We start from the raw sequence: 144,179 nt of genomic DNA, 5'->3' as shown, positions 1-144,179 counted from the left end.
TCTCTCAGGACCCTGAGCAAAGACAGCTCCCCCACCTCCATCCCTGCTGGCTTGAAATGAGTGGCCTGTTTCATCAAAAAGGCACATTCCTCTGCCTGGTTGCTCCACACTTCCCTCTGACCAGGGCACTGTGCCCTCCCTTCCCTGAGCATAATCACGCTCAGTTCTTCCTGTCTTAGGACTACCATGGACACCCCTTACCCCTGTTATTCCAAGTCACTGCCACAGGCCCTAGAGTGATTCCTTCCAACTTCCCCTAGAATGTAAATATTGGAATCACCATTCCATAACAATGAAGGTAGCTCTTTGAAGAATGCTGTTGAAGGTCACTCTCTCCCCACTCAGATTAGATAGCTGTGTTGAAGTTATGGAAGCTATGGAAGCACAGTAGGAACAAAGTTAAGTGCACAAATTTAAGAAATCCTCAGTATTCAACTTAGTAATCAAGAGGCCATGGTATAGAGTCTGGTTCACAGTGGAATCCCAGAGCCCAAAGGGCCATGTTTGAATCTTGGTCTCTTCACTTCTGGTAATCATAATTGGAAACATCACTCAATTTCTTTACTCCAGTTTCTTCATCCACAAAGCAGGGACAGTACCAATATCACAGGCCTAAAGGTCACTCAAAAGTTAATAGTATGAAGTGTTTGTTGTTCTCATAGATTAGGGATAAGAAGTGGCAAATTGGAGTAGCATCTTCTAGACATTTGGCCCCAGGGAAGAGGGAATAGGGTAGGTCTTCCTGAAGCATAGGAGTGGCCAGAGGAGGTACAGTGCCCTGGAGAGAATTTGATGCAAATTACATTGACATAGATATATTTGATTATATAAGAAGGTGTGCCTTGTTGGTTGGACAGGATGAGGGTTAAGCAGGAAAGAATAATCAATATCATGGAAGATAGCAAGCAAAGGTAGATTTCACTTAATAAATTCAGATAGGAAGAATAAAAGAAAATATAGTTGGGTGGAGTTAATCCATGTGTTACTGACCAACAACAGCTTAATGTAGCATTCCTTTGTGAGATGTTAAGAATTTCCTTTCAAGGAAAAAGAACAATTTATACACACACACACACACACACACACACACACACACACACACATATATATGTATATATGTATATATATATGTTTAAGGAACTCCACCCCTTGGCTTTGGATTTGAATTGAGGCAGTTTGGGAGTAATCCTCATTTTCTTGAGTGATATTAGCAGATTGCCCAACAACTGAACCATACAGTAGCACTCTTGTTCTCCTTTGACTCATGGTTTGTTTAATCCTCACAATTACATAAAGTAGATAGAATTATTATTTCTCTTTTCCAGTGAAGGGAACTGCCACAGTCAGAATGTGAGGAACCTGCGGATTTCCTTAGGTCTCTGAAGGCATCCCTTGAAAAGTTAAGGATATTCTACTACATTCTGTGATCTCTTGCTTGTGGGTGAATAGGCACCTTGCACAGGAGTTTGCCCATCAGGTAAATCTTTAAAAAATCCATTCATCCATAAGAATGATGCATTATTTTGAAACTTTGGCAAGGCAAGGGAGTGTAAGTCTTTTCCTTTCTTCCACCCAACACAAGTAAAAAATAAACAAAGGATCATTTCTCAGTTTCTTTTGGCAAATTCTGCATCCAGGTCTGATATTCTAATGATTCAAGCAAAAGCTGGAAGACAAATTTTGCTTGAATTCGAATTCTTGCTGCGCCTCTAAAATGCTGGGTTACCTGAGTTTAGTTACTTAGCCTCTCTGAACTTCAGTCAATCAATGATAAAAGTGGACAATATATTGAACCTCAGTGGGAAAAAAAAAATCCAAGCCACATTATCTCTGTGTAAACAGAAAGGATGAAAACTATATGGAAGCAGAATATGTATTAGAAAAATTCAAATAAAAGTTACTAATGAATTGAAAGTGATTTATAGAGGAAAAATACACTCTCCTGCTGACAACAGATACTTGATTAAAAGAATCTTAAGCATTTGATTGAAATGGACTCATTTGCTCTCTAGTTTTCAGAGTTAACGACATTGGCTCTGCATTACATTTTTTTTGGTCCTGTTTAAATAATACTTTTAAAAATAAAAGAAATGAAAACACAGGACCATGTGCCCTTTTGTCTTGCTGGAGGGAAAGTACCATGCTAAATAGTCTCATTTTAAAAATATATTGTCACTTTTAAAATAGAGTTTTCTCTACATTAAATTAACCTCAAAATCTCAGTAGCTCAATGTATATTCTTATTAGACTTTGTGATTCCTTTCCCCAAACATTTTGTCTGATAGATGAATATACAAACAATGTCAAAAGCTTCAGGCTGTGGTATACAAATAAGAACAACAAATAAGAGATAATGCAAAATAGAATTGAATTCGGAAGCTACATTTGTTTTCTCTGCATACTTAATGTAGTGTCCCATTGCTGAAAACTGTAAATAATAATGGCTTTAAAAAAGAACATTTGTCCATCTATGAATCAAATACCAGATATTCTGTGGTTTCTAAAGGAATAACTTAAAAAAATAAAAACCTGAAACATCTTTTTTTTTTTTTTACCTAGTTCTGCACTATTCCTACCCACAGGAAAAACTAAGGTAGTTAGAGATCAAATCATATATGATGGAGATCTTTGTTGGGGTAAATAATTGGATGATTGGGAAGAGGAAGAATCTTTCACCACCAGCCATGTTTATTTGGTCTCACTCCCTTAATTTGACTACATGGGGATTCATACACCTAGCTAGGTGGTCTGCATCCCTATGGATTAATCAAGTCTAATAATAATGCAAAAACAACCTATCCTTTATGTCCTTGCCTTCTACTGCAGAAGATATAGCCAGTTCTTTTTATTTTTAAATCTTTTAAAAATTTTTTTACAGACTGCATTTTGATTCATTGTACACAAATGGGGTACATCATTTCATTTCTATGGTTGTGCACGATGTAGATTCATGCCATTCGTGTAATCATACATGTACACAGGGTAATGATGTCTGTCTCATTCCACCATTTTTCATACCCTCTCCCTCTCATTTCCCTCTACATAATCTAAAGTTCCTCCATTCTTCTCTTACCCCCCATCCCTCTACCCCCATTATATATCATCATCCACTTCTCAGGGAAAACATTCGGCCTTTGGTTTTTTGGGATTGGCTTATTTCACTTAGCATGATATTCTCCAATTCCATCCATTTATCTGCAAATGCCAGAATATTATTCAAAGGGAAAAACATGCATTAGGAGATATGTTTGTGCATATTGCTGTCATTGCTGATGAGAAAATGGGGCTTTATTATAATTCCAAAGAAGCTCTGAATTTTATTTTAAAATCTATAACACTAATTTTGTTTAAGGGAGAAAAATTTGGATGGAATTTTGAGTCCTGGAGCGGTACCCATCTGGATTTCTGTCTCTTAAGGTCAGGCAGGACTCTAATAGAAATATAAAGTTTTATGCATTAATTCAGAATATTTATTTAAGTAGTTGGCTATTTAAAAGGAGAGGAAAATTCTAACCAATGAGAGCATTTGGTTTCTGTTATTCCCTTTATTTAAATGGAATATAATTTATGCAGCTATTAAATAGCAATAATAATGCAACTTAAAAATAATAAGATTGGCATTAAAAAGGGTTAGCTGGGGGTGGGAGGCATTTAGTCACCCCATAATCATCTTAATCATTCCCACCCCTGTCCCACTATTCAATATGGATAATTGCTCTCCCAAAGAACCTTGGAGAATGTTTTCTTTAAGATTGCAATTCCTAAATCACACAGTGATGAAAATATCAAAATAATTGTGTCATGACAAAAGTGTTGCCATTAAGACTAAGCGTGGGTATTGGAACTACAAAATGGAAAGTGAGCTGAGTGGAGGCTGATCTTGACAGGAAAGTTGGAGGACTGAAACCAAATGATGTAGCAAAGGCTTCTCCAGGAGGTATACAAGACAGAACAGTTTACCCCTGCTTCACCAATGTGAGATTTTTTGACTGACTGTGCAGGATCTGAGCCTTGGAAAAAACAAAAATGGGTCACTCTTTTGTCTTCCTACGTTTTTAAATTGTAGGGTATATACGTGAGATTCTAGAAGCCCTCTGATGGCTTTTGGAGCAAGATATTGCCACCAGTTTGTGTCTAGCAATGTGTCAGTGATATTAATGTAATGTGCTTGGGACTGTGGAAATACGGAAAAGCAAACAGGCATGCTTTCTGGCTGAAAGGAGCTTAGGATATTGGAGATACAGATCTTAATCAAATAAATCTTTATAAACAGATAAATGCTTTGAAAGGGGCTATGAGAGTGTGTAACAAGGGAAATTGATTTAGGCTAAGGGGACAGGGAAAGCTTCCGGGAGAGAATGGATATTGAGTTGAGAATGAGAGCAATGTCTATTTCTGAAATCTGTATTAAATTTGGTAGAAGGATATTATTAGAGGAATTACATAGACATTTGGAGTTTATGTGTGTCGGAATGTTTTGAAAGGATGGACATAATCAATGACAAGTATGATTAAATTTCTGAAAAAGGTAAGATAGTCAAAATTTAAAGTAAAACCAACGGCAATTTACCAATCCTGTTTTTCATTTTGAGTATAATTTCACCTGCCTCAGAAGACCATTGTGTGACTGTATACATTAAATCAAATAATGTATATTTTCAAAGTACCTATTACAGTAACTAGTGGGTGCTCATTTTTTTTTTTTAACTCGAAGTATAATTTTCAAGGGTGGATTAAATATACAATGAACGTTCCACATAGCTACTCAGAAACAGGGTAACCAGAAAATGTGTTGTCTAGAACAAGTCATTTTTGAGCATTCTGGGACAAGGGTATAAACTGGAATGTGTACTATACTGCCCAGCTGAGATAATGTTGAAAAGCAATTAACAAAAATTCCGTGTTGTATACATAAAGTGTGACCAAATCCTTCAGACCCATGTTTCATAACATAGCTTGCTGGAACTTTTCCTAGGATACTCTGAAATAATATAACACCAATTACTTTAAAGTAGATGGATAGTTGGAGGGAAATCTCATGGCTATTACTACTTCCCTTTCATTATAAAAATCATACCTGTATGAAGTAAAAAATTAAAACACTACAAAAGGGTATAAAACAAAAGGTAAAATTATCTTACTTCTTCCCCTCTTCCCTCTGCACAGGAGGACTCTCTTGAATATCTGCCTGTGTGTGTGTGTGTGTGTGTGTGTGTGTGTGTGTGTGTGATTAATGCTACATGTCTAATAATGTAATTCATACCTCTTGAGGAATAAGCATATTTAGAGTGAATAGTATTTGTTCAGGACAAGTAACTTTCATCAAAGGTGAATTAACAAAATCTTTCCTATTTTAAGGCCAGTGACCTCACCAAAGGGATGGCTGCTTTCCTTTTCAGACTCTGAGGACCTTGGACACCAGTAGGGGGGAGTCCTTGTGTAGCCCGGTGCTGTGACCCTGGGCTGTTCCTCTTAGTTCCTTTCTCACTACTGACAGCAAAGGAGTTTTATTTCGCTATCCTGACGGTGGGATACTATTTTTGTAGATTAAAGTCACTGCAACTTTGTCTTGATTAACCTAGTGCACCTGTACCTGTGTGGACTCCAGTTCATTTCAGTCGAGTGCATCCATATTGGACAATTCAGGCTCATTCTGGAAAGAGAGAGTTAAACTAGCACTTGTACACACACCAGTCACAAATGATTATTTTTTTTTTCTCTCTCTCTCTACTCCCTCGTCTTTTTCTCAATGCAAAGCATGTACAACAGCTGTGAATGTGAGAGACAGGCCAGTGCCCTGTGCAAAGAAAACAGTCACCACTACTTGGAAACCATTATGGTGCCTGCCATCATGAGCTTGTGAAACCAGGAACAAGGAATACATTTAGCCATTAACAACTTTATTTCAAAAGCAAGCATATGTGCTTACAAGATGAGCCTGTGTGCACTGAGAATTAATTGCTTGACAGAAGTAAACTTCAGGCAGTGAATCGTTTGCAAGAGGGGAACGTGAGGAAGAATTTCACAGCAGAAAGTAGCAGGTCGAGCATTTTTCGACAGGCCCTACTAAGGAGCGAAGGATTTGTTCTGCTAAATTTTTAATAAATGCAGTGGTACTTTGAGAGTTTAAGGGGAAAAGTCTGGTCTTTTGTGCTGCTTCTTACAAAAGACTGCTAAATGCAAGAGAGTATGAAAAGTGGGGTCTTTGAAGAATCAACTGAGGCTTTCTTGCTCTAACTCCTCCTTCTTCCAATTAGTTTCCTGGGGCTACACTGGCCTTTCTTTGCTGCCTGTACCATAGCTCCTATTTGCCTGGAGCTGAGGAGCAGAGGCGGAAATGATATGTCCCTGGTTATGTTTCCTAGGTTTTCAAGAAAAAGAATAAGTCCAAGGTAACCTGGCCCCATGAAATATATTCAATTATAAAGTGTCAATGAAAGATAAAAGTGTTATTTAAAAATACAAATTGGTAACTTGGGTAGTTTTAGGCAACCAAACCCCCACCACACACACACACACACACACACACACACACACACACACATCATTTTGTCTCTTATTTGGCAAAACCTCCTCTTCTCATTCCTTGACTTTGAGCAATTGTAAAGCTATGTGGACCACCAGTTTCAGCAAGAATGTAAAGTTTACTAAGAGAGGGTACAAAGTCTGGGTCATGTCCTGCCTGGATGAATTCTGAGCCGGATTTATTTTGGCTCTGCATGCGGCCAGGTCCAGGCAAAATGAACACGAGGCATCTGTTTCTCTTCCTGCTCTTGTTTCTCTCTCCTCCCCTTTCCTCTGTCTTTGTGTCTCTTGTCACTGTAACATCGTTTCCCAATCAGGGGTGTCTGAGACTCTCAAGTCTCCCCTTTTTTTACTCCCTTAGAAAAAGCAATCTGATCATCTCAGGCATAGTCTAAAGCTAGGGGCCCTAAAAAACCTGAGTTGTTGACAGGGGTTTATCTCATTTCCAAAATATCACTTACTATTAGGAGACCCCTTCTGTGAGTGTTACTTTACACAGAGCCTCTCTGTTCTCTTCCGCCAGGTTGGTGTGGAAAGGAGCCATTCAGTCTCCATAGTCAGAGTCAAGGCAGTGGAGAGGACTTCGCTTGTGCTCAGGAACTTCTGAGGAGGAGAAGCCACTACCCTGTGTCCCTCTTCCCTTGGAGGTATTTCTAAGGGTCAACCAGGGTGGTGGCCTCCCAAACTTCCTCTCCACCCTGCCAGCTATGGGAATGTCCCCTTAACTTTACCTAAGTGATTAGGCTGAGAATTAAAGAAGAAAACACCTCCATTCTTGACAGACCTACTCTTTTCTTCCTGGGATGGTCTAAAGGAAAAAGCCACTCCAAAATTCTGGCTTAGGAATTTCCCTCATTCTCAAACATTTTTTAAATCTGAAGGCTACTATTATTCTGACCATCTGTGTGTGTCTCAGAAAAGATGCTGAGTTGAAAGTTACTATAAAGATTTGGGGATAATCTACATTTCAAAATTCCAAGTGACCAATTTGGTATAGTTATGAAGATTCACTGAGCAATCCACATCTTATCAGTTTTTCCTTGAAATTAAGATCAACTACATTCAACCTCCTCATCTGATTGTCTGCCTACCTAACTCACTATGGCTACTAGTGTTGAGAATTGGTTGTAAAGAAGAAGGAACAGATGTGGGGAGATATTTGGGAAGCTCCTCATATATGAGCCCGGTGTTCATGTGGTGGGGGGTTTCCTCTACCTGGGTTGTGGCAGGTTTTGCTGTTTACTGCTGATCCTCACTTCCTTCTCCCCAGTCAACAAGTGAGCAGGCACCCAACCTGGACTTGAGCAAAGCAATGAAGAATCATGGAGAGAGAATCAGATGAGCAGGAAATTCAACCAAAGCCAAGAGAGGGAAACTGCTTCTTTCTGTGAATAATAATATCCACACCTACAGGCAGCTTACTATGTGCAGAGACTTTTCCAGTAGTTTAGGGGCAGAACTGTGCCTCTACCCCAAATTTATGTCAACATTCTATACCTCTGTAGTTTAGAGGTGATTGGATTTGGAGCTACAACCTTTAAAGAGGTATTTAAGGCAAGAGGAGGTCTTATGGGACATCTCTAACCTGGTATAACTGGTGTCCAGTGAGAAGAGATTAGGACACAGGCAGATGCAGAGGCAATCCTGCAGGAACACAAAAACGAGATCTGCCAGACAAGGACCAAGTCCTTGGAAGAAATTAACTCTTGCCAGTGCCTTGACCTCAGATTCCTCACTTCCAGAACTGTGAGAAACTAGATTGTTATTGTAAGCTACAGTCCCGGCACACCTAAGACCTGTGTTCAGTAGTTGACTCCACATGGCAATTCCTTGATGTAGATGCTGAGATGATCTGCTTCAGAGATGCAAAAGGTGATGCACAGAGATGAGGAAAATGGGGAAAGTCACAGCCCTGGCAAGTGGCAAGTCCACTCTGGGTGCTGGCAGCCTGGTTTCTGAAAGCCAGTCTGCCCTGCTGCCAGGCAGGGCCTCCAGGCTGACTGAGAGAATCCTGGATGGAGCAGGCAGGAAGCTTCTGGATGAGCATTCAGTCATGTTGGAGGAGTTAGACTCTGACTCTTCTCTCCCAACTCTCTTATGGGGGCTAGAGGCTGCTGCTCTTGCTATCTTAAGTTTTAGACTGATCTCTCAGGGAGCTGGGTGGACTGCTTGGTAAGGAAGCCAACTCAGAGGGTTTGGGGCATTAAGAAGAATCAGGGCAGACTTCCAGGGAAAGGCAGACCTTCTACATTGGGTCCTGATAGAAGTAGACAATAGAAAAGGCATCTCTCCAAATAAAAAATGTCCCTAAGAGCATTATTCCCTAATAAAAGCTTTTCTTATTTGTTCTCTGTTGACAGAGTCCCTAGTCTCCTGCTTGCTCCCTGTCTACCTTCCCAACACAGAGGACTGGCTGGTTCACATGTCTCCTAACCCAGAACTGTGGGTGTCCCTCCCCACCTTTCAGAGTGTGAGCTTGTGGGGTGAAGACCCTGAAACTGTAGAAAGCTATGACAAAAATTTGTTGGACGTCTCAAAGGTAAAGTTGAGGCAGTCAGTACCAAAATCACAACAAAAAGACAAAGGGGTCTGTGTGCAGGGACGGAGACATATTCAAGTTCAACATTTATCTGGTAGGCATTCCAGAAAAGGTGAACAGAGATAATACTGGGAAAGAAAACAGAACAGTAGAAATGTTGCCTTCAATCATTTTAATTGAAAGAACCCATCAAGTTCTGATCAGGATGCATGAAAAAATTAAACTTAGATGTGTCAAAGCTTTGTCTTGAGACATCTCACAGTGCCAAGACAAAGTGGAAATTCTAAAATAAAACAAAATAAATTTTAAAAATCCAGAAAGCAAAAGAACGATAGCTTCTATAAGAAATATACTAAAACCTTTTATATCTTCTTGCTTTGCTAGCATTTAAAAACACTATTTGCATGAGTGGTCTCTTTCTTACATTTTTATTCTCAAATAGTAAAATGAAGATGACAACAATATGTAGGACATGAAAGTTGGAATTTTGGACTACATCCGTGATGTCATAAATGTACTGAAGATTCATATGACATAAAGGATGGAATACAATACTCTAAAAGGCATGCTTAATGAAAATAGAGATTGGTATCAGGAGGAAGAAATGATTTGCTTTGTTTTATAATTTTAATTACTATCCAAGAATATATTTATTGAGGATTAATAACACAAATAATTAAAATCTCTAGAATACAAATTACCCAAAAGCAAGTTACTCAATTTAATAGTAATAACAACATCTTAAATGTCTTAAAAATGAAATTTGATGTGAACCCCTTTGAAAACTGTAACAATATATTGGCATCTCTGTAGCTGTTTACCTAACTTCTTGATTCTGTTGCAACCAAACCTGAGTCTAGTAATTTGCCTTCTTCAAAACATTTTCAGTTTTATAGAATGAAGTTCTTGATCTAAATCATACTGAAGTTCTTCCACGCAGAGTTCTTTTGACTTCTATATAATGATGATAAGTTTAAGTTTACAAATAAAAGGATTTTCACCTTAATAAAGGAAAACAGCTTTATTTCTGTGGTGTCATAACACATCTTCATCTTTTCATAGGGAAATTGCCTATTGTGGCTTTTATTGAACTCTGAATTTACTTCTGAATCAATGATCATATCTTCATAAATGAGACAATATTTATATGAAGATTAAGAGATTTTTTATTTTCTTCAATTACCAAGACCCCAAAAAAAGTGACCAGAAGCCAGATGTGGTGGCTCATGCTTGTAATCCCAGTTGTGAGGAAGGCTGAAACAGGGAGATCACAAGTTCAAGGTCAACCTCAGTAAGTTAGGAAGACCTATCACAAAATAAAAAATAAAAGGGCTGTAGCCCAGTGGTAGAGGGTAGAGTGTCCCTGAGTTCAATTCCCATTAGCACAAAAACAAACAAAAAAGAAGAGTAATTGGGCAGAAAATTCTGTAAGAATTTTTCCTCAAATGAACAGAAGCATTAAAGCAGGTATTGGAGGTAGCTGCGGAATTGCTCACTGTGTGTTTCACAATATTAAATCTTTGAGGAGTTTCAATTTTATTAATGGCCTCTTTTCTGAGTCCTCAATTTCTGTAGGATTTATGAATACATCTCCAAGCTCCTCAGTGTGTAAACTATGCCCATATGCTATCTTGAAGGTTTGGGGTTTGTTTTCTTCCCCCTGCCTGTGAAAGCACATTTCTTCAAATTCCACCAATTTGTAATTTGAGATATTTGGGACAGGTTCATTCTGAAGAATATACTTATAGCAGCAAGGGGCTTGCTCAGCAAGGAGAAGGTGGGAATAAGAGTATAATTTCAATGCTTATCTACTTTCAAAGAACAAAATATTTTAAGCACTTAACAAGTATCTATTAAAAACTAAAGCATTCATTTTCTAACATAACCAAGTTTATTACTGGGTGGGTTCAAATTTTGACAGTAAATTCTTGTGCATTAAGGCAAAGTGAGGCTGGGGGAGAAGCAAGGTAGAGGGAGAAGGAATGGGGAGAGAGAGAGAGACAGAAGGAGGGAGGGGAGAACTTGGTCAGGTGGCACTTGAGTGTAGTTCCTTAAACATTCATTTTCTCTATTTTATGCTTCTACTAATTCATATCTTTTTAGCATGGATTCACAGTTTTATATGATTATTGCCATACAATTATTTTCTTTTGCTGGGGGGTGGGTTTTACCAGTGATTGAACTCAGGGCCATATCCCCAACCCTATTTTGTATTTTATTTAGAGATAGGGTCACACTGAGTTGCTTAGTGCTTCACTTTTGCTGAGCTATCTTTGAACATGAAATCCTCATGCCTCAGCTTCCCAAGCTGCTAGGATTATAGGCATGCACTATTGTGCGGGGCCATATAATTATTTTCTATGTGAATAAAATAGCAATGCTTATTCATGTGACCATATAAACTTATTTAAAAATTCACATTTCCTTGAGAGAAAATATTTTAAGAGCATATTGCTGTTTTTCACTGATGAGGCAGTCATAAAGAAACTGAAACCAAATTTTTTACTGTTTTTTCTTTACCTAACTGAACATAAACATACTGTTGCTTTGCAAACTTTAATATTTTATTGTATTTGTCTTCTTATATTTAATATGTTTCCCAAAAAGGAAAAAAAAGGTGATAATACATTAGAAATGAAAATCGTATCCTGTTGGGATTTTCTCTCTGAGACACTGTGGGAAGTCCTGAGAATCTTGACAGGTTACTTCTCATGAGACTCAGCCCATTTGTTCAGGACTGTTTTTAAGAAAGTTTTATTGAAGCATTCAAACTTGGGGAACTACTAAAGCAAATCTCCCAAACTGAAAGCAGTTTCTGAGTAGAAAATTGTTTACAAACTTGTTTAATTTCATATTTTACCCTAGTAATGTTTTCTTTATGATTTCCAAGATTTTGCTGCATCTCTATGAATAAAATATATGATAAACTTGTGCTATAGCCATTGAAGTACCCACTTCTTATTTTACCAACATTTAGAAAGAGACTGATAATCATAGTGACCAAACATACAGGTGTGTTCTCTTTCTTACCTTTTTATTCTCAAATAGTAAAAGGAAGATGGCAACAATATGTAGAACATGAAAGTGGAATTTCTGACTACATCTGTGATGTCATAAATGTACTGAAGTCTCATATGACATAAAGGATGGAACACAATACACTAAAAGGCATGCTTAATGAAAATAGCGATTGGTATCAGGAGGAAGACATGATTTGCTTTGTTTTATAATTTTAATTACTATCCAAGAATATATAGTTCTATTTATTGAGGATTAATAACATGAATAATTAAAAAAAAATCAACAGCATTTGACAAATGCCTACTGTGTACTGTTCACCTACTCTGAAATGCTTTATCTGGATAAATGGATGCAGTTCACTCCCAGTCCCTTACCTTCATACTTTCCCATCTCTAGCTTCCCACCAAAGAAATTGTACCTCTCAGATTCTTCTATGATGAACATATTTGAGGAACAGCATTACCCATGACCTCTCTCAATCTTCTTTCCCAGTGAGCCCATAAATCCCCAGCATACTCTCAGATAGCCCAGCAGGGTCCTAAAGGATGAAGACTGATCAATTGAGCAACTTGGGCTTGGGGTCTCCCATCAGTCTGGCAATCGAGGTACCCTATGAAGTAAGACATCCTTTCTCAGTGCCCAGCATTCCTACCTCCTCCCTCTGCTTTGCACAACTTCGTAGTGGCCTAAAGATTCTCCCCACCTTCTCTTGCTCCATCTCCTTTTCCCTTTAGAGGGAATGTTTCCCAGTCAATATCTTGCAGACCTCATTCTTTGTTGGACATCTGTTGGAAAGATTCCAACTAACACCAGTCTTTTGTGGCCTCTGCCTTAGGGAGCTTACTACCCCTGTCTGTCTAGCCTATCAGAAACTTCCTTTCTGATCATTACCATCCCTCTGTTTCCTAACCCCTTCTTATCTGTATGCACCACAAACTGTACTATTCTTTCCCTGTTTTAATTAGTTCTGTTGCTGTTAACAATTCTCTGAGGCATCCTAATGCCTAAAACTGTGGCTAACACATAGTAGGTGATCAATAAATTAGCTACCAAATAAATGAATGTCAGTCCCGAAAAAGAGTAAAAGAAATAGTTCAGGATATGGTTCTTTTCTGATAATGCAGATGCAAGCTGACTCTTATTGTTCCTGACATCTAGTGGCAGGATGAAAAACTATCCTGAGACCAAAAGTAATTTCATTGGCTGGCGGTGGTCCAAACAATAGAAAATATCAAAAGGTCGTCTCTTCAGGGCTTCAGAAAACCTTCTAAGGTTAGTACACCTTTTAGATACTTAATACATGATGTATTCATTGGTGAGAACTCAAGTAAATGCTACCATGCAGGGCAGAAATCCAATGAGAAGGGGAATCAGCCCAGGTGGACAAGCAGGTTAGAGACCAGGCTGACTCTGCACTACAAAGATTCTACAATCCTCACATACACTCATGGAAATATCTACTCATGGAAATAAATAGGTATACACTAAAAAACGCAAAACTTTCCAAAGTTACAGTATAGCAGCAACAGGATTTACAATATGAGTATCAGGTTTTAATTTCCAGATTAATAATGGCCCCGAAGTACACTTAATCTCAATGAGAAGCTTAAGCAAGAATTTAGTGAATGATACCCACACCATGTTTTTAATTTGGAGGGCCAGACAGCAAAATGAGAAAAAAAATGGGTGACAGGGAAAACTTGCTTTTATCCCTTTTCTGCCTTCTTGTTATCATGCATTTGAGAAATAGTTTTTTAAGTGCCAACTGTGTGCTGGGCACTGTTCTAGGCACGTGGGTCATACCAAAGAAAAGAAGAAACAAGAGTCCCTGCCCTTGAGGAGCTGAGGTCTCTCGTTCCTCTCATCCCACAAAGTGTTATGACATCACAGATGCCTGAGTGTGACCAGGACATACTGTTTGTGTAAGAGGAGACAAAACTGGCTCCTAGGAGAAACCTTGGTAGCTCAGAAGGGATTATGGGAGTGGGGTCTGTTTTACAATTGAATCAAGTATCAGATTTTTCTGTGAGGGTTCTGTTGCCTGAGGCAAACATATACAGCAAAAGATAATTCCAGAGGGCAGGAAAAGTTCCTAAGTTCCAGAATTTCCTGAGGAGTTTGGATGGGATAGGGAGGGTCACCCAGGACCTGAGATGACAAGGGACACAAGTGGACATGTGGACCTCTGAATGGCAATACGTAAAGGAGCACTAAACACAAATGGCTGTCTACAACCCCTCAAGTGGGAACACCATGCAACCAAATTTACCAGTTAATAAAGGGCTGAGGAAGAAGGCGTCCAGATACCTGATAATTCCTTACTTGAATTTGAAGAAACCCACTGAGTTTCCTAGCATGTGATTATTCACCCTTTTCTTCTTCTGGAGAACATGAGTCTCTGATAAGTAAGTTGGTGGGAAGAGCCCTGGGCTTTGTCAACAGCGGATGGAGATAACAGCCTCACCATCGTATTTCACTTTTCTACTCCTGATTCTCCTTACCTGTATAATACGGAATAACAGCACCCATCTAATTTCAATACTGTACATAGAAATATTCTGTACATAGCAGACACCCAAACCATGTTAGTCTACTTTTACTCTGTGGGTTACAATCAATTTCTAGTTCATGAAGATACTTGCTGGGTATGGTGGTGCACACCTGTAATCCCAGCTATTCAGGAAGCTGAGTCAGGAGGATCACAAGTTCAAGACCAGCCTCAGCAACTTACTGAGACCCTGTCTCAACATAAAAAATAAAAATAAAATAAAAAGTGATAATCCCCAGTAAACACACACACACACACACACACACACATACACACACACATGTACACAAAACACCCATGTACTGTGATATTTCTGTTTTCTTTTTAACCCTAGCTAAAAAGCTGTATTTAGAGAAATAAAGGATGTTTCATTGTCTTGTTTAGCACTCAGATCAGAACTGCATTCTTAAAAATCACTTTTGCTGCCTTGGAAAAGCTCTGTATGAGAGAAATTAGTATTGCTTATTACAAAGCTATCCATTCAAAGGCATCTGCTTAATGTGGTGATCAAATAATTTGTTAGTGTCCATTAGGCTTCACTCTTTTGCTAAATGTATGTAAGGCAAGATAAAGTTTCTTTGTTTGCAAAAGGCAAGCTCAGAATGCATGCAATGTATTTTTGTAAAGTCTCTTTATAAATTGTAAACTAAATCTTTAGAATTTATTAAGGGAATAGAACTAGAGGTATACTAATGAATTCTTAAAGGTGATTCTTCAGAGTGTTGAAGAAGTAGACCTTTTAGACATACTCCACCTGGCCTCAGGCTGTGATGGTTCCTCTATTGGAAAGCACCAGACACATAGCAGTTATACACAGTAATCCCTCATACCCCAACCCTCCTATCATCCAACTTTTCTTTTCGAGGTTGGATGAGTCGATCTCCCAATAAGTCTGGGGAGACCAGAATGGAGGCTTCCTATGTGGACTCTTCACAGGCAGCTACTTGTACAGGTTGCCATGGGAGCAGTCTGAGAGGCAGAGAGAGTCTTTAGGCAGCCTCAGCAAACATCCCACCGACCTAGAATGGTATGGTGGCACAGCCTCATTTTCCCACAAGTTTGAGAAACGCCCAGAAATGAGCTAAGAGTGAGCTGGCTGACCTGAAGGGGCCTTTGAGTCAAGAGGAGGTGCTGTTGCAGTGGATGTGGTGTGAACATGTGACAGGGCAGCCAGATATAAGGGCAGACATCTCGGAAAAGAATAACAACTGAAAGCCAGCTGGGTCTGTGTAAACCACAGCTGGCAGCTGTGTGGACAGTTACCAGATGAGAACCATATGTCCCCTCCCAGTGCTATGATCCCACGTAAGCTCCCCAGCACTTTGATGCCATTTGGAGGAGGATGGGGGAGAGGAATATCTCAAACTGATAGTATTATAACCTGAAGTTGAGCTTACCTGGAATTGACTAAATAAAGATCTCTTCAATCAAGTGGAATAGAAGCCTAGGATTGAGTTTCAATTTAGTAACACAGTAACAGAGAAAGGGTTTTCTTTTTTTTTTCTAAACATGTGTTCAGAGGACATTGAGTTCATTGGCAAATGTGTATGCAGTTCACTTTCCAGAAATTTCTCCTTCATTTATCATGTCAGTATTTCCCAAATAGTATTTCTGAAAATTAGTTGTGTTGCATATCAGTAGGTATTTTGGAGACACTCTCTTATCAATAATTGCAGGAAAATATGGCATAAGATATTAAAGTTCTAAGAAATCTTGCAAAAGAAAATCTTACTAATTTTATTTCACTTCATTATTTCCCTAAAACATATGAATATAAAACATATTTTTTTCTTGGCTAAACATCAATAAACATCTTTGGGGGAACTAGTGTCCTGTGGAAATAGCTTGACAATGTTATTCTGCATGGAGGAGTATGATTTCCATCACCCATTCTCCAATTTAAAAGGGTATGTTTGTGACAAATTTCTGCCTAATTTTATACAAACTAATTCATCAAGCATTTTTTGATCACCTACTATGTACCACACATTATTCCAACATTTAAAAACTTTTTTCAGTTTTATTAATGGATTGAATGATTGCTTCTTTCCTAAAAGAAATGTAATTTTCATTTTTAGGCATAAGTATCATGAATTTTTTTGTGTATAAGAACTGATTTAACTACAATACTTTTCTAGTATGAAACTGTTCTAGATAATATAGAAATAGAAAAATAAATATGAATATTTTAATAGATTGTTGAAGTATATACACACAGTACCCAAGTAGATAAATTCTTTAACATTTAGTTCAGCATTTCTTTTTATAGGAAACAACTGTATCAGAATGCTTATTAAGTTTATATTCCAGTTTGCTATGCTGTAAGATTTATTTTTTTTCTTGACCAGGATTGTCTTGATTGATGTGTCTTTAAGACTTAACGTACCATGTGGAATAGAGAAGTCATTTAGTAAAACTCATTATCTATACATGTTTCTTATACTGCCTGAATTTAAATACAAACCTGTGACTTTGATAAATAATGGAAAACTGAAGTTACGCCTGGTGTTTTAGTCTACTGATAACAAGGGTGTTAGTCCTGGTTACACACACTCTCCTATCCTGTAGTTTGCTCTCCAATGGAACATGAAACAATTTTAGGGAGAAAATGTAGCATGTAACTTAGGGAATCATTCGATTAATAACAAAAATTCCACTTTGGACAATGCCATGGTTGTAAACAGTATAAACAGGCTATACATTCTCTTGGTACAAAGTGACAGTCAAAAATAAATAAGCAAGCTGAACTATTCACTTGATATATATCTGAGGATTTGGAGGCCCTTGGATAAAAGGATATCAGACTGGACTAGACATATATCGATGAATTCCACTGATAACTCCCTTGATGAGAGAATAGTTTGATCAGAGAGCCTCAAAGCTGCCCACTGAGATATTACACAGAAAAAAAGCAGAGATTCATTAATACTTTAAAGGTGAACCTGCCTAATGCCAATGACTTGCACAGCAGGATACTGTGGCTTATGTAAATGGGTGCCTTCATTAAGGATACAAAAATATTTTGCAAATTATGGGAGGTCAAAGATAGTGATTGACTGAGTTTAACCGTGAACTCTTATTAACATGTTGTACTTTCAGACCAGAGAGTTGATCTGAACAGAGACGGACAGGGTAGGGAAAGATGTTTTTATTGAAAGTCCTATTCATGCAAGATAGAGTGATAAGTTATAGACATGTTGTTTAATGGCATATTTGTAAGTAGATATTGTTGGTGTCACTTTAGAACTGAGCATACTGGATATAAAATTTGTTGCACAGTGTTTAAGAGTTTAGTTCCTGAAATTGGCTTTCAATTTCAGTCCATGCTCTACTACTTATTTATTTAATAGCTCTGCATTTTTGAGCAAGTCATTCAACTCTGTGTGCCTCCTTATCATCATTTCTTAAAGAGTACAAAATAGTACCCACTTTATAAGTTTGATGTAAGTTTAGTAATTACTGAATGTATGTTATTAGTATCATAATGAATGACTCAGTTCCTTCTGAAATACTTACAATGTTTTTTCTCTATTGTAGAGTTTACAAGATACAAAAACTTTGCATTTCCACTGAATGGTAGACAAGGTCAACAGAATAGAGTTGAAAATGCAGGAAATGAAACAATATCCAAAGCTTTAACTGTGCTGTTCAAACTCTGAACCAGAAATTCTGCTTTTACTAAATAATAATAAGATATCTCTTGGAGAAATAGAAGAGGCCTGCTCACATCACTGTTATTAATGAAGATCTATCATAAGTTAGAAATAAATGTCTAACATTAGGTTTTCTAAATTGGTTAAGTTTAAAACATCTTAAGTGAATCACAGCACATTTCTAGGATATAAAATCATGTTTAAAAACTACCATTGTTTATGATACTCTATTAAGTGAAGCAGCAACTTACATGGTAACATACAGAAACTTATGAAAAGTTAATACTGGTTACCCTGATAGTAAAAATTGTTAATGATCTTTAACATTGTCTTTGTTTTTGATTTTCACATATCCAAATTTTCTACCATGAATTTTTTTCATTAGAAAAAAAAATCTAACTGCTCACCAAAAGGCTAGACTCAGCCCCAATTTCGCTTTGTGTTTGTTTCTGTGCTTTTTGGTGCTGGGGATTAAACCCAGGTCCTTGTGCATGCTAAGCACCAGCTCTACCACTGAGACCCCAATGACAATTTTAATATTACACTCAAAAAAGGTTTTGGTTCATTCACACAACATATAACTGAAACTTTCTTTATATTATACACTTCCAAATCATATAAACTACATACTATTTGAATTTTTTAACATTAAGGGCTAACCATTTTTCACTTGTGGAAAGTCACAGTCTTTAATCTTCCCTGCCACCCTTAGAATATTGCCCTCTTATATTCTATCCTTTGCCATCCACTACAAGTAGGAAAAAGATATAACATGACCACTACACAGATACTCCCGAGGAAAACATTCTGGGTGAAAATGCATTGTTTTCCTCAGAGGCTTCCTGTGCCTGGGGAACTTCACTCTGGTGCTGTGGCCTCTCACGCAATAGACTACCACACCGTTATTAATAAATGGGTGGATAAGCTGTGCTGCCAGTATGGAGAAAGACATCACAAAACATGAAAATAAGGTAAAACATGCCATTTCTGCTGAGCACCCACTTATATAAGAGTGTGTGTGTGTGTGTGTGTGTGTGTGTGTGTGGTAGATGCACACACAATCACGCTCAGCCTGGAAAGGGAGAGTTCATCCCTGAGATGTGACTGGGGGAGAGATTGACCTTCCCCACATGCCCTTATGTGGTGCTGGGATTTTTCTCTATGTGTATATATAACTTTAAAACTAGAAAAAGAATTAAAAAGGAACATGGGTGGGGGAGGAGGGTAGGAAAAGGGGAAGCACTAGGGATAGAATTAGAGCAAATTATAGTCCATGCTTAAATAATTAGGTCAAAATGAGCCCCGATATTATGTGTATCTATAATGAACTAATACAAATAAATTTTTAAAAAGCCAACAAGTCAATACCCATGCTATGCACTGAATGTTTTTGTCCTTGCAAAATTCATACACTGAGATCAGGGCTCCCAGTGGTATTACGAAGTGGGGCCTGTGTAGATGTTAGACCTTGAAGGTGAAGCTCTCGTGAAGGGAACGAGTAGCCTTCTTAAGGAGAACTCCCTTGCCCCCTGCCATGTGAGAACATCCTGAGAAGACTGTGTGTTATAGTTGGCAAGCCTCTGAGTCTATGGTATCTCATCATTGTAGCCCAACTAAACCATTAAATAAAAGACAGAATGTGTCACTGTTATCCTAGAACACAAGGACCACCCCATTTAATAATGCGATCCATAATTTAACATGAAAGTCTTTAAGCTCACTAAATTAGTGGGTACAACTTTTGTTCATGCCTTTTTTAGCAAGCAAGGAAGCCTGTGGTTATTATTAAGTAGCTCTATATGTGAAAGAGGTTCACCATCAGAGGAAGCCCAGAGTCTCATGAGAGGGACAAGGAAATAGACATTTCAAATCCAAAGTTACTTTAAATATAATAAAGGCTTATATGAGGTAGAGCAAGCATGAAGGAGGTAGTGACTAATCCTCTACAGTCAGGGAAGCTTAACTAAGAATGGTTAGAGTTACATCTTGAAGATCCAGCAGAAGCTTGGCTAGTAAACTGTTGCACACAGGTTCCCAGGAGGAGGAAAGAGCAGGTGTCAGTGCACAGAGATGGACAGAATGGCACAGGCATGAAGTTGCCTTTTCAGAACTGATACCATAAGAGCCTTAATAGCTAACATTAACTGATCACTTAACATATGCTAGGCCCTGTTCTAGTTGGTATAGATAGTATTAACTCATTTCATCTTTTCAATAATAAATTTTCATACAAGAAAATAGATACTGAAAGAACTTGAAAAGATTGCCCCCATCGCAGAAATAGTGATTGATAGAGCTGGGTGGGATTCAAATTTAGTTCTCTTGAGCTTAGAGACGCTTTTTAATCACTACTCTGTGCTGCCACTGTGCAAAAATCTCATAGCAAAAAAATACAAGAAAAATATAAGCCATAATATAAAATAGGCAAGCAGCAGATTAGGTATCTTTGCCATTATGGGTCAGTATGCCCATACTTTATTTAACTATAATTTTAAATTAACATTTATCCTAGTTACAGGATTAAATCATTGAATATTCAATAGATTATAAGAAAGAATCAGAAGAAACAGAATTTAAGTTCTTGTATTTTCCCCTTCATCATTAGTGGATAATTACTCCAATTACCCTTTAGGAAGCACTTTGCTTATCCACACTTACTGGAATTGTGGATCTTTTCTTTAATTTGAAAAGCAAATCAAATCCTTAAAGTAAGTCTTCACAGTCACCCTCTGAAATATCAACGATAAAAGGTAAACAAAGGTTGGATGGTTCCGTGTGCTAGCTGTCAGAAAGCTCAACTAACCAGCACTACAACATATTTACAGTAAAATAGTCTTCAGGATTCATAATCATATTCCTGAGGCTTTATAAGTTCCCTAAATGCTTTTGAAATTATCAAATATTAAGCCATGATTATAATATTTTTGCATAAATTAGATTTTATTGGATTTTAATTCCTTGAAAGTGGTCCATGTATGCAAGGTATCTATTAACCATAAAATTTGATTAACTCAAATGTCTTCTGCCTGGCCCATGTTACACTGCAGTCAGCCATATAGATCTGCTCTTTATGCGTTTGGAAAATTGCCAGGTAGGTCCATGTTCTTTGCAGAACACTGACTATTGATAAACATTCCATCCTCACAACAGAGGCCTTGCTGCCACCACTAATATACAGAGGGGTCCTCCCATTGTACCTCCATAAACACATCTATTTGAACTGACAGAAAACTGTCTGCTTGGATTATAGAAAGGTTTATGAAAGAGGGTTTTCATAAGTGCTTGGCTAATAGTTTATAATCCTGTATTGAATCGTTCATATACTAATTTATTACTCATGTCATGATCCAAATTCATCTCTTAGTGGAGCTGTGACTGAACTGTTTATTCGTGTCAGTAATCCCATCGGCAGTGGGTTTTACAAGCCTCTTGGAATTCATTGTTGAACTCAATTGTGGGGTGATCAGTGCTTTGACAGGACATCATACTCTGTAAGTTCAAATCTATATTTTTGTCCACAAGATCGAGTGTGTTGACAAATTTTTGGCATAGAACTTCTATATTCCATGTCAAGTGTGGCTCTTGTCTGATGCTTTTACAAAGTACTTGTGAAATTGATCTTCCATATAGATTTTCTCATACTCTCCTTCAATACCTGAACTTTCTCAATAGTACTCAGGCATCAAAAATCAAATCCTGTCAAAATCTCCAGAGGGTCACATCTCCCAACCACTTTGGAAACCATTAAACAGAACAGATTCACAGCCTCATTTGAAGAGAATACAGTTGGCTCAGTAATCATTAGAGGAATGCATGAACTACCATGTATAATTTTAAGCTTTAGCAGACCCTGGGAGTTCCATCACTCTCCCAAAATGGTTTTACTTCTGAAAATCTAGCAGGAAGCCTTGCTTTTTTCTAATTTTCAAAAATTCAGTTTACGTAGAAATATTTAGAGAGGTGTGCACTTTGCCACCATGTTCAATTTTCATGGAATAAATCCACACCTTAAATTGCTTAAAAATTATAGTTTTGATACATCATTTATTTTACTTTTAAGTATAGTCCCACACACTAAAATTGAAAGTCTATTCCTCTTTTTTTTTGTACTGGGGATTTAACCCAGGGGTGCTTTACTACTGATCTACATACCCCAACCCTTTTTTAAAACATTTTTTTAAATTTTGAGACAGGATCTCCCTAAGTCACTAAGTTGCTGAGGCTGACCTTGAACTTGTGATCCTCCTCTCCCGGGCTCTGAAGTTGATTACAGGCATATGCCCCACTCATACAGTCTACTACTTTTGAATCTGGTGGCTTATACAGTGCAGCTCAAAGTAAGAATGGGGATTTAGTGACAATGGACCATGGTCTTTTAAATCCTGACCTGTGGTTCATTGACCTTGTTTCCTGTACACACATGGAAACAAAAAATAAATAAATAAACAAATAAAGATTTATAGAATTGCCATTCTCCATTTTTATTTAATCATTAAGCAAATAATACTATGTGCCTATTATGTTCTGTGCAGCACATGATATCATTGTCCAATGATTTTCTTTTGATCATATGTATTTTATATTTTGACCAAGAGGGCTAGGGAAAGAGTCCAGAATGTGAAAATTTTAACACTAGACTCAAAATTTCAGATACATCTATGACTAACCCATCATTAACAATGAGGATTTTTACATTAAGTCTGTAGGGGGGCAGTATTATATGAAATCAAAAGAGTTTTCGAGAGCTTTCATAAGGTAAAAAAGGTTACATTTTCTCATTAAATTGAATTTGGTATACTATGCACTTGAGATGTTGCAAGTTATAAAGTCTCAACTTAAAAAATGAAGATAATGCACAATTTCAAAAAAGAATAAATGAAAAATGTTATGAAGTCTCATGGTAATGAACCACTGAGAAAAGAATAACAGATTAATTTTACCAAAAATACATCAACACTTCTGTATGAATAATCCATAATAATAAAAAACAGAATTGAGGTAGGGATAGTAAAATAAACAGTGAATGTGTTTATATTGGCTATCTTCATATACTAAAAAGTGGCTTTATACTATGAAGATACATTAAAAATCAGTTGTGATAGAAAAATAATTCAGAGTATACAACTTTTTAAATGATGTAAATCTTGAAACAGTTTTAAAAGCTTGAGTCTAGACATTGAGTTGCTTAATTCACTATTAGAATATCCATGTATATGTGTATATTAATGTGAATTAAAGTTTATAAATTATTCTCAAATATTCATAAGGTTATATTGTAAAATTTTTATTCTATACATTACTCAATTAAAAAAATAAATTAGGATATACTGAACACACAATTAGTAAGCCATTAGGCATAAAATTCAACTTCAATTCCATATGTTAGTCTTCTACAGTATACACACACATATATACATATATTTTAATCTGTAGATACTGAAGTTATATGTAAGTATAAAAGTCATGGGAAGTTCATCAAAGGAAGAAAACAAAAATAAATTTATAAATTTTTATCTGAATATTTTCAATTTATTGGCAATACAATTTATGCTGTCTGTAGACTCAGAGCAAAAAAATGTCAAAGACAAATATATTAAGAATAAAATATCTGTAAGGCAGTAGTCAACTCATGGTAACTGGAAGTTGTTTTTGGATCTCTGAATGCTTTTGAATGTTCTTGTCAATATAAAAGCATGGCAGAGACTGGCTACTTAGCTTTTCACTTATATCCATGTTCTCTCCTCTACGCTCACTGCCAGTATTAGTGTCCCTCACAGATAGATGGTCATGTAACTGAGTTTTGGTCTGTATGTGTGGGCAGAGCCATGGATATCAGTTCCAGGTCTCTTCTAACCTGATCTACATTCTTTCTTTTCCTACAATGGCTGATCAAATGACAAAATAGGAGGAAAACTCCAAAGCCCTAATAGCTGGTAGAATCACAGATGAAAGAAACATGTTGTTCTGAATACTTGGAACAGCAAATGCACTGATTTGTGCTGTACTACCACTTGAACTTGAACTAACCTTTGTTATATTTAGTCATTGAAATGATGGGGGTGTTTGTTACAAAGTTGATTTCACCTGATTAACACAGGAGAAAAAGTCCAAGTTGGGAGCAGAGATCATTTTCTATATAAAGCTATAAATGAACTAATTTGCTTAATTTTTAATTTAGTTTTTTTTAATTAAGACTGCCTATTGAATTATTGAAATTTGTTTTCAATTTTCTATGTACTGGTCTTACCTTAAATAAACCAATCACGTGAATTAAGACAATTAAAGAAAATATTTTAAATGGGGTACTTTTTTAATTCACTTACAATGAGAAGCAGTTAATTTTTAGTAGTTCAGGTAATATATCCTCGAATGAGACAGAACTCAATTAATATCCCAACTCAGGCAGTAACTAGCTATGTGACTTTATGAAGCTCTGAAATTCTTAGACTTTTTTCATCTGTAAAGTGAGAAAAATAATAGTCCCTACCCATGACTGTGAGGATGACATGTGGTGATATGTTAGAGCTCTTGGTCCACCTACCACTCAGGAATGGCTCAGTAAGTATCAGCACTTTTCACTGTTATAATTGATAAAAGCTAATAAGCTAGGAAAGTTTCGTATTTAAAAGAAAATACTGGAAAAGTGATAAAAATGTAAAATTATTACTAGTTAAATTCCACATCTTACTAATTTTAAGTGATGACATTTAATCTCAGCAAAGTACACAAAGTAAGCTGATTTTACAGTAGATTCCCACATAAAAATTAAACTGAAGATTCATATTGGAATAAAGCTCTGGGGGCCAGATTGGCCATTGAAGTCCTTTTCTTTAAAGACAACTTGTTTCACATAGGCTAATACTTCAAAGTGACTGTTTAACAGGTTGCTAACTTCAATAAGAAACATTTTCCTCTCTAAAAGTCTGAGATCCGTTATTGTGCATCAAGCATTTTCTTCTCATTGGCACACTTTTTCCCCTCCTGAGACAATTCAGAAGACTAATGACAAATAATTTAAAAATATCCACTGAGGGAAATGGGAAGTAGACATTAGAAATGAACAGAATCTCTAGGTCAGGGCAATAACCATGAATAAGATTTTTTTTGTAATTCGAGGGAGAATATTTCTTAGATTCAGAAATGTACTAGATTCTTCTGTATCTTTTCAATTTATGATTTCTTTGAAATAACAGTAAAATAATTATCCTGCATATCATCCAAATACTACTATACATGCAATTGTGCATGGTATATAACCTGTTTATTGATGAAACTTATTTTGAATAAGTTATAAACAGAAAGCAAGTTTACTCTTCCTCAGTCCTCCCCATTAAACTTGTTCTGTCAATTTTTATTTCACCTGTACACAACTGACAGAGCAGACAGGAGCCCACAACATTTCTGCAAGCCCTTAGATAATAAAAGTGCAGATTGGAGTGCCTTGGATTTCAATCTAAGGATTACATGAGTGCCAAATATTTATCCAGTTGAAAGTGTCTGTCTTTCCCCATCTTGGGCTGATTTCAGGTTCTGTTTTTCCTCTGAACTGTTCTAGTTATTTTCCTCCTCCTTGTTACTCAAATCCAGGATCACTAAGTGTTACGGTTTAGATATGAGGTGTCCTCCAAAAGTTCATATGTGGGACAATGCCAGAAAGTTCAAAAGTGAAATGATTGGGTTATGAAAGCTTTAACCTAATCAGTGCATCAGTCCACTTGGATGGGTTAACACTTGGATAGTGTTAGCAGTAGGCAGGTAGGTGTGGCTGGAGGAGGTGGGTCATTAGGAGTGTGCCTTTGGGGTATATATATTGTCCATGGTGAGGTGGACTTTCTTTCTGCTTCCTGATTGTCACATCCTGAGCTCTTTTCCTCTTTCCACCATGATGTTCTGCCTCACCTCAGGCATAGAGCAATGGAGTTGGACAATTGTCTACGGACTGGAACCTCTGGAACCAAATAAACTTCTTCTCTTCTAAAAGTGTTTTTGTCAGGTCTTTTGGTAACATCAGTGAAAAAGTTGACTAAAACACTGAGTTAAGTTTCTGCATAGTTAGAATAGCACTGGAGAAAAGAGGTGGAAAATGGAGGCAAAGTCTGTAGCAGAAGGTGAGATGTGGAGGAGCAGGAGAAGCTGGGAGTGAGGGAAAAGGGTACCTATGATCATCTAGGACAGTGGGCAGACATAGTAGGCTGGCTGCCCAGCATTAGGAGCCACTTGAAGACAAAAAGCATGTATTTCAGTTTAGTCATCAGGGTTATGAGTGTTTCTCCTGTTTCATTTATTCCCTTCACTAATTACTTGGTAGCATGATCTACTAAACTCTAAACTACACAAGGACAAGGACCATATCTATCTCATCCACCACCAAATTGCAAATGTAATGTAATGTAAATATACGCATGTGGAGGGAGGGAGGGAGAGAGGAGAGAGAGAGAGAGAGAACTAGCTAGCTAGCTATGAGTCTAAATGTGTTCTAATTCTCCAGATCTTCAGGATCTAGGACATAAGGACCAGCCTCATTGTCCCAAGGCCACTTATTAAATACATGTCTCTGTAAGGAACAATGCAACTCCAATCAAGCAAATCTCAGTCATGCAAAACTTCATCAAGATTTGTATGGGGTTATTTTTATTCACCAGGGAGATAGGAAAACCATCAACATACTTCAGCTCATACTTTGGCTCACCAGAGGAAGAGTGTGCCTGTGTGTGCATGAGTGGGCACATGTGTGTGTGTGTGTGTGTGTGCCCACTAGGGAGCTCTTTAAATTATGCAATCGAATGAATGACCACATTTGTTGGGATTGAGCCAGTGTGAGGAAGCCCAAATTTGACTATGGAAAAATTTCCAGTACATTTGAAGTTTTGTTCTGAGGAAGTGATTTTGTTGCCTTTTATTTCTCTCCTGCTCCATCAATTTCTCTCCCTAAATGTCTTACACAGTAAATCTTTCTCTTCTCAACTATCTATGAGAACATAATAATAAAATCTTGTTTTTTCCTCCAGTGATGAAAATGCAGAAAACACACAAAGCTAAAGTTTCTAGACATGATATGGCATGTCCTCAAAATAATAACTCATAGAAGCTTTTGGTTTATAGAAAATCATTACAAGCTGACAGGACTTTAGTAAGTGTTTTGAGGGAGCTCTGATGGAGAAACTAATGCTGACTCTGAGTCAGGGATTAAAACCTTTGCATTCGCAATCAAATCTGCTTTCTATTGTCCGATTATTTTCCAAACAATAAAGAGATATTGGAAAGATACTGCAAACAATAGCAACACAGGAAAGGCTTATATGATGATATGCAATGATATATTTTAATCTGTACTCAATACATATAATCATGCCTTTCTTAACTTGGGAAAAATTAAACATAGTTATCTGTTAAAGAATGAGGTATCACCCATTTGACTATTTCAGGTACCAAATATGTCATAAGCATTTTTTAATGAATTCATAAAATCTTGAAAATCTTTCCCTAATTTCTTTGGTATTTGCTAGAATAGATTTACTATTCTCTGGTATTCAAAATCAGGAATAAAATTACTTTTTTTTTTTTTTTACTTAGTGGTAAAAGTTAAAGTTTCTTTGCTTTCAAATGTATTAACCCGTATGTGCTCACTTACCACCCCCCCATTCATACACATACATAAATAATTTATGCTGTAAGTAATTGAACCAAGAATGATGAATCAAGAAAAGCATCTAGAATATTTTGAAAAACTTCTCTGTTACAACCTTTGCTGGAAATACTATGGACAAAAACATGTATTCACTGCTTTATTTGCAAACAAACAAATGACAAACAAAAAAACATGCCCCCTACCCTACCCACCAAACCCCCCACAAAAAAAAAACAAAAACAAACAAACAAAAAAACACCCAGCACAGTTCAAAGAAAGTTTCGATTTACCACCAAATCTTTTTATTCACCATTTCCCAACACAGTGTATTGACGATTTAGGCCATCTCTTTTCAAATACTATTTGGGACAATTGCCCTATATCACTGACAGAGACTATTCTCCATGAAGTTTTCTGGAGTGATTGAGATAAAAATAAAAATGTTCTGATATTTCCCCCAGGAAAGTGCCAGTGGTTTTCCGAAGCTCAAATAAGCTTTAACTACATCCCACAGAGCAATGCCTCATAGTGTATTATTAGTGTGATCAAAAAGGATCAAAACATATTTCCAGGAAGCCCTAAGTACCAGCCCACGTTAAACATTATCATGTGAAGCTGGCACACTGAGTTTTCAGCTTCTGAGTGTGTATCTACTGCAAATGGCACAACATTTACTTCAAGTAAGACCTTTATTAATTATAGCTACAAAAACACATTCTCATTTTCAAGATACATTTCTACCTCCTTGGGAGTTTGTATTAGGTTTCCAAGAAAGAGCAGAAACAAGATATAGACTTACTTAGTGCAGTGATAAGCGATTGGGATAACTCAATATCCACTTTTAAGAATTCATTTCTGCTTCTTTCATGAGAGAACAGGAATGTGTCACCATAACTTGTTTCCCAGGAGAAAATAAAAAGAAAAAATTCCTCATTTGTGTTTAAAAAATCTTATAAAATCTATTGAGATGTTCTGTATTATTGATACTTGCAGAGTTACTGTGCTTCTTACCTGGTGATTGAGCTACTTAATAGCATCAATCTTCTGAAAGGTAATCATGAATGAGCCCAAACACAAGAGAAGGAACATCATGAGAAAAATATTAATTATTAAATTATGGGTAGCTTGCGGTAGGACATGGTCCATATGTCATATGTAAACCATATGTAAACCTGAAATCACAACCTGACACAACATGTCACTACACCTTTGGGCACACTATGGAGCAATTTCTTAGTTTCTCCAAGACTTCCTTTATTTATCTGTGAAATTGGGAAAACAACTACTGCTTAGTGATATATGGAAGAATATAGTAATAGCATATAAAAGACTCAGACATATACTATGCTGTTCCTAAATATCCATTTTCTTTTTTCCAAAAACTTGTGCTCCCATTAACATTTGTTTTCTGCATTAGTCATTTCCTGTTCCCCTCCTGTAGGTATCCAATAGGTGTCAATGTATCAGTCTGAGCATGCACTGCATATCTGCAATACAGTTTCAGACTCTAAGAGTATTTCCACACCCTCAATTCACGGTATTAAATAACAAAAAGATAGCTATAGGGCACTTTCTCATTCAGTTCTTTTGGTATAAGACTTTCAATGATTCCCTTACAAAGGATTAGAATCCACATATGTCAGAAATGGATCTCCACTTCCTAACCTTGGTTGGGATCATTTAAGTTTTTGTTGTTAGTCATTTGTTTTTATCAAATTAGAAAATCTTTGTAAACTGTAATTTAGACACCATAAAATAATTCAGGATATTAGTGTAATTGTAACTTGAATCCCATGTTGGTTTTAAAAAAATCCACTTCTCAAGAACATTACTGTGTCCCTTCTATGGACTTTCTGATAAGACATTTTGTGATTTCAGTTAAAACATTCTGTCTCCCATACACTATAACTCCTTTGTTTAGGTTACCACATTTCTTAGTCAATTGAAAGTGTTACCTAACACTTTATTGGAAAACCAGAAGTGCAAAATGAACTTGGAGCACTCTTGTCACATGGGAAATGCTGACGAGACACATTATACGCATTATATCTTTAAGTTGTTAAAAGAAAAAAAAAAGTGTGTGGTTTCTTAAAATCACATTTGGGTATTAGGTGTACCAGAATCAGAGAAATTTAGTGCCGAAGAGATATTTATAGAGCATCTAATCCTGCTTCCTGATTTTGTAGGCTGAGAAAACCAGGACAAGATTATCTTGCTCGAAGTTTTACTAATAAGAGTGCAAGTCTGCCCACCAAGTTTAGGGAAATTTTGAACAGGAATAATCAAAGATTGGTTTGTAGAAACCAAAGAATGTTTTGACAGGAAATGGGATCACTTACAGCCTATGCTGTTTATCTGCAATAAGTTCGGTCATTATTTAAGAATTTGGGGTACAAGAAAAAGTGAAATGATTTAGAAGATGAGCATACTAAGTTATTCATATTTAGAAAAACAAACAAATGTATCTGTACACATCTGAAGGGCTGAGCATGGAGCCTGGCACATGGCAGACATGTGTAGAGAGAGGGACAGTAAACTGCAGGCAGTTCTGATGCCTGCTGTTTAGCCCCATAAGGCATGTTATTTAAAGAGCCACAGTGAGAGCAGGCAGTTATTAACAAGGATGATGGTGACGAAAACCAGCACCATTCCATATTCATATCATTAAGCTGAGAATAAAAGGATGCATGCCATTCCTCCCAGCAATAGTGCCAGCAGTTCTTTGTCTTATTTTCTTGCTCTTGGAGCTGATCCTCATTCTTGCAATCCAGAAGGGTTTTCTTTAACAGCATCCTTTCTCCCTGCTCAGGCCCATTAGGAATCTCTGGTACAGCAAGACCCCTCCTGGGGTCAGGGTATGAGGTAAGGGGATGAGGGAGGTGGTGGAGAAGTTATGTGGCCTTGAAGAAAAATCAGGTTGAAGGTCCAGGATTCTCTTGGTCACTCTTAAGAAGGACAGAGTTCCCAAAGAGGCCCATCATGTAGATGTCACTCTACCAAGAGGCTGACTCAAGTATCTATTCTCCTTGGGGATCCAGTTATTTTATTTTATTTTATTCTTTTGCTTTTGCCTTGATTTTAAGGTAAAGATGTTTAGAACAAACGTTATTATTAACTTGCCTATATGCCTCCTTTGTACCTTTTTCAATTACTCTTTCAGTATAAAAATGTCCTGAAGCAGAGCTCATCAATAAACATTAGCAATAGAATCATATTTATTCCAATAACATCTCTACTTTAAAATGTTTATATTCTAGGCCTATTTTAACATCATCAACTGTTGTGTCTATTAATATTGTGAGGATACATTTTCTTTCTCATGGAGTTGAGTCTCTAAATACCCGCTTTTTGTTCACACTCTTTCTTGGGAGATGCACATCCTCAAAAAACTTTCCAAGTAAGGCACATAGGAAATTCTTTTTCTGAGATCTCCTCTCAATTGATTTCAAATCAGGCATTCTTTAATAAGATCAAAATAAAATAATTAGAAGTGAAGATATATCCTTGTACAAATATCATCTTAAAGGTATTGAATAGTTAAGTTAAAATAATTCAGGTATTGTTCCATGTTTTCAGTATCTAGAAAAATTTGAAGTTTAATTGTCTTTAATATAAATAATCTTAACTCAGCAAGGATTTTTTTTGTTTATCTCAGAAATTCAACAACAGTTTTACTTGATATGAGACTGTTTCATTTCTTACATGTTTCACTATTTTTTAGTGCTTTTTGATTTTTTGGAATTTGTATTAGTTTGATATTATATATCTTGAACTGATCCTCTAAATAATTTATTCTATTATGGATTATTTTCTTTCCTTTTTTCTTTTTTTCTGGGAGATTTCTTCATTTTTTTCAAACTTTTATTTTTTAAAGTTTTGACATTTTTTCAGTCATTTCATTCTCTCTGTAAAATATCTTTTATGTTTCTGAAGATATTAATCACACTCTTTTTGAAGCAGTCTACTTCCTCTACTTTTCTCCTTTTTCAATTTTTATTTTCTAGTTTTGTTTACTGATTTGCCTTTTGAATTCAGAGGCTTAAATGTATTGGGATTCTTGACTATCTCATTATATTTAAGAATAAAGTTTTTAAAAAATGGGGATTGGCTACTTATATACATTGTTGGGGTTTACTGACAGATGATTAATCTAGATGGTTCAAAGAATATTGCTGCCACAAAGAAGATTTAGAAAAAAAAATGCAATGAAATATCGCAAGAACAATAGAAATAACTTTGTCCTCCAAAACCTAACCAAGCCAAACCAAACAGAAAGCCCTTTTACAAGGCAGGTTAGAGATTCTTGAGGAAAAAATGAAAGGAAAAGTGTATCATCTAATCTCTTTCTACAAAGATCTAAATACTACTACGGTGGTATTTCAGTAGAATAGTGTTGTACTAAAATACTCAACATAATGAATGAAATGTTTTTAACAGCAAATCAATCGCAAAGATGATAACTTTTAATAATGGTTCTGCATTTGTACTGTGAGCACAAGTTTCTTGGATATTGTAGAACATTTGAAAGTAATCAAAGGGTATGAGGAAGAAAAAGGAAGCAGTAACAGTTTTTTGGAGGAAGAAGATGAGCTGACCTGGAAGAGGCTATTTGATTTGACAAGTCATCTAGAGACCACTCTCATGCATGCCATACTGATTTGAAAATATAATGGTACTCAGTGCATAGGAACATGAGATCTTTGCAGTGTCCACAGGAGCAAAAATATCAGCTAGACAAAGCATGGCAATAATAGGCCATGTGTGAAAGTCTCCAATGTGCATTCTAAAGACAAAGCAAAGAGACGAGTCCCATCACCATTTATCCATTGTACATATGTGCACTTTTTCCAAAGAACAATTCTGCTTCCCAATGGGCCTTCTTTATGCAAAAAGACACATGCCTGCAGACACTTGAGGACACAAATTTATATTTCTTTCTTCAAATCAACACAATAAAAATATGTTATTAATATGTGGAAAGTGAGTTAATATTGCATAAAACATATTTATGCATGCCAAATTTCTTTTGTTATTCAGCTCTAACATAAAAATAATCAAAGATTTCTTTACTGTAAATAAAATTTTTGCATATGCAGCATGCAGCAGGTTCTGAAAATAAAACGTGGTCTAAAGACTCCTTCTGAAAAGTTGGATTTAGACCTCGCCTCAAAATGCATTTGCATTTCCTCTTGATTTGCAACTGTGTAAGCATTCAGCTGAATGAATGAACTGAGATACATTTGTGACATCCTGAACTTTAAAGTTCAGGAAGATAAGATCATATGTGTTCTTTACTACTTATGCAGGACACATAATTATAGTATTTTAAGCATTGAATTGCCATTTATTTGTTGATAGGACTTTAAACCTCGAAAACCCAAGAGCCCTATATTTTCTAAGATCTACTATTATCTTCAACTTAAATTATTATCTTCAACTTAGTGTCTAGAATTTCATGAATTCTGGGATAGATGATTTTTTAATCTCCTAATTAAGGACAAATAATTTAATTTTCCTTTCAGTTGCTCTTTGATGGAATTGCATGGTGAGATGACTCATTTAAAAGTCTACCATACCACCAACTAGTGAAAGTGTTTCAAATGGGAAACCATGTCAGGTAGATGAGGCACTGTTATAAAGGGGATACATCTACATTAAAGTTTTACATATTTGTTTACTAGGAAAATAAGAAGAGATAAACAGAACACACAGCCAGGAACCTAGGATTAAACAAAATAAATCTCTCCTGACTCAAACCTAATAACTTGCTCCAAAAGCACTCATAAATTATTAGCTTCAAAATCATTCAATGTGTCTGAAACGTAGTGTGTGTCACTGATGTACTTGAAGTTCACCTAAGAAACTGTATCATCAAAATGTGCCGACAAAAACTGCCAGCAGCGATGCCACCTTGCAATCAATCACATATCTGTTTCAGAATTATAAAGTGTCTGAGAGCTATAATTTCATCTGCTTCTGCCTGCATATCATTTAAAACTTCATAGTCTCGTGGAGAAAGAAAAAGTAAAAACATTTGTCAGCTCCAGTTCTCTCTTTATGAAGACCCACTGTTTTCACAGCACCTCCTGGATTCCTTATTTTAATTTGTGTTTCTGAACTCATCTATTTTTTCATGGACTACGTGTGGTCCATAGTTTATGAACACAGTAGTATAGTCAATTCTCAATTATCTGTCTGAATGGAAGCCTATGGTGGTACCGGTAATCCAAAATCATTTTCTATTTGATTTTAGAATACATTATGTGAATTTTCCCTGGGAGGTTTACCTTCCTGCTAATGCTTTGCTAGAACTAATATTAAAATATGTTTGCATTCCTTGAACTCATGCCAATTGACAGCAGTAGGGAGCAACCCAGAAGTGGGTGGCAGGGGTAAGCTAGACTGAAATTAAATGTTTCTATGAAGAATTGCCAATGTGAGTTTTCCAAATGTGGGTAATGGAGAGTTGGTTACATATTATTTTTTTTTTTCAGTTCCTGAAGGAAAAAAGAATCACTTTGAAGTATCTGAATGCAGAAAACATATTTTAAAGTATTAAAAGTCAGATTTTCATGTTAACTTAACTATTTAGGTATGAATCAGAATTTCATTTATTTTGCAAACCAGAAAATATAAAACATTCTTGTGAATGGCAATTTATAGTTCAAATTTATTTTTATAAAATAGATATATCTCTATATCATTTTTGCCTTGATATGACATTTTTGCCTTGACTGTGATTTAATTATGAACAGTCAATTTCTTAAGTGTTATTTGGTATCCAGGTGTATCAAATTAGAACTAAAAGCAATAATGAACTAATCCACTCAATGTATTTTTAAAAATTAAATCACCTCATTGACTATTCCCTTTCTTCATATCTGTTCTCACTGTGCTTTTAAAAACTGTGTAAATATTCAGCTGAATGAACCAACTGATTTTTTTTTTGATATCCTGAAATATCAGTATCAGGAAGATAGATCCTATTTGTTTTTTTGTTATTTAAACATAATATTAATTATATTAAGTGTTTTAAATTATTGCATTATGTATTTGTTGATATGATTTTAGTTACGAAAGAATGTACAAAATTATAGTCATCAAAATATGGTTAAGTTGGCGCTCGTCCTTTCTTAGTGAGTATTCAAACACTGAAAAAGAGCTTAAGAAATAATTCTCACGTTTCTCCTGTGAACTAGGTTGGAGAATTGGGGTGTGTGCCTGTTTTATAACTGATACTCAGCTATGTGTCAGATTTATAAGGCAGTGGACAAGTTCAGGTCAGGCATGACCTACAGCAGGTGTCTGGCAGCAGAGTTTAGTTGGAAAAAGGCAGGTGGTGGCTTAGCATTGTTCAAGTCAGAAAAGCACCGTTTAAGGCAAACTGAGAGAGCTTGGTCATTTCACAAAAGAAATCCTTCAGACATTAAGTCAGATAGAGCTTAGGCTAAGAAATCAACTGCTTTGATAGTACCTTGAACAAACAGCTGTTCGACAATTCCTAAATCTGTATCTTAAGGTGCTTTTCTTCTTTTGTCTCCTATTTTGTATCTGCTTGTCCTCCTTCATTCCCCTACTGGACACTCTCCTTATCCTCTGTGTTTTCTTGGAGCCCCAGACCTATCCAGAGAACTCAGTACCACTTCTGGTACTCAAGATGCCAATTTCGAGATGAAAGAAAGCCAGACTTTGCACACCAATGAAGGAATTTCTAGACAACATGTGAGGGAAGAGGAGAGACAGTGGGGCATGCATTTTCTGAGGCAGAATCTAGGAAAAATATTTGGTGTTCTAGTTCTTCACATCTATAAAATTTTGCAGTTACTTTGTTCAAATTTGATAATAGACCTTCTGAAGTCTGTATTCATAATTGATCAAATGGACTTGAGTATAGCCAGTGTTTCTGAGAGTTAGATGGGATGGAGAGGGGAGACTAGGTAGTATCTATATCCTGCTGTAGATCCACTTGGACAGGTAGGTGGTGCAGGGATGTTGCAACTTGATGTATTCCAACGTCTGGGAAGGACCTATGGTACTTTTGAAACTGGGACTATACGAAATAACACAGAGAGAGTCTCACTCCAACTGTAATGTGCAGAGATATTGAAATTTGTTGTAAAAAAGAGAATATACTTTAGTGGGAAATCAAAGACTGAAAACCTTAGATATGCTTTTAAATGAATCAATTCTCTGCTATAGTTGGATTAAGTTATCTAAATCTAGACAAAGCCAGTTAATCTAAATTTTTCCAAGTGAGATTAAAAGTAGTTGCTCTTTTGTTCCATCCTTTACCACATCCAATCTCTCTGCCATCGGGTTAGTTTTAAATATATCTATTTCTTTCCATTCCTACTTCTACTTTCCTAATCTGAGCTACTACTAGCTGTTTTTCCCCCAAAGCAATTACAATAGCTTTTTAGCAAGTATCCTTACTTTTCTTATAGCCCATTCTTCACAGAGTTGCAGAATTCCTTTATAGGTTATAAATTAGGTCCTCTTCTCAAATCCTTTCATGTTTCCACCATCTCTAGGATAAACCCCAAATGTTGTATCAGGGTCTAACAGGCCCTTGTTGCGGATTTAGCAACTAATTCTGCTTCAGACAATTGTCTGCCTGGGTAGCTGATCTCCAGATGAAGGTGGTTATGACTCTGGGTGTTGTTTCTTCCATATGCCTGCAATGTTCCTCACCTAATTCTTTGTTTTAATAATTCAGCTTATCTTCAATGCCTCCACCCCAAATTCTTTCTACTTTATTTGCTTCATAGCATCCACATACTATGAATACCTTGTAGTTTACATTACAATTACATGACTCTCCACACTTAAATATAAGCTCCCTGAACTACTGCACCAACACCTGCCATGTAGGTGATGGTCATTGCTGGATTGTTGAATGCATGGAAGATGGCATCTTTCCCTGAGGCCCCTCCTTTGACCCCAAGTAGCTAACTTACAATTTGCTTATCTGGCAAACAGTCAATCTTAAATTGAAGCAAATAGGGAATAATTAGCAGATCTAGGCTGTGATCCAGAGCTACAGATATAAATTCTCTCTTATGGAAAATTCCCTTAAATGAATGTTGCATGGTGGCAAAGACTGAGATACTGCATGTTTGGAGTAACTGTGTCCTGATGATACAAAACAGCAGGTATCAACCGCATCCTAGTGCTGCTGAAAGGTGGTAGCTAAGGAAAAGAGAAAAGGGTCACTTGTGGGAGGCTCAACTGTGACATCTGACTATTTGCTCTTCTTTCATGTACTGTAGGAATTTCTTTGCTGAGGATGTTGTGGGATTGATTGTTCTTGTTAAGAGATACATGTATATATAGTACCAGGGACTGAATTCAGGGGTACTTAACCACTGAGCCATATCTCCAGCTCTTTATATTTTATTTAGAGACAGAGTCTTGTTGAGTTGCTTTGTACCTCACTAAGGTGCTGAGGCTGGCTTTGAACTAGTGATCTCCTGCCTCAGCCTCCTGAGTTATTGGAATTACAGATTTGCACTATGGTGCCCAGCTCTCGTCAATATTCTTAAAAGAGGGATTGGAGCTGTCAAACCATACACAAAGTCAGAGTTCAGAGATTCACTATGATATAAATCAGTCAGTAGTTAATATAAACTTAGGAGTGGGTTTCTTTTCTATTGCCTGATAGTGAATCTTGAGTAACTGCTCACTTGTTCTAGATTTTGAACTGTAAGCACATATTTTAAATGGATTGCTGGTGTTCTACAGCATGGTAGTATCACTATGGTTGACAATAATTAATTGAATATTTCAAAATAGTGAGTGGAGAAAATTTTGTACATTCCCAACACAAAGCAATTGTGTATGTCTGAGTTGATGGAGATGCCAATCTCTCTGATCTGATAATTACACTTTTTTTTACCTGCACTGAAGTATCACATCTTACCCCACAAATATACACAATTATTGTGTCAATTAAAAATAAATTAAAAAGTTGAACTCAAATGTATTTCTCTTTTATGAGCATTGTGAGTTTTAAAAAATGATACTTTCAGAACATTTTCAATTTATAGAATTATTGCAAAATTAGCAGAGAGTTTCTGTGTACCCCACATCCAGTTTCTTGTATTAGTAGAATATTTTTGTTATAATTAATGAACCAGTACTGACATATTTCTATTAACATTAGTCTATAATTTATTCAGATTGCTTTAGTTTTCCCTAATGTCATTTTTCGGTTCCAGGATCCTCTGTAGGATACCACGTTACTTTTAGCCTAATGGCTATATATAATTATCTCTTTAGGCTTCTCTTGGCTGTGACAGTTTCTCAGACTTTAGTTTTGGTGAACTTAATAGGTTTCAGGTGTACTGACCAGGCGTTTTGAAGAATTCCCCTCAACTGGGATTCATCTTATGTTTTTCTCAAGACTAGACCAGGATAAGGTGCTCTGGGGAGCAAGACCATAAAGATAAAGCAGCATTCTTGTCATATATAAAGGGTACACACAACCAACATGGCATATTGTTGTTCATATGGACCTTGATTATTTGACTTGGGATAGCGTTTGTCAGGTTTCTCCACTGTAACGTTACTCTTTTTCTTCCTCTTTCCATTCCAGACTCTTTGGAAGAAAATTACTCTGTGTTGTTCACACTTAAGGAGTAGGGCATTGTGTTCCACTCCTCTATGGGCAGATGGAGCATCTACATAAATTATTTGGAAATTATCTCCACCAAATATTTGTTTCTTCTATCATATCTATTTAATCATTACTTATATCAGTATGAATTCTTGGACATGTATTTTATACTTTGGGTTATAATCTAACACTGCTTTATTGGTTTATTTCGTTGTTCCAATTGTTCCAGAATTAGCAAGTGGCTCCTATAGGCCCTCAATGTAACCCACTGCAATGTTTGCTTTGTTTTTAGCATTTCCTTTCTTTCTGGCACTATAAGATGCTTTTGTTCTATTCTGTAATTCCTATTCCAGTCTTAGAATCAGCCATTTCTCCACAGAGTTCTGGTTCCTTTTACTGGAAAATAATATTAGAAACTGAAAATCTGGTATTGTATGTCCCCTTCTTCACTTTTCTTGCTAAGGATTGCTTTGGCTATTCTGGGTCTCTGATTTTTCCAAATGAATTTCATGATTGTTTTTCTATTTCTATAAGAATGTCATTGGGATTTTAATAGGAATTGCATTAAATCTGCATAATGCTTTTGGTAGTATGGCCATTTTGTCTTGTTCCAGTTCTTAGAGGGAATGCTTTCAATTTTCTCCATTTAGAATGATGTTGGCCTTGGGTTTAGCATAGATAGCTTTTACAATGTTTAGGTATGTTCCTACTATCTTTAGTTTTTCTAGTGTTTTGAACATGATGTTGTGCTTTATTTTGTCAAATGCTTTTTCTGCATCTATTAAGATAATCATATGATTCTTGTCTTTAAATCTAAATTATACTATAGAGCTATAGTAACAAAAAAAGCATGGTATTGACACCAAAACAGACACATAGACCAATGGTTCAGAATAGAAGACACAGAGACAAACCCATATAAATAAATTTAGCTCATATAGACAAAGGAGCCAAAAACATACATTGGAGGAAAGATATCCTCTTCAACAAATGGTGCTGGGAAAACTGGAAGTCTATATGTAGCAAAATGAAATTACACCCCTATCTATCACCCTGCACAAAACTCAAATCAAAATGGATCAAGGCACTATTTAGGCACTAAAATAGAGACCCTATGCCTAATAGAAGAAAAAGTAGGCCCATAGGCCCAAATCTCCACCATGTTGGCTTAGGAACTGACTTCCTTAACAAGACTCCTAAAGCACAAGAAGTAAAATGAAGATTCAATAAATGGATATAATCAAACTAAAAGCTTCTTCACATCAAAGGAAATAATCAAGAACATGAAGAAAACCTACAGAATGAAAGAAAATCTTTAGCATCTGTACCTCAGCACATTAATCCCCAGGATATATAAAGAACTCAAAAAAGTAAACACCAAAAAAACAAATAACTCAATCAATAAATGGGATAAGGAACTAAAAGACATTCTGCAGAAGATACAGAATCCATCAGCAAATATAAGAAAAAATGTTCAACATGTCTAGAAATTAGAGAATGGAAATCAAAACTACACTGAGATTCCATTCACTCCATTCAGAATGGCAATTATCAAGAATACAAGCAACGATAAATGTTGGTGAGGATATGAGGGAAAAGGTACACTCATAGATTGCTGTTGGGACTGAAAATTGGTACAACCATTCTGGAAAGTGGTATGGAGATTCCTAAGAAAACTTGGAATGGAACCACCATTTGATTCAGTTATCCCACTCCTCAGTATATAACAAAAAGCCTTAACATCAGCATACTGCAGTGACACAGCCACATCAATGTTAGAGCAACTCAATTCACAATAGCTAAGCAATGGAACCAACCTAGGTGCTCTTTGAAAGATGAATGGATAAACAAAATGTGGTGTATATATACACATGGAATATTACTCAGCCTTAAAGAAGAATTAAATTATGGTATTTGCCATTAATTGGATGGAGCTGGAAAATATCATACTAAGCAAAATAAGCCAAATCCCCCAAAACAAAGGCTGCAATGTTTGATATATGGATGCTAATTCATAATAAGGTGGGGGACTAGGAAGAATAGAGGTATTTTGGATTAGACAGAGGGAAGTGATGGGAGGGGAGGGGTTACGGGGATAGGAAGGATAGTAGAATGAATCAGACCTTACCCTATGTGCATATATGATTACATGACCAGTGTAATTCTACACCACGTACAATCAGAAGAATGAGAAGTTGTACTCCATTTATATATGATGTATCAAAATGCATTCTACTGTCATGTAGAACTAATTAGAACAAATTAAAAAAAGAAACTAAGATCTTTGTGCTTTGTATTTCAAGTAGGAATTTTGATAAGTAATTTAAAATGTGTCCAAATGGCTACAAGTTATAAATAAAAAATAAAAAAATCCACCCTGAACTATCATTGAATTGTTACCAACATTTTTATAGGTGAGTTATAAAAGTAAGAATAATTTCATCATATATAATATAACAGCTAACTTATGTCCATTTTATATAAAAATCTATAATTTAGGAAAAACAGTAACTACATAAAAGAAAAGTAAATTTCTCTCTTTCTTGCTCATCTCTATTAATCAAACATCAATTATGTTCCCACTTCTAAGATCTGGGACTTGCTTTTAATTAGTCATTTATCTATTTATTCTTATACCTTAAAAGAAAAACAACAACAAAAAAAAAACCCTTTTATGCCACTAACACAGATTTTTAGTCAAATAAACACATTGTTTTACTGAATGGAAAATATTGTTTAATTAAGAGACAATTTACATTCTTGCTTTAATTCCTTGTTATGTGAAAAATGAGATCTTCCCTTTAGAAAGTATTTTTAAGAATGCATAACATCTTCTGCCAGCCACTGCTTTGCTTTAAGCAATAATAATTTTTTTTCCACATTTTAACCATATCAAGTAAATTTAACTTTAAATATTGTATATAATAATTTCTAGTAACTTAGAGTTGAAGAAGCTTTGGTAAATTTGAACTTTAAATTATGTAGGCTAGTACAACTCCAATAACTTTCTTTTCCATTTCCTTTTCCTTGATTGGTTGGTCCTTATGATGCTGAAGAAAACTTTACCAAAAGTAATTTGACAATGCATTGCTGAGGATTCAGTGGTGACCAAGCCACTGTCACAGCATGGTTCTGCCAGGATTACTTGTACACAGGGAAGTACAGGTGTTAGATTTGGGCCTATCTATGGGACGATTTAAAAGATTTATATCCCCAACATAGAGTCAAACACACAACATTGTAGTTACCACTTACCTTTTTCCCCAATGGTAGAATAATAAGGAAGTAGGTAGTTTTGTATAATTTTGGTAATTAAACAGCTAAGCCAGTTGGATTACACCTGCTGTTGTGTTCATTCAGGATTTATTTAGAATAAGGACAAGATTATTCAGGATCAAGATTCAAGAAAGGCAAACGAAAAGAAAAGCAACTCCAAATTCCCTCATCTGAAAGGGAGTGGGAGGAGAGTGAACACCGAGTTGAGGGGATAGTGGGGCCTCTGCCTCAGCAGCACAGGACCCTCCAGCAGCCATATTTAAGGACCGAGCTCTCTCTGCATGACCTTGTCCTTAGGTTTCAACTCACATCATATATGGACATTTAGTTTGCCAGTCTCAGCTTGGTGGGCACTTGTTCTAGGAGGCCTTCGGAACCTAACTCTGAAATGTGCTCTAGACGGAGGCCCCACAGAGCCTGATGTTCCCCACCGCTCTCCTTGCCACACTCTCCGGGACCTGCTCACACTTCTGCCACCACATCCTCTTCCCCATCCATCCCATTTTCAGGGAACTCCAGTGTTTATCTCATTTGTATCCCAAGTGCCTGCAAGTGACTACTAGGCATTTAATAAATCTATTTCTGATTAGACAAATGTTTAAATAAATAAATGAATAAGTGAATAGAAGCTAATTTTGACCATGGTTGTTATAAGCCAAGTTCCAATCATATTGTGAGAGCAAATCGATTTTAATTCATTTATTAAAAACAAATAAACACATGGACAACTGGTTTGAAGTCTGTTGTTAACACTTCAATATTATCTTTCATGACATTGGTATTGTCTCCTTCGTATCATTCATTTGCCCATTTCTTAGAAGGTTTAGAAATCACAAAATTGAAAATTTCATGCTTCACACTCAATTCTTCTAAGTATGAAGTCCACAGCCTGGTTAGAAACAAAAAATTCACCAAGTACCTATATATCAATGGGTTTTTTCCATCCCAAAGCCTTCCCAAACCACTCAATGTACAAAGAACATATTTCACATCTAAAAAAATCTTATTTCAAGAAATTTTACATTAAGTATTTATGTCTGTTAAAATTAATTATAAATGTATTATTATTGGTAAATTGAAACAGATAAAGTCATTGTTTTTGCCTCATTAGCTTTGGCTAAGTTTAGTTCTTATATTACTGTAAGTAGGAAACCTGCATATATGGTGGTAGGAAAGAGATATGCTTAGCTGCCATCTATTATTAGCTGTGTGATGCTGGGAAAATAGCTTCTCTGACTTTTTCTTTCCTAAATTTTAAAGTGAAGACAATAACATCTTTATCACCTGCAGGTCATTTGTTACTAGGTCTTATAGGCAAAGTTGCTAACACGGTCCTAGAGATACAAAACGTGTTTAGTGACTCTTAGCTAGTTCCTGTCCCCTTTTCTCCAGATGCAGTTTAAAGTAATAGCAATTTACTTAAAAGATCTTTTGATTAATTCTGCATATTAATTCAGACTGTCCCTTTCTTCATGTTTGAACTAGTGAGGTTCAACTGAATCATTCATGTTTTCACAAGGATCCAGGTACTCTGGTGACTTCCTCTCCTCCCTGAAATACCTATCACACATTTGTAAATTGTAGTGCCTATGTGGTGGTGGAATGTCTCACAGAGAAGCTCTTCTCAAAAATGCTTGAACAAATTCCCAGGGTAAACTGTAGTCATAAGAGCAATATAAAATTCTGACTTGACCATTGAACCAGGAGTCGGGAAAGTTGGAAGTGATTTCTAACTCAGTCGTAGAAACCCTTTCTTAATCAAAACCCAACCATACTCTGTCTTAGCATTTTGGAAAGGTCATCTTTCTCTGCCTCTTTTGGAGGAGAACAATGTTTTCAAAGGACTTTGAACTCACTCAGGAAAGATAAATATAAACACATAAAATTTTATTACCTTTAAAAACAACTCTCTGTACTTGTTAGAGGGAAATCTTACTTTATCAGTACCAGTTGACCTATCTGGAGTTGGTAAGTTGATGAAGCTCTGATTAAGATTTTATGAGGCAATCTGTAACATGGAGCAGGGTTCACAAGGGTCCTTTTCTATTTCCTCATTCCATATTTCTTATTGTGAATTAATTCTGTTCTTTCATGAAATGCTGCCCTTTTTTAATCCAATGGAAAAAAGTCCATGTGCCTACCCATAAAGATATTCTTTATTGAATAATTCTGTATGCTAGGCCCTACCAGTAGAACAGAATAATGAAAACTATTTCAAAGACGTATTAACTCCTAATGGTATGGAATGTTCTAGTAAAATCAAATTATTCAATGGTCCAAATGTCTAAAGAACTAATGACTTGGCAGAAATAAATAAACTGACTACTTCCCTATAGGAAGGATGAGAATTTATTCCTAATGTAATAGTTTCTCATCTTTCAAATGAAAGTTGAAGGAGCCATAGGATGAAACACATTTATTTATTTTGTATGATAATCTCTCTAACTCTAAAGTATATATTTTTAAAAACAGAAATCTATAGTGCTGAAATTATAGAAAGTTCCTCTCTTAACAGCACTACAGTAGTATCCTCTCAGGGAGCTAGGACAGAATTTATCAAACTGAGATGAAGAAGAAGGAGAATCTGGCTCAGGATTATGAATCATTTCTGATCTGCATAAAGGCTGAATGTTGCAAATGCTCCTCAGGCAGGAAGAAGCAGTGAAGGGGTCATCTGAAAGGCAGCAGAGACTTTAAGATAGTGGGAAATGGGCATCTAGTAGGAAGTACCTGAAAGATACTGACATGGCATATTTAGGCTCCTGAGATTGTGTTTACTGAGCACCTGTTAATTACTAGGAGCTATGCTAGGCATATGGAATTCACTGGCAAATGAATCAGATGTGGTTTGGGGCTCACATTTCCTATAAGCTAGTTGGGGTGGGCATAGTGCCAGTAGTTGTAAGTCTATAATAAGATGTTAAATGGAGATTTTTCTTGATACTGGAAATACAACTAAAATCCAAAGTTGAAGATTGTAGGGACAAGTACCCCTCATTTTAAAAATAGCCTTCTCGAATAGCCACCAATTAGAGTCAGATTTCTCCCTCCCCCTGTGTTTAATAAGAGGCTGCCAAACCCTCTTCACTACCTCCTCCCACTATATATAAGGAAAGAACTGGGAAGGAAAAAGGATGTTTGGAGATTCTTTGCCTGTGGGGTACGTGGGGTTCAAGGGAGAGATTTTGCTGCCCTCCTTGGTGGAAGATTGAGAGCGGTAGTTTTCTCCAAAATTAGGGAAATGTTAGCGTGACTTGTGCATGTAGGGGAGATAGGCATTCCATTTTCTATTTTCAGATCTCTATTTGGAGAGTAGATTTTTATACTTAGTTATTAATTAGTCGAATTATTTATTCATTTATTCAAACAAAATAGCTATTGAATACCTGTTATGTATTTGCCAGGGATATTCTAAGAACTAAAAATATTTCTAGAAATAAATGAAAGTCCCTGATAACATGCTTGAAGTCTGCATTTATATGTTGTCATGTTTATGTGCTTGCATGTAGTTTATAAAGAGGGAAATGAACTCTTGCATAATATGTCAAATGGTGGTGATCTTTAAAAAGAAAAGGAAAACAGGGCAAAAGAATGGGGGCACCATTTAATATGAGTAGTTGGAGCAGACTCCTCTGACAAGGTGGTCTATAAATCTAAGGTAGCAGGAACTGAGTCAAGCAAGTACTAAAAAAGCATTGTGGAGGATATAGGAGGCAATTCCATGCATGCTGTTTGAGGAGCACCAAGAAGGTCCTTGTGACTAAACCAAACTAAACCAAAGTAGGGGCAGACCAGGTTGCAGACTTGTGGAAGCAGAATCATTTGGCCTTATAAGGCTTTGCAAAGAATACTTTATTTAGACTGAGATGAGATGCAACCATTAAAGACTTTCAAGCAGAAAGGTGATGTGCTCTATCTTCCATTATCACAGGGTCACCCTGGTTATTATCAGGATAGACTATAGGAACCAAGAGTGGCAGTAGGAACTCAGAAGGGTATTACAAGAGTTGAGGAGAAAAACAATAGGTTGGCCATGATGCTGACTGGCTTTAGACCTATTTGGATAGGACACAAGACAACTGAAGGGGTGATGGGAGCCGTATGGGATATATGACCTATATTTGGTAGTGCGGCAAGTTCCCAATAGGTTATATGGACACAGCAAAACCTCATTGATATTGAATAGCACCGATTCTAACTCCCTCAAAGGAGAACTAGAGGGGAGGAAGCCTCAGGAGCAAGAGTCTGTAGGTGAAATGCTGTTTGCAACTGAGGTCTGAACGGAGAGAAGAGGTGGAACTGGAGCTGGGAGACTGTGCAACCACAAGACTCTTCTCAATTGTTAAAGACATTCACATATGTCTCATGAGAGTGCTGGCATTTGAAGTAATGTCACACAGAAGAAAAGGGTAGCTACTTAGTGGAAGCCACAGAGGCAGAAACCAATAGCTAGGTAGGTGCCTATCCCAGGACTGCAGAGTTTAGAAAGGTTCCCTTCTCTCTGGACTCACCTTCTGGAAGAGCTAGAATGTACAGGAGGGAGGAGAGCTGTTTTGAATCAGATGTAAGATTGGAAATTTCAGGAGAACCTGCCTGAGTTGTAGGACCCACAATGTCTGAAAAGTTATGAGACTTTCCTAAGATAGCACTGTAGACTGAAGAGAGAGATTCAGCAGAGCAAGGTGAGAATAGAGTCAATTTTGGAGAGGGCATTGCTTACCCACTGCAATAGGGGTTCTGGTCTAAGCTAATCTGTGTTATAAATAGAAGAAAGAAGCATTGCCAGGTACTCTGGGAATATTGCACAAGAAATCTGTCCTACTCTGGGAAGTCAGGAAGACTTTCCTAAGAAATTGATACTTAGAAAATAAAGTGGACTTTAATCAAGCAAAGGAGAGAAAAACATTTCAGGGATGGAAATTCAAGGTACCAAGGCAGGAAGGTAAACGTATTTGGGTGAAAAAGATCTTGGGGAAAGTCACCATCTGGAAAAATTCCGCAGGACCATTAATGGAATTCAAAATGTCTTAGTTTAAAATGTTATCCTCATCCTTGGACTGTGCAATTGGTTGGTAAATGTTTAACCACTTCACACAAGTCTCCTTTTTTAAGGTCTAAATCAATTCAGAAAAGTTCTTTCTTATAAATGCAAAGCATCCTGAATGTTACCATTTTTGTAAATCTGTTGCATGTCTATGATTTCATTGCTATGTTAAAATTAACCATTTGATTTCCCATAACCTTTGTGTGAATCTCAGAATGACTTGGAGAATTCACTAGATCTGCTATGGTACAGTTGGATTATTTGTGATTCACAAATATGGGTGATGTTTCAGACTGAAACACAAGTTATTATCTCTATAAGTGATAATAACGGCTTTAAAGTTGTCAATGATACTGATGAACTCAAGATGGAAGTTTCTGTCAGTGGATCCAACAAGAAATTGCTTGAAATGAAGGTAAAACATGAGAAAGAATGAATCAGAGAGGAGGTCTATCGATCCCAGTAAAACTAATTAGTTTTTCCATATTCAAAAGCTGAAAGGTAAACATGCAAACATATTGTTCTGACAAAATTTTGGAAGTACACCTTGGATTTTGGGGTAACTTATGGCTATTTTGTGTTTAGTGTTGAAGGCAAGTTGGAGAAGACAGAAAGGGTGTGTGGTGTGAGGGAGATCCAAAAGAAATTTTACAGAGCCAAAGAATGGGTGTTGGACCCTGCTTCCTCACCTCTGTGGGGCCTATTCACTAGAAAACCAATCAATATTTAATGTTTGGAGGCAAGGTTCTGGAAGAAATGTGAATATTGAGAACATGAATGTGAATTTTGACCCTCTATCCACCTGTCTTCCCCACAGGATGACTGATCACCTGCTGTGCCTACTAGAAATATTTACATGGGAGTAGGTGAACTTTTTTGTTTTATAGTTTGTCATATCTATTTTATTTTTTATTTTTTTAATTGTAAACAAATGGGATACATGTTGTTTCTCTGTTTGTATATGGCGTAAAGGCATACCATTTGTGTAATCATAATTTACATAGGGTAATGTTGTTTGATTCATTCTGTTATTTTTTCCCTTCCCCCCACCACTCCCACCCCTCTTTTCCCTCTATACAGTGTCATATCTATTTTTTAAAATCAGAATCCTCAGACCACAATGTGGGTGGTGGTGGTGGTAGTGTACTGTTATAGAACAAACCGGGGGCATGCAAATTCTTTAATCCTGAGCTTCAGGACTGACATGCTTTTCCTTTCTGAGCCCATGTACAGACCTGAATACTGAGGGCACATCTATTTCCTCATTTCAGAGCCCAGAGCAGGTTTAAGTAGCCAGATTCTTGCTTCTTCCCCTATCATGAACATTCTGTTCTCTAGGAAAGAGGATCTTCCTAAGATAGATTTTAAAAATATAGCATTTATTAATAATAATTCTTATTTCTGGGGAGTGATATTGGTCAAATTATATTGTTAAGTTTTATGCATGTATGAATATGTAACTACAAATACCACCATTATGTATAACTATAACACACCAATAAAAAAACATGGAAAGAAAAAAGAAAAAATCATTTTGGTCAAAAAAAAAATACTGGAATGTAAAATTGAATTTTCCTTTCCTCTTTGATGGTTCTATAACATTTGAAGCATTTTAATACTACTGAATTCTAATCCTTTTAAAATAGAGGGCATGCTCAGAAAGTCTTGACACAAGTAAAAAATATGAGTAGACTCAAACAGTGTATTTTATTCCAAAATTTATATCTCTAACCACTATCTCTCCTCTTCCCTCCAGAAGCAGATATCATTTTCTATTTAATATTTCCATTTGTATATCCCATTGGTACCTAAAACTCAGTTCACTAAAAATTGACTACCATTATGCCTAATTTAGGAGTTGGTACAATAAATCCAAGAATTCAAGCCAAGAATGTGACATCCTTCTTATTCCTCCTAATTTTTTGCCCTCCCCGCTTTCAAGCACTGTGAATCCTTATCTTCTACATGTCGCTGAAATTTGCCAGTGTCCTAATCCTGGACAAGAAGATCTCTCACAGTAACTATTATGAAAGTCTACATCTTAGCCCCACATTCAATTTTTCTTTCCTTCAGTTAGATCTTAATTCTGAGCAATATTTTCAATGCATTTCATATAAATTCTTTTTATAACTTTTAGGATACAATCATAAATCAGTAATAGTATATAAAACCTAGCCATTGGGTCCCAAACTTCTCTACATCTATTATAATACATCTTCTCTCCCACCTCAAGGATAAAATGCTTTTTGTGCTCTAATAATTTTCTCCCCATCTGGTTATGCTAATTAGCTGGATAACTCCTACTTATCCTCAAAGACTGACCAGTGGTCAGCTGTGCGGTTGCATGCTTTGTAACTGTGGGGTGATCCCTGTATTGATACTGTGGCCTAAGCTAATGGTGCCTCTTGGAGTTGAGAACTGAACACCAACCCTGCAAGCCCTGACAACTCTGCTCTGTCCTTCAGGTTTCTGCTTGAGAGACGGTGCCTGGGAGAAGCTTTGTGCCTATTCCCTTTCCCTCATCCTGTGCGTGTACACTGATACACACCTGGTTACGTCTTCCATTTTATATTTCCACAGCAGCCTGGGCTTCTCCTCTACAGTGCTTAACATTGTAATTATTTGTTTAATGTCTTTCTTCTCCATTATACTGAAAGCCCCATAAAGTAAGAATCCCAGCTGTCTTGTTTGCTATATTCCCAGAACCTTTCATAGTGTCTGGAACTAGTGGGTGCTCCATAAATAATTTGCTACAGTTCATACCCTATGTGAAACTCCTGATTTTAAACATAGTGTGTTGGGGTGTTAAATGTGCTCCATTGGAGAACTTGGGGTAGAAGGAACATGGGCCAAAAACCCAGCAGAAACAGACTGTAGGACATTTATGCATAAGACCCTTGACATGTGGATGATTGTTTTTTAACCAAGACTAAACCAAGAATTGAGGGAGAGAGAGATTTTCTCTGGCACTCTGGTTTTTAAAAGTTCATCCCTCAGCCATCCTTTTTTTTTTCTCTTCTTAGAAGATAACAGTCTTTATGTATTTTCTCCTATTTTTTTTTTCCTAAAATTCAAACCACTTTTATCATATGGGTCAGTTAAAGTGAAAGTCACTCGGTGTCTGATTACTATCTCATCCACAGGGCAGAAAATGACCACATGACATTTAAACATGTAATTGAAGAAAAAATGGATGGTTATTTTGAATGTAATAAAAATTGATGCTAATAGTCATTCATTATGGATAAAAAGGCAAGATACACCCTGAAAGCCATTGGGAATGGTATCAGAGTAAGACCTGTACAATTAGGGCTGACACTCAGAGTAGCAGAAATCACCTTCTCATTTATGAGGCTCAGAAGTGGGACAGGTATTGGCATCTAGGGTTTTAATGAGGGAAAAACAGGAACCGTAACTTCTTAGACAAGTTAATGTTTTTAGAAGCACAAACATATTCACACATATGTACATGTATGAGACACACACACACCAAATTTATTCCTCCAAAGGATATTACATTTGGAGAGGCAGTATATTTGTTATTGAATCAACATCCATTAAGGAAAAGTTTTATTCTTATAGTTATGTCTGTATTGAGGATTAAATTTTTTATAGAATTTGAAAAAGAAGGTGCATTATTTTCCATGTTGTGGATTGACGGTCCCCTAAAAACCCATTAACAATTACTTAGGTTCACAAATTATATGATGGGTAGCAATGGGGAAAAGTGGGGGAGGTTTTATGTTTTGTCAACAAGATCAACCTTAGCATCAGCTTAGCTTATTAGAGTGATTGTGAGTTACCTGTAGAATATTCTTAAGAGAGATCAGAATTCAACTTCACTTTATGTAGTAAATGCCAGCCACCTTCTCCACTCGCTGACAGCTACTAATGAGAGATCACTTCCTAAGATCATTACTGGAAATAAGTTCCCTTGTAAAAATTAATCTATTGGTGCCACATAATGCAAAATTTCAATTATTCATTCCTCTTATTTATTACCCTGTATGTAGGGCTTTTAAGCATCTAGCTGTCCTGACTTTAGAATGCATGTTTTTATGATCACTGAGAAAGAAATAATAGTTTAATATGCTTTTTCTCTGACACAAAATGCTACTTTTTAAAAAGGACTTTTTCATTTGGAGCATAAATTAAAGTGTAATTGTACACAGTTATTATCCCAGTTTACTAAGATATGAGTATAAGTCAAGAGCAAGATTTTTGATATCAAAATACTTCTTTATGTGTCCTGTTTCTAATAATTTTTTTCTTCATTTCACAACAAATTTCGACAGACTTTTTTTTAAGACCTTGTAAGAAGTAGTATTTAAAAAAAAGTAAGGACTTATGTGTATGGAAAATCTCTTTAAGAGTTCAGTCTGATTCTGCTTAATTCAGCATATTTATCAAACCTACTATGTATATAAGTACTGTGTCTACTGAGCCCTGGTCCCAAGTAGCCATCTCACAAGCGTTTGCCCTGTGTCACAGGGGAAGCTAAATGGTCAGTGAATGATTCTATGGAAAAGCAACACTTGGGGTCTCATGATATCTGGTCAGTAAGTAGTAACTTCATTTCAAAGTGAAGCATGATACCAGCACCTACGTACCTGTAACCATTAGAAGTAATTTAGATTACATTAGTATTAATAGCAATTATCCCCCAATGTGTTTAAATTTATCTTAGGCTACCAGTTGTAAGTTCCTTCCTCAAAGAATTTCTGTCTCTAATGTTTGCATTATCCTCTTCTTTTTTCCTGAGCTTTCTGTTTGCGGTTAATCCTTACTGAGGAGGATGTGAGCAAAACTTGGAGTAGCTCCCCTTCTCTCTGTTGTTCCCTGTTAACATTACCCTTTCATCTTCACAGAGGAGTTCCGTCATTTAATTCTGATTTCTAGATCTAAATATATAAGTAGGTGTTTCTTTTCCCTTGGCCGTGGCACTCCTCATTAGTGTTTGGATACTTTAGAAGAGGCATTATTTCAGATGAGTAAGTGAGTAGAAGGATTGCTGAACTAAAGTCAAGAATATCCACTTTCTGATTGCCTCCCTCTGCCTTCCCATGTGTAAACCATCAGGTAAGATATTTTAACTTCGTCAAGCCTTGCTTTTCTCATCTATAGAATGGGTTCAGTAATCTTGGTTGAATCTCCTTCACAGATGGGAAAATATAAATAAAATCTGTTTAAACACATAAATGCATAACAATTATAAATATAGAACATTTTCTTATATATTTGTTATACTCATGTATTCAAATATAAGTGTATTTATATCATATAGTATATATATATACATATATACATACATACAGACATATGAATCCACATATACGTGTGTGTGTGTGTGTGTTTGGGTATTAGTCCACCATTCTGTCTTTTATGACCTTTCCTTTCTCAGTGGCAGGCCCTGAGTGACTGACCCTTGGAGGCATATGCACATCTATCCCAGGGGGTTGCACTGCTCAGGGTTGAAGCAGGTAGGCTCTGGGTCAGACTTCCTGGGTCAGAACACCACCTCCTGAAATGTCGGGGGGCTGGGGGGTGGTATCCTTGGGAAAGCTGTCTGACTTTCCTCAGCCTCCCTTTTCTTATTTGTAAAAGGGGTTAGCCATTCAACCTACTTCTTCCAACTGTTATGAGGATTAACTAATTAAATTCATATAAAGCACCTCAGAACAGTGGCTGACACTGGTGAGACTTCGTTAAGTATTGGTTACTAGTAGTGTTGTTATATTGTGGAGAGTCAATAGGAGTTTCGTATGTTTTATGAGCCACATTTATATGAGAAGGTTCTAAGTCATAGCCAATTTTTTTCAATTTAGTTGGCCTGAAGTCTATGGATTTCTGTGTAGAAGTTCCCTTTACTAGATATCAAAGTTGAACTTATTTATTTAAAAAGAATAATTGTATATGGATTCTTGACTCAAAAGTCATTTATTGTAAATAATGATATGTAGAAATAAGATGGCTTCATTTTTAAATACTATATTGAGTGGATTTACACTGTAAAGTAAAAATCCAATATAACAAATAGATATATTGAATATCTATGGTAGAAATTGGTAGAATTTAAATAACTGGATGTTTTCATTTGACAAAATAATTCCATTTCTATTTCTTCCAAAAAGTAATCCAAGATATGTGTAAGGATTTATGTACTAGTTTCTTTATTTTAAACCTTTCTCTATAAGAATAAGCAATTTTTCAGTATGTTGTGATACATTCAAGCAATGTAGCATTCAACTATTAAAACATTTTTGAAAGACATTTGACAACTGGGAAATGCTTATATGTTGAAATTTTTTTTTTAAAGGTAATTTACAAACTGCTTTATAGAATAAAATGGCAAGTATGTGTATGTATGGTACATTTTTAAAAACTGAAAGAAAATGTACCACGATGCAAAATGTAATTTTCCTGGTGTGAGAATTATGAATGTATCATTATTTTTTTCTAAATATGTATACACATAAAACAGACTTACATATATATTTAGATTTGTGTTTTCCAAGTTTTCAATCTGTTATACTTTTATACTAAAGAAAGTCCCCCCAAAAACCTGCTGCCAGATATGTCAACTTTTTAACCTATTATGTGTTCAGATAAAATGCTTAAATGGGAATACATTTATACAGTCATTAAAAAAATAGTTGTCAGACCCTTCTAAAATTGTTCATTTGTAAAATCATATTTAACATTTCCTAACCACAAAGCAGACATCCTGAAAACATTGTGTATTTTGCACTTTTAACAGTAGTGACCTAGAAGTTGACTTCTCCCTGCATACACAGTCCTCAGGTTGAGGATGAAGCCAGACAAGTAAGTTAACAGGAGGACTGACTCCAGAATCCCTGGCTATCACTGAGCAGGGAGGATCAAGGGACCCTCCTCAAGTCCTAGGACTCCAACAGAGGCAGCATCTGACCATAAACTTAATTTCAGAATTTGCTTCTGACTCGTACTGTAGATATGTTAATGTATTTTTACTACTGTTAGGAAGAGAGGTGATAACCGAATTGACCCAGAGTCTGACACAGAGAGGAGGAAGAGAAATACCCTTAGAGAAAATGTATTTGGAGAGAATCTCCATGGACAACTGAAGGACAATTAACTGCTATTAAACTATAAACAGTTCTTGTATAATATTTATCCAATGTCTCCTAACTAATACTTTAGTCATTAAGTCCCAATTCTGAATGACAAGAATGCTACGACTACCACCACCTTTACCACCATCACCTCCACCATCACCATTACCACCACTACAACAAGGATCTTAAAACATGGTTAAGAAACAGCTCTGGCACAGAGTGCAAAAGACCAAAGCATTCATTCACCATACAGCACCCGAATGGGTGGAAAAGATAAGCCCTTTCAGATAATACCTATTTCTATTTGGTTCCACTTTTGAATCAGACTGTAAAACTTCCTAGTCTCTTCTGGTTGCAAGTCAAGTAGGCAAAGTGAAGTAGAATCTACACCTGAAGGAAAAAAAAATAACGCGTTGCTTTACCTGTCAAATATGGATTTGACAGGGTCAAAGAATATATAGCTGATAGATTTTACCTTTTGTAGCGTTTGGAGTCTTTATTACTGAGTCACCAATTTTATGGCTTTAAAAAAATTGTGGGCTTTTTTCCCCATTGCTCTTTGGTTGCTTTTAAATAATAAAGCAAAAATAATCAAATTCCATAGATTTTATTTTCTTAGAAGACTGAAAAAACGATTTTCTTCAATCAGATAAGTGGGCCCATCATTTAAATTAGAGGTTATGGCAAAGGAAAATACCAGTGAAGCATTCCACATTTGGATGTTTGTTTCCTTGGACTTGTTAGCATAAGGCTGCTATTGTGTATTTTGATTTAAGGGTGTTCAAGAAAGAGGAATGCAGAGATTCTAGAAAACATGTCTCTCCCAGATGTCCTGTATTTACATTACTTGGTCAAGACCTATTGTGCTTGTCTCTCCTCCACTAGGAAAAATCAACCCAGGCATGGGGCTGACATTTCCTTAGCAGGCTAGAGCACCACACCACTTAATTACCCACAGGGAGATGAGAGGAGTGGCGCTGTGCACGCCTTAGTTCTGCCCGAGGGCACTAACCCAGCTGCTCCCATTAGTATGTGTTAAAAAGACCTGCCATGCCAGAGCCCTTGACTGTTGCCTTTGAGAAGGATCGGTATTCAACAAGCTGGTCAGACACAGCTTTGTTCTAAAATGTCTTACAATGGAAACATTCAAGTCTCAGAAAACTGAAAACATGGGGGTACAGGTAAATAGGCAAAGGGATATACCACAGATCAAACTGTCAGAATTCCTGGACATGGATGTTATAGGATGCTAGGAAGACAGGAAGAACACTGCACAGTAGAGGTCCATCAAGTGAACCCCAGTAATTAATCACAACCCAGTGGCAGCACTTGAACCCCATCAAAAGTCCAGGGCAAATGTGTTTGGAAAGGTTGGCTTTTCTTTCTCTGTTCTGCATGCTTAATGAGCAATAACATGTCAAACTTCTGATCTCCTATTTAAAATAAACCGTTTAAGAACCTGCATAGAACAATAGGTTAGTGTTTGAATTGTAGAAGTCATTGGCAAGTGATTTCTTCTAATTGTCTGATGTTGGGGAAACACATATTTAGCTCTAAGTGAGAATTGAGCGACATGGAACACCCAGAGCTTGGCAAGCCAAAATGAAAACTTCAAAGCCCCTAAGGCTTGCCAGAGCTTCAAGGTACATGGTCCAAAGAGAAGGAAGGACTGAAAAGAGCAGTGCAAAATTCTGTTACAGAGTCTCTCTTCTCCTCCCCCTCACTTCCCATCTCCTCTTTACCCCCTACCTAGTAAACCAAGCTTCAAGCACTGAAAACAAAACAGAACGAATTAATGGCCCCTGTTCTGTTCCATTATTTATGCCCTTCTCATGTACCACACTAACCAAGGGATGCTCTTTGATGATTATATCTCCAAAGAACATTACTGTGATCATGGTATGTGCTGGGGAACCATAGATAATTAATCAGTCAAACTGAGAGATATGGATAAGAATAACTTTTGGATTTTGTAAAAGTAAATTTAATGCATCAAACCTGCAAGGAACTGATTAATCAAATAGTCTGACTCCTAGTTAAATCAGTGCCTATACTACAGCTGATTGCAGCCCTATGCCTTCAACCCAAAGAGGAATAAAGGAATGCTGAGTTTAATTTTGTTTCATTTAAACCTTTCCTCTCAATTCCAGTAGCTTATGTATTTGCTAAAGAGGTTTGCCAGGCATGGAAGTTTTTGTTATCATAATAAATCTATTAGGAAATGAGCCACCAATTTATTTGACATATTTTCTCCTTGTAACAAATTGGTGAGTCACTGTTCCACCTACATTTATATTTGTAAAGTGGAAGTGAACATTTTTCCATACACCTAAACCAATAAATCCATGGAAATCACACTAAGTACTGTTCCCCCACGTTTTTCTTTATAAAGAAAAATTTGCATGATTTTAAGAAGGTTTGTGTTGTGTGGGTTACACAGGACCTAGCAACCTTTGTCTTCTACAGCAGCAAACCAGGGAGAATTCTGGGAGTGTAATATGGAGAGGAAAAAGGAAGAGAGAATTGAATAGTCTTTTGTTTCTCAAAAAAAAGGAAACCAACAAAGACTTGTTTCCTTTTCCCTTTTTGTCAAAGGAAAGCTCTTCAGAGATGATTGAGCTCTTGCATGCTCCTGTTTGAATCCTGTAGGACGGTATTCTATGTGGCTTCGCTCTAAGTACACCAAAGGATGCTGCTACGTTTGAAGGTTAAAACTACTTTGTGGTGCATAGAGGACCTGTCTGAGGATTTCTGATCCTTGGGAGAAGAACATCATACTCTCGTCTCAGAGCTTGCTTTAAGGAAACACATTTGGATGCCAATTTGTCAATTTGCTGTAGAAGTACCCAGCCAAGGACATTTGGGAACAGGTAAATCAGGTTCCAGAATTAACTGAAGAAGAGACTGAGGCACAACCCCATTTTCTGAGAACGCAGGCTTAATTGCTACTGAGTGAGCATTTACAACCAGCTCAGGGCTGGTTCTTATTCTAGTCCTTTTCACTTTCCTGGTACCTCCCTGGCCCTCTCTCTTCAGTCTTCATCTTGTCCCTGGAAAATGGTTTTAGAAACTGCTGCTGCACCAAAATCAGAGACCTCCACAAGTTAGAAAGAAGAATGGACCTTATTTCTCCACATTTACTGATTCTCTAATAGTTCAGTGCTACTAGAAATATTGAGTCCTTATATCTATCTTTAATGAAAGGCATACCACAACCGTTTTTGTGATCATTACCATTTTTAAAAGGAAGATGTCTGCTGAAAAGGTTGGAGGCTCTTTCTGGAAGATTAGCTCAACTAATCAGGGTGCCACCGAATAATTTTCATAAGATTATTCTAATCACATCAGAACATTTTAAAGCTTGAGAACTGATAATAAAGTAATCTTGTTCTTTGGCTTTGTGTACAAGCCACAAAATGTCTTTGGCTTTAAAGAGTACTATAATGATTTTTGCAAGAACTTCTCATTGAAGTGAAATCATGTCAATTATGACATGGTGATATTTTAAGTATGATGATATATTCTCTCTAAAATAGCACCCAACCCAAGGAATACAGTCTCCCCGCATTAGCTCCTTAAGTTACTTCAGCCGATTCAGGATAAGATGGACCATTTCATATATGCTTGGTAATGATTGACAAGTGGAAAGAAGGGAAAAGAATTGCAAGTGAAGCAGTCAACTGCTGAGCAAGGGATAGTGTCGCTTTCAGTTTACAGTTAGAGACTAACTCGGTCAGGAGGACGGTCTGATTCAAAGTCGTTCCAATGTTTAAGGACATTGCTGCATCCAATATACTATCTTTTTTCATGGAGTTATGATTTCACTTGCCAAAAACCAGTCTATATCCCTCAGTAGAAGAAATAATGCAAAGCAACATAGGAAAGTGCTGTATAAAACCTGTCACTCATTACACATGTATTAAAATAGCTTCACATTTTACCTTTCCCTTTACAAGTAAACTATTTAAAGTAACCGAACTGTAAGTCATTTTTATACACCAGACAGCACTTAACAAAGCTTATATATTTAACAGGAACTAAAAAAAGCTAATGGCATTCTTAAGAATTATTTTGTGCTCAGAACAGCTCATAACAAAGAGTAAGAGAGCCACATCTGGAATGAAGAGGTTGTTGTGCTTCTCGGGGATGCACAGATGCAACCTGCAGGAGCCTCAGAGGACGTGGTTCAAGTGCTGTAGAAGGTTCTCCAGTGATGGAGCACCAGGGCTCAGATGTAAAGAGCTGAATCCTGCTTTGGCCCAAGGCTGCTCAAATTGAGCCTTTTGATTTAATTTGAAGTAGTCAGAGAAAAAAGCCCTGGTGGTATCAGCTTCGCATTAAGGGGAGCTACATTTCTGAGTGGTTGAGGGTTCTGCAGAGATGTCTGCACGACACAGAAACACATGTGGCAAGCCCTCTGGGATTTCCTCTTTCCTACATGCTAATGAAGATTAAAGTGTAAGAAAGTGCAGACATCAGTTGAACAGATAATTAATGATGATTGATGATTTACTTTTAATTTATGCCACATGATTAATTCAGGTAAAACATGCAGATGCTTGAAACTTCTGGGGTTGTGCAATTGTTTAGTGTTCAACATGAGCTGACCAAAGTCTACATTTGGAGCTCAAAATTCTCCATATAATAATTTTCATTAGGTGGATATTGAAAGAGAAATCTCCATCTGTTAAAAACATAAAGTTTTCTTTGTCTTTCAGGATCCATTTTCAGCTCTTTTATTTCTTGAAAGTGTCTGGGCTATCTTGGGTAAAATTGTTTTCTTAAAATAACTATGGGGTTTTGATTTTGCTTTGCTTTGTGTTTGTGTGTGGTTACTTGTTTAGTCCTATTGCTAAATTATTTCTTTGTCTCTCACGTTATTTTCATTCTCTTAGTATGTAATACCTAACGCACACACTCGGGCACACAGGCATGCACACACACAGGCACAAATACACCCTGACAGTTGCAAAGGTGGAAGGATTGACAGCAGTATCTCCTGGGTAGAAATATACTGAAATTCAGCCCATAAATTCAGCAGAAGAAGCACATCAGCATTTTCTCCCTTTTGCCAGCACAGCACAGCTATGTGGGGCACAGGTTGTTGCTATATTGTGCAGAAGTGGTGTGTCAGTACCACATCAAATGATAAGGCTGTTTACAAGTGGTAAATTTAAGGCCTTTATGGTTCCTCAGAGTTTATCTCTCTAAGGATGGCAAAGCTTGAAAAGAGTACAGGATTTGGGATTTTACCGCCATATTGTAGAAAAACTTAATGCTTCATTTGCTGACCCAGAACTCAGAATGAACTTAAGTAACTAGGCAGCCTCCTGGGCCTGAGTCCATATGGGTATTTATTGCCACATGTATTGGGGAATATGACAGAAATTCTGACTTGAGCAATTCTAAAGCTTACATGTGTTGAATGAGTCATATGGGCTCTGTGTTTGACTCCTAGAGGTTTGCTCTCAACAACCATTGCTTATTACGATATTTCTCTTTTTTATTTTGTGGCATAGAGACACTGGCACAGGAAATTCAACCCCCTAATCCTCCTCTTCCAAGCCAGAAAAGTATTTCAAAAAATGATCAATATATCAGTTAAAAAGTCACGGCTTTGAATTTCCATAAGTACAAAAATGACTGACTAAATACTGAATGAAAATGTAACATAGGCACTTATAAGCATAAAGTGATTAAATATCATGATCACAATCTGAAGAGTTCATCTAACCCAACATAATAATTGTATCAAAAAACTTTAAGGAACCATAGTTATAGTCTTTTTATTTTTCAATTGATATGTTTTGATACAAGCATTATGGGAAATAGAACATTTTTCTTTTGATAGAGATAACAGAAGATGAACAAAAGGGAATAAAAGAGACTAATTTTAGTTTAAAACCGATTTGTACTAATTATAAGAAAAGCTATAACAGCATTTGAGTGAGTTACGTTATCAGCAAGGAAAAAGTAAAATTGTGTTTTTAAATCTTCATTCATAATTAAATTACATCATGCAGCTCCCAACACACACATTAAAATAGGGAGAGCCACATAATCTCTACCTCACTCAGTTTTCCCTTATTTTTTGCTTTAGCTTTCATTGTTGTTCTCAGTTCCCATATCCTGCTGGTACAATAAGTTTTCACAGTAAGGAAGTGGTTTGCTGCTGGATGTGCTTGCCCAGCTGCATATTTCTGGCCTAAATAGCTGCTGCAAGTCTCCTTTGTCAAAGCAAGCAAATATTTGCTTTTCTTCTGTTAAACATATATTTTTCCCCCTCACCAATCTTGAGGCTTACTGCAAAACAAATCCTTTTGTTAATCACTCTCTCCCTAACCTAGCATCTTTATGAATTTCTCAATGAACGTAAACAGATCACTGTCCATATTGTGCTATCCATAATTAGAACCCAGGCACTTTGTTATATATCTGGCACCCTGGATGGCAGAGTATGAGTCTCACTGTGCAGCTGCAACCACAGGGTTTTATAAATCATGGACATACAGGAATACATTTATCAGCATGGACTGCATGTGGCTAGAAAGGGATTTTCATAAACACTTTAGCATTTTAAAAACCAAGCACTATCTAAACTTAAGAAATGCTATTAAACAAAGACTATATAACATTTTATTAAATTCTAGGTCTGATTACATTTTACATTTACATTTAAAATGTTTAAGGAACAGCCCACATACTGACAGCTAACATATCCGTTAGTGAGGAATACCCAGCCTAAATTTTTACCACGAAAGCTAATGACCCTATTAACTCTAATTTGTTTACTCACCAGTCTGGAACAGTCTCTTCCACAGGTACCTCTTTGATGTTCAAAATTAAGCTTCCTAGAGGCTTGAGAAATTAAATGCTAAAGGAGGTCAATTATACAACAGTTGTCTTAAAGACAAGGATTGCCACTCCCATGTTGCTTTAAATTGACTATTTTTTTCATTGATGAACAGATGAACACAAATACAACAAGATTGCTACTCAACACATGTTAAACCCTCCTCCTGATTTGCTTGGATGTGATGGATAGCTTTGAATAAGTGCACCTGAGCGTGCTGGAAAGGGCTTAATTAAAACCCTGCAAAATATTCAATGCTCGTTCTTTACGTAAAACCTGAAATAGACACCAAAATATTATTCAGACTGAAACAACTCAAAGTGAAAGGGCATGCTTGATAAAAGTGGAGAATTATTCTATTATCACTTTCAAAACCCCGTGAGGGAGAAAATTTAGTACATAGGCTAGCATATGTGAACCGTTCAGGTTTTTCCCTATGGTTCAGGCATCAGCACTATTATGAAATAGTTGTGAAGTGGAAAAAGCATTCTGGTTATTGGAAAATAAATGAACAAACCAATTGTAATACAATTGGAGAGTGCTAGGGGAATAAACCCTACAATAGATATGTGCGTGCAAAGAGATCTTTTGTTAATATCTCGAGTCCTGTAGCAATTCTGTAATAATGGGTAACAAAAGCATTTTGCAGAGGTGCAGCCTTGCTCTGCAGAGCCAGGGCTGATGCTGACTTTTATGCTCTCTTTTCATGCTTAACAAAATCGCCAAGTGCCTCCCACCACACATACACATGGGTACCTATTCTCTATACTCTAGGGGCATCTCCTTCCCTGATAGGAGTTTTATTTGACTTTAGAAAAGATTAATGATTTAGAAATAGGCATTGCACATATTATTCTAGGGACTGCACATTCATTCACTAAGATATTGTCAATTACTCATTAAAAAAAAAAAGATGCATCATGGGTTGAAATGGCCTAATCATCTGCTTCCAGAACAGTCTTGTTCTCCACTTTATCTTCAACATACCCTAAGGGATTATTTTTCTTTTTCAGTTCTCTCCAGTTTCCTTATTTCTATCTGGTTTGGTTCATTAAGAATATAATCATAGCTCCTTGTTTATTGGTTACATTGAAGGATAAACCCAGATTTTAAGAGGGCACTAAAATGATTAAATGGGGAAATCTGAACAAAATATGGTGGTGGTTGAGGATAGAAACTCTGGAGTCAACCTCAGAGACTTTTGCCTCTTGGTAAGTGGGTCTGGGTCTTAGTTTCTTTATCTATGAAATGGAAATAATAGTAATATTCATTTTAAGGTATTAAATGAAATAATACTTTATACAATGGTTAGAATATAAACTGACACATGGCAAAGGGCCAATATATATTAATAAGTATTATTATTAAGGGGACTGGGACTAAACAACTAACTGTTCAGTCTATGTCCTTGTTCCCATGTGGGTTGGGATTCACATCTATTTCAATCCCAAGCAGTGTATGTACTGCTGCAGCCATTTGGAAACTGAGACAAGAAAGAAAAATTAGAAATATTCATGCTATGTTTATTTAAAATTGAGATTTTTATCATGGATTTTTTTATCCACTTTGATTTTTTTTATAAAGTGTGGCTTTATCAGAAGGCCGAGGCAGGCAGACCCATAAGTTGAAAGGCAACCTCAGCATCTTAGTGAAGCCCTCAGCAAGGTAGCCTGACCCTGTCTCAAAAATAAAAAATAAAAAGAGGGCTGTGGAGGTGGCTCAGTGGCTAAGCGCCCCTCGGTTCAATCTCCCGTATATTAAAAAAAGGCTCTAAAATATCATTTATTTTGATTACCAACTTTTTTGATACCCCCTAAATTTTGTGTCTGAGATGAGTGTCTCACTTTCCTCACCCTAGCCTGGCTCTTAAGAGAGCATCATGAGCATGAGAAATTTGGAAAAGCAGACACAGAGCCTCAGAAGATGGCATTTAGAAGTCCCTTTCTTCATTCCTGTGGGGACCTTGATAATGGGACAGAAAACTTAAACAGCAAGCAGAAAACAGGAAAAGAGACCATGAACTAAAGAAAAAACTAGCCTTTGGTTAATAGTGATGATCTTTTCAATGCAAATTAGAGAAGGGTCCCAGAAATACAGTTTTAGGACTTCTAGATTAAAATGTGGGCATTGAGCAAACAAAAACCACATCAATCTGCAGTAAGTGCTATAAACTTTAGTAACAGAAGGGGCAATTCCAGCCTTCTCAACCTCATTTGCAATGACCAGAGCAGACAGAACACAGTAAGAAGTGGCAGAAATGGTAGAAACCAAGAGAAAGAATGTGGCCTAGGAGAAAGTAAGTGCAATTCCTTTATCACTTTCAGTTAAAACATCTCATTAACTTTTTAGTAAGAAACCGGAATTGCATGCTGGAACCCCACTGTGTATCACACAAAGTTGCTTGTATGTGGTTATGCTCATGAAAGTGTCATGCAATTAGTGCTGGCTTTAATCGGAAGCTAACTTGGACCTCAGTCCTTGTTCCCCCACTTATTTACTTACTTATTTTTTTTGGGGGGGGATACTGGGGATTGAACTCAGGAGCACTTGACCAGAGTCACATCCCATTCCCATTTTGTATTTTTATTTAGAGATGGGTCTCACTGATGCTTAGACCTCTGAGGGCTTTTGTTGAAGCTGGCTTGGAACTTGAGATCCTCCTGCTTCAACCTCCTGAGCTTCTGTGATTACAGGTGTGGGCCATTGTGCCCGGCCTTTCCCACTTATTAATGGAGTGTGTCCTTAGCAAATTCATGTAACTTCTTTTGATCTCAGTTACCTGATCTACAAAATGGAGACACCCAAGACCTGTCTCACAAATCTCTTACCAAGTAGAGCCATAATATATGGGAAATATCAGGTATGTTGCCTGGGAATTCCATTCGACATTCATTGTTCAACTATCCCAAGTGGCTACTGTGCTCCAGATTTTGCATTAATAAATATCAGAATGTTTAATAAATCAGTCTTAGTTCACACTCTGAAATGTAGGGGTAGCCTTTCAGAGCAGATTGTTTTGTTTCTTTCTTAGATTTTGGTGTAGTTACAGGACTAAGGATTCCCTTTTCATTAATGACAACTATGACTGACAATTCAGAGGGGACAGATTTGGGCAGAATCCCCCACCTTACTCTTAATGAGATGCCACTTCTCCATTGAGGTTATTTCTATCTAGAAGCATCACATATTATGTGACTTCAAAAATGGGCTTTTTATAAATTTTTGCAAAGCCAAGTAATCTAATATAAAACTCTTCCATAGACCAAACAAACAACCCCAAAACAACAACAACAAAACCTCTTACCATTTAAAAAAATAATGGGACAATGCATCTACTTGTTACTAATTTTACTTAACTTTTTTTCTATAATAAAATTTATAGCAAAAATACAGATTAGACCAACTTGAAGAAAGAGGTTCAATGTTCTGAACATATGATAACCTTTCATCTACACCTGGAAGTTTCCATATGATGTTAATAAGGTATGTACAGAATAAGTTAGTGAAGCAAAGATTTAAAGAAAAAAAAGTTACTGCTACTGCAATTTAAAAAAAATGTAAGCACAAATCTTACATCTTCACAGAAGCATACATCACTGCAACAGAAATGGTATAAGTTAAAAATGGGAGTCACACTCCTACTTCCAAACACCCTATTTAGGTTAACATTTTGAAGAATTAAGAGTGATTACTCTTTTCCAAACTCTGATTTATTATTTCACATCACACTTGAAGGACCTGTTATTTACTATGAACTGACAGCATTATTGCTGATAAACATATGGTATTTGTTTCATTTTTAAAAATATTCATATAAATCTTCTAGTTAATGAGAAAAATTATTTTCTGTTAAACTTAGTTTTATTTAAGTTTTACCTCTGTAAAAGGAACAGAATTCAGAGAAATCATAGGTAACTCCATCAATATGTACAATCTTTAGGTTTTCAGTGTATTAGTTAAAAGTAAATTCAGCAAGGGTTTTAAAAGGAAACCTTGTTTAATGTTATGATGTGAACTGCTCCCTTCCCAAGAGCTGTCTACCTCAAGTGGGTGGTTTGTAGGTTGCTGAATTTATGATATGTTTAAAATGAATAAGCCTTAAAATGGAAATAACTAAAGGGACAAGAAAATAAGAAACAGGGTGAGAGGCAAGGAGGACATCCTCCTAGAACCTCTACTTCATAACCATGTAAAGATTTTCTTTCTTCATTTTTTGGTACTGGAGATTTAACCCAGAGGTGCGTTACCACTGAGCCACATCACAACTCTTGTTATTTCTTTATTTTGAGATGGGGGTCTTACTAAGTTTCATAGGGCCTCATTAAGTTGTTGAGGCTGGTCTTGAACTTGTGATCCTCCTGCCTCAGCCTCTTGAGAGCTGGGATTGCAGGCATGAGCCACTATGACCAGTAAGATTTTCTGTTTAAATGAACAGCTCAAAAAAAATTGTATTAGGGTATAGTGTGGAAGCTGAGATTTAAGATTATTTATTATATCTTTTGTAAGGCAGAAGCTTTCAATGAAATGCTATCCTATCCTTTCCTCTTTCTGTGCTTACCTATAGTAAACTAGTTAGAACTATTTTTTACAAAACATATCTGTATATATACATATGTGTATATATATATAGCATGTATATATATGTTTTATATATATATATGTCACACATAATTAAATTGAGTCACATATTTTTATTATTTTGGGGAGAGTACAGTCTAACATTTTGATACATGTATGTATGCAAAGGCAATGATCAAATAAACAGAATCAGTATATCCATCCCAATTACTTTTACTTGAGTTCTCTAGGTAGTATTAGTAAAAAACACCAGAGACAAACTCTGAGGGTTTCTGGTTATTTTCAAGAAAACTTTGAGTTAGTTCTAGTTGTTATGCTTCTAGCACAAAAAGTATGTAATTTCTATAGAAATTCTTACTTGCAATAAGAATAGAATATTTGCAATATTTTAAAAAACCTATAGGATATTTAAATTTTCCTTGCATGTGAATATTCATATCATTTCAATTAAAAATATAAATGATTGAGGACTTGGCAAAGAGAGCCCACCAAACCCAGCTCAGAGTTTAGCAGATTAAAGACACTTGGGAACTAAAGGTGAAGTGACCTGAAATTGCACACATAGTGACCCCCCGACACACACACACACAAAAAGTTATACGGGGATGTCTACCACATACAACTTTTGTAACCATGGGAATTTCCTCCTTTAATGTGAAAGTTTCAGGAAAATGTAGATGATGTTGTTTTTAGAACAGGAATGTAATGTATCTCAATACTCTTGCTTATTTGTTTTCTTACATTTCTGTTTTTTCCAGAAAACAATTATAGTCTCAAAAAGAAAGCATAGACACTTAATTAGTATCATTATACAGCTGCTTCTTAATAAATCAAGATGATAAATATGTGTCTAATACGCATTCTGGGCTATTTCTAATCTAAATGAGTCTAGACTTGTACACCTGATGCATTACCTAGGAACTGGAGGGCAAATTAATACCATGATGGAAGAGTAAAATGTACCTCACTATTTATTATTTATGTTTGGTTGTTTCCTATAAAAACACTTTTAAGTGCAATAGATAAGCTGGTTCATAGACTCTGCAGCAGAAATATGTTCTGGTTTCAAATATAAGTGGAAGTACAGGAGCCTGGGTGATAAATGGGTTAGCAAACATTGAGCTGCTCCAAAAAGAAGTGAGCTTTCCCATTTAAAATGTTAAAAAGGAAACTATAGCTGAAGATCCAGACGGTATGAAGACCTGAGGTGCAGTCATTTTATAAATACACACTTTATGTAGTAAAGGTATATCAATTGCACACCTTTCTTCACTCTTGCATGGCATTTTCTTATTAAGAAAAACAGACTGGTGGGAGGCAGGTTGGGGCTTTTGTTTCTACTTCTGGCACCTGCAAGCCACTGTATTATGCTTTTGGAATATGGTGAAATTTTGCATAGTCTGTGACCTCAAGGGAACATGGTTGATTGTTACCAAAGAGAAACAGATGACGACAGATGACAAAGAAGAGACAGAGGCAGTGAAGGGTTGCCAGCCTGGAGGAGGTAACCAGCGAGGGCAGCACCAATATCAAAGACGGATACCAGAGATTGGAATGTCTGGGAAACTGGCTGCAGGGGGGTGAATAACAAATGATAAAGACAGAGAGGAAGTGGAGACAGATTGTGGAGCCTTTATGGGACTGTGCTGAGGATGTTGAACCTCATCCTAAAGTGGATGGAGAATGCATTGAAGGGTTGTAAACCTGGGTATGCCACTTGGTACCTACCCCAACACACTCTTAGTGGAACAATGCACTTAGCACTAGTTTGTACAGTATTGAGATGTAAGCATTTTTCTCTATCGTATTCTTAACTTTTGGAACTTTTGTTCCACTGCTAGATACCAATCCTCTGTCACTTCAGACCCATAGGATGCTCATAATCATCCACTTATTTATTCCCTAAAGACCCCCATCCTATGGCAGTTCCCAGGTTTGGTCCTTCTGAAAATATCTTGAACATGGATCAAGCACATTGGTTACTTCTCCTTTCTTGTTGGTCTTTCAGTTGAGCAAATAAATAATTAAATAAATATGCATATGTACAAACACTTTCAGAATTCCAAGAGTCAGAGTTATATCACCCAGAATAAGGTACAGATACAACTCTGGGATTGAGGAGGAAGGATTTCTGTCCTTAAAGAGAAGTTTGCTAACTCTAACAGACATCTCTTAAGAGGTGGTACAGGGAGGAAGTGGGTAATGCTTTCTTGCTGTGTTCATAGAGTGTGTTCTTAGTATCCTGCTTCTCAAGGGCTAAGCAACAAGAGGAGAACCATAAAAGGTCTCAGAGACTCCAGCTTCCAGTGGTCCAAGCTGGGATCCCTGGGCAAATTTACTCACCTGGGAAAGGAATATGCCACAACACCTGTCCATTGCTGCTATCATAAGGCTTTGAAATTGTTCACAATTTCAGTATAAATGGCTTTGTTATACTGATAAAAATAGTTGTTCCCATTATGACTTAAGCTGAATCCACCATAGGTCTGCCCTGTTCATGAACATTGTTTCCTAGTCAGAGGTTGGTTCTAGGATTAGGGTCTCTTCTCCCCATTGTCCATTTCCCTTGGTGTCTCTGGCAGCCAGTACTCATTCATGATTTGACATTTAAGTCATAGCTCTTCCTCATCGTTCCAGGACCCCCACAGATACCAAAAGCTGTAATGTTCAAGCCCCTTATCAGATAGCTCAGTGTTTGCATACAACCTTTGCACATAGTCCTATATTCTTTAAATCATCTCTAGATAACTCATCATAATATCTGATAGAATGTGAACCCTGTGCAAATGGGTGTTAGATTGTATTGTTTAGGAAATAATGACAAGGGGAAAAACCTGTATATGTTTTGTGCTGACATGATTTTTTTCCTGAATATTTTCAATCTGAGGTTGGTTGGATCCAAAGATGCAGAACCCATGCATAAAAAGGATCAAGTACATTTTCTTTAAAGATTACTTCTTTGCTTCCTAAAAGTGAGTATATATTCTTAACATACACATAGGTCTTCTAGCAAAGGGGGAGAAAAGTTGACTTAGAAGTGTCATCATTTCAGATTTCACTTCTGGACACAACTTTTACAAAAAGTTCTAAATATATCATATTTAAGATAATTTAAGAAACATGGACTAGTAGCTCCAAACTTATACTTTATAGCAAGAAAAAGGACAAACTTTGTGAATTTCCACAGAATATTGATTCCACTTAAGTAGAGCCTAACTTTCTTAACTCAAGGAACAAACATTTCCCTTTGGTGAGTAGATTTTCCAGGAGGTTCTTTCACTTTCTTAAATGTTGCTTTGACACCAAACCTTAAGAAGTACTGGTTCCTCTGTTTTCTTTCTTAGGCTCTTAAGATGTTTAATAAAATCTTTCTCTCTCTCTTTCTCTTTCTCTCTGTATTCCTGTTGCATTTTAAAAAATATGATTATTAATCATTTATTAAGCAATTTTAATTTACTTATCTTTATTAGGTTTAATTTCTTTGTTTAGTAAAAGTGTTCACTTTGCTTGTTTAGAGAATTAGGGTTAATAGAACCCAAAGTTATAAATGATCTGAGGGGAGTAGGAAAATCTCCAAAGAGTTCTGCTTTTCATTGCTTTCATTTTTTTTAAACTTCAGATTATTTTTCCTACTTATTCAGAATCCTGACTTTAGGTTTAAATGCCCTAAATACTATATCAATTTTTTTAAAAAAAGGGTAAAGTCACTTTAAAAACATTTTCTGCAGTGAAAGTCAACTACCAATAAATGTGGTCTAACTTTTCAGTGTCTCCTGAGCTCCGTGATACCACCATGTCACTATTTCCACTTCATGTAATAAGCATTGTATACACACCCACACAAGACATTTATATCACTATTGAACTCACATATGGAGGAGCTGGTGTTAAGCTCTAAAGAGTGAAATTGAATGTTGATGCAGATAAAGCTTGAAAGGAGGAAAGTGAGCATTTAATTAGGGGGTTTGCTGGCATCTGTTCTCTGGCGTTCAATTTTAGTTTTATTATACTATCTAACTGGAATGCTCTACTCCACTGAAATAAATTATAGAGTTTCAAAAGTTCCCACACTTCTGACTTTAGGGAAACAGCCTGGGCTTCAAACTTGCCACAGAGTGAACTGTTTGATTTCGTTCACTCTTCCCTAATTTGTGTCAACTTTCTCTAGATCTCCTTCACCGTTAGCACCTCCGTCAATAAATCCCTTCTTCCTTGTACATTGTTTTGACCACAACTGACATCGTTTCATTATGGAATTTGGAGAAGGCAGCTGTCAAATTCTGTTCTGTCCATTCTGATTCCTTATTGTTACCTTAATAAGGCCCACCTGCTGGCTGCCAACCACCTGCAAGAAGGTCAATTGTTTGGATGAAATCTATAAACAAGAGCAATCACACCCTAGGACTAAACACAGAGGTTGTAACGTTTTCTTGCAAAGGACAAGAGTGAGCAGTGATGGAGGGAGAACCAAAGAGTTACTAAGAGCACTAACAAATCCTGAAAGTGTTAAGGAAAATAAAATAAAATAAATTGCACTTTAACCATAAATCCTGTTTCCATCGCCTTGGAACAATGATATACTCACTCCATCCAAGAATATACTCCTTTCAAATTTTCTTCCCCAACAAGTCGGATCCCCACCTCGGTAGCACTCTCGGTTAATTCAACCACCTTCCATTTGCCGAACACCTTTATTGCCTAATCTTGACCTCTGTAAAATGAAATCTCCCAAAGACAAGTTGATTTTTTAACCACAAAAGTTTCACTTTATACTTTCACTTAAAGTATGTGAAAGTGACATGTTTCATATGCAATCTCTTGTCTCTTGTTAGTTTGGATTAATGATTTTTTTAACCTTTGAAACAAATTCATCATTCTTTCATAATAAGTAATTCCAAACTAAAGCGCTAGGCTGGTGACAGGCAAGGGGAGGACAAATTGCCTATGCATGCTGCTCAATTTTGTTAGCATTTCCCCCTTCCTAACTTCTTTTTTAATCCTGGCCAAAAAAGAAAGGAAAGTGTTTTAAATAATCCCATCATCACTCTTGATGTCAGAAGTGCCTTTAGATTCACTGAAAAGAATAGATTAACAGCTAGCCATGAGAGAGCAAGTCGGGGTGTGACCTCCCTAGCATCAGTGGGATGACATGAAAATAGACCAAACTGCATTCAACATGGCAAAAGTGGGACAAAATAAAGGATCCAGCCATGTTTGGTATTTTTAACTTTCTCCCAAGTGACAATTAGCAGTTTAAAATAATTTGCAATGTCACCCATCCTACCAAGTGGACATTCAGCATATTTCCACAAGTGTACACACATAGTAAGTCTTTCGCGCCAATGATTAGTAAAATCATAAAACGCGAAGTAAACAACTAAAAAGTTAAATAAATAATTCAGTTCTTTCCCTAGCATCCTCCCTACGGTCAACCTTAAAATACTGCTTGTAAGGCATAATACCCACTTCAATCACGTCAGCTGCTGATCATTAATTGCTTCAGAAAAAGACAATATTTTATCCATCCTCTTTGGAGTTCGAGTGTGAATGGTGAAGCAAAAGAGAGTGAAACTGAGTGAAACATGAAAAGCTTGATTTGTTAGGACCCCTGCTGTCTGAAAAGAGATCAAAGCTCAGAGGGAGGCTGTAAAACAGCCGAATGCACAGCACTGAAACATGGCCTGTGGCAGCTGCTCTGGGCACTGGCTCACAACACAGGTGTGCCTCCAATTCCACTCTGCCAGCTGAATCTTGGGAGCAGGCTACCTCTCCTCTTCCTTCATTATTTCAACAGCAGTCACGGAGGAGATGCGGGCTCCATCCATCACAATGCACAAATTCACAGTGCGCAGATTCAGCACAGGCCTAATTAAAGCTTTTCCTTTCATTTGTGGAGATAATTAGACTTTCATCTCACCAGGAAGCTTCAGAAAGATCTATTTCTTTCTTCAATAAAAGCTACATCAAACAAAAGCAGATTTTAATCGCCTTTTCTTTGGGGCATGAGTCAATAATGAAAGATGTCATGGGTAACAAAAAATTGTGTGCAGAAAAAAGAGGCGAAAAAAACGCCTAAGCAATGTTCTTTAATTAACATCATGTTTGCAAACACCATTAATTTCTCTCATTAAAATGATTTTTATCTGCAACTGATTGTTGATAAAACAATCGATTTGAGCATCTCATCTGTTTCACCGCTATGCAAGAACCCATCTGCTGCGATGTAAAGCAGTAATCATGCAGGCTGTTAAGCAACATGTGAGAACAATAAAAAATGCATGTGTGTGTATCAGGGATTTGTGAGGTTGACTGCAGGGCAAGGGGCACTTTCCACAGGACATGTATAAAAAATGACTTGGTGTCAAACTAAAGGACAAAACGTCACAAAGATCAGAAGTGCATAAATAAAAACACAAATTAATATGTGCAGGCAGAAAAGGCTCCATCTGTGTTTAGGAATCATTTTGTAAACAGATTCTCAAAAGGAAGGCAGGGAATTTAGATGCATTTAATAGTGTGCCATTGGCTGGCGTGATGTAATTTTAGATGACACACGTGAGACTTGTCTACCGTTTAAGACAATCTTAGTTTCTCAAAAGGAAAATTCACATCCTGAATGCTTTTTGAAAAGTGTTGATTTTCGATTTTTCTCCTCCCGACTAAAGCCCTATGACAATGGCTACTTCTGTGGGATGGAGATAAATCAGTGAATCAGTCATGGAATCAAGTTCAGGGGCAGAGGAATTGAGAGTGAGTATATACTAGAAATATGCAAGGTGGGATCGGAAGCCTCAGGATCAGGAACAGATGCCAAAATAAATTCAGGCACCAAGACAAAGGATTTGCATAGATTCCTTGGAAGAGAATTTAGCCTTCAGAAGGGAACTCCAAAGTGATCTGGTCTAAGTTCTCATTCCCACTACTCTGATCCTGTGGAGTGTTACTTTTTCAGGAATTCAGGTAACAGTGACAAAGATTGCTGGAACACACCATCTGCAATAATTATATGAATAAGTACCTTCCACTGTCTCTCTGACACTCACTATTTGGTGGTGATTCTGTCTTTCAGAGTCACAGTCTGGAGTTAGAATCTTCTTCATGACAGCCTTTCAGTCCCTGAAGACATATGCAAGGTGTCCCTACCCTTTGACTTCTCCATGTTAAACACAATTCCTTTGGACTTTTTCAGATGATACTTCTTCCTGGGCATTTCTGAATATATTCCAGGGTATTTCCCAATTAAGATACAGCACCAGAAATGAACATCCTGCCCCTGATGTGAGCGGAGCAGTGCCTTACCACAAGTCACCAAGTCAAAATGTTGAATATTTAAAATGAATTTTTCCTTGCTAGGAAATGAGAATGACTTTGTGATAAATAAAAATAGCGTTCTCCCCTAGAAGTTCCTAAACTTTTTGATAGGTCTAGAGTTTAAAGGTCTCTGGAGAAGTATTCTCCATTGATATAGTAAGTGGTTTAAAACTGTTGATGTTAGGTTATAATTTACATAATGTTTTTATGTAATAGTATTATTAGATAATTACTATTATTAGGTCATTATTATTAGGGCATAATATTATTAAATCATTATTTACATAATATATCTGTCTTTGTCCTGTTTCTTAAGATCCCATGGTGCGAGAAAGGTTTCTGCTGATAATAAATTCTTGCCTTCCTATAATCAACCCAAGTGGCTAAAAAGTAAAGGGATTTTATCAATTCATCACTAATTCTGTTCCTAGGACTAGAAATAATTGTTTGACTTATTAACTAAGTGCTTAAAAACAGGTAAAAGTGTCTCATAACTCTCAACAGATAACTGAAACTCCCTGTTTGTTAGTTTTAGAATGCAAGAGTGTAATTTTGACTGAAAGTTTCATAATATCTGACATGTTTAAGTAAAATACAGAAATGTAGTGAAATGTATGTTGAAAAGAAAATTGGAAAAGTTGGTCTACTTTCCTAATTGAATTTCTGGTACTTTGCAAAATCCTTTGTTTTGGGATCATTAAATTTAGAGAGCTCAAGTCTCTGGTTTTTTTAATTTTCTCAGTAAAATAAAAATAGACACCTTTTTATACAGCTTATCCTATTAGATGTTATAGAAAGTTCACATTTAATAAATGTAAAAGTTGTGTTATTACTATTACTCACCGAAAGAAAAATAATGCTATGGCTGGTCATTACAGTTTCATCTCCTCCCCAAGGTTTAAGATGAAAAATAACAATTTATTGAGATTGAAAATAGAAGAAGAAAAAGAAAGAAGAGAATAAAAAAAAAAGTGGATATCAACAGTTGTTCAAAGGAAAATTAAACTCAGTCCTGGTGCATTTGTAGGAAGCTGGAATGGTATAATTTACTGTTGGGTGCAAAAGTTGCAACTAAAAGAAAAAAAAATCTTTTCAATTATCTACTCGGGATGCAATGCCACACCTGCTGCCGCTAAAGCCACCAGCATTTTAACAATTTCTTCCTGTTGGAAGAGCAAACAGTGCCATTTCCAATGAGAGTGCTGTCCATTAGCCCACAGATGAGAAGGCTGAAAAGTGGAGCTAGCGTTCCCCAGAGATGGGGCCCCTCACAGCACACCTGATATCGAGCAGAGCAAATTGGTGTCTCGAGGTCATTTCAGAAATCAGATTATGTGCATGACAACACAAGGCACCGCTGCTATGCCATCTGCCTGGCCCACACCTGGCACGCTTAACCCCAAATGCTTTTTCCGGAGTCGAATCAGTGTGTTGTCTTGAGCCAGCGTTTCAGGCTCTGTCAGACAAAGATCAATTGCATGTCATCACTCAGGCTGGCAGGGCTAAGTAAACAAATTTATGATGTTATTAGAGATTAATATGATTTAGCAAAATACACAACTGCCTGGTACTTTAGTGTACTTCAGGAATTATCTTGATTTCTGAACCATAGAAGATAATTGTCCAAAATACAGCACTGTAAGTGTACCCAGTTTAAGAGTGGCTTGACTTCTAAGCATTTAGTGGATTATTTTGGAGAGTAATGTGCATTGCCCCATGTAAATACCTTACACAAGGTGGTTTGGTTCCTAGCTTTCCTGTTAAGACCTATTTTAGCTCATTGGTTTATTGTTAATCTATAATGCTAGTAGAATTATCCTGAGTTTTGGGTCTTGAGAATGAGAGGCCATAGAATGGGACGGGAGGAAGAAGATGGAAATGAAGAAGTGGAGGGAAAAAGAGGAAGAGGAGGAAAAGGAGATAGAGTAGGAGGAGGAGCTTTCTTCTGTTCTTTTCTAGGAAATAAATTCAAACCAGCAAAGTTGCCCATTTTCTTCCACATTGGTCCCTTAGTCTGATAGGAGGAGCCTGCTCTCAAGAGTTAGGTAGAAAGAAGAGAACAGAAGTAGGATGGGGGGCTTGCAGAAGGGAAGTGGGGTGTGTATGAGCTACAACTTCCAAGGAGGCCATTCCACAATCAGGAGCAGCTGCAGGCCAGTTGTGGGTTATCGGAAAGTTGGGTATTTCCAGGTCAGGGGCTGCTTTTGTTCAGAATGTCTGTGCTTCAGTTTCCCTGCACTTGACAATGAAGGCCACAAGGACAAATTGTGAAAATGTCTGGTTAACAGCTTTCCAACCCCCTGCTCAAGTGCTGCTCAAGTGTAAACCAGGGAACTTAAAGGACGATTAAGGGACAGCGCGAAAGTGGAGCCTGTTTTGTCACTAAAACCTTGGATTAAACAGCAGGAAAAGTGGAAAAGCTGCTGGCACTTAGGAAAGAATAGGAAACTTCACTGCTTGGAGACATTTCCAGCCAAGGAAGGCTTGGTTTCTAAGGAGCCTGACAGCCTCCTCCAAGCGGAGCAGCAGCTGTGCAGGGAACGCAGCTGCTGCCCTCAGAGAAGGGGCGGAAAGGACGTAAGTGCTGAAATCTCCGCTGAGAACCCCTGGTAGGGGAAAAGCTTCTGTCCCCACTCAGAGCATTCGGAGGACACTGACTTTGAGTGGAGAGCTTTCTGATTTTCTTTAGAAACAGGTAGGTAACAAGGCGGGGGGCCATTTCCTGCTCCAGGGAACTCTCCATTCCACCCTCCCTCTGGGTCAGGACAGTGTGTCAAAGCAGGAAAAGTTTTGATACATGCTTCACGCATAATCTGCTTTAAAACAAGTATCTTTACTATTAAATTAAAAAATGAATCACACACACACACAAAATAGTATCTGACCCCTTTCATCTTTTCAGGCTTCTTTCTGAGGGTAATTTGAGTCATTTGCTTTTGCAACCTACCAATAAAAATGGGAAAACATCAGAAAGGACTTTTATACCTATAGCAATATGGTTAACTACATAAATGATCATATCTGGTCATATCTTTTATCCGTGTTAGAGTTTTCAAAGCACCTTTGCTTTTTATTGTAGACACTGAAGGTTAGAGAAGGGAGTCGAAAGAGGCCATAACCAGTGATTGGTGGCCCAAAACTCCTGACCCCCAGTACCATGTAATTTCACCACTAATTGTAGCCAAAGCCCACCACCCTTCTCTGGCTGCTTGAAGAGCAGTGGAACTGTTACTCTGTTCCCTCCTGGAGTTCCCTTTACCTACAGCACACATTTTTGTTTGTTTGGTACCAGGGATTGAACCCAGGGGCACTTAACCACTGTAGGGCTGCTACATCCTCTGCCCTTTTTGGTATTTTGTTTAGAGACAGGGTCTTGCTAAGTTGCTTAGTGCTTCCCTAAATTGCTGAGGTTGACTTTGAACTCACAATCCTCCTTTCTCATCCTCCCAAGCCTACGGGATTACAGGCTTGCACCACCAAACCCAGCAGCAGCACACTTAGGAAACTGCACAGTTGAGTGGCCTGGTAAGGGCTTCTGTATGAACTGAACGTGGCCGCATGTGAAGGTGAACCTCCCTCCAGAGACACATTGAGCTGCACTCCTGCTTTCCCCCTGCCTCCCTTGGTCCAGGCAGGCTAGAGAATCAGCCTTCAGGGATAAAGAAACCCATTCACTGCCACTGAAAAGGATCCTGGCCAGTGGTGGTACCATTTTCCTAGATGTGAAGTAGGTCACCTCCACTAACAGAGGATACAGAAGTCCCACAAGCTCTATCCTTGTGTTCCCATGGAGAGCCTTTGGAACACTGCATGCTGGTCTCTTAGCCCTCTTGATTTTCTCATCATAATCCAGACCCTCCCATTGAGAAGGGAGCCTGGCCTGATTATAACCCATACAACTTTCTGTCCCACTATCTGTCCCCAGGGCTAGGTGACTAAATTTGTTTGTTTTTGTTTTGTAAATAGAATTTATTTTTCAGACTACTTTTAGGCCAGCAATGTTGAATGGAAAAGGCAGAAAGTTCTAACATACACTAGCCATAGCCTCCCAGCTATCACTATTCTGCACCTGTGAGTTAACAACAGATGACCAACAATGACACATAGTTACCACCAAGAGTTCAGATTACATCTGGGTTCACTTTGGATGTCATTTATTCTATGCACTTTGACCAAAAAAAAAAAAATTTTCATATATATATATATGAATAGGATATATATATATCTATATATATCCTATGATAGTATTATAGAGAATTGTCTCACTCTCCTAAAAATGTCCTGTGTTTCACCTACTAAACAAGTTTTTGCTTCAAATTGACCAAGTCCTCAGAATATTAATACTGTCACTCCCTGCTTCTGAGAATCAATTGTGCCCTGAAATCCTGACTGATGTGCCCCACTGTCTTGGATTCTGCTAGGTATTGATGTGGGCCTGAAACAGGTCCAGGCCTGTTACTCTGTATGCTTATAAAACAGTTGTGCCTTAGTGTGTTCATAAGATTGCTTTCAGAATCTCCCCAAGCTACCTCTGCAGAGGATTAACTTCCTTATAGAAAATGCCCACTATTTACATATAACTAAAGTACATGATTTTGTATGTTTTAAATTATCTCTAGGTTATTTATGGTACTTAATGCAATGTAAATTCTGTGTAACCAGTTGTTATACTGTATCATTTAGAGAATAATGACAAGAAAATGTCTGCCCATGTTTAGTACAGGGGTAACATTTCTGCTGACAATTTTCCACCTGTGGTTGGTTGAATTCATGGACAAGGAGCCTTTGGATGCACAGGGCTCAGTGTATCACGGACTAACCCTGCAGCTAGACCTACCACTTGTCCTTGTTTCTTCCCCTTTTTTCTTGTGTCCAACACACCCTGCAGGTGATCCTGTCTGGGTTATAGCAAATGTGCCCTCAGACTATGGCATCAACTTAACAAAATTGAGCTCTTTATCACAGGCTCCCAGTAGTTTTTTATTTGTCTGGGCCTCCCAAAAGCTAGGCAGTGTTCTACCCCAGCCCCTCACATAACTTTTTATATTTGTTTTGCTTGGTTTTGGTTTTGGTACCAGGGATTGAACCCACTGAACTGTATCCCCAGGCCTTCGTTTTTCATTTTGAGCTAGGGGCTCACTAAGTTGCTAAGGATCTCACTAGGTTGCTGAGGCTGGCCTTGAACATGTCATCTTCCTGCCTCAGGGTCTAGTGCATTGTCTTATCATTTCACTAAATTGTCCCATTTTTCCCTGAGAGCTTGCAACTTTCTAAGATGGTATTTATGGTTGGGAGTTGTCCTACGCATAGGAAGAAGAATCAATTCCCATGCTATCATCGAGAAACACTTAGGGCTTGGAGCTAGGGCAAGAAAATCCACTTTCCAAGGGTTGGGACATCTCCCAGATCTTCATTCCCTGTGTCCTAACGCCATTCTCGAAGGAGGTCTGAAGCAGCTGCCTTCTCTTACCACCTGCCACCACCAGCAAGGCCCACACGCGGTGCCAACCCTTTAAGTTGCCACTTGCAGCCAAGTCCCTAAGTCATTTTCTGCTGCGGTAATTTCTTTTCTTTGATTGGCCCAGAGAGGGCAGCTGGTGACTCCACGAGGTGGGCGGGAAGCCAGGCATGGGCAGGTGGACAGTCAGGTCATTAGCGACAAGGCCCCCAGGTAAAAAGTGCCAACAAGAGATAAAAGGACACCAAAAGATGGGTCAGAGATGTCCTGTTCCCAAATCATCAGGCCAGCCTCACTCAGTCAGGTTTGTCTCTGAAAATAAATCTCTCCCCAAAGACTAAAGAAAGATCAGACCCGCCAGGGCAGTACCAGCTTAAAAGAACACCCAGCAGTTACAAGGGCGGTTATGTGGCATTCGGTTCTAACCTTGCCTGAGAGAATCTAAACTGCATTTCTGAGTAGAAGAAATGTCTACTATTATCCATAAACGTAAATTCAAATGGGAACAAACGGACGGTATAAACATGTGCATATGATACTGCCGAGTGCAAATTTGATTATCCTAAGTAAACCAGAGAGGATGACTGCTTTATGTCGCCTTTCTACCTATATTTCTCAGTAATATACAATAAACATTTGATTTACAAAATGGAAGCAACTGAAATTTATGGAGTGTAAACATCTCAAGTGTATGAACATCTGATTGATGATACAGAGAGACCAACCTGTCCAGATTAGCCGTCTTTTCAACCATGGCCACAAACCATGCCATGACTTGGGAGCGTGTGTGTGTGTGTGTGTGTGTGTGTGTGTGTGTAGTTTGTTTTTAAAGTGATATCCACCTCAGAGAATCTGCTTTTTTTTTTCCTATAAAGAGTAGATTTTGTTTCTTCAAAAGTTTCAGTGAAAATCATTCTCTTAAACAATTCAAAATTGCTAATACCTATTATAGAAAGCATTTGGAAAGATGTATTCAAGTAGATGATGGGTCTAATTTTCTAGTCCACATCACTACTAGCAATTCTCTTTTTCATTCTCTCCTGCCTGAAAAATCTCCCACCCGAGAAGTTATGTATTCTATCATCTAAAGATAAAAGTGAGGCAAATCAAGGACCCATCTCAGCCTTTACTCTCTTGAATAATACATTTAATGGACAGCAAATACACCAGATTCTCATTTCGGGACTTTGGGCATGTACTTTACTCCACCAAAATTTCATTGCCTTACATTTTTTCTGGTGGTGTCAATGTGAATTTTGCAATAAATTATGTAAATCCCTAGGCATTATTAAGAAGCTGGCATAATACAAAGGTAGATTTTTTTAAGTCCTATATTGTAGTTCTCCTCCATCCTTCATTCTAGTCATAAGAACTTCTGGACACTAATCATCTTCCTCCCATCAGGCCCTTTTGTGTCCACCAGTCATGTAGTCGCACTGTATTCTATTTTCCCTGTTAGTGATACGAGTTATTACATGGGACTGTCAGAACTTGCTGAGAACCTCTGCCAAGTCTCCTCGGATGTCAGACTTCATGGCTGAACATTGTCATTGACTAAGAATAGGTTATGTACGTGTACACATACGTAAATCAGACTCCCAAATTATTTATTAGTATAGTTCTAGATTTAGTTGAAGTCAAAAGAGTGAGAAGAGTCCCAGGAAACTCATGATGCTGTTCTCTACTTGCTTATTGCAACAGGGCACACCTGTGGCTAACCGTGGGCGATGTCTGCCCTCCCCACTACCCTGACCAAAGCGATAGAGTCATGGAGTGACGGGTGGTCATCCAAGTCAGTGTTTTCCAAATTGTGGGTCCTGACTCATTGGGATGTGAAATCAATCTAGAGAGACGTGATAGCATTGAAAAATGAACTCTGTTGTGAATCTACATGGTGCACATCCATAGAAATGAAAAGATGTACTCCATTTGTGTACAATGACTCAAAATGTGGTCTATAAAAATAAATAAATAAATAAAGGAAAAAAAATGAACATAGAATATGAGTGAATTATGTTTTGACCATTTTATTTCAGTTATCTATACTTTTGTGTGTGAATACTCATGACATAAAATTTCTTCTTTTTAGTATCATCAGCCTAGAACTTTAATATTTTTTAATTTGTTCTAATTAGTTATACATGACAGTAGAATACATTTATGCATTTTGATAAATCATACATAAATGGAGTATAATTTCTCATTTTTCTGATTGTACATGTTGTAGGGTCACATTGGTCATACAGTCATATATGTACATGGGGTAATAATGTCTGTTTCACTCTACTATCCTTCCTACCCCCCTCCCCCTTTCCCTCCCTTCACTCCCCTCTACCTAATCTAGATGTAAAATTTCTTACTGTGAGTCATGGTAAAAAAAAAAAATAATACTGGAAAGTCACTCTTTTCCCTGCCCCTCTAGTTAATGCTTTACTAATTAATACTTACTAGTTAATACTAGATTATAGCCCCCGGCCCTCCTCCCCGTGACAGGGTGGTATTTAAACATCTGCTTGAATTCAACCAGGGTGCTAATATCTACTCATGAAATAGTCAATTCTATTTTCAGCTCTAATACTACAATCTTTTCTTTAGGGGAACCAAAATCTGTATTCAATTCCATTAGGTGTGGATCTAGTCTTTAGAGTGCTATCAACTCAAACTTTTACCCCTTTCCACATGTTAGCCCTTTAAGTTTTGACAATTTCCATAGTTTTCCTACTGAATTTTAATGTCTCTATTTTCTTTAGCGATTTCTCATGTGGCATCTTTTATAATCCTCTTAAGCATGTCACTCCTTTTGCCTGGAAACAGCAAGTGTGTAAATGTCTTTTTGAGATAGGATGTTTAGAACAGTACAGTTTTTCACATGTGACCTGCCAAACCTCCTTGATTCTTATGCCATGCTTCTGTTAATATGATCCAAAAAAAGAGATTAGTGTTTTGACTTTATTATAGAGTTGACTGTTATTGAATTTATAATAAATTAAAATACAATTATTACAGATATTTCTGCCAAGCCATATTGATTCCCCCTCGAAATTTACTTAATATTTTTAGGGGGAAGAAATATAGGTTGAGGACTGTAATTATTCTTAGAGGGTATTCCCATTGTTCAAGTCTATACAGATCTTTTTGACTCCGGATGTTGATGCTGCCATCCTTTCTATTATTGGCCACATTTCCAAATACCTGCAAACTTGAGAAACATGCTATTTATGATATGTAAGTCACTGATTGAAATTTGGAACAGGGAAGAGCATACCCATATTTAAATTGCTGTGTTGTGAACAGTGCTTATGAGATGACTGTGTGAAACTCAAAATGATTTATTTTAAAAAAAGCCATTATAACTGATGTTGGGTTGCCAGCTCTTCTGGCCTCTCTCTAGTATAGTACCTACCATTGAATAGAGATACAATTGACCACACTTATTCTTGGCTATCAACAAGAAATATGAAATACTAGTGAATAGAAGGCCAGAGAGAGGGTGCAGATGTATTGTTGGATCATTAAAATAAGCAAGCAACTGAATCTTGTACTTACTGAAATATAAAGGACATTAGGTACTGATGCTTCAAAACAAAAGAAGACCATTCTCTGTTTCCCTGATTTTTCTGGAAGGATTTAAAGACCCTTCCTGCATTTTTGTTCTTCTTCCATCCTTGAAGACTGGGTCTCATGACTACTTTGTTTAAGCATTAAGTGAGATTAAATGTATAACCCATTACACATTGCTGCAGCTGGAAGAAACTTGGGTTTTCTTCTACTTCTATCTCTTGTTCTTCATTCTCCCCAAAGCCTACCCACCACATCTGCAATCAATTGCTACTATCATGAGAAGAAAAGGTTGGGTTAGAAATGGAGGAAAGAAAAATGTGTTTACCTTCTATATACCAGTGGTCAGAGTGTTTCAAAGCACATAAGAAGGGTGTGATGGGTAGTTTCATTATTATTTTGTTGATAAGAGAGTTTGTGTCAAAGACATAATTATTCCAAGGTCAAACAATTGAGTTCCCATTGAGTGTACGTGTTTATGTATGCACTACTGTATGTATATATTTATTAGATTGAAGTTTAAATGTGTATATATGTGCATACATATCTCTATATCTCTAATATGCTGCCTATTTTCAAGTAAAGAAGCAAAATTGCAAAATAAGTCTCTCACAATTTAAATTCTTCTTTTGAAATGTTGGTCTTGGAAAAATATGTCTAAATGCTGTAACATTTCAGCAAATGTGTGGGAGGTATAATATAAATGCCATTTATAATTGGAATCTAAAATATTGAATCACTCTTCAATAAAAATTATAAATAATAGTAATTTCTCTGTGTTTAGAGGGCTAGGAATTTTTTGCTGCCCACAAGATTGCTAGCTCTACCTTGGATTATCAAGACACAATTAATATACAAGGGTAATATGTGAGTGTCATTTATCCTCAGGGCTCACAAGTATAAAAACAGTAACACACTGTGAGAGTAATGGTAACACTTAGAGGTCCCATTATTATTAATTCATTTGACATTCACTGTAATCACACTGGTCTTAATGAATTCATTTGGCATGTGCATAGTACATGTACTTTCAAACACACTCCATTGTAAATCAGTGCTAACGAAAGTGTTGAATTCAGATGAACTATGACTTCTTTTTATAAAAGAAGCACTGAAAACCATACATTGAAAAGTTACAGATTGACATTTTAGTTTGATGGTAAGAAGGTCTCAAAGAAAGAGCAGTAAGATAAATTAATTTTGTCACAAAACCCTATTTTACTAAATTTTTAATTGCTGTGGTCTGTGGGTTACCGATCTCTGAAGAAGCACACTTAAACTTATATACATGTGTAGAATGCTCAGAAAAAAAAATATTTCAAGTAACACATGGATGAATCATGAGGAAATTTAATCCAAAGTGGGCAAGCACTGGAAACTCTAAAGGAAGTATTGAGTAGCATTCAATATCACATTGTTTATAAAACACACAGGTAGTGACCCATCTGCCAGACCAGCCTCTTGTTTTGCACTCAACATTAAGTTTCTTCTACTCTCCTTTACTCCCCCCAACTCCAACTTGGTTTAGTTCAGATTTCTGTGAGGCTCCATGATCATAGTTGTGAACAGTCTAAGTGATCACAAAATATATGCAATACCTGCTTGTTAATGACTGGGACTTAATATCTGTGGGTTGCCATTTTCTGGTCACTTTTTCTGCCTGCTTGCTTATGTTTTGCTGGTGGCTATTCTGAATTCATTTGGGGGTATGTTATCTAGATGAACCATGTCTTTTGGTGATTTCTGTGCCTATATATTGCTGGGTATTTTCTAGTTCTTGGTAGCTTCCACATTTCTTGTGATAGAGATCTCACTGGGTGCAGAAGAGGGGACAACAAACAAGTTTTCCTGAAGAGTTTTTACTTCTGCACACACCTTTTCTCTAAGATACTCGAGTCCTCCAGAACATGGCAGGCATTACCCCTGAGGACTGAAGGTCTGGTGCCTCAAATTCTTGAGGGTCTCCTATCGATCATTTAGTTTGTAGTCAAGACTTCACTTACTTCTGGAAGTCTCCCATTTCTCCTCTTGAATCTGTATTTAAATAACATGGTTCTTCTACCTTGTAGCTCATATTCTCTAAAGACCTGTTTTTCATTATAACGAACTTAAGTATAAACACAGGGAAGAAGAGACCTATATCTATATAGAGTATCTTTCAGTTCCTAATCTTTAACTCACTGTCCTAAACTAAACACATTCTCAGTAAGTAATTTTGAATGGATAAATAAACAAATGGTAATGGAACTGAACATATAAGAGAAAGTAAATGACAATTAGAACAAGAGTGTGTGCAGTTAAGAAGGAGGAAATGGAAGTTGGGGAATGATTTTTATAGACTACACTGGTGTGGCATGGAGTTCCTGAAGAAGTGTCAACAGTATCTTGAAGATGAAGGGGAACTATTGATGAATTTTAACTGGGGAAACAATATGGACATGTGCATTTTATAAAGATGAGGCTAGACAAGGATATGGAAGGCAGATGGGAGGAAGATGAGTGACTATGTGTTGACAACTTGGAAGTCTGTTTTACTAGTTCAGACAAGAAGTTTTGAAGCCTTTAATGAAGAGGCAAGAAAAAAGAAGATGAGACAGAATAAAACATCTGATTAGACATTGAGGACAAGGCAAAGGGAAGAAAACATTTTCATGTACAAGACACCACGGCAAGCATAAGGAAATAGAAGATGACTCTGTCAGGTTCTCAACTGTTGCACTTCTGGTTGTTTTGTGCGGTGGGTAAGTGGGCACCATGGATGAGCCACTGAGAAGGAACATAGATTAGTCATTAGTAGTGCATATTTTGGAACCAAACTGGTTTAGATCTGGAGGTCATCACTTATAAAATGTATAACCTTGGGCAAGTAACTGAACTGTTCTGTGCCTTAGTTTCCTCATTTATAGAATGGGGAAAAAAAATCCACTTCACAGGGATGCTATGAGGATTAAATGAGGTTATGTAGGTGAAGTCCTTTGAATAGTATCTAGTGTTATATGCTATAGTCTAGTACATTCTATATAAATATTAAACATTATTATGGTTATTGTGGTGGTTGTTGCTACATAGATTAATTGAGCCCTGTAGAAAGATCTGGAATGAATACATACATTTTGTAGCACCCATATAATAGGTGAATGTTAAAGCTTTAGGGGTAGAAAAGATCAAAATAAAAAATTATAAATTAACCTATCTTTACAACTTTTATCACTCCTTCTCCCCAGAGACATCAAAGGCCGCCTGTCAAGAAAGAAGCAATACTACCTTTGTTTGACTCCCTTCATCTTCTGGCACACTTACATTTGCAGACCTCACCTAGCATGTTTTGGTGTGTGATCTCTGATTTCAGTAGAAGAAATCTTACACCTTTAGACCAAAATCTCTCTGATGTTTAGTTTTTATTATGCATCACTTTTACTGCTCTGAGTTTGGTAACCAAAACTTTCTTCCTTGTTATGAACTAATTCATATGACTTTTGATTCTATTTGAATCTTTTGAAAAACATGGAATTATTCAAATGATGTTTTTGGACAATTTCTTCTTGTTTACTGTAGCCAAATACATACCCCCACACATATATAACACACATGCGTTCACATGTGCACACACATACACACACAGAGCTGTATCTGATCTGAGAAAGCAGCATCAAATAGATACTTGTAAAAAAGTGTGATTTCAAGAGAAGTAATGATTATCTAATCTATTTCTCTTGTATTTAGATGAAAACAGTAGATCCAGGAAGATAAAGTGACTTGCCTGTGATAGCACCAGAATTTGTCTGCAGACTGTATTTTACAACACTGTTTAGTGGAGATACAAAAATCTATAGTACAAATATAGAATCTATGTCCAAAGTGACAATAAAGCCGAAAACATTCACAGAGAAATCATCATTTTTATTACGACCCAAGATCTTTACTAGTATTTGAATAGAGGCATTTTCATGCTAACACAAACCATCAAACCTGCCAGAATTGGACTGCTATAGGTCTTCTGATTTTACTCCTGTACTTATAAAATAGAAAACTAAAACAATTCGTATATCATATTTGTGTTTTTAAACTGTCAATACTACCTACATTTATTGTTTAATTTTATTTTCACAATATCTCTTTTAGTTAAAAAGGGATGAACTGAATTTCCACAGACTTTTCTGATAAGACTTATTAAAATATGTGGTATTTTTGTGAAAAGGGAAGCATGTTTAACATTTTCTCTAAGTGTGTACAAGTTTAATTTTTCACACCTTTAATAAAACTTCTCAAACTAGCCTGGCATGGTGGCACATGCCTATAATTCCAGAAGGGAGGAATGAAGTGGGAGTATCCCAAGTTCAAAGCCAGCCTCAGCAACTTAGTGGACCCTGTCTCAAAATAAAACATAAACCGGTTTAGGGATGTGGCTCAGTGGTTAAGCAGAAAATTCCTCAAAATAAAGAGGTCTCTTCAGGAATTGTGGCATGGCCCTTCTTTCATGCACACAAATACATATCTATGGCTCAGACTTCAAGTATAAATGATGACCACTAATGATTGTCTAAACAATGTAGAAGTGAAGAAACAAGAATTGTCTGGAAATAGTAAAGGGACAGCAGAGTATACTTGGTATCATCAAGGAAAATTAGACTTACTCAGCCAAATGTTCGTTTGCTACTAAAATGCCATTCACTACAATAGAGAAATGATGAAGATAACATTATTATATGATTTCCAATTTTTAAAAATTTGGATTGTGAAGGAAGTGGTATTCATTTTTTTCTTTGTGAAGACCAAACTGTCAGAATATATTAAGTGAACTGAGCGATGTAAGTAGATAAATTACTAATGTAGAAAACTACAAATTAATGTCCACTTTTCTGGTTTAAAGTAGAATCATACATAGAATAATATGCTTTAATAGCACTCATCTCTGCGAACTTTCAACAATGAATTTCAAGAGAATCATTACTTAGCACTATTCTACATCCTTCAAAAATGATTAATTGGCAGGACTATCTCTGTATTTTTTAAAGAGGCCCTAAAGTACATAATGGGAAATATTACCTGTTTCTTACTTTTTCAGTCATAATCTACATATGTGTGACCATATATAATATTGATATATATATATATATATACATATAAATAAGTATTTATTTCAGGAATGTGAGGATTAACCCACATCTCATTATCTATTCTGAAGTTTTTTCCCCTAACATTTGGGGTAAAAGAAGCTGAGAGAAGATAAGGTGAAATACATATGAAAGTATATACATATATATATGTCACAATTTAATTTTATTGTAAATAATCAAACTATTCATTTACTTTTCCTAAGTTGCTTTTATATTTATACTATATAATATGAAGATTAATTATCTCTTTATCTCTTTCTTAGTGAATTCAATTTGTATTTCTGTTTTGTTTTGTTTTGCTGTACTGGGGATCAAATCCAGGGCCCTGCCCATGGCTAAGCAAGCTACACCCCAGCCCTGTTGTGTTTCTATTTTATATATTAAAAAAGGTCAATAACCAAACAAAATTTTACTATTATCTTTCCTGTTCTACACTGTATTTATCAGTCCCATGTATTCTTGATGAAGAGAACAGATAAGTTCCAGATATACTATTAATTTTTTAAAAAACTATGGTTTCAGATAAACCATGAATATTTTTAAATCATAAAGTCTCAGAAGGTATTTCAAAGAACAAACTTACAAATAGATTTAAAATGAATTTAAAAGATACAACGAAGCAACTTTAATTTTAAAAGATTTAAACAGCTACTTTGTTTTATGTTCAAAACATCAAATTATATTTTGGGGGGCATGGAGGGAAGAATCCTAGGAAATTTCAAGTCACCAGAGAGGATGATGCGTGAAAATCTGAAGACAGATGGAAAATTATTTGCTCCATAGCACAGGACTCTGGAGACTCATCAAAGGGTATAAGTTCTGCATAGCACATATCCCATTATAGATTCCCATTTTTTAAAATAACATGACTGGTAGTGATGATAATAATAACAATCACTATTATTATTATAATTCTTGCCAATATCAGGCTGTTCCTACTGAAATGATTTTCTGAACTTGGGATGAGAATCAGTATAAAAATAAGTCAGATTTTTGTAGCTCATTTTGAAAACTCCATAAAAATGACTCTAATTAATTCTGTCCTCTCACCCCAGATTAGGGCAATTAACTGTGCATTCTTTTCCAATGGAATGCCTTGCCTTATTGTATTCAATTTTGTGGGAGTAAGGATAACGAATGCTGTTTAAACTCATGAAGATGTTTGCAGTGTGAGAGTTGTCCCAGATACATTGTTGACTGGATGGATGCCTCAGTGCATCCCTGTGGGCCATCACAAACTTGCAAAACAGGCAAAGTGGAACCTGTGGAAGGCAAAATACCATCTGGTGATACTGAGTTATCCCTAGGTATACTTGTAAAATATTCCCTCATCAAAGTGCTAACAAAAAATAGCTTATCAGAATATAAAATGTAATTTTAACCTCATGTGAGCATTCTAGGATATGAATTGTGAAATTGTGATGAGTTGTATTTAAACTATTCTCAGATCAAATAATTTAGAAATGTTAAAAAAATCGTTACTATAGCACAAGTGTATCCTGCTGGATAATAAGGAAGCGGAGAAAAATCTACTAAATAGTGTGCCATGTTGTGCTGAAAATAAACTTTTCCATGGGTTTTGCTTTACTATTATGTTTCAAACTAGGATTAAAAATAGTACAATTTGTTATTTGGAGAATCTGAGAAGATTCTCTCTATATATAGAATTTCTAATTTTATATACATACATACACATATGTTATTAGATCATGTATCTTGGGTGCACTATTCTATGTGTATAGATAAATATTTTATAAAACATCTTAAAATAAATAACAAACTGTCTAGATGATTCAAAATGGTCCTCAGTCAAATTTTGGAGTTCCTGAACTAGGAATAGGAATATGACTGTAAATAAATGACTAAAAATAAAGAGCCTTCATGATTATAAATTAATTTGTTTAGACTCCATCTTGTGTAACATATATATAATGTAATAATATATGATATATGAATTAATATATAATTATGAATATATAACTATATATTATGCAACTCTATATATTATAATATTTATGTATTTTGGGAGGATTCTAGGTATCGAACCCAGGGAGCACTTACTATGGAGCCACATCCCCAGTCCTTTTTCTTTTTTATTTTGAGATATGGTCTTGCTAAATTGCTAAAGCTGGCCTTAAACTTGAGATCCTCCTGCTTCAGCCTCCTGAGTCACTGGGATTATTGATATGTGCCATCACATCCAGGCAGCCTTATCTAAATTTGACTGTCTCTCTCTTGCCCCATCCTACTCATACACACATACCCCACAAGGGCCGGGGTACACACAGGCACACATATGAAGGTACTTTAAAAAGCCCATCTTGGTTTTCTGGCTATTTTTGAAGTTGTTTCAGTGGCTTATTCTGGAACTTTCCAATAGCTGTTGCCAAGTAGAGCTTTGTCTATGAAAGGAAACACAAAAGGAGTGCAATTAGGATTTTTTCCAGAGACAGCTAAGTCCTAATGCTCAATATTGTCCATGGAGCAGTAGAGAGGTTTTCCAGACCAGAGGTGACTCTGGGAAGAAACACTGGGCCTTTTCAGAATTGCAATGTCATCGCTTATAGATGAATACATGTCTTTCTCAGCATTCTGCAGTGTTCAGCCAGTGTGTCCTCTGGTCATTTGCCACTGGGTCTGGTAGATTTCTCAGGAGATTATTAATTGCCAGACTTTGAGGACTGTGCTCTCAATATTGGCAGTCATAATAAGAAGATAATATTACTGGGTTATTTTTGTCTAGTACAGTAAGCTAGAAAGGCATCTCAGCCAGGTTCTGATGAGGCCGGTATCCTTGTCTTAACAAATATTTCAATTTGACAAATTTACTGGTGGTGTAAGTTGGTGATTCAAACAGTTTATTGTGTACATTGAACATGCAGTATAATAATATGAATCTCATAATATGTTTAAACTTGTTACGATAGACCTAAGGATGTATAAATAAACAATGGTCAAACCAGTGTTTTGGACCAATTTATTGTAAATTTACATCAAATTGAGTTCAATCTATTATATTATTTAAGATGGCAGTTATTTGTAAATGGTCCCTTATGTGATTAATTGCCAGTGAATTTCCTGGAACTTTTGAAAAATTCATCCAAATCATTATCCTATGATACAAGTGACAACATTTCCCTACAGATTTTTTTCCCCTCCTAACGCAAAATCAAATTTCAAAGTACTGCTGATTGCTGAATCACAAAATGACTCTCAAAGAGAAAGAGATGAAGTTCACCTTGGTGCTTTTCTTGACTTTGATCCCTAAAAATATCCAAAATCCTAGAAAAGCACTTCAGAAGGTGGGGAGTTCTCAGAGATAGGAAAGGACTTGGAGATGACCCAAAGAAAATGTAAAAACTTTCTATGAAACTCCCAGTTCCCACCAATTATACTGATGGGATAGCAACAATCACCATCTATAGAGTACATAATGTGCGGTATGGATCTAAATTTTCATTCAGTCCTCAAAGTCAATATGCAAGGTGAATATCATTTTTCCTATTTAGAGGGAACAAATCTCAGAGAAGTTACACTGTGTTTCAGCAACAAAGCCAAGAATCCACTGACTTCCTGACTGCAAAGTCCAGATTTGCTCCATAGCCTTCCCTCCAGATTCTCTGAGACCATCTACTAAGATCTTTAAACCCAACCCAGCATGCAATTCTAAATTTTCATCGCTTTCAGGAACCAGTATTATCAGAGCAGGAAATTTCCTATATTCATGGTGTCCCCCACGGGCAAGTCCTGCCAGCAGGAGGTATCTGTTGAAATCTGGACACCATATTTCCCTTCTTGTAGTACCCTTAAGGGAATTTGGGGTCTGGGTATAATGGGGCCTATATAAACTGGGGTAAACTGGTGCTGAGAGAAGTCTTCCAGATTTTATTTTCTGGAACTCATGCCTTCAATTACTGGGTACTGGTTATCTGAAAGGTCAGACATCTGGAGATTTGTTTCAGGTATTATTAACTCACCCTCAAGGCAATAATATCGGGAAGTGGGAACTTATGGGAGGTGATTAGTTCTTGAGCACAGAGCTTTCATTAATGGGATTAGTACCCATATAAAACAGTCCCAAGAAATCACCCATGCCTCTTTCTCCATGTGGAGACATGATGAGTAAGTGCTGTCTGCTAACCAGAAAGTTGGTCCTCCTCAGACACTCAGCCTTGACTTGGGACTGCCCAACCTCCAGAACCCTGAGAAAGAAACTTCTATTGTTGATAAGTCACGTCGTAGTTTATGGTATTATGCTATAGTAGCCTGAACAGACTAAGTCAGGTATGGTTATCAAATATGCTCCTAACAGTTCACAGCATTAACACTGAAAAAACAGTCCAACAAAAAATAATCACCAGCCAATCTACAAACTCTCTAAACGATGTGCTTACATTTCAATCTCATCAGTTCTGTTACAGGCCCTCTGTCTTCTGGTTGAAAATGTTTTACATTTTCTAATTGACTACAAGAATATTTTAAGAACAAAGACCATATATTATACATCTTTATACTCCTCATAATGTTTTTATATTGCAAGTGCATAATTCATGAACTGCTAGATAACTTATGAGTTTAACCAACTGAAAACTTCATATTTCCTTTGACTAGATTCCTTGTACAATAAATCACATTTACACCTTGTGCTAACAAACAAAAATATCTCAGGAGTATGTATTTTCAGAAAATTACATTTAATTTTCCATTAGAAGTTTAGATATTTAATATATTAAGAAATCATCAACGCATACCAGATGCGAAGTAATCGTGTGTTATCTTGGAATTCTAATACTTTGGAAATTGTGAGGATGTTGTCTTCAGGTTTATTTTCTGGATTTAATCTACCATGCTGCTTTTCTTTTTAACCTAGGACAAATTTTTATGTTAAAGCTATGCACCTCTGAAAATAGAGGTTGGTAATGAAAACTGTAACACAACATTAACTGTGGTGTTGTAAATAGCAGTGCTATAAACTTTCTTTATAGAAATCCATCTAATGTAAGTACATAAGAAAGGGCTCCAAAGCTTAAGAAGACTTAACTTATTCTATTTGATTTTATCTGCGATTCATTTAGCTGAAGATAAGACAAGTGCAAGCTAATGACCTCCTTTTTTATATATCTAATTTTCAGTTATGCTTCAGTATTATCATATACACTTCTAAATGAGCCATATTCTTCACAGCTAATTGGTGGGGCCAGTGAAGTGGATCAACATGCTCTGGTACTTTGTCTTATTCCCAGTTTGAGTCCTTACTGGGTATTTAAGCTGACAATGTGAATGCGGCAAGCTTCCAGATTTCAGCTGTGCTGGCAGCGAAGGCCACTCTGAGAGATGGGCAATATGGCTTCTGTGTGTGCCATTCATCAGAGCGAGCATTAAAAGGAGACGAGTTTGTGGTTTTCAACCTTCTGTACCTGGTGCGCAATGCCTTCATGCTGAGGTGTGTTGGGGGCGAGGGGTCCGAATCTGGTGTATTGTCAAGGTGGCGAAATCTGAATCCGGTGTATTGTCAAGAAAAGAAATGTCTGCAATGCCTTTTCACAAAATAAAGTCTTAGGTAACCTCAAGTACATATTAGGTTTATTCTTTCAAGTTTTTTGCATAGCATCTTAATGTCACTTCATATTAGGAATTTTGAATCTTATAAGAAAATGCTTCACTCACGGCTCTGTGTAAAAATTAGTTTCCAAAATGAGAGATCTTTGAATTAAACATTTTAAATTTTTTTACAAGCACTGGTTCATTCGAAACAGGTGTTTCTATCACTTTGAATCATAAACTGGATTTTTTATATTACTTATTGACTAGTTATATCTTTCACGTTTTTTAAAACAGATTCCATGCCAATCAACATTGAAATGCTTGGTTTAGGCACCGTGATATTAGGCATCAATGCAGTTAATGCATTGACTTGTTCATTATTTCTATATACCAATTTTGTATGTAAACGGTGTTATCCATGTTATCTACCTAGAACGTTATAATGGTTACTTTACTATTTGAAAATATACATTAAAAATATTTAAAGTTTCTGTTTAATTAATCTTGTTTTTTTGTCATCAAATAATTCTGTTTTTCAAAAAAAAAATGAAAAATAGAAGTGAGACTGGTTTAAAAATTTTAAAAAAAACCTCTTTTCACTCTACCTAGAGTACATCTAATATAAATTAGACAAGTGATGAATAATGTGCCAGCAGGAATCTTCTTTCCTTTGGCATTAATCTCTTAGTTTTATATAGAAACATTACTATTTCTAGCTTCGAGAACACAAATGTGTACTAAGAGAAATGAGTTATAGACCTGACAGATTATAGACAGGTTAAAATTCAGTTGAAAAGTATCCCTATTTCAATGCTTCATTGCAATTCTTAAAATAAATCAAGAAAAAATATTGACTAAAATGAATTTTTTTTTTCTGATTTAGATTTATCTGGAAAGAGAACATCGGTGATAGCATTTAAAATCACTACTGTAGATTTAAATTTATGTTTTAAATTCTCACTTATACATAAATTAATATTATTGCTAAAAACAAAGCTTTGGGCTGTTGATTACTATTATCTAAAGAAAAGCACCTTCAGTTTTATTTTAGGTAATCTTTTATTTTTCTGTCTGTATCAAGAGTCTTTCTGCTCAAGGTAGGTAGATATGTATATTGTTTCAGTTTTCCATTTACAAAATAATCCTTGAAGAAATCTCATTGACTTTTAATTTTCATAACTCTTTATATCAATATTTAACAGAGGTAGGTAATCACTTCCAGCATAGCTAGCCTGGCCTTACATAAAATTAGGCAGGGTAGGAAATTACTTTCATTACTGCCTCTTTCCCTTATCCTTTTCAAAGAGGAAGAAATTAATTCATCTGTTAGGCTACATGTAAAAAAAAAAAAATTAGTTCTGATCTTTATATAGTTGTGTAATTTAAATTAGTACCTGATTCTCTAAAGTCCACAATTTAGGACAGAACAGAATCTACTGCAGCAACTAATTAAACACTTACTGTAAGGTTAAGTTTTTCATTAAATCAATAGGCCCCTAGTGTCAGTTACAAAGCCCTAATTACTATGCAGTAAATTTAGATTGAATTTGAATTAAGGACTGATTTCAATCTAACCACAGCATGTAAATATTGTAAATTACTAGAATTACAGTTCAATAAAATTGAATGGATTTCACTTTAGATAAACCAAATGCAAATGAGAAGAAAAAGACCTGATGAAATTTCCTCCAAACATCTTGCCAACAAGCGTTACACATCACATGGAAGATATTGTTTTGGCAATGAGCATGTCACAGCTCAATAGTTCTTCCTCCCTTTACTTTAGCGTGTTTTAATATTTGATTATCTATAGTAAAAATGAATAAATTTAATCTCTCCCGAGTGATCAAACAAAATGATGGTTAATGTGACCGCTTACTGTGTTGCTTTAGTTTGATGACTGTATTGTTGTGCTAAAGCACAGTATGAAATCAGGTTATCAGGTTATAACTAGCTGGGATAAAATACACACACGCAGGCACACACGCAAGAGAGCTGGGAAATAGAAAACAGGCAGCATTCTAAGCACAGGTTGGATAATGTTACAGATAAAAAACAAAACAAAACAAAAACAAATCTAAAGCATACACACTAATCCTGTAATTTAAAAACAGAAGAGTTGAAAGTTTCTGGACCTTTTACTTTGCTGAAAACATTGCAAGCACACAGAACATATATTAAAATCAGGAGATCATGAAAAGCTTTGGCTATACAGGAGAAACTCAATACTGATCATATTTTAGTGGCTTAGGTTTGTAAATAAAGAACTACTTAGAACATATAGCAATTACCATATAGTCTTAAAAAGAGAAGTTTGAACAATTTTTATGAGATGAATAGCACGGCAGGGGCTTATTTTGCTACTGTCCTTAATTTATATCCCCTCACATTTTGACTGGGGCTAAAGAAGAACCAAATCAACTATAAAACATCGAAATTAAATATATAGTAGAAATGTGTCCATGAAAATTTAAGGAAAAGTGATTTATATCTAGAAAAGCATTTAGCTTACAATTAACTGTAAATCAGTCATTAAATAACGCACTTCTAGCAGAGATACATGAAGGATATTCCTCATCTTTTGTTTTTAATACTTAAGGATCTTTTTAAAAAACTTTCTCTCAAAATTATTTCTAAAGACCTGTAGGAGAGTTTGAAAGAGTTCTGCCTTATTAAAGCTAAGGATTTATCCACGAAATGACTAATTTTTTTCTATCTTCCTCTCTGATGTGGTTCACTTAATTAGCATCATAGTGTGAGCATACTGTTTGTGACCACAAATGGTAAAATTACACCTCTCACTACAGAGAAGTGTCAGAACAGTCTTAAGTTGTAAAAAATAGTAATTAAAGAAAAATACTTTCTCCAAAAGCAATATTTACTGGTAAGCATGATACAGGTTTTAGATAATTCAGTCTGAAACTACTAGGGAAATATTTGTCCAATGTCAACTTGACAATGGGTATTAAGTTTTTTGAGGATAAAATCAAAAATGAATTTCCAGTTGTATGACAGAAGAAATTCAGACTTATATATTTGCAATTATATTTTTGCTTTTTTGTAAAATTTTCTAACTTTTGCTTAAGAAGGGCTATTAATACTATACATGAAGAATAATGGTAATTGTTTTCAGCAATCAGAACACTGTGTTTTATTGGCATGAACAGTGAATTCTTCACACATTACTCGAAGTATTTGGACATCCTATGTTTGTAATGTAATCATTGTAATGGACTGCTTTTCATTTGTATTTATGTTTGATTGTTTTAGATTTTAGTCAACCGATGGGAATAAAATTAAAGAACTATATATTGTACATACATAAGAAAAGGCTGGTAAAATACAGAGTTATAAAACAGGAAATGAGTCCTCTAGAAAGTTCATGGTGAAAACAACAGTGACAAAAAGCAAAGGTGAAAATCTCTTTTCTGATAGGGAGTATTTTATTGTATTTTTGAGGGCAAAGGGGGAAAAGGCTTTCTCTATAGTCTATCAACAAAGCATCTTTTACAATTCTTTTGCTGTGAAAAATAATGTATACATACAGATTAGTAACTGACATTTAGGAATTAGTAGTCTGAAACCATCATACACATCCTTGCAGCAAATATACAGACTATGTGGATGCATTTGGAAGTTTCAGTCATCACTATTCATTTTATTTATGGGCTCAATATGAGGATGGACAGCAATATATTTATAGGTTGTGGAAGTTAAGACCAGCAGCATTTTATATACTGGTAAATTAAGTAAAAATAGAACAAATATTACATACTAAGTTTTTAGCCTATGTGTAGAAAGGGAAGCTCTCATTTATTTTTTAAAGTATCTATTGCACATTTCCCCTGCAATATGAAGCAGTCAGCTCAAATATTTGAAAAAATGATTATCTATCTATCTAACCCTTTCTGTTGCATTGATGGTCATTTCTATTGGAGTGAGCTTGATGCCTTTTCTTTGCTAATTAACCTCATAATAAAGTACCAGATTTGAAACACATCACTGTGACCTTAGTAACACTGCTTCCAGGGATCTATTTTCTATACATTTTTATAAGAAAACAGTATTCCTCTTTATGTATGGGGGCTACATTCCCAGTCCCCCCGATGGATACCTGAAATTTTGGATAGCAACAACCTTTCTATAAATTATAATTTTTCATATTTCTATAGCAAAGCTTTAATTTACAAATTAGGCAAAACAAATGATTAATAACAGTGCAGAATAATGAAAGAACAATAACAACATTATGTAACAAAAGTTATGTGAATGTGGACTCTCTCTTGACTCACAATAAATATTAGTATTTTCAGACTTGTTGATCATGATGATAAATCACAGAAAACAAAACCAAAGACAAGGGGTACTACTATATATGAAGATAAATGTCAAGTCAATTGCAAAAATAATGACTTCTGACTTTTGTGATGGGCTGACAGATCAGGCTCCATGAGAATGTTATAGGCCAGACTCTAAGGGAAATGACTAAAGAGACTCCATTTTGCTCTGAGACTCCATGTTATGTAGGAAATAAGTTTCTCCCATAGGAACACCCCACCTCTGTACCTGTCATCAGTTACTTAGCATGTCATGTTTAATAATATACAATGGCAACTCCTATGTCGTAAAAATTGCTCTCCTTTGACCTCTATTGCTCTTAACCAATGTACCATGTAAACAGTAATTGTATGGATGTTAGCAACCATTCTTTAGTTTGTACCTAGGTAAGGGTCAGTTTGACCCACTTCCCCCTCTGTCGATGATCTCATGATGTTAGTTTGTAATTTTGAATCATAGCAACAGACACTTATGATTGATGTGATTTTTGGTATAAGAACCCCTACAACCCTGTGGTGGGGCTGTTCTCCCAATAGCCATTTTTTGGGGCATTGTGTGAGACAGTCAGCTGGCCAGCTTAATAAAGACTCTCAAATTTGGACTTCTCAGTGGTTATTGGTCTGTTCTTAAGTTGTGCCCCATAACACTTTTAATGAACACTTATTATATACTAGGGCTATAGAATAATGATCTCTCTTTTTCACCTGCCAAGAGCCTAGGTTTAGAGAGAGAAAATATGCTCAATGCCTCACAGAGTCCATGATTCTCTGAGGTTGTGTCCAGGCTGTAGGAAGAGAGCAGGTACTTAAAATGTGGATTCTAGAGTTAGACTGTTTAGATTTGCCACTTTCTGGTTATGGACTTAGTTGAGTTAATTAAATACCCTGTAACATTATTACTGAAATTTGAGATAATAATAAATATTTCATAGAATTGTCAAGCATATGATTAGGTTACAGTAAATAGTCATGCCTATTGCATTCCCAACTGTATATGTTATTGAACATGTTTGTAAAAGTGAAAAATCACAAATTTAAATACCTTCCTGTATGGACATCCATGGAAATGGATATTATGAAACCATTAAAAAAAATCTCTCTGTGTTGTCACATTAAGCCTGTATTCATAGGATAAGAGCCTGGAGCATGAGCATCTACATGTCCATGTCTTGCCATGGAAGAGAAGCTGAGGGTCATGGTGGGAAGTTTTACTTTTTATTTAACTAACTTTTGTATGGTGTGCATATGTCATAGGTGATTGTATTACTCCTGAAATTTAATTAAAAATAACAGATTTTACCAAAAAAGAGCATACGGAAAGAAAAAAAAAAAAACATTAAAAGTTTTTTTAGTTTTTCTCATAAAACTCTATAAAATTCTTAAAGTCTTATACTAAAGTAGTCATTTTCATTTGTTTAATTTTCACTTCTTCTGGGGAATTTTAAAAAGTCAATTTTATTCTCATAACTTTATAGCAAATAATGATTATCACTTGAAAAATCTTCAACTTTGAATATTCAGTCTCAGTTTTTAGTCCTAATTGTTTCCTTCATCCCTTCTATCTCTTTTATCCTAGGGATAATGTAGCTGATACCCTTCAATCTTGTCTTTCATAGATCTCTACATATGAAGCTATATAAATGCAGCTTTTATGTATATACTACATACTCATAGTATAGAATATTGTACATATATACTGTATATAGTAAAGTACATGCTATAAAACTACAAAGTATAGCACTAATATGTTGGTTATATATATAGTTTTGTAGTACATATCTATATCTACAATGTACATCTATATCTATGCTACATATCATTCTATAAATAATTTTAAAATGATATAGTTTTATCTCCATCTAGCTATATAAAACTTTAATTTTTAAACTTGCACAAAGTATTTGAGGATTTCTTTATACATATGTTAATTTTGGCAGAAAGAAAAAATCTTCCATCTAAATAACACAGCCAACATATTAATAGATTTCTATTCTAAATAATACCACCAACTCACAAATTATCATCTAAATTGATACTGAATTTTGTGTTTGGTTAACACCAAACAGTGATAACAAGTGTCAATAAAAGGTGAGACCACCTCTCAATTTAATGGTTGATTTTAACTTTGCCTAACTAATGTCTAGTTTGCTGAAAAACATGCATTTTTTCCATTATTTACAAACTGAGACAAGATGATGAGCTTCATGCTCCCATTCTTACTTTTCATGACCTGTATGAGCAACAATTTCCAGGTGGTCATCTGAATTGAAAAGACGTTTTTATTTAGTATGGGTAGTAGGTGGAGAATAAAAATACAAACATTTCAGATACATGTGGTAGACTCTTTAGCAAGTCTTCTGTAAGATGAGTGTGAATGTCCATTCATATCTGTTCTTGCAGGAATCTTCAAATTAGCTGTAAATTAATAGTCACGAAGTGATGTTAACAAAAGGTAAATATATGTTACTGTTCACTGTGAATGTTGGGTAGTAGTTAAATTATACAGTGGCACAGAGCTTAAAATCATAAAAAGCACTTTCCAAATATTCTCTCCACCATTTAGCTTCATTTTACCTTGTGAGGTCAGTTAGAATCTTTTTATTTTTTCTCATATTATGTCTGAAGGAACTGAATTTCCATTCTGAATTTTTTTTTTTTTACATTTTAAAATCTATTCATAAGAAGAAAAATAGGTCTATCATACACTGTGAATAGGTCAAAAGATAGTTCCTTTCAAAATTAATAAAGTGGGAAAAATCATTATTTTATGTTAAAATGAGAGCTATTAAATTTTTCCATAAGGAACTAAATTTTTCCCTGATTTTTAGCAAAGAGAGATCATATATATGAGATTTATGAGAGTGGGATAAAGCCCATGGAAATTTTTGTAAGAGAAAGGAAGATAGGAGAGCCAGACACAGGTAGGCTTGGTACTGCAATCACTTTTTCAAAAAAAAAAAAAAAAAAACAGTGGTTTTACTTCCTCTGGCAAAGACTACAGGGTTTCTTTCCAAAAATCCTGTTCCTAGTTTTTGAAGCCATGCTATGTTTAGGCAATTTGTTATTTGCTTTGGGACGTGTAGTCAATTGAAGCATGGGGTTCTACAAGAAAATGCTTAGTTGCAAGTGTAAGCCTTTTGTGACATGTCTACAAGGAAGGTATTATCCACTATTCCAATTAGCATTTCCTAGAATGTTCCTAATGGTTACCTAACATGATATTTGAAAATGTCACTGTTTAAAATAACCATATGAAATTAAAAGTTAATATTAGGAAAAGCTTTTTAAAAAATATTCATTTAAATTTAATTTTAAATTTGGCTTCAACAAAGTACATTAATTGGATCGCACACAACACCAAGTATTTCTTTATTGAGAGTGTTGTCTGCTATCTGGTCAAATTCTGAATCTTTTCAATCTGTCATTCCTCTCTACTCCGTGTAAAATCTAGAAAAGATAAACTTGCATAAGAATGTGCAGGGCATTACTTATTTATATGTAAAACCTTTATTCTATTTTGTTATTTTAGATTAAATCCTGTTTCAATTCTATTCTCTCAGGGAAGCATTAACAGTTTGAGCTCAGCGTGAAAACCATCAAACACTTGAGCTGAAATTTAGATTGGGCAATTTTGTCTGGTGAAGTAGAAAAGGACATGTGGAATGGCGAGGAGCGGAATGGCTTATGGAAAGGCAGATGTTTTAATAATGTGTCATCTAGTGGGAGTTTTGGATATCTAAATTTAAATCTCTGATATATTTAAAGAAAGTGTGTTAGAATGAAGGAAAGAAGGACTGTGTAGAGGGAAAAGAGGGGTGGGAGGGGTGGGAGGGGTGGGAGGGGTGGGGGGGAGGGGAAAAATATAATAAACATCATTACCCTATGTAAACGTAAAAAAAATAAATAAATTAAAAAAAAAAAAAAATAAGTATCCTTAAAAAAAAAAAAAAAAAAAAAAAAAAAAAAAGAAAGTGTGTTGAAGAGAAATAATGCTCTTTCACTAAGCGAATTAGTAAATGTATCTGTCTTCCATGGAAGCGAAGGATTCCTAACCACCAGTGTATTTTCACAAGGGAAGGTCAAAATCAAAAGCAATTATAACCTGACACTTACAAATGTGAATGGACTGTATGGAAGTCCAGGACGCCACTGTGACCTTTGCCGTTGGCCAGTCGGGCACGTTGAGCAGTGGGTACCGGATCAAATTGCTGGATGCCTCACACAGCCAGGAGTGGCAGTAAAATTGCAAAAGAAATTCTGAGTCCACTTAAAGATGACATTTTAATGAAAGACCATACTAATGTATGTCTTGAAATTATTACTTTTATAGCTTTTCCAGAAAGAAATAGCAAGGCTATTATAATACCATATGATAATGTTACATTAAAATAAACTCCAAAGCTTGTAGCACATTTGCATTTTATGGACTGATTTTCACGAGCAAAACTATAATTGTTGCTTTTTGAAGAGAATGGCTACACATAAAGTACAAGTAGTCTCCCAATATGCTCATTTATAAGCTATATCCCATTAAGGGTAATTGAAATATTTGCCACTAGCACTTAATTGATATTATTATAATTTTATGGAGTGTTTGGAGATAACTTTGAATATAATCCAGTCTGTTTCTCATGTACACAAGCAAGCTGCAAATATTTCTCCATTATTAATGATTTAAATAGTCTACCTTGTCTTTCTGCAGAGGACAGGAGAATGATTAGGCATTTACAAATCTCTTAACCCAAACTCAAACAGAAAATCTAAGTTGTGTACTCCTCTTTCTCCCCTTGCATGGGCTCACATGATTCAGGATGAATAAATACATGTGAGTTATGGGAACATCATTAGCAACAATGAGTCACACCCAGATGTTCATGTTCCAATGCTTTCCAATTAGTTAGATCCAAATTTTTTGTTGTCACTGGCAGCAATTTCATGACTGAAGATTTCAAGCCCTGATAAAAATATTTTATGTGTATAAGACAATTCTTTTTAAAACAAATGTTCTGGTTAAGAGAAATAACCAAGTCATATTTCAAGTGATCTTAAATATTTGGCAATTGAAAAAAATAGATAAAATATAGATGTGTGTGCATTTAGTGTATACTTGTGTGTATTTAAAATATTAGAAAAAAACACCAAAAAAGTTTTTTGTAACTCAATTTTAATTTCTCCTAAACTTTCTACTGAAAAATAAACGAAAGTGAGAAACAGAATCCTGTAAGTGTATTTGTTACTAAGCCGATGGGAAGAGGGACATGGCAAAACTTTTAACAGAATTATAAATATTGCAGCTAGTCAGGATTTCAAAAGATCACTTATTTGAGTCCCTGACTTTCAAGTTTTTCTCAAGTTTTTATTTGAAGTAACTGCATCACAGAAAGGTTTAGGGACTTAACCAAGAGCCACAGAAATAGACAGCAGTGAGAGGAACAATATAGCTGACACAGAATAGGAGCTTGATAAATATGCTTTGAATAAGTGGTTAAATGGATGAATGAATGAATGAGCAAATTAATTAGATTTTACTGTCTTATCCCAAGCAAATTACCTAACCTCTGCGAACCACAATTTTCTTGGTGGTAAAATGAGCATTGCAGATCAGTGTGGGAATGCAGGTGCTGGGCATTGTGTGCATGTTTCTGGAAGGTACTGTGCACACAGGAACTATTTTGATTCCTATACTTCTTCTGCAGAGATGATTGCCAAAGTTCCAGCTAGAGTCTGTCAAGAAAGAGCTTCTGTGTTGGGCTTTTCCTCGATTTAACTATGTGAATAGAAGTGGCAACTTTGAAGCCTTAGAAACCTTTAGTGCGGCCATCACCAACTCATTCAAAACATATTTATGGGCACATTCTTTAGAAAGTGTAACAAATAGTTCTCCAAAATGGGCTGTACATTCTTTTAAGCTGAGCACATAATTCTCTCCTCCCTCTCTTGAATGGGATGTATAATTTAAGATTATTGCATGCTGTGCTGGGAGAAGTAATGTTGTTTACACCCCCCTCGCCCTGCAGAACACTAAACACAACTTCCAAAGATTGCTACTACTTTTCTATCGGATGTTACTGTCAGGGTCAAAGCCACTCAATGAATATATTTATCACACCCTAAAACTATACCAGTCATAATTTGATAGTATTGCTTGTCCACAACTCACTGGAGGAAGAAGCTACAGCAAAGTCCCAATAATTGTTTATTAAAAGCTGCCTGGGTAAACAGGCTCAAGAAGGAGTTGCTGCTGCATTCTGAGCCAGCCTGAATAACATCTATCCCACTTATCTGGCATTTCAATTTAATATTCGTTGTGCTAGGGTTGCCTATATTATCAATGTCAAAAAAACTAAAAAGTCTTATCTTTAACTTTCATTCCGGGGCTTCAAAAGAGCTTTGAATTTGCATCTTACTCTAGGGAAGATGTAGCTTAAAAACATTTTTGCCCAGCTTGCTCCATTAATTTCTGAGGAAAATGCACCTACTGCTGTGAAGATGACAGTTCTCAACCTTGGTGTTTTTACAGGATGTCCCTCCCCAGGGAACAGTCAGCACCATTCTGCCTTCCCCGCTGGAACCGCACCGCCTGCTGGGTAATCAGCTCGCACTCTGCAAGGAGAGACCTGGGCAGGATGAACCCATGCCCCTTGCCAGAGTCAAGGAAAAGGAGAACATTGAGCTTGGAGGGGTAGAAACATCTCTTAAGTGATCACCTACATTCAGTTTGAAGGATGATTTGCCGATACCTACTCTGGCTCAGTTATTAGCAGCACTTAGTACTTCTGCGTCCTAGAATGTTTTAACTAAGAGAATCTTCATCATACCTATCAGACATTTTCTCCCAATTACTTCCATTGAGTCAGGAGCTAAATTCATTTTGTAATGATTATCTGACTCAGGTAGAGCTGATTTTCTATAACTCTAGGCTGAAGCCACTGACAAGGGCACAAAAAGGATTATTTTTCAGCAGTTTTCAGCCCAGCTAAATCAGCAGATAATGGCATCTATGATGCAGAGTGATTCTGACCTAAAACCCCTCTCATTGTTAATGTGTCTCACATCTTGAATATGCCACAGAGGCAAAAATATTCTAGAGACATCTCCACTGACTCCAGAGAGCGAAAGGGCAGGTTTCGGAATTCTTGATTTTTATGCTTTCAGTCAATTATGTAACAGCCATTGTTCAATCAAAACCCCAAGAACTCTGTTCATGTCTTCACAGAATTTCCATTTGTAAAACCACTTAATGAATAGAGAGAGAATGAACATATTCACATGACTTTGGTATGTTGGGTTCTAACAGGACATAGGGGTCCAAATAAAGTCACCAAACAAAACTTCTGAGATCTCTGGAAAGGGGAAGGGTAGAGACTGCAATTCCCTGATATTAGAGATTATTCAGAGATGAACACATGCTTCTTTCAATGCAAAACCCCAGAGAGCAGATCAGGCTTTGGTACATAGACGAATTACATTTTAAAAAATCATTACATCCTCATACAAAATAGATTTGAGGTCGGTGTATCTTTTCCCTGTCTTTTTAACATTACATTGTTATTTGTTTTAAGATACCTATTCTATAGTCATTTGTTTATAATGGCATTTTTCAAACCTTTGGAGTCCAGTGTCTCTTCAATGACTATAGCTTTAGGCAGGAGAATATAGGCATGAGGCAGATATCACTCTCAGCTCCATTTCAATTACATCATCTCAGAATTTATCTGTATTGTCTGCTTTGCATATTGGTTTTTCACATAAGGAAGAAAAATTGAGAATCACTGGACTATAGAAACTTTCTGGGGTTTGATATGGAGTACCCACCAATATATAGTTACTGGAGTGGATAAATAAAAGTTTTTATTCCATGTAAGCGATTCCATTTCTTAGGATTAAATTCTGGTTTTTATAGAGTATCTATACTAACTGGCAAAATGTATTTGTGCACTGTATTTTAAAACCTATCACAATATGCCATGGTAATTTTTATTTATGTGTACGTATATGTATATATGTACGTATGTATATATGCCTAGGCATAATTGTATAGTTACATTTGTGACAGTGGCTAAATGGTTAGGAAGTATATTAAAAACCAGCAACCAGTAGGCATGTCTTGTCCCTTTAGTGAATATCACTTAAGAAGATCCAAAAATCTGTTCAAGAAGGATGGCTTTCTCATTGAATCATCACTTCAGCCTGATACGTGACTGTGACAAACATCAAATAGGTAAGCTGACAGATTCTTGCCTTTGTTTAAAATTCTGATTTTGTTCACTTTACAATGATTTTGATTTTAAGACTACTTCATTAAAATATTATTTATCTCAGTTGTTGAATTTTTGTCATCTTCCTCTTTCATTTTATGCCTGACTTAAGTATCTCAATTGTAGGCAGAATTAAGCAAAATTATATCTAGATCAGCAAATTCCAAACTTTATTATTATGACGAGGGTTTTTGCAGGCACTCTTCTAAGATGTATTAGCTCAAGCTTCCCATAAGCCTACTCATCACAGCTATTACTTCATTCTGTTTTACTGTGAGCAAACTGAGGTACACAGCATGTAGGCAATCTCTGAGGATGGACATGATTATTGGCATGAGATCCTAGATTGAATCCAGACAGGTTGGCTTCAGGGCTATGCTGCATCACTACCCAAAACAGAATGAAACATATAACAAAAATATAACATCCCTACCCCAAATAACTCAAAGAAAATGAACAAGCTTATACCCTCCACTTCTGTATCTGCTCCCTCTTCCAACCTTTAGAGGTCCTTATCAGCCCCTGCTCTGGCCTCTTTTTCCAACTATGCCTCTGGCTACTATAGCAGGGGCCCCTGTTCCTTAGTCTCTGTTGATTAAACTCTGTTCTGTGTTGAAGTAATCAGAATACCTAAATATTTCACTGGATTTATTTCATACATTGTCTTTAGGCCCTAAAATCCTCCAGTCATGTGACTGTCCTGTTAGAAGGGACCTCTCACTTGCTGCCATTATACTTTTACTCTATTATATCCCTTTTGCTTTTATAATCACTCTCATTTCCCTCAAGTACTTGTGAAAACTCTTCTTCCATATCAAAGACTTTGTAAATAGATAAACTAACTCACATAAATCAAATTCTTAGGTGCCTGTATAGGTGACTGAGGGCCTTCATAGTGCTCAGAACATGAGACCCCAAAATATGGAGCCCACTGGAAATTGAGAAAACAGCAGAAGCTAGGAGGTTATTCTCTGACCTCCTACTTTCCTCCCCTGACCCTTGCATAACAGATGTCCTGACCTATCCCCAGAGCACAGGAAAAACACACAGAGATGCCAAGAAGAATCTGAACAGGCCTTGCCAAGTCCCTTCCAGTGTAGGACCAGTAGATCAGACCCCTTTTTTCCTCCAAACACACTTCTGCATGATTGTCCATAAGAATACATAATTTTCTCTGGGTCTTTGGGTCTTCATATCTGAAGGCTCATGTGCCTTTATTTAACTCATGTTAAATAAATTTGATATGCTTTATGTTATTAATCATCTTTCATTACAAGATTCGTTTGTTATGAACCTTTTGACAGATGAGGAAAAGATACTACTTTTTCTCCCCTACAGACTCATACATACAAAATCATTTTAGGCCAAGAGGGCACCTATAAATGCCTAAAGTTTGTGAGGTTAAGGGACTTAAACCAACACTAGCATTTAAGTTTTGGTATCACTTTTCCATGAACTAAATTTAAAGTTGTTTGTCTTAAACTCACCACAACTGCATTGACACACTCTATACTCCCTATTCTGTAGCTCAATTGTGGAACGTTTAGCCAGCACACACAAGGCCACAAGTTCAATCTTCGGTACCACAAAAAGAAACAAAACAAAAAAGAAACACACAAATCAAAACAACAAATGACTCTTCTTCAGTCTTGAATCTTTTTATAGACTGCTGCAAAATAATGTTCTACATAAATCACCACACACACCCCACAAATAGGAATCCAAAATTATGATGAATTCTAAGAAAGTAGTTGTGTGAATTGAATTATTCATGCAATATCTACCCAGCCCTACCTATCCATGTTGGCAACCTGTATTGCTTTAATTCAGGTTGCTAAACCCAGATGCCTAGTTTTTCTTTCCTTCTTGTTTTTTTCCTCCTCCTGCTTCTGCCCTTCCTCCCCCTACTACCCCTCTTCCTTCTTCTTATTTGAGATAATATTTTTATTAATCATTAGAAGAAGATGCAGACATACATTACTTGAAAGTACTCAAGGAATATACATGAGAGAAATCAATATGCAACGCCTCTGCTTCAGTTCTCAATAATCAGTGCTAATGTGTCCTTTTTGGTGTGTCTGTTTTCTTAAGAATCAAAACAAACAAACAAAAAATAACAGAAAAACTAAGCAAATTATGTAATGTAATGCATGAAAAAATTCAATGAGGTCAAAAGGCATGATAAAAACTGGAGAAAATAAATTAGTTAAAATTAGGTAAAATTTCTGGTACAGCAAGGTTAAAGAAATGAAGTCCAAGATCTTTAACAGAGAAATGTACTGATGATTAACCTTCAAATGGAAATCCTGAAGCAGAATTGCTTCAATAGACTCACATCACTGTGGGTTGGACTATTCTGGGAAGAAAGGGAACGTACTTGCTGAACTTCACTATTGGCTCACAGAGCAACCTTATAAGGTCCATTTCAATGCCAGGCTTCCCTTCCATAGTGAAAGAGAATAGTATTTTACAAGGGAAGCAATTTATCATCAAATATATGGTATAAAAAACACACCAGGTATCTATACCTATATTAAGTATTGCATAATTTGTTTAGTTTTTTCTTATTAGAAAATAGAAACAACTAGATATAATCTATAATCTCTGATATATTTATATTATATATATTATATATATTATATCTGATATAGATATAATCTATAATCTCTGATATATTTTTTATACCCTGTACTTGGTAATAACTTTCTTCACTTATAAAATACTATCTATCTGTGTTATAAAGGCTAGAAAAATTAAAATGAGAGCTTTGAACAAAGAACTTTAATGTGCTTTTTATTCAAAATTTACTTTCTACAAAGACTCAGTAAGCTAAAAACAAGCAACCACATTTTAAAATATTTTGTCTCTGCATAATCTGATTTATTGCACGGTTGAAAACTCAATAGGTATTAAATTATAGTTACATAGGAGTAAGAAGTTCTGATGTGCTATTGCACAGTAGGGTAACTATCGATAACAAAAATGTACCGTATATTTCAAAAAGCTAGAAGCAAGGATTTGGAATGTTTTAACCATAAATAAATGAAAAATGTGTGAGCACATAGATATGCTTACCTTGATTTAAACATTACACAATGTATACATGTATCGAAACATCACATGGTCCTCCATAAATATATACAGTCTTTTAGGTTTTTATGTGTAAGCTAAAAATAAATTTAAATTAAAAAGTAAAAAGAAAATTCCTAACTTGATCTTGAAATAAATTATTTAAAACATCAGTAAACAGAATAGTTCCTTTTGAATAATTCTTCAGAAGTCTCATGGTTGCTGTTACCCTTTATTTTTCTCAATTAGTAAATCTTGCAGTGTGAATTGGCAGGAAGAAGACACAGTCACATGTTGGGATAGAAACATTTCATCACCCCATGTGCTCTGCTGAGATGAATCATATCTGCTGGAACGATACTGTGTGCCATGTATAATAATCATGCTTAATAAGAAAAATATCATAAAGGATTGGTGATTTTTTATATTGCATATGTACATAAAATAACTCAGTTATAATTAAGTGATGTTTTAAGGATATAAATATGAGAGAGTAAGCCTCAGGTGTAACAATTTAATAATGTACAATTTTATTAACAAGTTCAGTTTTGGATGAGAATAATTCAGTGAAAGGCAAATATGTAAAATACTGTTATTTTAAAGAAACAGGGAAAGAACCAGACATTAGCATTTTACTTAATTATTCACAACAATTTTCTGAAATTGGTATTTACATTCACATAAGACTACAGACATTTAGAAATGACTTACGATATTTCTGTCAGTTTGCTTTTCTGGCCATGAACCCTGGCTTACTACCTTTGGCTATAATGCTATGTAAAACTTCCTGGGCCCAATTTTGAAGAACAAAAATATACAAGTGTTATATAAGAAAAATTTGTTTGACTATCTTTAACATTGACTGATTATAAAAAGCTTCATTTCTGTCCAAATAGAAATATTATAAGATATTTGGGTCAAAGTTAAAAAACATTGTTTTCTAATTGACATAATAATTTATAAAAGTATAATTGATCTCAAGTCATACTACATATAGGGGAAAGAGAAAGTTAAGATAATCTGGGGATCCTTAATGTAAGGTTGTAATGCAGTTTGCTGTGGTTTACCTAAAAACCAGAGTGTATTGTACTATTATTGCCAGTCAGAACAAAAGAGTATCACAAGTCAAACCTATGACACAACTAGAGCCAGCCAATGGAAATATTATGCATGATAATTGAGAACTACAATAAAGCCATCTGAGCAAAAAATTATCTCTTTGTGTCTAACACCTGTAGATCAATCATTTATCAACTTTGCAAAGATAATGACTATGTGTACACTGAAAAATATTCTGACATCCCAGTTGACATCTTACATTTACAAACTGATGTACCAAAAGAAAGCAAAGAGGCAAATTTATATAGGAGAAGCAAACGGGTTCACTGGAATCAAGAGGTTAGTAAAATGTAGTGACATTTCCAAAAGCTGTATTTGTAAGGAAAGCTGAGGATTCCACACAAAAAGCACGTTAAATCAGTGATTGCAAAGGCAAAATACTGGCAAAAATAAAGCATTTATAAAAAGCTGAAATTTAGGTTGGAATGATAAAAAGATAGGCATCCACATCAGGGGAGTTGGCAGCAATATGGAGTGAGAAACAGAACTAAGACTTCATTTGTCTGCTGTAGATCCCAGGCATATTAGTTGGAAAAAATTCCTAGCACTAATGTGTCATACTACACAAATGTAGTTACTCTAGGAAGCTACAGATCTGAAAAGGGAATAGTTGAAGAGAGCACTCTACAGATGGTGGTCAAACATGCATGGATCAGGTGTGACTTCAGTTGACTGAGAGTTCTATCTGGGCAGGTTACATTCAGAAATAGAAACTGCTTTGCTTGTCCTTTAGTCTATAAATTAAATGCAGAATGCTTGAGCACACTTGCAACAAATGTAGAAAAGATGTAAAAAGGTCAGTGAAAGAAGGGAATAAAATCACTGGGATTACTTTGCCTTTTGCTTTTTATTTTTAATTTCATATAGTTCTATGTTGATATAACTTGAAATTGACCCTAATACCACTAGTTGTGAGGTTTCACATTATTTTACCCTGGAAAATCGCTAAACTATATACTGCAGCATCAATCATGTTTTTTGAATAGAATGATAAAAGTCCTGAAAATGAACCTTTGTTATCCAAAGACTCAGAGATCTGTCAGTTATTCTAACCCTAAAAATTACTTGTATCACAAACATCTTTTCAATATCCTTTAATACCAGAGAATAATTAACTGCTCTTTCTTTCTGTGCTACTTTGTTCCTTTTGATTCAGGCTCCAGATTTTGCAGCCTCCTTTTAAGGTCCCCTTTATACTCATTTCCTTAACTCTTATTTGCATCTAAAAATAGTTTTAATAGAAAGATACTGTGTAGCTTGGATTTTTTTTTTTTACCCATTTTAGTTTTTTGTTTTTCACATGATTAAATGGTTTATCTACTGCAAAGAGGACAATTTGCATAATATGACACTTGTTATAATATGTTTTTGACCTATACCTAGAATGAGATGATGATGTAAACCTATAGTGGCAAAAACATTACCCAGTTGTACTTTTCAAGTGAAGTTTTTACACAAAAAATGACAGGTGGAAAATTCTGAATATGTATAAAGTTAATTCTAAATTAAAGTCAATTAATTTTTTCTAAAAACAAAAGAATAGGACTGATAAAAATGTTGGTAAAATTGCTAAGGAGTAACTACATGGATTAGAAATGTTGCAAAAGGATAGAATAAAATAGAATTATTGTGCTAGTGTTAAAATACTTTTGCAAGAAAAGCACTGATAAATAAGTTTGAGGGAAATATTTTACTTCAATCTGTAAATGTTAGGGGCAGTATTTTACATTTTAAGCAATTATTTTCCTAAACATCAATATTGAAATGTGTAATAGCATCTTCTGTCTCAAGTATGAAATCAGAAAGCAATATAAAAATGCATAAACTACATAATTGTAGAGGACTTGTTTGTCTAATATAGAACAAGCTGAGTGATTTTAAATAGTTTAAATAGTCATTACCATCTGACTGTGATGTGTTCTTCCTTCTGTCTTCCCAAGGATTTCTCGTATTATAATAATGGATTCTGAAGGAATAAATTGCACACATACAATCAGTTACTGAAAAGTGTAGGTGGCTCACACAGCATGATGCAATCACCCTGTGGCATATTGTCTCCTTACAACAATGATTTCTTAAATCCCCTGAGACTGGGGCATCTTCCAAATGAGCATGGTCCACCCACGTGTTTACATGGATGTCAAGAATCTCAAGCGATTGCTTGGACTAACATGGCATGTAGGCTGCCTCCGATTCACCATTGAAAGGTAGAATATAGATTCAATTGAGGAGTTTTGAATAAGGCATTTTACAAGGGAAAAAGTTATGCCCCACCAAATGCTAGAGTCACAGTATCCGAGCAGGGCTTGCGACCACCTGTGACCCAGTCCTTCCCTCTGTGATCAGATATGTACCTCTGGTCACCTTGTGATGTGAGCTTCCAGTGGTGCTCACTGGAAATGCCAGGTTGAAGTGGTGGAGGAAGTGGAGTCTCAGGAGTGCCCTGAGGCCTTCTTTGCCTCTGTCAAAGACCTTTATATATGCCCCCAGAATCTAAATGCTTAAAGTATCCGTTTTTATGGCGTCTGAGTTCTATTAGTAAAGGAATATATCATTTACATAAATAATTCTATATGTTTCCAAAATTATTAAATTACTCAGTTTTTTGCTTTACTTTTATCTGACTTCAACTTTTTAGCCTGATACAATATTCTTACAGGAAACAAATACAAGGAGAACCATAAAAAGATAATTTCTAAGTAGAAGTGCTCAAAAGGGGTGCAGGGTTTATGGAGGGGAAAACTGGTCGGTAAAACACACCTGGCTTCCCCCCAACATCTCCAGAACAGCTACTTCTAAGATTGGCACCTTGGCTCTGGTGGGAAAGACAGGCCCCACCAAGAGTTCAAAAGGATAGGGGAATCATCTAGTGAGTTTGGAGACTGAACCTCAGAGTCCTAAAAACACGAAGTTCATGTGTTTCTGTGGGGAACAATAATTGGCCACTCCACCACACAAGTGAAACTCGGGGGTGTTTTTCTGGGAAACAGTCTCCCAACATGTCCCAGCAACTGCCTGACCCATGACATAGAAAAGGAGGGAACCAGTCTAAACTCATTCTATGAAGCTAGTGTCACCCTGATACCAAAACTAGACAAAGACAAATCAAAAAAAGAGAAAACATCAGCCCAATATCCTTGATGAACATAGATGTAGAAATTCTTAATAAAATCCTGGCAAACTGCACTAAAAATCATATTAAAAAATAGTGCACCATGATCAAATGGGGTTCATCCCAGGGATGCGAGACTAGTTCAACATATGGAAATCAATAAATATAATCCATCATATTAATAGACTAAAAGACAAGAATCACATGATTATCTCAATAGATGTAGAAAAAGCATTTGAAATATCAGCATCAATTCATGCTCAAAATACTAGAAAAACTAGGGATAGTAGGAACACACCTCAACATTGTAAAAGCTATCTATGCTAAACCCAAGGCAACCATCATTCTAAATGGAGAAAAATCAAAAGCATTCCCTCTAAAATCTGAAACAAGACAGGGATGCCCTCTTTTGCCACTCCTATTCAACATAGACATTAAAACCCTAGCCAGAGCAATTACACAGAAGAAAGAAATTAAAAGAATATGAATAGGAAAGAAAAACTCAAACTATCCCTATTTGCCAACAACATGATTCTATGTTTAGAAGACCCATAAAACTCCACCAGAAAGCTTCTAGAACTCATAAATGAGTTCAACAAAGTAACAGGATATAAAATTAACACCCATAAATCAGTTGCATTCCCATATACCAATGACAAATCAACTGAAAGAGAAATTAGGAAAACTATCCCACTCACAATAGTCTCAAAAAAAAATTGGAAATCAATCCAGCAAAAGAAGTGAAAGACCTCTACAATGAAAACTACAGAACACTAACGAAAGAAACTGAAGAAAAACTTAGAAGATGGAAAAATTTCTCGTGATTTTGGATAGGCAGAATTAATATTGTCAAAATGGCCATACCACCAAAAATGCTTTGCAGATGAAATGCAATTCCTATTAAAATTTCAACCATGTTCTTCAGAGACATTGAAAAAGAGGCCATGAAATTCATTTGGAAAAATAAGAGACCCAGAATAGCCAAAGCAATTCCTAGCAAGAAAAGTGACACAGCAGGCATCATAATATAAGATATTAAATTATACCACAGAGCTATAGTAACAAAAACAGCATGGTATTGGCACAAAAACAGACACATAGACCAATGGTACAGAATAGAAGACACAGACAAACCAATATAAATACAGTTATTTCATACTAGACAAAGGTGCCAAAAGATCCATCAAAGATAGCTTCTTCTACACAGGGTGCTGAGAAAACTGGAAATCCATGTGTAACAAAATGAAATTAAACACCTATCTCGCACCCTGCACAAAACAACTCGAAGTGGATCAAGGAACTAGGTATTAAACCAGAAACTCTGTGCATAATAGAAGAAAAAGTAGGCCCAACTCTACCATGTGGGCTTTAGAACTGACTTCCTCAATGTAAGACTCCTAAAGCAAAAGAAGTAAAATTAAGAATCAATAAATGCATTGGTATCAAACTAAAAAACTTCTTCAGAGCAAAGAAAACAGTCATAAGGGTAAGCAGAGAGCATACAGAATGGGAGAAAATCTTTACCATCAGCACCTCAGATACAGCATTAATCTCTAGGAGTTACAAAGACCTCAAGAAACTTAAAAACAACAACAACAACAACAAAAAAAACCCCAATCCATAAATGGGCTAAGGACCTGAACAGGCACTTCATGGAAGAAATATGAATGGTAAAAAAAAAAAATGAAAAAAATGTTCAACATCACTAGCAATTAGAGAAATGTAAATCAAAACTACGCTGAGATTTCATCTCACTCTAGTCAGAATCTATGCACATGTATGATTACACAAATAGTATAAATCTACATTGTGCACAACCACAGAAACGAAATGACGTACTCCATTTGTGTACAATGAGTCAAAATGCAGTCTGTAAAAAATAAAAAATAAATAAATAAATACATTTTAAAAAGAATACAAACAACAATAAATGCCAATGAGGATATGGGGGAAAAGGTACACTCAGACATTGCTATTGGGAATGAAAATTGGTTCAACCACTCTGGAAAGCAGTATAGAGATTCCTCAGAAATTGAAATGGGACTACAATTTGATCCAGTTATATCACTCCTTGGTTTATACCAAAAGGAGTTAAAATCAGCATACTACAGTGATGCAGCCACCTCAGTGTTTACACCAGCTCAATTCACAATAGCTAAGCAATGAAACTAATGTAGATGCCTTTCAACAGATGAATGGATTAAGAAACTGCAGTATATATACCCAATGGAATATTACTTACTCATAAACAAGAATAAAATTATGGTTTTTGAGGGTAGATGGAACAGGAGAGTATCATGCTAAGAGAAATAAAAGAATCTCCAAAAAACAAAGATTGAATATTGTCTTTGATACATGGATGCTGATTCACAATAATGGGGTGGGGGTGAAGTGGAGTTTCACTGGATTGGACAGGAGGAAGTGGGGGGGATGGGATGGAGGATAGGAATGGGAAAGGCAGTAGAATGAATCATATACAACATTATTATGTTCATATACAAGTACATTACCAATAACTTCACATCTTGTACAACCCTCAAAAATGGGAAGTTATACTCCATGCATGTATGATTGTCAAAATACATTCTGCTGTCATGTATAATTATAAAGAACAACAACAACAACAACAACAACAACAAAACATGATGATAGAAATAGTCCTAAAAAGTGTGGGTGCAAATTTTTCATTTCTTTCAATAAACATTTTTTTAAACAATGAAGTTGAAACCTTTCCATTACACCATATACAAAAATTAACTCTAATTGGATCACAGTACTAAATTTGAGAGTGTAAATCTCCTAAAGAAAAAGAGAATCTCTAAATTAAGCCTGCTAATCTCTTAAAGGAAAACAGAAAAAAATGTTTGACCTGGAGTTAGACAAAGTTTCTTATGTATCTCACCAAAAATCTAGTGCAAAGACAAATTGAACTTTATCAAAATTTTAAAAATTTAAGCTTCAAGGGGAATGGTTAAGAAAATGAAAAGATAACCCACAGAATGAAAGAAAATTTTTACAAATCATATATGTGCTATGGGATGATATGTTTTACAAGAACTTTTACAACTCAATATTAAAAAAGCAAAAAAAAAATTAAAATGGGACTAAGTATTTGGATATTTCTCAAAAGAAAATAGATAATCAATAAACATGTATGAAGATATTCAATACAAATAATCATTGGTGATCAACAGAAATCTAAACAATTTAGCATTTTTTTCTCAGTGTTAAGCAATGATTTGTCATATGACCTAGTAGTACTACTTCAAGACATATGCTAAAATAAGTGAAAACATAGACACACAAAAATGTGTTAAGAAACGAACAAAATCTTGTTTATAGTAGCATTATTTACAATAGCCCCCAAATGGAAACAACACAAGTATCCATCAAATTATAAATGGATAAAAATCAGACAGTATATTCAAACAATGGAATATTATTTGTCAATAAAAACAATAAAGCACCCATTCATTTAACAAATGGAAGCACCTTGAAATCCTGATGTTAAAAGTCAAAGAAGCCAGTCACAATAGACCACAGATTAAGTGGTTGTATCCATATATATCTGCATAGAATAGGCAAATCCATAAACACATAAACTAGGCTCATAGCTTCCAGAAAATATGGTAGTAGAAAATGAAGCATGACTGTGAAGGAATCCAAGTTTGTTTTTATTTGGTGGGTGAGGGTTAGGGGATGGTTAAGGGGTTGATAGTGAAAATGTTATAAAATTAGAAATGATGAATATACAACTCTGTGAATGTATGAAAAGTCACTGAATGGTACTCTTTAAAAAGGTGAATTTTATGGTATACAAATCTTCTCTAAATAAAGCTATAAGGTTTAAAAAATTCTTTCTGACAATTACAAAACAGCAAACAATTTTTAAATTTTTTTCCATTTTTTATTAAACAGATACTCTATGAGTTTTTTCTGTTTTTTTTTTTTTGTACCAGGGATTGAACTCAGGGGCATTCAATCACTGAGCCACATCCCCAGCCCTATTTTGCATTTTATTTAGAGACAGAGTCTTATTGAGTTGCTTAGCACCTTGTTTATGCTAAGGCTGGCTTTCAATTCGAAATTCTCCTGCCTCAGCCTCCTGAGCTGATGGGATTCAAGGTGTGCTCCACACAGATATTCTATTGAATGTCTACTTTTTAAAGTGCAGCTCCAAAAGAGAAGAACAGTTCTTCCACTTGAAGAAAGAAAAATCCAAATGAATGAGGATGAATTTGGTTGAACTGTAGGCAAATCTAATTTAAATAAAGAATAATGTGATAGAATACAAAATATTTGCAGAATACAAAATACATGGATTATGATGAAATAGGTAGAAATGTATCGAGCTGATTGGGAGTGATAAAATAGGAAAAAGCAGTGGCATGGTGGTACATTCCAGTGACTCATGAGGAGGCTGAGGTAGGAGGGTGGCAAGTTCAAGACAAGCCTCAGCAACTTAGTGAGGCCCTAAGCAACTTAGTGAGACCCTGACTGAAAATAAAAACACAAAAGAGCTGGGGATGTGGCTCAGTGATCAAGCTCCCTTGGTTGCAATTCCTGGTACTGAAATAAGAAATAAAAAACAAACAAAAAAAAAACAACAAATACAAATTTCTATAAATAGTGATTATGGAGTTGTATTGTGAAAAGATGGGAAAGATGTTGTATTGAATGTGTATGTTAATGCAAGCAAAAGATTTTGATAAAATCAGTGGAATAAATCCCAGGCCAAAGAAAATGTATAAGAAAAGAGTCAGGAGTAGGAGAGTCATGAAGTTTTATAAATGGTGGGTCTTTCAGCTTTGCTGAACTGTAGGCTCTTGTAGAGACTATGTTAAGACTATGAGGTCATATTATTGATGATCTTGGAAACCAAGATGAGATACATAGATGCAATATGGAGACAAAACAGAATAATTCAAGTAGCTAATTTGATAGATTCAATCCAATGTAGGTGATATACTAGTACTTGTGCCATTAAGATAAACAAATTTCCCCTGTGTGTATACATAACTATACAATCAGTGGGATTCTATATCATGTATAACCAGAAGAAAAAGAAATTATACTCCATTATATATGATGTATCAAAATACATTCCATGGTCATGTATAACTAAATAAAACAATTTTTAAAAATTTTAAAAAAGATAAATAAATTTCAATTCCTTCCCTCAAAGGGCACGTTACTTGGTAGGGCAGAAAAGTAAACCTACATTCAGCATTCAATGTAGATTTCTTTTTTTTGTAGTGTAAAATTTGCCAGAACAAATTATAATACTTTAATTGCAAAGGAATACAACAAAATACAGGTTCAAAAATGTAAAATTCATTATGTCTCGCATCTAATTCAAAATTACCAGTTAATCTCAGAAGCAGAAAAATATGAGTCATAATCAAGGGAAAAATTAACAATTAACATATTTAGGCATGAAAGAGGATGGGATTAACATAGAGAACATTAACGTAACTATTTTAAATGTACTTCATATACTCAAGAACACTGAGAAAAACACAAGTGTGATATGAAGAAAAGAAAATGTAAAAGAAACTCAAATGGAAATTCTAAAGATGACTAATAAAGTATGTGAAAGGAAAAAACAAACTTGATAAGAATACAGTAGATAACTGACTCTGGAAATATGGAATAAATGGAGCGGAAGAAGACAAATGAAAAACCACAGAGCATGGGTTGTAGAACAACCTGATTGTAAGTCACAGAGGTACAATTACAAGAGGGTTCCAGAAAAGAAAGGAGGGCACAAAAGTTTTTGAAGAAATGGCTATGCTGTTTCTAAATTGGAAGAAAATTATATTCTCTTAAATCAAATGAACTTCATAAAATTAAAACAGAATAAAAAAAAATACCAAGGTACAACATCACAAAATTGCTGAATAACAATGATGAATAGAAAAACTTAAAGCAGAGGAAAAAAAAAAAAAAAGACACATTGGGTGTGGTGGAAGAATGTTAGGACAAACAGACATTGTGGGACAGAAACTAGGAAAATCAGACAACAAAGAAGCAACAGAAGCAAAGTCCTTAAATTATAGAAAAACACCAACAAAACAGAAATTGGTTAACCTGGAATTCTATTTCTAGTGAACTTTTTTCAAACATTGACAAAATAAAGCCTTTTACTTCTAGGTAAACGAAATCTGAGAGAATTCTTACTAGCAGACCTATACTACAAAAGTTATTAATGGATGTTTATCAAGCAAAAGGAAAATGGCAAAAGACAGAAACTTGGATATACATAGAAGAAGAACCATAGAAATGGTACATAGGTCAATGGAAAACAAACTTTTTCCTTTAATTTTTTGTAAGAAACTGATTATTTTTTAAAATACCTTTTTAGTTGTTCATGGACCATTATTTTATTTGTTAATTGATTTGTTTGTTTATTTATTTATATGTGGTGCTGAGAATCAAACCCGTTGCCGCCTGCAGCAACAATCCCGTGGTAATTTATCGGAGGTGGACTGGAACTGAACTACATCTATTTTCTTTATCTGGGCTACTTCCTTCCTTGCTTGCTTGTTTACTAGTTTATAGAGGAAGAGAGGCTTTGCTTACTCTTAGTTTTAGAGGAAGAGATGCTTTGAGAGGCAGAAAGACTTTGCTTAGAGGAAGAGAGACTTTGCTTAGAGGAAAAGAGACTTTGCTTAGAGGAAGAAAGACTTCGCTTAATTTTAGAGGTGCTACTCTTTCAGAGATCTACTATTATCAGAGAGGTTACACTTATCAGAGAAGCTATTTCTTAGAGTTCTGCTGCTGCTTCTTAGAGGGGCATCCTGCATCCTGCATCCTAAAGGTGCGTGCTAGAGGTGCGTGCTATCAGAGGTGCTTCTTAGTGGTGCGTCCTGTGACCTGCAACCCGCAATCTGTGACCTAGAGTTGTCTTCTTAGTCCTGCGTTCTGCGATCTGTAACCTGCGACCTAGAGGTGTGTGCTTCCTCCCGTGTTCTGTGATCTCCTCCCAGGTGAAGAGAATGTCTTATATACCCTAAGGCAGCCAATCAGCTTAGGATTAAGTAGCATGGTTGGAGCATGCGCCACGGTACCAATCAAGAAAGAATGAGGAACATCTGTTGACCACTAGCACAAAGGAGACATTAACTAATCAGGCAAAAGTAGATCATGCCATGTTAACACTAATTATGCGCCACCTCTTGGCTCAACGCCAGCTGCCATCCTAGGGCTCTCTGCACAAACCCAGTGCCTCACACATGCCAGGCAAGGGCTCTACCACTGAGCCACAACCCCAGCCCAAGAAACTCAAGTCTTTAAAAGATTAATGATACATCACAGACTTCATGGCATTTATGGAAGTGCAAGGGATGAGCACACTGGTACACAGGCCAGGAGGGAGGAATATCTGCAAGTCTCTTACATGATATATGAAATGGCACATTTCTGTAAGCAGTCTGTGAATGTTTAAGGGTGAATACTGTAAGTCATGTGGGACCACAAAATAGAAGTGAAAGAAAGAACTATAGCTAATAAGCCAATAATAAATACAAAATGAAATATTATATATAATCCAAAGTAAGGCATGAAAAAACATTACAGAAAACAAACTATCCAGGCAACTGAAAACAATGGAGTAAATTGGTAGATTTTTATGCTGTCATGCCAATGATTCCATTAAATAAAAATGTCTTCTGTGAGTTAGGAATCTACAAAGAAAATATATAAATCAAAGTAAATTCCAATTGAAAGCCTGAAATAAACAAATTGTATAAAAGTTTAACAACCAGCCAGGTACAGTGGCACACGCCTCTAATCCCAGCAGCTAGTGAGGTTGAAGAAGGAGGATTGTGAGTTCAAAGCCTGCCTCAGCAACAGCAAGGCACTAAGAAACTTGGAGAGACCCTCTCTCTAGATGAAAATACAAACTATGACTGAGGATGTGACTCAGTGGTAGAGTGCCCCTGTGTTCAATCCCAGTACCCAAAAAACAAACAAACAAAAAATGCAAGTCAACTATATAGTGTCTACAACAAACCTACAAGTCTAATCATATTAATGGGAAAGACTGAACACTTTCACCCTCAGATCAGGAATAACCCAGATTGTCTACTTTCTGTCTCTATTCAGATTCACAGTAAAGGTTCAGACTGGAACCAAGAAGTATACCTGTCTTTATTCACAGATGGAAAGATTATCTATTTGGTTATCTATGGAATTTATAAAATATCTCATAGAACTACTAAGTGACTTTTAAAAAGTCACAGAAGTCAATATATAAATACCAATATATTCATGTATTAGCATCAAACAACTTGATAGTGAAATCTGTAAACAGTGCCATTAAAATAGCATCAAATTTTGCAAAACAGGTAAAGATAAATAAAACAAAATATGTGCAAGATCTATATACTAAAACTGCAAAGCACTGCTAAATGAAGACATAAATAAAAGAAGAGATATCATAATCTCAGTTTTGCTAAAGGGTCAATCGATTTAGGTTTTCAAAGCTAGTCCAATCAAAAATTCCAACAGGTTTTGAAGTTAAAAACACATTCTAAAATTCATATGACAATGTATGGGAAAGAGAATAGTTAAAAGCAATTTTCAAAAGCAAAACAGTGGAAGGTTCTATAGTATTTTCTTTCAAGATTTACTATAAAGCTATAGTAACTAAGACAACATGTAAGGTTGGCATAAATATAAGGATGATCAATGGAACAGAATAGTTTACAAATAGACTCATTCTTACATGGGCAACTGAGTTTTGGCAGAGTCACAGATAATTCAGTGAAGAAAGTGTATCCTTTTCTATATGTGATGAGGAATGACTGGATATTCATATGTATAAAAGTGTCTCTCCCTTCAGACCATTGACAAAAAGTCACTAGAAATAAATCAGAAATCTGAATGTAAAAACCAAAATTATATATATAGCTTCTAAAAAAAAATACAGGAAAAACTACTTATGAATTAGATGAGGATTTCTTAGATAAGATACAAAACCTGAATCATAAAAGAAAAAATTAATAAACTATATTTAATCAGAACTTTAAAAGTTATATTCTTCAAAAGACAGTATTAGAAAATGAAAAGGAAAGTCATGAACTGGGGAAAAAGTATTTGTAGCACACATATCTTATTAAAAAACTCATCTAGAATACATAAAATACTCAATAACTGGACAAATAATTATATTCCTCAAATGGGCAAAATATTTGATAACCAATTATCCCGATAACCAAACTATAATGAGATACCATTCTGAAAACCCTATGGCAACTAAATAAAAAGTACTGGTAATATCAAATTTTGGTGAAAATGAAAAATTCATATATTGCTCATACATATGAAAAGTTATGGCAAATTTAGAAAACAATTTGGTAGTTTCTTAAAACTAAATACACACTTAGAACAAGACACAAGAATCCCACTTTCCAGGTATTTACCCAAGAGAAATAAAATATACTAAAGTATTCATAGCATCTCTATTCCAAATAACTAAAAAGTATATTACAACCTGAAAGTTCATCCATTGGCATGAATGAGTAAGTGAAATATATACGTTCAATGAAACACTGCTCAACATAATGAATTATATATACACATAACAAGGAGAGAAAAATTTTATAGAAGATTATATTGGGACAATGCATCAGATGGACTGGAATGGTGAGGAATTGGGTGGAAGGTTGAAAATTAAACTTGGAGCAGGAGAGAGAGCATGCAAAGTCTGTACATTCAATGACTGAGGCTACTGCTGCATGTAACTTTGTATACCTGTCATGTTTTCTTCAAAAATAGGATTATTTTATGACAATAAAGGAGAATATCTCATCCAAGTAGTTTACAGTGATGGCATGTTGTGTCTTTTAGGGATAGAGTTAGAATAATGTACTACTTGGAGTTTAATAGACAAATTATGACCTAAAATATTTGGATTTTAGAAAACAAAACAACAGACTGTATTAAAAGTGAAAAATCTTTTATAGATCAGAGTTTACTCTTCCAGCAGTAATAGTCTATCTTATTTAACAATTTAAGATATGCTACTTTTCTCTAGCCCTCATTTCAGATTCTTTGTGAATATTGAGAACAATATGCTGTCTTGATTTTTAAGCTAACACTACATATGAGGATTTGGACTTACAAGATTAGAAGGTTATTATCCCCTTTCAAAATCAGTTTTTTGCTGTTTGGTAGGATTTATTTTAGGATGCTTTATAATGCAAACCTCACTATTTCTTTTAAAATTTGCTTTAGCAGAAAAGCTAGTAGAACACATATAGTATTGAGTAATATATGTATACACTTCATTTTAAACTTAAAAGCAAGCTCTGTAGTGGTACTAGAAAATCTAAATAAATGTGATTTTCTACTTCTTTTCACACTGTCAAGACTAGAATTCACACCTAGAAGGAGGTATTGCTTAGGTGTAATTTTTTTTAAATTATTAAGTTATTTGAATATATTATCTGTACAGTATATTAAAATTTGAAAATAATAACTTAAATTTAATTTTTCTCTTTTAAATCCTTATGCTTGATCTCCTCCCTTTGTAACTGAGTATTTTTGGAGTAACCGACTTCTTTATTTTGAATATAACTCTAGTGTCATATATAGCGTATCTACCATGTCTTCCCACAGAGAGAAAATCAATGAAAATAGCATGAGGATCCCCAGTAAGCCTGTTTTTGATGAATTATGTCCTTAAAGATAGACCCTGTATGTGGTTCAAAATGTATTGATTAGTAACAACTGTTTCTGTAATATCAATAACTCACTATTCTCTTGAACTTCCCCTGAAGTGACAGGGTTTAATCGAGAGAGTCCTGAACAATAAATTGACTATCAAGAAGGAGACAGAATAATGAAGTTGGCTCAAACTTCCAAAATAAATACTAATTTTAAACTTGAGGAAAACGTATTGATGTCTCTGTTTGCAGAGTCTTTTTTTGATTTGTATCTTTCATAATAAGCTCCTTCCTGAAGGGATTATTATATCAAGTTAAAGCTCCTAGAGAGCCCCTCAGCATTTACTTTTCTGTATGCTACTGAATAGTAAGAAATTAAAAATAAATAGATGGTATGTTGAAAGAACACTTGCACTATTTTGAAATCAGCTTTTTTCTAATGTAAAATATTAACTTATAATAAATTCTTCCTACTAGGTTTAGTTTATTTTAATCTTGCAGTATTTTATTTCATCACCAATTAAATTATAGAAAAACAACAAATCTCATCATATGTACGAGTATAAGGCACCAAAAATATGGGAAAAATTATAGAGGAAACTAACACTTCATAAATCTTCCTCTAGAGGAAGAATACTCCTGTGTGAATGCTGTCTATTAGATGTGATATAGTTTTTCTACTGACTCTTCAACCACTAATGCAAGAGGTGAACTATATGCAGTCTTTTTTTTTCACAATGCCTACCATCCTATGATTAGCTCTTAATTAAATTTCTTATTCAGAAAATTCAGAGAATAGTCTTGTGATTTTATAATCTTAAAAATTTCTAATGCTTTATTCATCCAAAATATTTTCTAAAATACTTTAAATAGAAACTGTGAACAATCTTTCTTATACCTTTTAAATCCCACTCTAAAAACCTATAATTTGCATAGCCATATCAATAGCTTTTAATTGCAAATATAATTATGTGGCAATAAATAATCTTAGCACCAGCATTACTTCTCTATCAACCAACTACCATTTTTTCATCTTGCTTAGTTTATTATAATAGAAGCTTTGCTATATTAGCTTAGAATTCTACCACCTTCTTTGTCAATCTAAAAGCTACCAAAGAAAATGACAAATTTTGACAAAATTTGTTTTAGCAGTCTGAATTTTCCCAGACATCATTTGCTTGTTTCTTGGTTTTAAACTCCTAACTGCTTTATCTATGTCATGTCAACATTAGAACAAATCAGTTAAGAACTTTCAATGAATAGGTTAAAGGTCCAGGGCTTTCTAGATAATCCAAAACTGAGTTGAGATTTCATATGTGCATGATCAGAATACTTGCTTTGGAATTTGACAGGATTCAGCCTCAGCTCTGTCACTTAATAGCTATGTGTTTTATCAAGTCAACCTTTCTGAGTACCTGTTTTAAAATATGAAAGTTGGGGACAATAGTTAATGAATCATGATTAAATGAGATATGTCATACATGGTATCCAGGAGATATTTTTTAAAGAAATGTGTTCAGTAAAAGCTCTCTGCTTTCCCCTTTTCTTTCAGAATCTAACAACAGTAGTCTATATCAATGTTATCTCTGATTTTTATTGGTAGGAATGCCCCCAATTTCATAATCTCTTTTACTTATTGATTTTGGTTAAACAACCTGTAATTAATATAAAAAGAATGTTAAGTCCACTAGTTTTAGACTTTTGAGCTATATTCTCCTATGAGCTCTTAAAAATCACATGAATATATATTGCAAGAATAATCTACAGCTCTACCACTTTAGTGCTTTGTCCTTTCAGATCAGCACCAATTTTACCTAGATTCTATGGTAGCAACTGCATATTATTTAACTATACACCTAAAATGCTGAAGTTTTGCTCATGTGGTTAGTTTCCAATGGGCATGACATCTTAAAAAACGATTCATTTAAATAATAATCTAATTATTAAACTTTCAAATACTAGGTCTTTTAAATATGTTTCTATGGGATTTAATGTTTTATAAACCTTTGCCAAATGTTATTCAAATATCTTTTTATCACATTTGAAATATTGCCAGATTAAGACCTCTGCTCAGCAGGAATCATGTGAGGATGTTAGAACTTTCATCACTTCCAAGACTGATTATTGTAATTCATAACTATCTCTCCTCTAGACAACTACACCAGAAAACAGTGCTGAAAATAGATGAAGAAAAGAAACCTCACCCTCCTGCTCAAACTAGATTAACATGCTACCAGTCCCCTTCATTGCTTTCTACCTAATACTTACAGAATTAAAGAAAAAACCTATGTATCTTTTAATAAGGAACATATTATTATGTTCCCTTTTATACCATTTTAAATTAAATATTGCTAAGCACCTATACTGATACAGGTTTTGTTTTAGGTGATAGAGATATTATAAGATAAGTATTATGGTCCAGATGTGAGGGGTCCCCCTAAAGCTCATGCGTGAGACAATGCAAAAAGGCTTAGAGGTGAAATGATTGTGTTGTGAGAGTCTTAATCCAATTAGGGAATTAATCCCCTGACAGGGACTAACTGAGTGGTAACTGAAGGTGGGTAGGTGTGGCTGGAGGAGGTGGGTCATTGGGGGCTTGCCTTTGGTGTATTCATTTTGTATCTGGTGAGTCGAGTCTCTCTCTTCCTCTGCTTCCTGGTGTTATGTTACCAACTGCTTTCCTCCACCACACCTTCCACCATGATATTCCACCTCACATTGAGCCCAAAAGAATAGAGTTGGTCATCTAGGGACTGAGGTCTCTGAAACCATAAACCCTTAAATAAAGTTTTTCCTCTAATTGTTCTTTCAGGCCTTTAGATCACTGAAGCCAAAAAAAAAAAAAAACAGACTAAAACAAGAAGTTCACCTGTTCACTATCTAGAGATTGGAAAGAGAATAATTTTGGGACTTGGAAGATACACGCGCCAAATTAAAATGAACATTCCATTCCTATTAAAGCAAGGGGTACCTTGAAGGTAGTTCAGAATGTGTAATGTCGTGGAAGCAGGAGAGAATATGGTTTACTTCAGGAACTATTTTTTTTAATGATTTGAGCTTAAACTATTAGTCTATGAGATGCATGACAAATTAATAATGATAGTAATTCCATTCATACCCCGTTATTAAATACCTTACATGTGACAGGTAATACCAGCTTGGTTTTATATACTTTACTTCCATTTGCCTCCACAATCCCACATTGGAACTTATTTTGTTCCCATTTTGCAGATGAGGAATCTGAGGCATAAACATGTTAATTAACATGATCACCAGCTAGAAAGTATCACCGTGGTAGAGCCACATTCCAAACCCAGGAACCTTTAATCTCTGTGCTAACAGAATCTTCTCTGCAATTCTACTAAAACTTGGAATCCTTCCCTAGTGATCAAGGGGATTAGTGAAGAGCTTGATTCTTATGATAAATTCAGGCATCTCTAAGGGACTAATGGGGGCAGTGAGGTGAACTGCAGACTTTGCTTTTTATTTTCAAACCATGCAACATAGACAGATATATATGGAGGAAAACCAAGACAGAACTATTTACTAAAGAACCCTGCTCTGCCTACTGCTTCACATCATTCACATTCAGCCCTTCATCCCTTAATTCTCTTTGGGAGAGGAGAGATATTCTTTGAGTCTCATGCTGTCTAATTATGCCTCTATGGAATTTTTCTCTTTCGATCAATTTCTACAGGACTCTTAATGAATTTAATATGAGTTTAATATTTTGGCAATTGACTCGTCCCATCTCAACTACACCCATCATTGGTTGCCATTCACTGGATGGTTTCTTGATAGCAACATTTTTGGTGATCTTTTTCTACTTTCCACCTTAACCACCTACTCTCAGTGTCACAAAAGAGATGTCACTTATAAATATTAAGACATCCTTCTGTTTCAGCCCAAGCTTCTTGTCTACCAGCCCATTGGCTCAAGTACTCCCACTAACTATTCTTTGATTCCATAGGACCTTTACGTCAGGTACTTTCTATCTTTGCTTTGTGTCCAATCCTCTTTGGTGTCCCTGGTCTCATGTGTCAAATGCTCTCTTCTCACAATCTTGTATTCTTATGCCCTTTCGTTCCTTACCCACCTATTTAGAAAATTCCCATCCTAGATAAATACAACTGAGTTTTCTTGTTAAAAATCTTCTGGAGAAAATCAAGTAGGCTCCTAAATATTCCATTGTCCAATATTACAAATAACTGAGTCATTCCAGTGCCTATCTCTAGTTGTTACTCTTTTGCATTCAATGTATTATTTCAAACATTCTTTATTCAGCTCAACCCTCTGACTCCACCTTTTACCATTACTCTTAACACTTCATACAGCAAATCCTTCAATCAACCATCAAACTAATAAAGTCCTTTAGTATTAGTATGCATCCTTTCCTCCCCTCTGACAATAGAAGAAATATCCCTTTTCTTAAGGACCAAATTGTACACTGAATTGTTGAATTCCACCTCTTCCTATTTTCTCAGGAATTTTACATCACCATTTATAAACAACCTGTTTGTTTCACATCTTTTCCAATTTGCATTCCTATTCATCTTTTCATTTTCCTAGTTTTCCCATCTCTTCAGTTTCCCCAGACAAATGTACTGGTCTGCATTTGTTGATCCTATTTCTTATTGTATCATCTATAGAACAAACTTCTTCAGTATGGATTTTGCCCCAGTTTTCTATCGAAACTCTGTTGCAAAGACTACCAAAGATGTTCTTGCTGTTTTGTTCAAGGGATACTTCTTAATCTTCATTTTACTGAGCTTTTAACATGTTGTTAAAATATTGCTTTCTTCTCTTGGTTTTCATGATGCTTCTAGTTCCCATGTTTTTCTCCTACTAACCAGTCTCTTCCTTCTCAGCTTCTTTTGCATTCATTCCTTCACTATTCCAATCACTAGAGTTGGCAATCCTTCTCGATGCTTTCTATTCAGGTTGTTTGTTTGTTATCTTACCATGTTCTCTCCTCAAGCAATCTCATCCACCATTTTGGCTTCAATTATCATCTGAAAGTCTGTGACTGTATTGGTCCTTCTTTTCTCTACCTTTAATTCCTCCAGTCTATTCTCTTTCTGAACCAACAGCAGAATCTATGAATTTGTCACTATCTCCTCAAATCTTTACATCTTCACCCTTTCCTCCTCCCCAAACTGGTATAAAAGTTTCCAAACTGGTTTTCCCAAATCCTCTTCTTTCCACATCTATTCTATTCACACATCAACCTGAATAATGATTTTTTAATAGAAATCTTACCTTATCACTCTCCTACCTAAAGACTCCTAGGGGTTTTCATTACACTTAGAAGAAAGATCAAATTTCCTTAATGGGGTCAATAAGACACTGTGTGACCTGTCCTTTACTCATTGAATCAGTATGATCTTTTTCTATTCTTTTCTTTTCTTGCTGTTCACACTCCACACATGCTGGGTTCCATTTAGTTCCACAAGCATGACAGGCAGTTTTCAACCCCAGGAACTTAGTCCCTGTTCTTTCTGCTGCCTCAATTCCCCACTCTTTCTTGCATTGCTAATTCAAGTTTTAAGTCTGCTTAAATAGTACATCCTCTGTGTGCTCCCTCTTCTTCCCCTTTATGACAATGGACACTCTGCCTGTTACAGGTAAACTTGGGTAAAATTTTGTGTTATATTTTTAACATCAGTCAGAACAACTTGTAATGATAGCAGAGTGTAGGTGTTAACTTCATAATCCCCAACACCTAGCAACAAAATTCCTGGTGCATAAATATTTGTTAAGTGGAAGAATACTGCTTACATTAAACTTCTTTAACTAAAGACTAAAATTACTTTTCTTAAGTGTTTCTTTTGTTGCCATTATTCAGATTAATTATGGCTTATAACGTAAAAGTATTACAGTGGCATATTCAAAGAGATTTTCATTCTTCTCAGTGACACCACATATTATGGAAACATTAGTTCTAGAATCATGTATCTAGGTTTAAGAATAAATATTCAAGAGGTGCATTTTGATATTTTCTATGCTTTCTACTGAGGAAGGTTGTCAAAACATGAAATGAAATTTAAATGATAATAGAAGAATAGAAGAATATGAGAAACTGGTGTCATATGAACGATCGGGTCACATCCTGCATTAGATACTCAAACGTCTAGGTAGGCAAGGTGATTCCAAATTGCATGATACCTCTTTTTCCCACAGCAAATTACCATGTTCCCAAAGACAATAAAATAGCTCAGGGGAAAGAACAGCTGCTCCTTTTGTTTAAATCTTTCTGTCCCTAGAATAAAAGTAGTTGTATTTCTTTGAGTGTGGTTTTATTTCTTAAAAGTTGTCAGAAACTGTTTGCAATGAATATTGATCAGGTAATGACTCCAAAAATGTTATCATCAAATATAGATTCCACCATATTTATTAATTATAGCATTTATAAAAATGACACATTTGATTATAAATGTTGCTATGGTGACATCATCAGACAGAACAGATATATGCCACAACATAACTTTCAAGAATTAAGTTTTGTCTGTGCTGAGAAGTTTCATACCCTTTTATTGATTAATATAATATTCTCTAAGCAAATGAGGATACTATTTTCAGGGGGAGGAGTACCAGGAATTAAATTCAGGGACACTCAGCCACTCAGCCACATCCCCAGATCTATTTTTTTTTTTTTTTAATTTTATTTAGAGACAGGGTCTCACTGAGTTGCTCAGCACCTTGCTTTTTCTGAGGCTGGCTTTGAACTCATGCTTCTCCTGCCTCAGCCTTCCAAGCGACTGGGATTACAGGCATGCGCCACTATACCGAGCAGAGGATATTATTTTAATATAACATTTCTCCTACATACTAGTTAGGAGCTCAGGGATGACAATTGGCTTAAAAATGTTCAGAATGACATTAGTTACAAATTTTTCTTCATTACGTTTTCATACAGTGTATTTACCTGAAAAATATACCATCTCACTCTGCTCTGAAAGAAAAAATAGTCCCTATATTTTCTGTAGTTTTTGTAAAATCTGATGTTTTTAAATGAAATAATGTGAAGACTTTGATTATGTGATCAAACTACCAAATAAAATGAATCCTTTTATTAATTATATGGGTTTTCTAACTTTTGACTTTACCTCTGTGGAAATATAACTTTCCTATAATAATTTTATTACTCATTTCTCTCTCCACTATTTTTGAAATAATTAGGTTGCTGAAATTACTTATCTCCAAAGTCATGTCGATTCTGTACTGACAGACAGGAGGAGCCTCATCTCAGGAAGATTTCTCAGTGTGTGGTTAGTTCAGCTCAAATCACCAGCAACATTGAAAGCTGATATATAGCATATACCTAATGACAGCAGAAAAACTGCCTTCTCTTTATTTGCCAAAGCATTCATGTTCTTAATTTCATGAGGGTATTTTTAGTTTTTAGTAATTTGGAAAAAGGTGACAGGTGACAAAGTCAAAAAATAAAGTGCAACAATATGGTGTAAAACTCTAGCTATATATAATACCTATGAAATGTATAGGAAAGTGCATTTCCATTCCAATAACACCTGTGACATTTAGACATTCTATGGGATTTCTGCTTTCAGTCTTTGCCTGTATCATATGCTGGAATTAGTTCACTCTAAATATAGTCAGAGACCTTAAAATAGTTGAGCACTCAGAGGGTATATGGTACAGCAAATCATAAATTTTTATGCTTTTCTGCTTTTTATATTTCTTGTTTATAAAGTGGTCAATAAAATTAAAATTATGTTTGCAAAAATTTACACATTTCAAACCAAAAAACTAAATTACCACAATAAAAAAAGGAAAATTGAAGCTTTATAAAATCTACTTTACAATATATTTGTAATGATTATATCCAATAATAGTCTAACAATAAAAATTAAATTCACATATATCTTCTGAGATAAACTTGCTTTTATGTAGTGTAATAGCACTTTCTCATTAACACCGCAAATATCCTTGATTTCCATTTACCGATCTTACTAACATACAACAGATTTTCATTCACATAGTTCACTACACACTTGTTATAGATTTTTTCCTTGGCAACATTTATCTTTCCTGCTCTATGAACCAAACCTATTTTACATTTTCTGCCACTTTATATAAAATTCTCATAAATAATTACTGAATTTCCAAGGCTCTTGGTAACTGGACACTTGGTAATGGCTATTTTTAACTGACATTAAAAGAAATAAGATGATAAGAACAAAGATTTTAAAAGAGTCATTTTTCTTTCTTTCTCTCTCTTCTTAACAGAGTTTGCATTTGAGGTATTGCATAACTGTATGCTCAAAAACATGAAGCTAGATACCATCAATTTATAGACCTCTATGGCTGTAGGCAGGGTGCAGAATAAGTATGAAAAGAGAAGTTAGTTGACAGATTTTTTTTTTACTGAAAGAATAACAGGATCAACCAGATAATCTGAAAACAAATTCATGCAGGAGACTCGACTCTCCAAGTTCCTGGCCTCACATGGACACTCACCAATGTTGGACTTCCTCTGGTGGCAAGCCTGAGCTCCAGCTACCAGTAATTTCAGTATGTTGTGCCCAGGACACCTGGTCCTGCCAATGTGGACAATGGTGGCCACCTATCCTAGGGGCCTCTTCTTAGACAACAGCTCTTCACCTGGAAAGAGAAGGGTATTTCTTATACAGGGACCAATAATCATTGCAATGCAAAAGAATAATGTGCATATATAAATTGAATTGTTATTGGTAATTCTTATATTTTTGCATTCAAAGATTTTTTTCTGGAAAAGAGGAACATGTAGCTAAATTTGATATAACTGTACATTTGTAGGTATACAATATTCACCAAAGATGCAGATAAAACACTGAAAACATATGGTTGGCTATAGTTAAGTAGCAGATCCATCAAGACTCTGGTTCTCATCCTGTTGGCAACATATTTAATTTTGTTAGGATATTCACATTATAGTGCTCAAGTCTAGTGTGATAATGAGTTTGGGTAGATCTAGCCTGTTCACTTTATAATAACACATTATGGATTCTGGTAGAAATGAGAAGAAAATTCAACAGTATGTAAAGGATTTTCCTTTTTCAAATGATAGGTTATGTTATTACTTCCACAAGAGTGAGGGAAACAACACAACTGCTGGAAAGTTCCCTTCCCATCGCTTATATTTCTTTCCATTTTATGGGTACTTCATTAGCACAACAGTCCATACAACATACGCCCTCTTTTTCAGATGCCACATGGAAGATAAAATTACTTATTTGATTGATTGTGAGTTTCACAGTTACCTTGAGTGATTTTAGACCATTCTCTTTCTCTTTCTCCTGAGAACTACCCTTAGAAAACGCATGTTCTTTTTTTTTTTCCGACATGCCTTAAAATTGGTCAGAGGCAGGTATATCCTTGATGGATAGGGGCAGAGGGTAGGGGTGGTGACCATAGTTGGGTGTGGAAAATAAATAAAGGAGAGCACTAATGGTGGTCAGTGTCTGGTACCATAGTCATGGTCCCATATCTCCTGTCTATCTCTCTCATCTCATCTTTTATTTACTATGGTAACTTCACCATCACTTTCCAACCAGAGTAATCTTTTTCTACTTCCTAAAGTGCACTGTATTTTTTATCACATTAAGATCTTTACATTGACATCTTTTGCCCGGAATGCTCTTCCTATTAATTTTTTAAATGACTGGTTTCACTTTTTAGTTTTGACTTAAATGCCACCATGTCAACTAGTCTTTTATATCATCCTACCTAAATATCTACTCTATCTCCATTATGCAATATGACAGTACTCCTTCCTTTCCTATGTACCTAACTAAATATCATTATATTGTGGTCATTTTGTTGTTTTTGTTTTGTACTCTAAACTCCACAAAGACAGGGATCACAGTAGTTTTATTCTACTGCATAGTAGTATTTAATCAACATTTCTAGAATATATGATTAGAAAGGCATTCATAGGCATAGAATCTTAAAGTATTATAATTTCCTGGAAATAATAGGAGAGACAGGGGTTTAAGATCATCATGAAATGTCTTTGGCACGAAAGTATAGTGCTAGAATGATGCTATTTTCAGAAGTTAAACAAAATACTCAGAAAAAATGAGAAATGTTTTTCTGCATCATATGTCCACATATAATTAAAAAAAAAAGCAAGAGATGGCATATAAAATTTACCAGCATGCACTTGAGAAACTTCTCACCAAGTTGAAGCAGTAAGCTTATAAATTGGAGGTCAGCCTGTGTAACTTAGTAAGGTCCTTACTCACAATAAAAGAGAGCTAGGGATGTAGTTCACCCATACAGCTAACGTGGGTTCAATCCCCAGTAACACACACACATACAAATGCATGTGCATGTGCACACACACAAACACACACATACACACACACACAGAGTAAATGTTTTCATAGAAACATAGTATTCATTGAATATTGTCAATAAATTCCAATACTAAAGGCATTCTCCAAGATATACTGAATAACTAAATAGAACACACTGCAGCCAATTTCAGCATGTTCTTTGGGAAAATGGCGTGCCACATGTGGAACCAACATAAACCTACTTGAAAGAATTAAGAAATAAAATCCTTTGCATGGTTTGCCTCACAAATAGTTTTCATGGTGGCCTTAACTGTGATCACAGTGACAACCATAAAGACCAGAACTCTAGCACCTATAGCATTTGATAACTGCAAAGGAGGAAACAAAAACATGATTCTTTATATGTCATAAGATAATAGGTTTTAGTTAACACAATTTACTTTGCAGATGAGTTCTTAGTAATTACATTTACCAAGGAGTGTTTCCTCTGCTTATAATCGATTTTGTATCCTCTTGTAAACCCTCTACTAGCAGGGAAAATACAATGGCAAACAGATTCTGAAAACAAATACTACCTGAAACACTATTGAGTAAACTAAAAGTAGAGGAAAAGAACAGAGTCACATTGTCCATTAAGGTCATGGGCCCATCTCAGAAGATCCAACCTCAGATTCCGGGCTTTCCAGGGCCACTGTCAAGCCTAGCTTGGGTTGGGGATCTTTATGACATAGACTGGCCCTGATCAGAATGAAATACCAGGCTAATATAGACAGGAAGATTGGAGAACAGACCAAAATCAAGTTGAACCCTGCCTCAGAGGACAAGAATTTAAGAAGGGGATTCAGATGTAGGGGTTTAGAATCTACTACCAAGCAACCACACAACTGTATCCGATATATTCTAGCCTCTGAGTCCATTTGGTATGACAGTGAGGGAGGGGGCTCTTGCTTGAAGGAAGGGAAATTATACCCCAGGATGGTCTTGAAGATTTTGGAGTGACGCTCTCAATGTGTGCCCAAAGGATGCTAAAGGAAATGATAGTTGTACCAATAGTTCCTATCTCACAGATGCTTATGTTATGAATATTAGTCAAATTACTATATATTCAATGCTTTCTGAGAATTAGTTATTCAAAGTGGCAATCATCAACAGATGGTGATGATATATATTAGATAATAAAAAATAAAATACAGATATAAAAATAATTAGAAATATATTTTCATAAAAGACAAATGTGTGTTAGAAACAATTACATTTAAACATAAGCATATATTTATGGATTATATATTTTTAATTGACAAGCAACAATTGTACATATGGGGTAAAGTGTTTTGATTCATATGGACAATGTGTAGTGATCAAGTTTGAGTAATTAACATGCATAACTAATTTTGAAACATACAATATATTATTAACCACAATACCCTACTATGCAGAACACAAGAGTTTATTCCTATTATCTGTAATTATACCTGTCAATCTTTCCCTTCTCTCTCTCCCCTAAAACTTTGGACATCATCGTTCAATCATGAAAGGAATATTCCTGAAACCAGAAATATATTGCTCTGCAACTATGTACTTCAGCTCCTCACTGCAGTCTTTTTGTTCTCAAAATATTGGGAGTTTACATTTTTAAAAATAACACCTACACCAATTCACTTATCACCTCCAAGTATATGCAAAGTTTTAAGATAGTAAAAATGTATGGCATTAGAACTTGTTTGAGAGAATACATTCAGAGTATCATTTATTTCTTGGTTATACACAATTGTGTACATACACAGTGCACCTTGATGTATTTTTATTTCCAAAGTATGATTAAAAGAATTCCTGTCAACAAGGTGAGTGTGACAATAAGATATTTGGGTTTTCTTGTCATTTTCTTAGAGTTTGGGTGTACTGCAAATAGGTAATGAATATAGCTAAATAAATGATTCAATAGTCAACCTTCTAGAAATGGTTGTATTTAGCTTTTAGGGTAATGCTAACTTCACTGTTGTATTAGTAATCTCATCAACTTTTTGGTTAGGGATGGATAAATAACTAGCTTTTAGTATGTAAATTACTAAAAAAAACGTTTTGCAGAAAATGGGTCAGGTTAGAGATGTAAATGAGGCCTAAAATGTCTCATTAGGTTTTGAATTGCTTTTTTTTTTTCCCTAAGCATTATAAATCTTGCAAGCTTTTGGGGTAATTTTCTTGCTTGAATAAGCTAGTAAGGTCTTTTCCAATAATAAATGAACTAAAATACTTCTCAAAACTAATTCTGCTTCAAAAGATAGAACAAATTGAATATTGAAGTATTAATTTATTTGAAAGATACTCAATGTTTCTGTTTCCTAATAGTTTTGGATAGTAAGTTGTATAGACCACATTACAGATTTCATAATGGACACAATGTTTAGGAATGAGAGATATGTCTGTCAATGGGTCTTATTGAAAATCAGTTGTATAGTTGGAGGGTACTTATCAGATCATGGGACAAGTCATTAACTACAAAATATGAATATCTTTTGCAAAGGAATAGATCTTCTTTGATTTAGCAAAATGTCTCCTGGTTTTCTTCTGACAAGTCCTATTTGTAATGCTCATTACAAAACCATGTTTTCAGAACAAATACTATGCAAAAACATGATCTTGCTCACAGCACTGCTTTTAGGCCAGCTTACCTAGTTAAATGATAAATGCAGATGCAGATGCAGAAGCAAGGGAAAGCTGCTTTAGATCTTATGAGACACTAATGAAACAGTGTCACATCACAGAGTGAGATTGTCACTAGGCAGTTTCCCACATCTGACTTTAACCACATTGGTTCTATTCTACAAACCACTAATTTATAGCAGTCTAAATTAGCCTTGTGTGACAAAGTATGAAGTGTTTGTTGGTTATGTTCATCTATCACAGCATTGCCAATGTTTAGGACAGTTTAACATATCAAACTCATGACAGGGGGCTGAATTTTTGTCACTGCAAAAGCTGCAAAAGTGAAATAGTAAATATCCAATTACAGCAAGTACCTATATTTAACAAGCTTAAAAAAAATCTAAAAGGGAAATCAATCAACTTGTTGTCATCATTTGGTTTGTTGCTGTGTAGGGCCAAGCTGAGGATAAACAGTCAATGATTATGAGACCATATTTGGATAGCTCTCGTGTTAATTGTCAGCAGCAACCAGAGTTGCTATTTGCCACTCCCAAAGACAATCGACTTCTCCTGAAATCCCCACTGCATTAATTGTTGGTTCCTTCATACTTTAATCTTGATATTTTGCTCTAGCAAGTTTTGTAATGGATCTTTGCAGAATGAAGTCTTTTCCATTTTCTATAAGCAATCCAAATTATATGTCTGTATATATGACATTTTCTTACAGAATGGAGCTTATTGTCTTGTTAATTTTATACATGGAGGGAAAGATGTGAGATTACATTTTTCAAAGGTGTTTAATTGAAATTCATCTCTGCTGCCTACTAAAGTTTTACAGGTAAATAAAAGATGTTCTCACATGTTTTAGCAAAGGAAAAGTAAAGGCGAAAACAGCAGATACTGAGGATATTCAGGTCTACCCTCAGTGGGTTAAAATAACAGAGCTAGTCAGGTGTTATGTAGCTATTTTATGTCATGTATTTTGATGGAAGATAGTTACTTCAGATAGACAGGAAATATAACTCATGAGAGAAATATGAGTCCCGCTATGTATTTATATGGTCTACATACTGCCACGTCACCCTTTTCTGCTCACTACTAAAATTCTATTATTGGCTTCCCTAAATCTTGCACAGCTTTTCTTGTCTTTCCTTAGTCCATTGGGTATTCCTTCAGCTTTCGTGCTGTTTACATCTTCTTGTGGGCAACTTAAATCTGCTCTCACAGTCTAGCCAGAATCTTCATTCAAAGACTGACCTCTCCTGGAAGCATAAACTACCACCGATATTCTTTTGGAGACAATTATTTCTCTCTCTGTCTCTCTCATACGTATAGGAAAGACTATATTATAATTTTACTTATTTAGAGATAATAATAATAATGTCTATAATTCATTGAGCACTTACCACATTCTATACACTCATTTGATCTTCCAAACAATCCATGCAGTTGACATAATGACTAGCACCATTTTATAAATGAGGATACTAATACATAGTGAAAGAAGCTAGGTACCTCGACCAACACTATGGTAGCTGTTGGTACCAGAATTTGAACTTGGGTAGAATGACTCCAAAATTAATACTTTCTATAGAATAGACACAAGTCTCTGCTAAACAAATGCCTGTTGTGCTCCTTCTCTTGAAACAGGTGCTATTCTCCACACACTGGGAATCGTCCCTTGGAATTGATTATTAGTAAACTTGTTTCACAATGGGTTCATGAATATATCTTACTCTTTCATCTCTATATACCCAGCATCAGGCAGGGTATTAAACCCATGTTAGATAATCAATGCATATTTGTTGCATTGTTGAATGCTCCCAGTTCATGAGCAGTACCCCAGGGAAAGAGGAACATGAGAATATTTTCCCCACTCTTCCCGACTTTTGGCTTCAGGTCATGAAATGGAAGGCTGGTCTCTTGAGAATATTTGAGAAGCTTTGTCTTTTCTCTCACTCCCTTGACTCTTGGACACTCATGTAACCCAGTCATGTGTTCTCTTGGAATTGTATCTTTCTGTAGATTATATTTCACCACTTCAACTAATCAGGGTGAGAATTTCTTGAGACAGCTACAACCTTTTCAGTCTAGCTAAAGTTTTACTCTGTAATTATGACTATTCCCATTCATAGATCTAGATGTAGATGAGGTATAGTAAGACACCCAACTATCAGCCACATTTTCATATTCAGTGTTTCAATTCAAATCTTATTCACCCCTAGCTGATTCCTATGCATATTTCTCAATAGTTTTCAGAATATAGAATAGATCATGAATGGGTGATCACATACGACCCAATCCTCAACAGTAGACATGATATATGCATAGAGTTCCATTTTTCACAACAGGATAATTTGAGTTTGTTGCTCAGTGGGAAGGCCTTATTATTATTGCATATTAATGGTTGTTTTCAAATTGTCATTTTTGCTTTTTTATCAAAAATACTGATTTAACTATAATATAGTTCAAGTACTCAAAAACATTTCACCTTTAAGGATTTTTTTTTTTTTTTTTTTTTTTATGTATTTTTTTTTATTTATTTATTTATTTTTTTTTACGTTTACATAGGGTAATGATGTTTATTATATTTTTCCCCTCCCCCCCACCCCTCCCACCCCTCCCACCCCTCCCACCCCTCTTTTCCCTCTACACAGTCCTTCTTTCCTTCATTCTTACTGCTCTCCTTAGCCTAACTCTAAACCTAACCCTAAACCTAATGCTAGCCCCTCCCACCCCCCATTATATGTCCTCATCCGCTTATCAGCGAGATCATTCGTCCTTTAGTTTTTTGAGATTGGCTTATCTCACTTAGCATGATATTCTCCAATTTCGACCATTTGCCTACAAATGCCATAATTTTATCATTCTTCATTGCGGAGTAATATTCCATTGTATAAATATGCCACAGTTTCTTTATCCATTCATCAACTGAAGGACATCTAGGTTGGTTCCACAATCTGGCTATGGTGAATTGAGCAGCAATGAACATTGATGTGGCTGTATCTCTGTAGTATGCTGATTTTAAGTCCTTTGGGTATAGGCCAAGGAGTGGGATAGCTGGGTCAAATGGTGTTTCCATTCCAAGCTTTCTGAGGAATCTCCACACTGCTTTCCAGAGTGGTTGCACTAATTTGCAACCCCACCAGCAATGTATGAGTGTTCCTTTTTCACCACATCCTCGCCAACACCTATTGTTGCTTGTATTCTTGATAATCGCCATTCTAATTGGGGTGAGATGAAATCTTAGGGTAGTTTTGATTTGCATTTCCCTTATTACTAGGGATGTTGAACATTTTTTCATATATCTGGTGATTACTTGTACATCTTCTTCTGTGAAGTGTCTGTTCATTTCCTTAGCCCATTTGTTGATTGGATTATTTGTATTCTTCGTGTAGAGTTTTTTGAGTTCTTTATAGATTCTGGAAATTAGCGCTCTATCTGAGGTATGGTTGGCAAAGATATTCTCCCACTCTGTAGGCTCTCTCTTCACATTTCTGATAGTTTCCTTTGCTGAGAGAAAGCTTTTTAGTTTGAATCTATCCCAGTTGTTTATTCTTGCTTTTATTTCTTGTGCTATGGGAGTCCTGTTAAGGAAATCTGATCCTGAGCCAACAAGTTGAAGATTTGGACCTACTTTTTCTTCTATAAGATGCAGGGTCTCTGGTCTGATTCCGAGGTCCTTGATCCATTTTGAGTTGAGTTTTGTGTAGGGTGAGAGATAGGGGTTTAGTTTCATTCTATTGCATATAGTTTTCCAGTTTTCCCAGCACCATTTGTTGAAGAGGCTATCTTTTCTCCATTGCATATTGTTGGAACTACCTAAAGTTCTATACAGATTCAATGCAATTCCAATTAAAATCCCAATGATGTACCTTGCAGAAATAGAGCAAGCAATTATGAAATTCATCTGGAAGAATAAAAAACCTAGAATAGCTAAAGCAATCCTCAGTAGCAAGAGCGAAGCAGGGGGTATTGCAATACCAGATCTTCAACTCTACTACAAAGCAATAGTAACAAAAACGGCATGGTATTGGTACCAAAATAGACAGGTAGATCAATGGTACAGAATAGAGGACATGGACACAAACCCAAATAAATACAATTTTCTCATACTACACCTTTAAGGATTTAAGCTTCACATGTGTCCCTTCCCACATCGATTTCAAGTCCATTGTACCTTAACTTGAACTATTGTGCCTTATAATTCTCACTTCTTAAATCCCAGAAATCAGTGATTAGGATAATGATATGATCATCATTATGATATGAGTATGACTCATTTATAGTAATAAATTCAGTTATAGCAGGAGAGAAAATGGGAAGATGATTGGAAGTCAGGAGATGTGGCTTTGCCCTATTTAGATTTGTACCTTGAGCAAGTCATGTAATTTCTATGTCGATTTCTTCATCTCTAAAATTAGGATGTTAGACTATTTTCCAGGTATGGTATGGTTGTAGTGCCCCACTGTAGGAGGTTCTAAATATGGTAGAAGACACTGGAAAACTCTAATTGCTTCAAAATTGCTTTGGCAGATAAATTAGACTATATGGGATTCAGAATATGGGCTTACCTTATACTTAATGACTATTTTTCTCTTTTATAAAATAATTTCACTCTTGAATGGCTCCCTTTTTCAGTATAGTTACTTTTGCAATCAAAAACCAAACAGTAAACAAAAAATATAGGAAAGTCCTACACTAAATAAATACTTTACAACTATGATATTTTGGGTTTAGGACTTCAGTCAAGGATATATCCACCAGTTTACTGAACAAGACAGTTTCTAGTCAGAGAATAAATTTGAATCCTGTGTCATATTCAGAGAAAATCAAAATGTTCTGCTTTGCGCACAACATTTTAGTAAGAGGTAAAGAGAAACATTTTTACAATACCTTTGTGTTTCTGTCACGTATAACTAATTAAAACAAATTTTTAAAAAGATAAAAATGTTGTTCTTTGGCTTTTATAGTACTTTTCTGGTCTAGATCATAAATTCATTTTTTAAATTCAGGTTGAGTATAAGAAATTCATGAGATCTAAAATAGTTTAAAATTGGTCAGGAAAAGAAAGAAATATGATAAATTTTCATTGTTACTTTTTCTATACAAATTTTATGTATTGTGTTCAATTTTTATGTATAAAAGTTTATTTTTATTTTCAATTACTCTATTTTTTCAAACTAAACAAATTAGGAATGTTTTGGCTTGGGATAAATGTATCCCACATTTACCCATTAAAATAAGGGAAACAAGTTTTAACTTTTTAAAAAATGTAGCACATTTTCAGGAATGAGTTAAAATCGTAAAGTCATAGAGTAAAGGATAATTGTGCTTATGCCAATCATCTGACCATATATAATATTCTGAAGATTCTGATTAAGAGAATCTTAATCCTCAGCAGATTCCTGAAACTTAAAAGCTTATATATAAATGTACTTATGGAACCACCATCCCAGCAAGGGTCAATGTATGGGTATATATGTGTGTATGCACATACATTGAAAATATTTCAAAGCTACACTGAGTTTATGCATAACCACATACATTGAAAATATTTCAAAGTTATGCTGAGTTTATGCATAACCACATGCATTGAAAATATTTCAAAGTTACACTGAGTTTATGCCTAACCACAGAGAAAAGAAATGAGTATCACTTTAATAAGCAAAGAATACAGACTTAGAGAGCATAAAATTCAATAGAAAAGGTAGAGTCAGATGAACTTCAAGCCGCCTTCACACTTAGCAAATCTTCCCTCTAAAGGGTCTACCCAAATTAATGACTACTTTTACCCATAGCTCTTTGATCTCTGGAAATGATGACAAAAAGGAAAGAAAGGGGGAAAAGGATCTTCTTTCTAGTAATCTGTAAGTACATCTGTAAGTATATCTCTAACATTAATTTACAAAAACTGGTGTAAGCTCGTGTGCCATTAAGAGTAATTGAGTTTTGCAATGATTTATTTATGAGTATATATTAGTTCTATCAGTCTGCTGATGCATTACTAGATCTCTGACACTTCCTCATCTAATGCTATTCATTTATATATTCTTCATTCACTTGGTCAAGAGCATCCACTCAAACTTTCTTTGGAGGACTGTCTCATTCTCTAGTCAGTTTAATTAGAGGCATCTGGTTTTAATGAATCTCTTTTTATAAAAACATATTTCTATTCTGCTACACAATACAATAGATAATCAGCACTTTTTCTTGTAATACCCAGAGATGTAATTTGTCTATTTGAAATTTCAGTATTTATTTGCTCCCTGAAGAATAATATTTATCAATGTTTTGCTATGATCAGAGCTAATGTGTCAAAGCTGCAAAATGGCGAATATCTTAAGAAATAATAATTTAAACAATACTTATCTCCAAGTATGTATGTAGCACAAAAGGAAAAAGGTTATTATTTAACATGCTTATATTTACTAACATTTTACAATAAAAACATATAAATGTTCCATAGAAATTGTTAAAATGATAACTTTTAAACTCATCAGGTGTTTTCTGTTAGTATACTGTTTAAGCCAATCAAAAGCATAAGCTTGAAAAAACTTATGTTTTGTACTTATATTTACTTCCAAATCATTTTCCTGACCCTTCACCTTCTTGATTTCAAGTGATAAAAATAGTGTAGTGTAACTTCCTCTTTGTGACTCCAGGGTCCCAGGTCTTACCTAAACTTGAATTATAATGCCTTATAGAAAGTTAAGGCACTTGTTATGGTTAGATGATGAGGTGTCCCCCTAAAACTGATGTTAGGCAATGTAGCAATGTTTAGAGGTGAAATGATTAAATTAAAAAAGCTGTAACCTAACTGGTGGATTAATCCATCTGGTGGATTAATAATTTAAGTAGATCAATGGGTCGTTACTGTAGGCAGGTGAGGTATGACTGGAGGAAGCAGGTCATCCTTGGAGATTATATTTTGTCCCTGGCTCTTCTCTCCCTCTCTTTCTCTACTTTCTGTCAGGTCCCGAGCTGCTTTTCTCTGCCATACCTTTCTACCATGATGTTCTGCCTCACCTTGAGCCCAGAGCAATGAAGTTGTGAAACCCTGAGCCCAAATAAATTTTTCTTCTAAGATGTTCTTGTCAGGTATCTTGGTCACAGTGACAAAAGCTGACTAACACAGCATGCACTCACTACCAGTGTTCCTTGTGGAGGCTAATGTTGTCTAATGTACTTGCTCAAAGCAGGAAACCCAGGACAAGATATCACATTAATCTCTCCGTTACTGCAAGTTGGGCTCATGGAGGCAGAGGAACTGCCTACTTGGAAGGGAGACCTGATCACAACTTTCATTCATACTCTTCTCTGGCAGGAGGCAGCCCTGCATTTGTTACCAGCTATGAAGGCAGCTCACTTACTGATACACAATGCACAGCAAGGAGAGGGAAAAGCTCAGGGAGTGGGCTGATGGCCATTCTCTAAGGACAGGCAAAGAATAGAAAGTGAAGAAATTGAAAATAAATAACACAACTCAGTTTCTGATGTAAAGTGCCAAGGATTTCAGAAGGGAATGCAAATCTAGCACAAAAGACCTTTGTTTCCTTCTCTTGTATTTTGACATTTTCCTAGAATCACTTGATAGGACTCACATTAAGCTTCATTTCAAATTCCCATCCAAAATCAAACGACCAGGTGCAGCAGAGTGTGACAAAACTTTCCGAAAGACCAGACTGAACACTTTTGTTTGATTTTTCATTGAACACATTCCAGAAAAGACCAATTAAAAAAATTAAAGGTCACATTAAAAAGCAACTTCATGCTAATAAAATACTATTTTCTACTATCACAAAAATTTGGGATGGAATCTTTAATTTTTACAAATTCTCCAGCTGTCCTTATAATTAAAGTTATGTTGTATGTGCTTTCCCTCCATCACCAGAGAGTGAAACTTCACAATCTAAAATGGCTTTAAGGATGAATATGAGCACAGTTAACTGGACACAACTCTCAGATACAGCAGGAGAACCTTCACATGGAATGGAGCAAGGTTGTAACCACCATGCATGCCGTACACTTGCAATAATTGTATAAATGCAACCACTGTATAGAATTCCAAATAGAACATTCTTAAAGCATGAAAGTGTATTTGAAGAATAATGCTAAGTGGCATGAGCTGCATTTTCCAAAGACTGCACATGAAGGATCTAAGAATAAAGAAATAAAATCCAGAAAACAGCATGTTAAAAGTCTGTTTCCTCTTTGAGCCTGTATTAGATTTATATATATATATATAAAAAAAAAAAAGGAGGAAAGAAAGAATGAAAGAAAAAAGAAAAAAAAAACAGGAAGGAAATTA

This window comes from Sciurus carolinensis, chromosome 4 (genome assembly GCF_902686445.1).
Source record: "Sciurus carolinensis chromosome 4, mSciCar1.2, whole genome shotgun sequence".
In the NCBI taxonomy this organism is placed as follows: Eukaryota; Metazoa; Chordata; class Mammalia; order Rodentia; family Sciuridae; genus Sciurus; species Sciurus carolinensis.
This window is presented reverse-complemented; position numbering follows the sequence as displayed.